This window comes from Apteryx rowi, unplaced genomic scaffold, assembly GCF_003343035.1.
Source record: "Apteryx rowi isolate R43461 unplaced genomic scaffold, aptRow1 scaffold_152, whole genome shotgun sequence".
NCBI lineage: Eukaryota > Metazoa > Chordata > Aves > Apterygiformes > Apterygidae > Apteryx > Apteryx rowi.
In genome coordinates, this window is record NW_020447775.1 from 611517 (window position 1) to 725304 (window position 113788).

At 45.1% G+C, this 113788-nt stretch overlaps 2 protein-coding genes and 1 long non-coding RNA gene across 6 annotated transcripts; 1 reads left to right on the top strand and 2 right to left on the bottom strand.

Annotated features, from left to right (window-relative positions):
- Positions 1-42154: 42154 nt before the first annotated feature.
- POLR2L (RNA polymerase II subunit L) lies at positions 42155-46371 on the top strand. Of its 2 annotated transcripts, none has more exons than XM_026059076.1 (3): positions 42155-42247; positions 42635-42742; positions 45993-46371. In XM_026059076.1, the coding sequence occupies exons 2-3, from the start codon at positions 42648-42650 to the stop codon at positions 46099-46101; spliced, it is 204 nt and encodes a 67-aa protein (XP_025914861.1). In that variant the 5' UTR covers positions 42155-42247; positions 42635-42647; the 3' UTR covers positions 46102-46371. The 2 variants fall into 2 exon arrangements, with proteins under 2 accessions (XP_025914861.1, XP_025914862.1); XM_026059077.1 differs by having other exon boundaries at positions 42204-42270.
- Positions 46372-58585: 12214 nt separating this feature from the next.
- Positions 58586-61741, bottom strand: LOC112962713. The gene is made up of 3 exons (XR_003252387.1): positions 60724-61741; positions 60357-60608; positions 58586-59276 (listed from the first exon to the last, which is right to left on the bottom strand). It is a non-coding gene; the product is annotated as an uncharacterized LOC112962713 (long non-coding RNA).
- A 4645-nt stretch (positions 61742-66386) lies between these two features.
- On the bottom strand, positions 66387-107150 carry CD151 (CD151 molecule (Raph blood group)). 3 transcript variants are annotated; one of them, XM_026059147.1, is made up of 10 exons: positions 107073-107101; positions 102943-103141; positions 90881-90999; positions 84369-84472; positions 83035-83226; positions 76899-76973; positions 74275-74379; positions 72222-72377; positions 69775-69861; positions 66387-68641 (listed from the first exon to the last, which is right to left on the bottom strand). In XM_026059147.1, exons 4-10 carry the CDS (start codon positions 84450-84452, stop codon positions 68582-68584), a joined length of 759 nt encoding a protein of 252 aa, XP_025914932.1. In that variant the 5' UTR covers positions 84453-84472; positions 90881-90999; positions 102943-103141; positions 107073-107101; the 3' UTR covers positions 66387-68581. The 3 variants fall into 3 exon arrangements, with proteins under 3 accessions (XP_025914932.1, XP_025914931.1, XP_025914933.1); XM_026059146.1 differs by lacking the exon at positions 102943-103141 and having other exon boundaries at positions 107073-107150; XM_026059148.1 differs by lacking the exons at positions 102943-103141; positions 107073-107101 and adding an exon at positions 96275-96374.
- Positions 107151-113788: the final 6638 nt, after the last annotated feature.

The window sequence follows — 113788 nt, forward strand, 5'->3', positions numbered from 1 at the left end:
CAGAAGTCATTCACTCTAGTTCTAGTCATGTTCCAATGAGAATTTAAATTGAATCTGTAGGACCAGATCCTCACACAGGAAAAAAACAAAAAACAAATAAAATCACTGAAGCACATAGATGTGAGCCTATAGGGAAATACAAACACCTAACAGAATTTGTAGTTAACTGCTTGGCTAAGTCAAGAGTCTGTCTTCTCTGGAGCCATGAGTGTTTACACCACTTAAGAGCCGACCCTTCATTTTCTTCTTGGGTCAAGAAATCTCATAAATACGTGACCTGGAACAAGGCCACGTTAGTCTCAGACATGCAAGAAAAAAACAACATCATCTCTGATGTTTATCATTTATTTACATGGCCTAAGAGGTTTATAAGATACACTCCCATATTTCTGCTCTGTATCAGGGATCCTAATACTACTCTCAGAGAGCCCTGTTTCACTAGTAGCAGCTGCTTCCCAATCAGTTGCAAGACTACGATCAGATTTTAGAGGGATTACCAACCACTGGCATTTGGCATAAGATAATTTTCTTCTTTGTTCTTAATAAAAACGCACGCAGAACAAAAAGGGAACAAACTGCATTAGGCCACATGTTAAGTCATGTCAACTTAACATACTAGCAGGTGCTCAGATACTGTAGTGACAAGGAGGAAATACCAGTCCATAAAGCAATTTCTTTAAATATATTAATTACAAGGAAAATCCCAGAAACACCAATTTCGGCAGAGCTAACATTTCAGCCAAGATCTTCAATTTTGTCAAATAAATCCATCCCTAATATAAAAGATACCTTTTTTATTTAACACATACTCAAGACATCAGTAAAGCTCACCAGCTAGCACAATGCTTCAGTTAAGCTCCAAATCTGTACAAGAGATCTCATTCTCCCTTTAAGACACACACATTTAATTGTTCTTCTTTCTATATATAAATAAAATCAATTTTGTAAGGTTTTATAGAGGGCTTGTTTGTTCTTAACTCAGTTCCAAGAGTTACACCGTTACTGAAAAAGAAGTATCATGGTGAAGTGCAAAAAAGCYATGAAATAATAAAGGGGGGGGGGGGAGAGAATGTTATGTGACCAATATGGTTTAGCTGTCTGGTGAGAGAAATACAGAAGTAAAAAACAACAACAACCAGTTCTTTTAAAGGCTTTCAAATAATAGAAAGATAGCCCCTAAGCACTAATGAGTTCAGTAGAGTGATTCAAGCACTTCAAAAGATCAGGGTTATTGGAGGCAGACCTAACCTAAGACTCCCAATACACTGTCTTTAATTTTGATAGTAACTTGCTATGGTTATAGCCTGACATTGAGTTTGTTACAGTATGTTTTTCAAGTTTTTAACTTGCACTACAAACCTAATTTGAAACAGATCTGATATTCAGTAATACTACTGAATAAATTACTTTTAAAATTGTAAGTACAATAACTTTTGTAGGGTTTCACTAATATTTTCATCTTGTTAATACTGGAACACTGAACAAGAGAGAGCAGTACCGAAACATATGTATCTTGCTCTCAAATTAAGGAAAACCTACAGGAAAAATCTGATAGAATTATGTAGTTCACTTTTTCAATTCTTTTCATTTCAAATAGCAGATGATTATAACAACCCTGATATACACCACAGCGTTCAATACTGAGGCTTCAATAGCAAGGAAACAGATGTCCATATTAAATGGTTGGAGAGAAGAAAGGAAGCTCTTTCTAACACTATGTAGTTTAATTTACTTCTAGACTATAAGTGTTTGGAAGAATAGTATTGTTTTTAAATAGAACTGTTATTCATATGGTGAGTATTAAGCATGGGAGGAAAACAAAAAAAAAAATCCCATCCAACTCAATCATATGTACTCCTCTGCCTGTGCCTTTCACATGCTTTAAAAAAAAAAAAAGAAAGAAAAAAAAAAGTGTTCCTACTAATTCTTACTAGTACTGCAAACCACAGGCGGATATTTTCTGGATGTATCCAAAATATCAAACAACTTACTAGTTGCAAAAGCAGTCTGACAAAGCTGCTTCCATGAATTTACAGTCAAACTGAAAGAAAAGCGGGAATCTGATGTTCCCAGTTCTATTCTTGGCTCTTTAGCTCTACAAACTTCTTTTAACCTTTCTTTTCTTTGGAGGAAGAGAAGTAGGACACATTGTCTCTAAACAAAAATGTATGACTGTAAAGAAAAGCTCAAAATTATGAGCAAACATAAATGCTGTAGCTTCTGGAGTCTGCAAAGAGTTTGGAACTGCCTCATTCATCTCAGTGAAGGTGTAGTTCAAATTACACCTAATTTTTACAAGTTCTTGGGGTAGTTTATTTCACAAGCAGCCCTTGGTAGACCACCACTTCCCTCCTCTCTCCTCCAGTTCAACCTCTAGACTAAGTTACTCCACCTGTAAAGTGGGAACAACAAATGATAAGCCAGAGTTATCAGACATAACTAGCATCATTTTGAAATATGCCATGACAAAACTGAAAAGTTCTGGTATGGGATTTTGAAATTCCCACCTCAGTAAGTTTACTCTCAGTACAAAAGGAGTTCTCTCCACATTGTCATTTTATCTCACCACAAGTCTCAGCATGCAATCCATCAGAGTGCTTGAACAGATTCAGCAGCTCCATAACAAGCAATGCAGTATAACAGCCAGTGCATTTCTGGGAAGCTACATAAAACCTCAGGTTGAATCAAACTGGGTTATGGAGTAACGACAGCCTCTTTAGAAAGGCAAATAGTTTGAGAGAAATCTGCTATCCACACTGTCCATTCATGTCATTAAGTGGAATGCGCAGTACCAATAGGAAGGAGAGCCCAGGGGTACTTACTGGGTGTTATAATAACAGATAAAACACCAAATTAAGCACAAAGCATTGGTGTCCGCCCCCCCGCCCACCCCCAAATTTTAAGCTATTAGCTTAAACAGATGTTCATTATCACTCAACTGAATCACACATTTGACAGTGACCAGCTGCTTTTTAAGCAAAGGTAATAGATGAATAGTTTTACAATAACCATTATATAGATCCTACTTCCATTTAGCATTGACACAGTATGCGAACTCTGTTCCTTTCATTTGTACAGTGCCATTGTTAAGAGCAAACACAGCAGACAAACAATACTTCATGTTCCTTCTCACTCAAAAAACCCCAAAACAAAAAAAAAAAAAAAAAAAAACCACACCATTGTCTTCCTTCTATATGCTTAACAGGAAAGAGTAAGCTCCAAGAACAGAGACTCCATTTTGCTGTTTTCTTTAGATTTACTAGATTTTAGATGTACAGATTAAGCCTGTCTTTATAGAGACCTTACAGATAGGCACATTCTTTCAAAGACAGATGCATGGATAACTCCTTCTCCTCTCCTCTTTTTATGAATAGCATCTTGAAGTGATATAAGATAAAATATTTATTCTTAAATTTAATGGGCAGCCATGCCAAATTACTCCAGCTGAAAATATATTACCTAACACTGTACAGGGAAGAATCCTGGAAGATGACAGCTGTAGAAACAAGGCATAGAAATTGCTGACACAGCTGAACCTCTGAATTACATCATTAGTTCATGCCTGTTTGTTACACTCTTTCTATGTCTCCATCCAGTTCTTTGGTCTTCACGTTACAGTTTTCATTTTTTTAAATATGTATTAATACTTATCAACTGACAACTCAGAGCTAAAGAAATTAATCTTTTATCCCTGAAGGCTTCTGTGATGTTCCTAAAACTCAGCTGTATTATCTGGAGTTGTGTGCTTCATTATGAAGCTCTATCACATGCACTATATGATCACATGTTCAAGACTGAAGTGTACAGAAGGATGAGACAACAGGATCACAAGAATAAAACAAGCAGCTGTTAAGTATATGGTCCCTTCCCCACAACATGACAGTTTGCTGCTTTTGAACACTTGATGAAAACCTGCAAAACCCCTACTACGCAGTCAGCTGAGCCTCATAGCAGTAAGTCATCAGATACCAAAGCCTGAAATCCACTGAGGTCTAGTGACTGATCACCACTGACTCCAATAAGCCTTGGATCAAGTCTTACCTCTAAGTCTCAAATTCATTTTTATATAAAATCAACAGCCCTTTTGCCTCCTCCCTCAGCTATGAGGGAAGCAATAGAAGCACTTGTTACAATTGGACTTGCATCTTACACAGACTAAAAGAGTAAAGAGCTCCACAATGAGATTAATCAAAGTGAAGGAGTTATAATAGGCTTAAAAATGAGAACACATTAATAAACTGCTCCCTTGCAGTAATCAAGCACAGGTTGAACACAACTCCTTATCCATCACTGAAGCAGAACTAGCTCTGTAGCATTACGAATGAGCAAGTGACTGGCCTGGACAGCTACAGGCCTGGGTGGAGAGGCTCTCTAGAAATTCAATTTATCTATCAAAAGCCAAGCAGAGGAGAAAGACACCCTTATCTTAGAAAATAAATCACATTTTTAGTCATTCAAATTCAAAGATGAGGTTTCTCAGTCTACCACCAAGACAATTTGCAATGCTAACTCCTGGCATGGCAAGGATGGTATTTGACATGATCTGAAAGCAACTGTCTTCACACTATTACTCCAGGCCTAGCACAGGACGCTAGGCTCCAGCTGGAATGAACCACAATTCATCAGAGCAACCTATTTATGAAGGTGAACCGATAGGAGTCCAGTTTTCTTAGTCTGCTCCTGTGACAAAAATATACCTTGACAATTCCTTCCTGCCTTTGTCTTGGGTCAGGAAATTTGCCTGAAAAAACTCATTCTCCTGCTGATCTTCTTTTGTCAGCTTAGCAACCTACAACACTGTGAAGCTCTTTGAAATTTAGCACAGAAAGAAAAACAAATGAAATCTTGTCTTTATACAAAGTTAAAACTGGTTAGTGAAATTTTTTCAGAACTTTCCAGCTAAAACATTGAAATGGGAGGGGAAAGGAGAAAAGAAAGCAAGACTGGTTGCATATGACTTTTCCCTAGTCATTCCAGCTATGCAGGAATATCCCAGTAACTTTCCTTTCTCCATCCACCAGTTTACTGCACAGCATGTATGGGCACTCAGAATGCTGACCACACGTGCCTTCAGAAGCCCCTTGGAGATGGCAATCTCCATTCCACAGACAAGCTGGCTTATTCAAAGTCAAACACAAAGTCTGCAGCACAGCATGGAACTACACAAGATTAAGCTTTGCTTTTATTTATCTATCAGTTTCAGCATTTTAAAAATTCATTTGAGAAAAAAAATTTGAGAGGAGGAAAGGAAAAGAACATCATTTGAGGGGAGAAGGGGGCACCCACACACAACAGGCTAAAAAAGCCTTTGAACTGGCTGAGGTTTTTACAGCAGGGGCTCTCATCCATTCTTTAACCAGCTCCAGGACACAGGACGTCAAGAATACACTGATACGGACAAAAATGGAAGAACTTTAGATAATCACTCGCTTCCATTACTATCTTCCAGATGAGTGACAAACTGCTAGGAAAAATGCCAGCTGGACCTTGAAGGTCTGCAAGACTGACAATGGTGGAATTCTGCAGGGAATTATTGGGGGGGAGTGGGGGGAGGGCAGAAGAACACCTGAAAACCCAGAGTTTGACTAACTCCCAAATTCTCAACTGTACATAACAAGCTCCTATTTCACAAAACCCTTTTTTAAGGTATGCTCCCTCTGTTTATGAGAATTCTGTTGTATCATGCTGTATACAGAGTGAAAGACCATCCTCCTTGATCATAATTATAGTAAGCAGGTAATTGTTCAAGCAATTAGACTGAACTTCTTCCAAGCACACCATGATATCTTTGCAGATAGACTTTGCCAGTCCAATAGGAGAAGCAAGTTCTGAAGCTTCTCTCTGCTTCAAAGAGCCACCATTGTACTCATCTAAATGCGTGTAAGCTACCAGCATGGGAGCCCTACATAAACTGAGTTTCAGCATCCAAGGTAAAGTGTCTCTAGCTACAAATGCTGCATGACCTCAAAGTACACCTTCTGTAAAAAGGTCAGGTGGTTGCTGTAAGGATGATGGTGGGAGTTCAAATCACACACACACAGCCTGGTATACAATTTGAGCCAATTAACTGTCAGATGCAGAGTCTCAGGGGGACCTCCTGGCTCCCTTTATAGCTAAAGCAAGTCTAATTTATCCCATCTTTAGGTAAGCCTCAGACAGGTAGGATGATTCTCCCTCTCAAAGGTCCCTCTTACCCTTCCCCTATCACCTACAGAGGGAAGCCCTAAATGACTACCTAGATATTTAACTGTTAGACAGCTACAGTTATACAGAATTAACAGAAGCTGAAGGACCAGGAAAAATGGTACCACAGCCAAAAGAGATGGAAACTTTGCTATAGAGCTGGAACAGTCCCTGCAGCAGATGAGCATCATCGCTGCAGGAAAAACAACTTGTTGATTCCAAAGCCCCCTGGATAATAGACATAGAATCAGTTTCTGGCTGTAAAGACAGATAATATTTTGCTCTTAATAGCCAGACTTCTTTTCAGAAAATGCAGTTTCTAGATTCACAACATTAAAGTAAGATCTGGACCACTTATAAATGTGATAACAACATGGAGTTTCCCTGATCTTTGAAGATTTTGCTTATTACTTGAATTGCCTTATGTGACCAATTCAGACCATGAAGGTTTTCAAAACATCACTTTGTTCTTAAGTGATAAARAAAAGCAATCATAAGCAACATCCTCAAATATTGCTTCACCTACTGACTAAGATTAGATGCCAATTTAGACTGCAAGAAGCTCTAACACTTCAATTTCTGTATCCTGTGATATTTTTATTAGGTTGCAAAGATTACCTATATAATTCTATTTTCATTTTTAAACATAAAATTATCTTCTGCGATTTTTATGTGATGCCTTGAATAAAGCTTTTCCAAAGTAAGCTACTGGAGTTCATTCACACTACATTTTGTCCCACTGCTTCTGTCATTTTTATGCTGCCCCTCAAGCACAGCAGAGAAGATCACAAGGTGCCACAATCCAGATGCATGACTGTGACCCTTGAGGAAGGCCTTCCATTAAACAGGGTCAGACAAAGCAGAAAGTAAATAAGAACTACACTGCTGCCTTCTTTCTGCACACATCACAGGAAAATAAAGGCAGGGAGTTACTGAAAAAAAAAAAAAAACAACACACACACACTCCAGGTAATTGCCAGTTTTAAGACAATATCATATTTTAAGGCAATACTGGCTTCAGGTCTCACAGAGGACTAAGTCCCTTTGAACAATATACAGGAAGAAGCCCACCTCTGACTTGAGAAGCTTGCAAGAGGAAAGAAATCAGCACAGGAACTTGTCCAAAGTGCTTACATATCATCCATACAGACGCTCAGCATTTTTTAAAGATCAAGCTTTAAAAACTAAAACAGTGCTTCTAAAGCTCATTCATTCACAGCTAAAAATATAAAGCTCTTTATTAGGAAATCCTTTTAGAAATGAATTAAAAATTCCACAGGTCAGATTAAACAGAGTAGCTCCATTACAGCAAAACAGAGGGGGGAAAAAAAAAATCATGCGTCTCATAACATCTTTGCTGCTGTCTAGAAAACTAGAGAACTCCAGTTAATGTCAAACTAAAAATGTGAACTGCACATAAAAATAGCGATCAAGAACCTGGTGTGTGAGACACTCTCCGACACTGGCACCCCTTGCAATATCAACATACTTTTTTCAGTAAGTTAGCAGCACTTCCCACTGCAAATCCTAACTTTGATGTAGATTATTCTGTAGGCACTGGGGAGACAGCACTTTTCCACCTCTTTATATAGTTACACAGTTGATACATAGGTATTTTTTCTCTCCTGTTTAGAAGACCCTCCTAAACTGTTTATACAGCATGGCCAATATCTTCAGCGCAACACTATAGCAGAAAAAACACACAGGTCTAACACCTTCCAGATAGCCTCAGGGTATCAGGGCTCACACGCCAAGGAAAGTAGGTTCCTAAATCCCAAGGAAAGTTTTGTATAAATCCTGTCCATAACAGTAAAGCAAGAAATGGTTTTAAGTTCATGCATCCTTGCATTCTTTGGTCAGCAAATAGTACAGAGCAGGCAGGCGCTTGCAAGCCTACATAAACTACAACAAGGTGAGCTTTGCCTGGCAGAGATGGCTTGCCTTAATCTGAAAAGAAGCTAAACTATGAAAAAATACTACTTTGTTCCATTTGCTGGAGCCACAACATGCTCTAGCTATATCTACAGAGTACTTGGGGACTGTTAAGTGAGAATGCTTTTGGCCTAGGTGCTTAAACACAGTCGTGCTCTAGAGAAATACTGTACTGAACATCAAATGTAATCCACTGGCACAGACGCTTTCTCTTTTTTGCTGCATTCGCTTTTAACGCTGCCTGTATCACTGTCATATCCAAGTGCCTCCCAGCAGTGCACTAAATGCTGCAACTAATATCTGATGTTCAGTTCATTCTCTCTCTCTTCCCTGAGGGAGCATCATATGCACTGCAGTATGAATTGTTTTGAGAGGATACATGTTTTTAAACAGGTACAAACAGCTTCTGTTAGAAGCTGAAAGCATGTGTCCTGAACGAAATGTGATCAGGCACATCATTTGCAGTAGGCGTTCATTTTACAGACTAGGGCCAATACCCTCTTTTCCCTTCCATTAAAAGGATTCTTTTGCAAAGGTTTTATCCTTTTGGTACAATATTCTATGGGACCAAAAAGCTGAATCATCGACCACTGTCCTACCACGAAAATTCATGGAAGCTTTTATGGCATATAGTTCTGAAGGGACACCATCACAGCATAAACAGATGATTCTTTGATGTTTATAAAGTATTTTGGAAATCTTGGATAAGAGGAACCAGCAGATTATTATTCAGTATAGGACATCAGCCTTTGTTTCCTGTTTTCTAGACTCCATTATTTCCCTATTGTCTGCACCAAATGTTTATGCTCTCCTTGACCTAGAACAACTCTTTCTCCACCTCCTTGGCAATACTGTACTTCTCATTTTATTTTGGCTTCCTCAGCTGCACACATCTTTACCCTTGCACCTGGTTCCTGAAGCACGCCTGACTAGAATATTTGTTAAAACCTGAATGAAACGGCACCCTCATAATACTGTTACCTATTCAGGCAATATCTCTAGAGAGTGATACAGTTAAGTTTTCTTAATAGCTCATGCACTTTGCAGGCAGAAAACACTTCCTCCTTCAGTAATGAACAAAACAGATGAAACTATTCCAATAACACTGGAACAAAGAATTAGATTTTTCAATGCAGAACTTTCTCTTGCACAGGTAAAGAATGATTTCCAGAGGTGTTTGGGAGGCTTTCTTTTTGACAAGTCATCAAAATCCACAGGTCTTAAATGCTAAAAATCTTTGTTCACAGATTAGATTTTTCTTGTCTTGAAAGAAGACAAAACAACAAAAACAATAGACATTTTCTACAAAGAGGGCAGGAGAAAAATCTCACAAGTTCTGCTCAGCAAAAAGTTTTTCTGTAATTCCCCAGTGGACCTACAAACAACCACCTATAAAACAGTTCCTAACTCTCTGCCATGTTTGCCTGTTGACATAGCTTTCTTCTCCATGAGAAATTAGAGCCCGCACTACCAGCAATTAAAAAAGTTAGAGACCACAGCATCCCTGTAGTCTTAATACTATATTAGATCTAAAACAATAAAAAAGTCTTTTAAGAGCCAGAAAGTCACATTTGAATTTCATATGTAGGTCAGAGACAACAGACTCTTCTTTCTAAAATAAATTAGCAATTAAAATTTAGAGATTTGATTTAACTTCATACATAAAAAGTGTCCACAAAAATGCATCTGCTACCTCCGTTGCGCTGGTGGATAGAGATGCTGTGAATGCTACAAGTACTGTCAGCCCAGGAAGCCAGAGATCTTGGGGGTCTGGAGCTCTGCCCCTGAGCTGTTAAGTCCAGTCACTGAACGAGTTCTGCTGTCAAACAGATGTTTAAAACTGCAGGAGTCCAGCATGAATAACCATCTGATTTTCATGGATGACAAAACAAGTCTGTGGTGTACTGCACATTGTGAATGTTCTTATCACAGCAGTCTTCATTAGAATGAGTGCCTCCAAGATAAGTTCTGGCTGAGGACTGTTGTTGACCACTGCAGCTGGTGAAAGAGTCAGGCAACAGTAGCAGAATAGTACAGAAGTAGGATGATGGAAAAGAGAGAAATAGAAATGTGCATGGAGACAACATTCTTGGATTTTGATACGAGTGCATCATATAAATGAAATCAAGGTAACTCCAAAACACCACAGTCAAACAGAACAAACAAAAATTCCCTGGGGAAATTTGGGTCATGAATTAAAATTCCTCTACACGCACCCACTTCAGGCTGTCTGGCTCTTATTTGGTCACTGTCCTATCACAGAGCCAGTTTGACTTCAGAAACGCTCAACACACAAAACAGTTATATCACTATGTAAATAATACAAACACTTTTCTTGTAACCATATTTTTAAACCCCAAACCTTTGCAAAATACTGCACCAGAACAGGCACATATCTTCTAGTTCTGATGGCATACAATCCACTCTGAACTGGCTCCCATGGTAACTGCAACGTTAAGGTCCCTAGAGAGACATCTCACACACGCACAGACATATGACGGGAAGGGACGTGTGTCTGCAGCTCTGCAGCTGAAGACAGAGGACACAATCTCAGTTCAAGGCAGGGAGTCTGTCCACAGCAGTGCCCTTCCTTTCACCTTACAGGATTCAGAAGGACACCATTTCCTTTCCTTAGGAACAGAATTCAACAAGCCTTAGCACTCACGTCATCCCCAGGACTGGAGCATGTACTTATCTTCAGGAGCTAAGTTTTAGCCTCCTCTTCCCTCAAATCCCAACACAGCCTGTTAAATATATGCTTAAGTCATTTCATTAGGAGCTATTTGTTCCTCAGTAAGAACTTGCTGTATAGATTTTCTAATTGGGTTGAAGAATGCCAAAGGAAGCCATGAAACAGAGGTCTGCGTCTTTTTCAGTCCTCTAAAAAGTGCTCTAGAGCAGAACTGCAGCACAGCGGTGCAGCAAAGGGAAAGTCTCCTCCCTTCCCTCCCGTGCTGTACAGATGACTCCAGCCCTCTTGAAAGCAAAGGCCTCTGCTGATCACTCCTATGTCAATAAATTTGCCTTCTCTAGGGCAGACCTCATCTCACAGTTTTTGCTCTCCCGCTGGCTTCCAAAACTAATGATTTTTCTTAACTGGTCAGTTAAGGTAGCTGCAGGATGACACAACAGTATGCTCCTGCAGCACTCCCAGACCCAAGAGCAAGCACATGAAATACATTCCCTCCTACTTTCCCAGCTTGAGAACATGGAGCAGGAATCACTAGAGTGGGAGCAATGAGACAGTGCTTATTGTTCTGCCACCTCTGCTGTTCACCATCACAAAAATTGAAGTTTTTGCCTTTCTCATTTCCAGGTGTTAGCAACTGGATTTCATGCAGGACTTGGCCTAATCAGAACTCAGAGATCCCCAAGAAAGGAAACGGGTTTGAAAAAACAGCACTTCCATTTTCAGTACCTTTCTGACCTCTGATTTGCTGTGGGGTGTACTTTATGACAGGTATCACAGATTCTTAATAGAAAATGGTGTCTTTGTGGTCCAGCTCTCTCTGTGTAAGGAACAGTTCATCCCCTTCCACAGAAACCCCCTTAAAAACTCAGATAACCAGCCACAGAAAAAGACACTTTTGTAGCAGTCCACTCATTCTGTTAGTGTCCCTCCTTTCCTACACAGTGTGATTTGTTATAGTGTCATAATTTGACAACTCAGACTCCAGCAACACAGTGAGGCAGAAAAATAGTTTGAGATATCTATAACAAAGAGAAGGAAGTGTTTTTTCAGGCAGACCAGAAAGTGATGATTGGTTCTTTGTCCCAAAAGAGCAAGTATGCATCTCAGCAAACCAAACCCTTTTGATCACCTTCCAAACATATTTTGGCCGAGCTTCCAACTCCAAGAAAAGAGGCAGGAAATAGCTAGCGAGTTATAGTATCATAAAAACAACAGTAGCCTACAAGTTAATACAACTTTATTTAAGGTTTATGTTGAAAATAGTTTTTCTCGTATATTTTTTGGAAAGATGTCCTACTTTATGGATCTTCAATTACTTGCAGACAAAAGACAACGCATAGTATCTAATAAAATTTACTACTAATATTATGCTTCCTTTGGGAAAGTATCTTGAAGTAGTTAGGTCAGAAATACTTATACAAGCAACAGGTATTTTGAATTCAGTGTCTCAGAAGTGAGAACAGAAGAGAATTTAAAATTCCTGTCCATTTGGCAGAACATAGGGCTGTTTTTACCTCTTTCTCTGTGAACCATGACTTGGTAATGCACAAAGTGAATTCAAGTCCTGAACATATCTGCTATTTTACATCTGGTTCCTGTTATTTTAACCTCAGAAGCATATTAAAAAAAAAAAAAAAAAAATCTGCTGATTGCTTATACTTTCCTAAAGTTTCCTTCCTTTGTTCTATCAGCCAGGTAACTTAGAGGATATTACCCTAATCCAAAAAAGAACTTAAGAACATGAATATTTCCAGTAAAGCCAAAGGCTCTGCTGGATCAAAATGCTTTATTTATTAAGAGTTCATCAGCTCCTGCTTCATATCATAATCAGTCAACTGCAATACCTTTACAGCTCCATTATTATGCCTGTTGCACTAGTGATAAGTCAGGCGTACAGCATGTATGGCCAACTTAGGAGTTAAGTTCTACCTTCCCGGGGCAACTTTTCATACGATCTACTACCAAAATCTTCTTCCTCCAAGCTTTTAACACAGCTATTAACAACTGACATCAGCCAAGTTGTCCCTGAAGAATGAGTGGTCAAGAGAGCACACGCAACATCCTCTCTGCCTCAGGGAATAACCAGGAAACTAGCAGTACAAAATCTGTATCAAAATGGCCAATCTGCTGCTGTTCTTTGTCCTCAATATAATGATGACTGCCCAAAGCAAACACATCATTAGATAAGACAGGACCAGACTCTCCTCAGTTACATCATGGCAAATTTTACTCACTTCACTGAAATTTGTTCATTTAAAACAGAACAGCATTTGACTTTGTATAACCACAGACCTGCCCAATGCAGTTAGACAGCAAGATCTGCAAACACATTAAGAAATTAGTTTTAAGGACATGCTAGTCACTAAAATAAACAGTGCTTAAAGAAATTTTAAAATGTTCCCTACAGCTTCATTTGTCTTGTTGTCTGAGAGAAGAACAGAAGAATAAGGAAGAAGTAGTATTAGCAACATCTTTGGGAGGGGTTCATGGCAGAGAGGAAAGCACTTACTTTCCTGGCACCCATCTCTCTCAAAGTCATATCGCAATACCTCCACAGCAGCTTCTGCTTCTTGCTGTCCCTCCTTTAAAAATAAGTATTACCTGTGCCTGTGGGTGAAGGGAAAATACACAATCTCACTAGAGCTCTAGAGATGCAAGATGCACCCTCACTTGGAGATCCCTATAGAAAGAGGGACCAACCATCCCCGGAACGACACAGCTGCTGCTGGACCCTGGAGCCCTTTCACCACCTTGGCTGGAGAGAACAGTCTCACATCAACATGGCTGGGAGCAAGTTTCAGGTACTAGCACAAGCCAGCACTGTTGTCCAAAACAGCAACCCTTCCTTCCCTTATTGCTGCTTATCCTGCTCCCAGAACCACCCCCTCCAACATACACTGGCACAACTGTTAGCGTGTTCATGTTTTGTTACAAGGCATGTCTTCCCCGAAACAAAATTCCATGGAAAGGAGCCTTGGTAAAGGAATAGTCAGCCAGCCGTTCACAGGGTCTCAGGGTCTATTTTCTAAAGCTGAATTGCAACTCCACAGCTTAACAACAACACACAGACATCCCCAATGCTAACAAACATCTGGCTCTTCTCACAGTTTTCAGGCTCCCCTACGTTTTCCCGATAGGAAATAGCACAGGCGATGTTGCTTTCTCATAAGAGAAAGAGGAGGATCCCAGAAACCGTAGGAACATACTTGTGCAAGAAAAATTCAGTATGTTTCTTTGGATGACCAAAGCAGAATTCCAGGGTAACAAGGCAGCAAAATATATCAATGCTATTCTGAAAGAAAGATGACAATGCTTGCCCTTTTTATTCTAGCTTGCTGGTTTGATCCTTCGGTAAGCAGGAACTTTAGACATTTTTCAAGCATTTCATAAAGTAATAATAATATCTAGGTAAGGAAGCTGTTTTAAATCAAGTGAAAGAAAATCAACACCCTGGACTTCCTAGCAAAAAGATTAAAGCATGCAGGTTGGTGGTGGGGGCAAGGCATGGGGATAAGATGTCACACACTGTATAGAAGAAAAACTATTGCATGATTAATGAGTAAAAGGGTTTTTCTCCCCCCCGCCTTTTTTTTTTTTTTGGCAAATCCATCAGATTCTGAAGTCTAACTATCTTTCCTCCTGCGAGAGGGCACAGAACAGCGTGTGATGGGAGAGGACAGGGGGAACACACACTCCACTGTCCACTCCACCCCCCAAGAACAGCAATATTTCCCTTCCTGAGGGCTGAACCCCAATTCTACAGTAACATGTCCTGCAGTTTGTTAAAATCTTCTCCCCAAAAACCCACTGAAGACTGAAGTGGAAGCCTAAGCAATGAATAACAATACAGAGTCCCACCTTAGAGCCTGTACTCTTGTGCGTCCTATGAAGCTGGCAAAGGAGCAAATATGATTGCATTAGGAAGCAAGTGTCAGCATGAGACTCCTGAACTGTTTGATTTTATACCTGGCCTCAGTGTCAGTCTACAGGTGTTGTCTATTGTTCCATGGCCCTACTAACAGCCACTAGCCTGGAAGAAAGGAAAACGGCAGCTGATGTCCATAAAAATCAGAGAACATTCTTTACCCCAAGGAAAGAGGGAGAACCTTATTCACTCAAAGCAGTGAGAGTCATTGTCACTCACCAAAATATCATACAAACTTCATCTGTTAAGGTAGATGGACTGCCCCGGTGCGAGTTTAAAATAAAAAATATTCTTTTAAAGCCAGTCCACTGTCTAGAATTACTCATTTTACCATAAAAAAACCCAAAAACATAAAATAAGAGTTAAGAGAGTTGAAGTGCTGACAAAAATGTTGTTTGAGAATTCCAAGTAACTGCAGTTTCAGTCCTGCTACTATTAGCCAGGGCTGTGTTTTGGAAAGGTGGGGGGAGCACAAAGGCAGACCCCAAAACACACACACACAAAACAAGACTTTAATCTGCCTGAAGGAGAGGCCATACTTCGAGCCTCTGCTGTCCAAAATAGACAGGGACACTCAAACTTATTAGATTTCGTGCACTAATGCTGGTGCAATAAATCAGCTCCTCACCACTGGAAGGTCACCTATTTTCACAAAACTAAAAAACCCGAGATCTTTGAGACCTCCACCTTTTGACAAATTTGATTAAAATTGGCTAATGGAGTCAAATGTTACCAGCCTGGGGTGATTGTCTGCATGTGTCCCTCACCCTCACACAAACATGATCATGTAAGTCTCTTTTTGTAACATAGTTTCCTAAGGACACACAGAAGAGGGAAAGGCATTTTCACTGGCACCCTAGGCAAAAAGAAAAATAGAGTTTAATCTGGCGCCCTTTGCAAGTACTCAATTAGTTTCCAATTCAAGAACAGAAAAGAACAAATTAACTGACCAGAAAAGGCTTAGAACAAGTGTGGTACTGTGCCATCAAATGGAAATGAGGGGAACCAGGCTATGAGCAGCCTAAATACAGGCATCCAAAAGTCCTTCTCTGACAGTATTTTTCCCATAGGACACCTTTGGTTCTTACAAAAAGAGCCAAGAGAGTAATTGCAAGAAAGATGGTACATTTTAAAGCACGTACCAAGAGAATTCACAGCAGGGTCAAAATCTACACATGCAAAACTAGTGAGCTGACAGACAAATAGACATGCATACAGGATCAGACTATCAAGGGGGGGCCTAGTCTACACAAGCATTAGCCAAAGTGCAAATCAGTATTATAAGCTGCAAAATTGAAGTGGATGGAAGAAAGAGCCACCAAAAAGCTGCATTCTGAAATCTATCTCTATACAGGAGGTTAATCAGAATGAATACACAAGTTAAAATTTTCATTTCTTCATATGCAATAATCCCCAACGGTTTAGTCATTACAGTGAAAACCCATGCCTTTAAAGATAGATCAGCCTAAGAAGCTGAACACTTCAGAGAGCAAAATTAACTCAGTGGTTAGCTTCCCTTCCTAATATATTGTATTACTCAATTATCTACAGAAGTCAAAATCAGGCCAACATTTTAAAGGGCCACAAGGGGAATAATACAATGATTGCAAAGAAGAAAAAAAAAAAGCAAACAGTGGCTAGGTGCTCATAGCTAAGTCTCATACACAGTGGTATTCATAATGAATACTGATTTTGAACTCTGCTTTATAAAGCATATTTCTAGAAGGACCTTATTTTCTAATTATGAGCTCCGGTGACCATGCACATTAACCAATGAAAACATAAACGGCAGTAGATATTAACATTGTGACAGTCCCATTATCTCTCGACAGTGCAAGGGGATAAAGCTGTCAGCCATCCTCATAGGCAGATTTACTTGAAATTCACTCTGTCCAAGTTCTCAGAGCTGCCAGTTTATTCTCCCTCTAACCATACTAAGAGAAGACAACGCGAGCAAAATAAACTGAATATGAAAACTCTTACCTCCCAAGAACATCTACAGTTTAAAGATTATATCCTTAAAGTGTTCTTGCTAGCCTTCAAAAACAAAAAGCTGCAACCACCACCCTCAAAAAAGATAAGACAGACAATGGACTTGTGACTTTTTTCTGTCATGACACTGAACTTATTTTAAAAGGATTTTCTGCTTCATCTCCTCTTTAAAAATCATGGGGCAGTGAAGAATTATCTTCTAGATAATATATTCTTGAAGAGCATGAGGCGTTGGCATCACTGCTTTGCCACAGAGCACCTAAGGCATCTGACATTCCCTCATTACTGCTCACTCTACCTAAGAGCCTTCATTGCCAGACTCAGCAGTACTGTATTTTTCAATTTAATGGTCTTAAAAAGTACCCTCTAGATGTCATCTTAAGGCCCAACTAAGTCCAACAAGCAAAAGTTTGAAAGTAGACTGAAAACAATTTAGGGGTGCAGGCTCAAGAACCTCAGCATACAGAGGTCCCCTGACTGTTTTTTTTCCTGTCTTGCTAGATGCATTAAGCAAGAATGAAAGAGGAATGATATTTTAGAAAAGATTCACTTCCATGTGCAAGGCTGAAGCTGAATTTCAAAGCCAGATGATATTACTGGGGGCAAGAAAACACCACCTGGTTAAAAAGCTGAAGGGAAGGGAAATGACATTTTAACTGCCCCATGCAAGTCAAACACATGTCACTTAACAGTTTTGTTTCTGCTGCATCACTTTTCTCTCAGAACCGCAAGGGATTATAGAAAGACATCAAGCCTATAAATAAAGCAAAAGGCCAGAAGTCCCAGCAGGAGGCCAATCCTACTCTTTCATCGCAAGACTAATTTATAGCTATTTCCTAACATGAGTTTTGGCTTAAATGCACAGTACATGACAATACCATCATCACAGAACTGAAACCAATAAAAATAAATGAATAATAATAAAAAAAAAGCATGAGGTTGCACAGAAAGAGCACACACTTCTCCCAGGACATTACACAGGATGGACACAGGGACAATGAAGAGTTAGGTTTGGAAGATGTTTCAAGTTTTCCCCACCTGCAAGCCAGAGACCTGCACTCAGAAAACAGCAACTAATTTGAAGTGGGAGAACAGGTCTGCTCAGTCATTCCTCAAAATCCCAAATGCTGGAGATTAATCTCTAGCAAGTCTTTTGATGATTACACAGAACAGACTTTCAAGGACAATGGCATGTGATGAAAGAATATTCAGAGACAAGATATGTTTTAGACATTTGCCTTCTATGTACTCTAGCATTTTCTCCCTAGGGATAAAGGGAGTAGGCTGGCCTCTCACCATAATCTTAATTCCTGATTAGAGAGACAAATAGCATTAATAGGCACTAGCTTAAAAACAGGACTCCTATGCCACTTCATATTGAAGCTAGGACAGAGAATGACACATGTTCTATATAGCACATTTCAAAAGTTTTGAACAAGACATCCAATTTACATTTCTTTTAGTAAAAATAGATCAGCTTTCTTCAGAAGCGCTGCTATTCCTATTGTAGTTTGTAAGAAATGCAAGTTCCCAAAAGAAAAATACATTATTCACTTCCAGAGTGTGAATCAAGAAAGATTTGCATACATTAGCAGAGTGACTCAGAGGTGAGTTCAAGTAATGCCAGTCACATTTAAAAAAAAATTAACCATATCATCCACTTGTTACAAAATAACAGTAAGTGACTGACATCATTCAGCAAGAGAAAATATTTTGACCTATCATATGACATTCCCAACATACACAGCAGGATTTCTTTTTCTGTGTGAGCATATAAATATAATCCAGCAACTGTCAGTCTGTGGCTCCTTCGTATGTATCTGACCCCAACAAAAGCACTTCCTTTGCCCCAAACCCCAAACAGGTTTTCCTGACAGAAAGTAGCACACTGCTACCCACAAATAGGAAGGTATTAGAATAGAGGAAGATGTTCCAGTCCACATTAAAGGTTTTGCCAATTCAGTTTTCAGTGCAATGCACTCAGGGTGTTTCCTCTCATCAATATATAAGAGAAACTCTGCTTAGCTCCAAGGAGCTTTACTGGAGCTTCATTTCAGCACACAATCCACCCATGAAGGCTTACCATGGAATCAGAATTTACAATATTAAATCATACAACTTCTTTTAAAGAAACAATCTTAGACATGCTCTATATTGAAGCAAAACCAGCTGCACACATATGAAAGAGGCTCCAGTCTCTTAATCATCTTTGTAGCCCTTCATTGGACTCACTCCAGTACGTCCCTGTCTGTCTTACGCTTAGGAGCCCAGAAGGAGACACAGTTCTCTAGGTGTGGCCTCACCAGCACTAAGTAGAGGGCAACAATCACCTCCCCCAACCTGCTGGTGGCATTCTTCCTAAGGCAGCCCAGGATGCCATCAGCCTTCTTTGTCACCAGGGCACATTTTTGGCTCACAGGCAATTTGTTGTCCGCCAGAACTCCCAGACTTTTTTCTGCAAAGCTGCTTTCCAGCAGGCCGGCCCCTAGCTTGCACTGGTGCATGGGGTTAATCCTCCCCAAGTGCAGTGCTCTGCACTTCTTTTTGTCGAACTTCGTGAGGCTCCTGTTTGCCCACTTCTCCCACCTGTTGAGGTCCCTCTGAATGGCAGCACAGTCTGGTGTAAGAACCACTGCTCCTAATTTTGTATCACCTGCAAACTTGCTGAGGGTGCACTCTGTCCCATTGCCCTGTTCATTAATGAAGATGTTTTAACAGTACTGGCCCCAGTATCAACTCCTGGGGTACACCACTAGTGACTGGCCTCCAGCTGGACTTTGTGCTGCTGATAACAACCCTTCGCGCCTGTCAGTTCAGACAATTTTCAGCCCATACTTGTTCAGTTTGTCAATGGGGATGCTATGGGAGACAGTGTCAAAAGCCTTACTAAAGCCAAGATCAACAACATCCACTGCTCTCCCCTCATCCACCAAGCCAGTCTTCTCATCACAGAAGGCTATCAGCTGGGTCAAGCATGATTTCCCCTTCATAAATCCATGCTGACTACTCCCAGTCACCTTGCCCTTCATATAATCCTGGAAACTATTTCCAAATATTTGCTCCATCACCTTTCCTAGGGATCCAGGTGAGGTTGACCAACCTGTAGTTCCCTGGATCTTCCTTTTGAAGATATATGTGACATTTGCTTTCTTTCAATCCTGAGGTTCCTCTCTCAACTGGCATGGCCTTTCAAAGATAATTGAAAGTGGCCTTGCAATGACATGCTCCCTCAACCCAGGATAAATTGTCCTTGCTCCAAACTTTCCCTGGTCTCAGAGGCCAGGGATTCCTTAAGGCAGGTCCTCCTAGTAAAGACCAAGGCAAAGAATGTGTTGACTACTCTGGTCTCATCCATGTCCTTGCCCCATTCAGCAGTGGGTTCACATTTTCCCTAGTCTTTCTTTTACTGCAGAAACCTTTCACATCCCTCAGAGTCAACTTCACATGGGCTTTGGCTTTCCTAACCCCACCTCTGCATGCTCACGCAGTATCTTTACATCCCTCCTGGGTCACCTGACCCTGATACCAAGTTTTTTTTTGTTTGTTTTCCTGCTCATCAGGATGGACCATTCTTGTGCTTGGAGGTGGTGATCCTTGGAGAGGGGAGGGAGAAAAAATAAATAAATAAATAAATAAATCAGCTCTTCTGGACACCTCCTCTCTTCAGGACCATCTCCCATGGGATTCATCCAAGTAGATCTCTGAACAAGCCAAAGTCTTCTTTCCTGAAGTCCAGGGTTGTGATCCTGCTTTTTGTCTTGTACTCCCCTCTCAGGATCCTGAACTCCACCATCTCATGGTCACCGCAGCCAAGGCTGTCCCCAGCCTTCACATCTCCAACCAGTTCTCCCTTGTTTGCAAGTCAGAGGTCCAGCAAAGTGCCTCTAGCTCCCACTCTGCGCACTGCATGTTCACAGTGCCTCCTTCCCCTCACCTAGCCCTTCTCACAGACAGACTAGATGAGCACCACTAGCCCTACCCACCTTGCTATGCCAAAAAGCTGGCAATAACTTATCCCCATAAACCAGAAGTAGACTCAAGCTGTCTAATGCTGTTCAATAGGAATGGATTGAAAAGCAAGTGAGCTGGTACTGAAGATCCCCACTATCAGCATTTCAGGACTGGGTACTTTGGAATAGATTATTAGCAATGAGACGGCATCATATATACTGCTGGAACACAGGTTCCAATTTAGTTTTACCCAAAAAGGAATCAAATACATACTCTGAAGCAGCTCCATGATGCAAACCTAAGTGCAGTAAGCTGGGACGATCAGGAGGATTCATTTCAAAAATGCAGTCTTAATCCAAATTAACTAGACAATGCACACACAGAAACTCACAGTCTAGTTCACGCTGCATTCATTATAAAGGGCCAGTACCAGACACCTGGAGGAGGCAAGATGCTCTGCAGAAAGCAATGTGGTACCTAAGAAAAATTGTGTCCTAATTCTTAGTAATTAGGTAGCAGTTCAAAAACAGCAAAACACAAGGCTTGATATCTTTTCCAGAATGCTTATTTAAAAGTGACCATAGGAAGTTATACCAAGTCATATATTTTCATTGTTTTAGCTCAGTGAAGTCTGCATAACTTGCATTGTTATAATATGAGCACTTGTCTTTGAAGCACATTAAATGGACACAGTCAGGTAAGAAATAAGCAGGTGCATAACTGAAAGCCAGGCTGAATAAAGATACATCTTTGGCCCCCAGTCCAATGTTTTACTTGCAACTTTGAGCAATGATCTAATGAGCACAAAGACTTAGGTACTAATATACAATATCCTGTCCTCTGACCAGGTATGTTGCTTGGGTTCTTTACAGGAAATTCTGCCCAAAAGGGTGTTAAGGCAAATGCCAGTCTTTTCTGTGTGCATTCTGACTAGCCAAAAAATGGATACATACACTTTCCTGAGTGTCCAGAAATTAAGATTAGTAGGGAAATTATGATATAGAGAGATACATATTTTTTGTGGATGTGAGCATATATGTACATATAGCATTGAGTGTTACACAGGTAACTGAAAATCAGGTAATTAATTCCCTTCTCAAAGGCCAGGTCTTCAAAAGTCCTAAGTGTCAACTGGACAGACTTTTGTACAAGAACCAGGTCCAGCACTCAAAGTCTGATCAGTCATATGCTTAAAATCAGAACACAAACCTTTGGAAACCTAAATGCCTCAAAAGCAGGTGGTTGGTTTTATCATGCATTTTTTAGACAACTAAAGCAAGAATGACTGAAAAGCCTCAAACAAGTATAGTTCTGTTTATCCAGATGTCAAGACTATCTCCCACGTATAGATACATACATACCTTTGAGAGGCGCTAGAAAAACCCAACTGTAAGTGTAACAAAGGAGTGCCTATTCTTAAAGGTTTAGGCTAGCCATTTCCAAATGCCCTGACCCAGTTCAAAAACCAAGCAGCAGTAAGGCATTTCCACTTGAGAAGTAGTGAGTAAACCTACATAGACTAAGAAACATGTTGCTGGTACTCTTCAAAAGACATGGCTGCAAGTCAAATGGGCAAGAAAAATCCATTATGAAGTCTTCCTTAACCTGTTCTTCTCTGGTTTTCCTTAACTAACTAAATGGCATAAGGAAAACAGTTCTGAACTGCACTAATGGCCCTTCTGCATGGAAATTTAACACTAAAATACATTAAAAAAAAAATACAATCAAATCAGCAGCCTGATGCAATTTTAAAAATCTAAGACAGATATTTGTAAACCTTTCTCCCCAGACTCTTTGTCAAACCTTGGAGCATCCATAAGCATCAGGAATAGAATCCCACGTACTAAAAAGGAACTTGAAATCTTAATTATTTTATTTTCATTTATTTGCACACCCAAGTTTGAAAATTCTCCAGTTGAACTGCCATGACAGAACAGCTATCCCCAGAGAGCATCAGCTAAAAAAAAAAAATATAGCACAAAAGATCAAAACCCTGCAAGCCAGCAAAGAGTGCCACACAACCTCGTGCACACATCAGTAGCTGGACAGCTGAACTGCCTGCTGGACAGAGCACTGGACTAAGACTCAGAAGGCCTGGGTTCCATTCCCAGTGCCAGCTAGGCTAAAGACATTTCCTGCCCATTTCCTGCCCTTACACTTCCTTGAGGACAGGAGCTCTCTCTCCTTGTGCAGTGCCTTAATATTACAAGGCCTCTGGTAAACACTAGAGCAAAGACTAATTCCCTCCTCTTCATCCCTGCAACAGGAACAGGCTGACACAAAACTGCAAGCTGTCGGTAACTGTAAACATGAGATAAAATAGATAATTGAGGCAAATTAGATTTGGAAGAAAACATTTGAGGGAAAGGAATAAAACAGAACTCTTCATCAGCCGAGACACCACTTAGTCATGATCTGGAGTGCTCACACCTGCTCCACTCTGCCAGAGAACTCCCACAGCTCTGAAACGCACTGCAGCATCACCCCAACACCTATCCTTTTGCCAGCCCTAAGCAGCATAACAGGATCATTTTGTCACTCAAGTTGCCATTTAGTTAATCACTGTAACACCTTCAAGTCTCTACAGCATATTTCATGCAGAACATCTGAGCCACTAAACAGCCCCATGGGTCTGCCTCTAAGAGTCAAGTGCAAAGCCCTGAGGTGCTGAACACAAAGGCAGTCATGCCACCAGACAGCAGTGGACTGAGCCCCTGGCACAAGAGACATCATTATTTATCTGTGTGTTTACACAGTCATTTAGGCCAACTAGCAACAGTGTTCTGTCACTGCTTCCCACAGTTCTTATCTTTTCGTCTGATTTGTTCTATCATAAAGGCCTCAATTCAGAGAAGTACTTCGACACATACTCCTCTGCCTTACTAAACCAGACAGATGCAAGGCAGGGCTCAGGGCCAAGGTGTTCAAGGAATGAGACTAGTAGGGACGTAGTAGGAAATGTTCCACAGACTTCGTAGGTACAGGGCACTTATAATATATGCATGTTTTGAAACCCTTCAAGATGCTGCTCTCCGTGCCTTAGAGTTTTGAAACCCTTTGGAAATATGCCTCTGAATGCTTAACTGAATAGGGATTTGTAAGTACTTTGCTGGATAGGGACCCAGATTACAGCAGAAAAAGCTACATAAAATCTTTATTTTTTGTACCTTGAAAACTAGCCTTCCCAGTTCCTCTTTCTTTCACTTAATTGGCAATGGCTAACATGGATTTTTCTACCTTATATCCATGCAGATGTTTGTTTCAGCTCCTCCTCTGTTACTACGTGTCTGGCAGGCAATATAAGGAATATGTTTTGTTGTGGTCCTAAATATCCCTTCTCATGGTGTGCTATTTTCAACCATATAAACAAACAAACATGTAATGAATTTATATTACACCTTCCAACAGCCAAACCATTCCTTTAGTTGAGACCTAGTGATGACAAGAAGTTTTAGCAGCATAACACTTCCTCACAGATTGCAGCTGCAGACAGCCACATGGATTGGTGCCAGTAAAATGTAAACTTCTGCCTCCATGGAAATTAAAGAACCTCTGTAGATTGGTTTCCACTTACTCTTCCGCCACTTTCAAAGCCAGGTCTTGTAAGGCATGTTAGAGCCTGCATCCAATTGAGTATTGGAAGTTTCCAAGGTAAAAGAAGGGACAGATTTAAAAACTCCCTTTTGAAACTGTAACACAATGCCTAAATTTGCGCTTTCCAACCTCTCCTATTCCAAAAGTCCTGGGATCCCAGTCTCTTTTGGTCAGACAACCTCTTCTGACTCTCTTTATAGTACAGAAATGACAGCACTGTCATGATTCCCAGCTCCTAGTCTTCTGCCACAGACTGAGAATCTCTGTCCTAGATCCAAATGGTCTGGATAAACACAGAAGAACCCCTCCCAAGTATCCAGAATTAAGGTATTTACCCAAGCCAAACATTATGACTGTCTCTACACATCAACTTGTAATGGAGTTTGTAATGAATCACTGGCAAGGATCAGCTCTGAACAGGACACATGTCCACATGTCACAGCTAAGTGCCGAATTTTTGAACCATGCTCCAGTTTATGCTGGTGCAAGCCTAAGCATACAGTCAGACCTACATACCAGTCACCAAGCAGATGATCAGAATTATGTTACCTCTGTACAAAGGGACAGCTCTCAGCTACTACAGAATTGTAAAGCAGGCTACCTCGCACAGTATAGCAAGTTATTTCTCAACAGCCAATTAGCAGCATGTTTTTCCTGTCCATCACAGCATCTGAGTGCTACCAAACCAGCTCAGGGAAGAAAAATAATAATAATAATTATTCAGTTTTGAGCATGACATACCATCCCTCACCCTTCTTTGCCCAGTACAATCACTGCCTGAAACCTAGAAGATCAGTTAATCCCAGGTCCAGGGCTTGTTCCACCAGATGTTCCTCAGCAAAGCACTGAGGGAGTAATATCTTGGCCACCCCAGAACATACCAATACCACAAGCAAGGGAGGATCAAATCCCAGCTGAAGTCCGGCATAATCCTGTCTCACGCAACATAACAAAGGTGTGCTCACATCTGTAGCAAAAACCACACAAGCAACTGATGTAACCAAGCAATGTGTTCAGCTGCTGCTGAGTTTACTGATTTAACAACAAAGCATCATTCAACATAACCAGGTACCTGCTCAAAGCTGAGCCAGCAGGAAAGAACTGGTACGACTCAGTTGTTTTATCAGCTATTCCACCACCAAATCCTCCATCAGGCAAGTTAATAGCAGCAAAGAAAGCTACAACATGGAGCTGTGAACCACTAAGATGTCAAGCCTTCTAAATTGGATTGGGGGGTGGGAGGAGAACTAGCCTACAGCAATAGGTAGACATTCATATTTTGTGTCTTCTGGTCTAAATCTATGAAGGAATTAATTCAATTACTTTTCTGCATGCAACATACAATAGAAAATACTGACAATTAAATATCCAAACACAAAATACTGCCTATTACAGCTGGATTCTTTCATTCTCTTTTAAAAAAAGACGCTAGCCACAGTTCACTACATGTGGTACTTGCCTTAAGTCTACAAATTCAGCCGGGTATCTTTAATGAAAGTTTTACCCTCTGTCATGGCATTTTTAAAGTAGAGAATAGGCTATCTTTTACCCTTCCAGCAGCATAATGAGAAAACAGCTCCCTTTCCATGGAGTTGAAGAAAAAAAAAAAAACAGTGGCCAGCAAAGCCCTGTTGAGAGATAGAATAATTATCTACTTGAGTGTGCATGCAAGAGTAAGCTTGTCACAGCCAAAGAAAAAAGAAAAAAAGCCAATCAGTTAGGGAAAGGTAGCAAAGCTGCTATACTAACACTCTACCCCTTGGACCTTCTGCACAGCTCAGCACGATGAGAGAAGTGTGGTGTTTAGAAACGGTGATAAAGCCAAGTCAGACAGGAAAATTCACTTTCCTTTGATCAGGACAAGACCGATACTATTCACAGCCCATGGCGTTTTACCATACAGTACAATCCCACTCCATTTTCAGGAGTGGGAAAGGCACATTCTGAGGGGTCAATCTAGAAGGAAACAAAACCCCCTTCATAACAAGGGCCACTGAAGAACAAAACTGCAGCCACAAACTGCAGCCTCAAACAAGCGTAACTTGAGCCCCAGCTTACTAAGGACTTGATCTTGCCTGGAGCTCTGCATAGCCCAGAGACACCCAGTGGTTGAATCATACATCACAAGCACGTATAACTAAAGAAAAGGTAGGGAAAGTGTCCTCTCACCCAACTATATTTGGGCACTAAACAGTTGAGTGGAAAGCCCCTCCCGTTTCATGTATTTATTACAATCTCAGACCGTCAGACTCCTCAGCTCACCTTTGTCTCTCAGACAGGGGAAAGTGATGGGGAGGTATAGCAGAAAGAGATGGTTCTGAATCAGCGACAAATGACAAGAAGGTTCAGAGAACGGAGGAATCTGTCAGGTGGCACAACATGGCCCTTCCTGTGCTCTGCCCACTTACAAGGAAGCCTCTGCAGGCAGGGTTCTACCTTGTTTGGGGTCAGGGGCTGAGTCTGGGTAACCATCACCTGCAGTCTGAGACAGAGGAAAACAGTGGGCCACACTGCATAGGACAAATTGCAGCTAAGTGCTCTTTGCTCAGTTGCCTGTTTGCTACCATTGCCAGCAGCAGGTACATTTCCTGGCTTGAAGGTGACTTAAGGACCCACAAGGACTAGCCAAGATACATCTGCAAAACAAAAGACAGACATCACAGGCCACATTACTAGTAGCCTAAGACCAGATTCTAAACTAAAAAAGCAAGGAGAAAGGGAAACTAAATTAATTTGAAACAAGCTTTCAGCAGCCCTACAAAAGTATAAGCAGAATTTCCTTTAACCTAACTGGCAACAAAGCTGTAAGAGGTGCCATGCACAATGGGACTTCCCTGCATTGCACAGGTCGACTTTACCTCATCTAGCTTTAGGCACTTATGTGAGAAACCCAAATTAGGAGGCTCACCACAGGCTTTCTCTCTGATTAATGGAAAAAGATAGACACCTCTTCCCACTAAGATGCAAATCATCATCCAGACATAACCATCTATCTAGTTCTTATTTCAGACCCTTCAATTAAGCAGGGTGAAATCCAAGACAAAGTGTATTAGGAACAGCTGGATTAGACACAGCCAGCTAAGCAGGACCAACATTATGCTCCCTCACTTGGCTTGCACTACTGTTAAAACCTGAGTAGTAATGCCCAACCCAGATGAAAGTAAATGGTGAAGCCAGTGATCTCCAGAGGGACACAGAAATGGCCAGCTTCTTTGTGGCTCATTCTGGAAAACAGCAGGGCAAACTTTGTTTACAACCCATTCCACATGCACAGAGGCAAATGCAACCTGCAGCAAAGTTCCAGCACAGAAAATTCTGCTTTCTCTAGAATTGAAGTGTATTTTTTTTTTAAAAAAAAAAGGAAGCTGTGCTTTTCAGAAATAGCAACTACATTGTAGCCAGGGACAAATATCAGTGAAAATAATAGGTCAAGTGCATAAATAGGTGACCTTACCATGATCCTTCCATCACAACAGACTTCAGAATAGCTTCATTTCCTGCCAGAAAGCTCAGCAACACAGCAGCATCAGCAACCCAGAAACACTACAGTGACTCTCTTGCATTCATTCAACTATCAACTCAGACACTTGGAGGAAACAATGAAGGTGCCAAATGGGAGACAGGTCAGCTGAGTGGATGCAATATGGCAGAACAACCTGGATTCTGGCCTTAGCTATTCCAGCGGCTTGCTGGGCAACTCGCTTTCTGCCTCAGTTTTCCACATCCAGTAAAATAAGCCCTCTTTTCTAGAAAGAGTTTTGACATACAGGTAAACATTTCTGATAGCCAGTAGGTATTTCCAGGATATAAGCAGATTGCAGCATGCTGATGATAAAGAAAACAGTGATAGGAGTCTGATGCCCCAACATCTTCTACCCTAATACACACACACTGAGTTCAGGAGGGAAGGGAGGGAAACAAAACCCGAGTATTGCAGAAAACTTGCAGCCAGAGCAGCTGTATAAATCTCATAAACTAGTCTGGACTGATCAATGACAACAACACGTGACTTCAGTGTGAAATGAGAGCACATAAACAACAAGTTTGAAATGCTTGAGGTCATCTCTCAAGCAGAAGGTGGCATTCAAGATCCTACTAACTCTCTTAAATCACATGCTATATCTGCTATTCTGTCCTGCTATCAGAATCTGCAAAAAAAAAGGCAGAGGACAGAGCTAGGTCAACTGCACCCCCCTTCTCCCAGCTGTTCAGAGCTCCAGCTTCACTGTGCTGTTTGCCTCTCTGCTTCCGCCCTGCCCAAGCCATCCCCTTTCAGCAATCCAAGTTGAGGTACCCTCTCTGCACTGCTGCATGTACAGAGACACTGACACTCAAACCATGTTCTTCTTTGTCAGTGACATGCAAGCAGCAAAAACTGAGAAAGGAGAAGGTTCCTTCCCCCTCCCTCCTCCTGCGTCATTAGAGCCTCATCTTTTACTCTGCAAAGCTCTTTAAAAGAGAAAACAGATCTGAAAAGAAATGGGAGGGGTGTAAAAAGTCTCTGGAATAAAATACCATATGTGCAATCCCTCTTCTCCTGTTCCGTGAGCTGCAAAAGGAAAACAGCACCTTCCCTGACAGAAGAAACAGGGATGTCTAAGCTGCACATAGCACTACAAAAATTGGAAGGGGGTGGGGGGAAGGGGGCATGAGGAGAGACAGACACATGGTCCACAGTCAGGAGAAGAGCACCTTTCAACAATGTGAGCAAAACAGTTGCAGAAGGGACAGCTTCAGTGCCTCACTGCCCAGCTGGCTCTCTGACCTGCCTACAAGCAGCACCCAACACCGTGGGAAGGGCTGGCTTTGTTTTCAACACTGCTGGCCAGGGGCCTCATACACAGGATTACAGAATGCTGTGCTCCTCACAAATCATGATGGGGAAATTTTTTTTCATTGGCATAAGCAGAGAGGGAGAACCAATCTGATCCACTCTGCAGCAGCAGGACACTCTGTGGAAGAAAATTTTACATGTGTATATCAAATGGTCACAACACAGTATGCACATTATACACACACCGACTTACAGCACTGCCTTGAAATGAAGTCTTTCAAGAGCAACCTTCTACTTCCAAAGACTAAACTATGATCTATGCTTAAGAAATTCCAAACGTCAATCCCACCCATCATCCTTGTGCTCTTATGCCAAACTAAAACCCTGTTTTTGTTTCCTTCATAACTTTCAACTCCCTATTCCCTCATATTTTCACTGCAATCTGCCTTATAAAGGCACAAAAGGGTTTTCCTACCCTGCTGACATCATCCCCTCCTTGTTCCACCCGCCACAATCAGTCCCTGACACTCAGCACAAGTGGCAGGCTGAGAGCTGGGAAATGGTACCAGATCCACTGCACTCCAGTGATCCTTCCCAACACTACAAACAGCTATTACAAGTCAAGGCCAGACTGATGAGCAGCAACTTCTTGTGCATCTGTGGTGATGCAAACTGTTCCACAGTAAATCTAGAAACTATTCAGTCACTCTCTGCTCTTTGTCTGCACACACACACGCATTTACACACAAAGATGCTAAATACCAGACTGTCTTTTTGCATACTCTGAGACTTCATTCCTCCCCAAACCCTCAAATTTGTGTATCCACTCTGACCCTTCAGAAGCCATAAAAACTAAGGCATATTGGCGTATCAGGCTTCAGAAGGGTTTCTTTTTCCACAGTGTTTTCAATCTGTTCCTTACACCCCAGCTCTTCCAAACTGGGACTCAGAAACATATCACCCAACTCATTTGCTGATATCCACCTAGGCGACCTGATGCTTTAGCTCTACTAGAGTTCTAACATATGTAAGTTTTCAAATATTTCATATTGAAACAACCAAGTTCCCAATTTTAAACACTTCAATAACTGCTAAAATCATCAATATATCAGCTGCAATAGCAACATTTTTGGGAGGGCTTTTCTGGGTTTGATTATTCTATCTCCAAAAGGCAAGTCAAAAACAAAGAGAAACAGACAAAACCAAGCCTTGAATCCCAGCAAGCTCTCTGCAAGCTAATGCAGACACGTTTCAGAGGTGGCAAAGCATTTGCCCAAATTGAGTGGTGTGGGATCTGACAGACACATGATTTTTCAGACCAGGTATGAGATCTGCAATGCATGTCACTGAATAGAAGCTTTTATAGGCTGCACAGTAGCATCTAAATATTTGTCCTAGTGCTGTTCATCCATAGCTGGCACACATTCAGAGACAGCAAAGTCAAAGCCAAACTGAAACTCAGACTGACTTTTCCTCCTTCAATTCACATTGTGCCTTTCCTTCCAGGGATCCCGCACGGCTTTGGATTTCATCCCAGCTCAGTCCCAAACAGAGAGAAGATGTACCAAACAATTTTAATGTACCAACATATCTAATTTTAAATTCAAGTATTTGAAATAATTTTGAGTGCACATTCTTGGCATTTCAGTACTATTCTGGACAACTTTTTAATCCACCCATTTTTACTGAGTGATTAGAGTTTAGGGCAATTGGACTAAACTAAAACCAGAGAAACAGTTGCACCAAGACAGATTTCCACAGAATGAAAGCTGTTAGGGTGGAGTAACACTTTCCCAGGGGAAATGAAAACTTAGTCACTAGTTATTCAAAATTTGCCTGTACCAAACACTGTCCTCCAGGAAGTAGAACAAAGTTCTGAACCAGCAGCAAAAAGGAAACTCAAGGGCTCTCTGTGAGGCATATAAGCTAGTTCTAACTTTGTTCATTTTACTACAGAGGCAACTAGGCAAACAAACTGGCAGCTCTCTTGATGGGAGTAAATATGACGAGGAGGTGGAGTAAATAAGCATATTCTGCAACCCATACATGAAAGTCTACCCAACAGAACTAGTCACTCACGGGCAAAGGCAGAGTTAACACACACAGAGAGAAAGAGAGAGAAAATACCAAGAGGAGGCATCATCAAAACCATTTTCCTCACCTTAAGAAATAACTAATAAGGCAGTAAAGCCCAGTCCACTCTTCCATGGCAGCATTTGCCATCGGAATCAGTGTACTGCATGGTAGATGAGGCTTCCAGTTGCTTAAAGCCACACTGTGCAAAAGCAGTACAACTTTGAATAAATCACTTTGCTTAGACTGAAGCTGTAACAGGTGAACTGGGTGCATGGAGAAAGGGCCCTAGGGAAGAAAAAGAAAAAAGAAAAAGCTAGAAAAACAAGGCTACTAAAACTGTAAAGTCTTTGATACACAGAATCTTCTGTGTTCTTGCACTGACCAAAACAATGTAGTATTGGCCCAGATCTGGATCTCCTTTCATAAAGGAGTATAAAGGAACCCAAAACCTTTATTGTCAAGCGATGGCTCATCATGGGTCCCATGAATAAAGGGTTTGGATATAATCCAACAGCCACAAGGCTTATGACAGCTTTCTCAGGAACTTGGAGAATTTGACTTCTCTCCAGCAACTCCCTGAGGCTCCCAGAGGAATCTCCAAACAGCTTTTCAAGCTCCTAGGAGCCAGGCCAGTTGACAGCAGAGTAGATGCCCAAAAGGCACTGCAATGACAATCCTGCAGCAGAGCAAGACTGCAAGCAAGCAGTAAAACTGATGTCAAACAGGTCCACAATAAACTGGCCCTAACCATAATTTAAACAGTAGGGCACTGCCAAAATGGAACGGTCATTCACTGACAGAGAGAGCATGCAAACAAAAAAATTCTAACAGAACAGTAAAAGATCACAGATCACTCTCAGAAACCAAATGCTTCACAAGCCTGCCACAGCATCTAGACAACGAAATCTCCTCTCCCACTTTTAAGTCGACACCATGTGGTTCTCATTTCCTCACCTCTAGCCGGGGAGCAGGATCTTCTGGGCAGTTCCTACTCTCCGATATAAAGGCATCCTCATATCCATTCTCTGAGGAAGAAATTATTTTTCTTGTGYGTGTGACAGAAGTCCCAGTCGTCCCACAGTCCCTTTCCTCCTCGTGTCCTGATTCACTCTGACAAAGGCAGATTTCCTAAGCAGCAGTAGCAGCCCAGAAAAATCCTACTGCACCACAGCCCTAGCCCACTGCCACTGTCGTTGAAGCCAGGAATGCTTGAAAGAGGGCACTGCTCTACACCAGGATGGTATGCTGGGGGGAAACACCTTCAGCCAGCAGCAACAGCTCCCCTGTATTCCACAAACGCTTCCTCCATCCACAAAGCAGCTACACGTTGATGGGGGAAAAGCCATTCTTTGACCCACACCCTATTTTGTTCTGCCGCTCCAAAAGGAGAGCGGGATAGAAGGGAAAGTGTATTTGCTCAGCATGCATTTTAAGATGACTGAACATCTCCGCTTTAAACTGACCCCACGCATCAGGGATGTATTTTCTGCTCCTTTATTGAGCTAAATCTCCTGTGGCCAAATGCAAAGACATCCAAATACACCTCTGGCCCAGATGCAAACAGGTGGCATCCTTTGTATAACACTGCACATGACTAACTGACATTCACCCATCCTACAGATAAACCACTGCATGATTTACTTATTACAGAGCTAAGCAAAATCCCACACAAACATTCATTTTCACAGATGTTTCACTGAACAGGAACAAAAAAAGTCTTTTATAAAAAAATACAAGCATTTTTTAATATTAAGCTTTTCAGTTCTTAGAGCCCTCTACAGAGGATGACAAATGTCACAAATGAAGCAGAGAAGTGAAGCAGTCATACAAGAGACCTGCAGGAAAAGAAAAAGGGGGGGGGGGTAAGAGAACCAATGTCCCATAACATTCATTTAACATGCTACTCATCAGGCCAGGGAGGTGCAAGGGTGAAAGGAGGAAAGATGTCTTTGTTTTACAGCTACTTTGGAGAGAGGGACAATTTAAGGAGTCAAAATAATTTGGAGGTCTTCCAAATGCTAAGCTCATCCCTCAAAAAATACTTTCTGAAGAGCTTTAAGGTTATCTGTTTCTCTGTTTGGAAGGGTGGGAGAGAACAGAGGGATGTACAGTTGTACTATTTTAGACGAGGCAGAGATTTGAAGGCAGGTTGCAAACAAATCTGCAACCTTGATCTTCCTGTTTTGTTTTTTTTTTTTTAAACTTAGACCAAAAATGAATGCAAAACCCCAGTCAAAACCATTCGACCCTGGGCACAGCTCAAGCAGCCTATTGTTCCAAGAGGACTTACCAATCACTACAGACAACCCTCCCTGATGAGGTCATATGATTGAAGGCTTTACTTTATTATTCCCTCACACCACCACCAAGCATAGCGGCAGCAGCGTATCAGATCAGACAAAGGAACTGCTGCCCTTCAGAACACACTCCTGAATAACTGTTCCCTGATGTGCCCATTTGTTTTACCTGTGTGCAGAGGGAATGCAGGAGTTACATGCCACACATGCCATTGCTTATTAGATTTAAAGAGGCAGCACACACTGAAAACAGGCAGGACATTCAGATTTCAAGTTTCCCTTGCATCTTCAGTTTATTCAAACTTCATGACTACGTATCCCGGTATGTTACAGCACACCCAAGTATTATTACATATGCTTCTCTGAAGATGCTAGTACTGCTAGGTAGAGCCAAAAACTGCTGAAAAGCTCAGAGAAAGCTAGCTCTCCACAGCCCAGTCCCAACTCCAACACACTGCTTCACCAGCATGCAGGCCTCCAGTGCATCTCTCCAGCAAGCTGGAGATCCTCCCTCATCTTTCTAATCCTGGGGCAGCTACACCCCACTGCTTCCCAACTGTCTATACTCCAGTGCCACTACTGTGTTGTAATTAAAATGCTGGAATTAGTTCTTGAATGAAAGAAGAAAAAAAAAAAGAAAAAAAAGCAAACATGTTAGGAGAATGTAGAGGCTTCCTCCCCTTCACCCATTAAAACATAACAGTTCTTGTTTTTCATACAAAATATGCACTAATTTCTTTTTTTTTTTCCCTACAGAGCAGTTACAAAGCATGTCTACCACTGTATTATCTTAAAGTTTCTCCAGAAAATACCACACTAACAAAAAAGAATTCACTCATGCCACAGTAAACTGTATCCCTTCTGCAAAGTTTCATTTTAGAATCTGCAGTTTAAGTGCAGGACCCCTATGGTTACTGGTTCTGCAGTATGATAGCTTCAGCATCTCTTGTGAGACGAAGCATGTCGCCTCAATGCATCCTTAAGGTGAGAGAACCACCAAGCTGATCGGCTTCATCACCCTAAGGACACATAAAGTGACATGCTTAATCTGATGAGATACACTAAAGTAGCGCCTCTTAATATTTTATGAAACATTTGGCTGTTTTTTAATTTTAAAAACAACAGCTCAATAAACAGAGCAACAGAATGTTCCTTATGGACAGCACAATGGTAGGTACATGACGGCCTGCTCATCTGAGCGATGACATTACATTCGCCGTGTTGACTAGTGATCCACCTCTCTATACCTACGCTAGAAGCCCCTTATATTAGGGGACCTCAGGCTCCGCTTGCCAACAAGGACATCTTCCAGAAAAAAAAAAAAAATTGTCTTTCACCAGCATGCAGCACATCAGCAGCGGTAGCTCTGGAGTTGATTTAGGATATCTAGTGTCTATACAGCACCTTAACCCAGACACAATAGGCAGCCATTCCCAAACAAAGGGACTGTATTCCCTTCCTTAACCAGTCAGTTCTGGAACAAGACTGCAGTTAAACAAGGCTTTCATAAAACACAAAACATACCCATCTTTGTCTCAAGAAGTTCCTGATCTGCACATTTCTGGAGGCTGGGAGAAGCATCCCTGCTGAATTACTACTGCACACTTACTTTTTAGGCTTATCTGCTTCCTTAAGTTGCCACTACTGGCCACTTTCAGAGACAAGGTATGGGGTAAGATGGACCTTTGATCTGACTCATGACAACTATTTTTGATTCCCGTTACCATCAAGGCTTGCAAGAATCAAGACTGGCTAGAAAACAGACGGAAGGGACAGCCCAAGCAGCAAGTTTAATGCAAACACAAGTGTCACCACAAGGCCCAAAGTACAGCCTCCAGCAGGGGCAGCTCTTCTATTCTTTGTTCCAAAAACATCCAGCAACACTTATGACAGTCTCCAAGATAAGACTTCAAAAATAAGTTAGAAAATCCTCCCATTCCTTTTCACTGGATTTCAGGGACTCCCAGGTGGCAAGGCACCCAATCACAAGACAACCATTTTGCTGTAGTCTCTTCAAACAGGTTCTCTCCCATCAGCGCTTTAAATTCTGCTTATACACCTGGAGAAAAGAGTTCCCAGCCAAAGACAGGAAGTACATCAGAGACAAAAGTACATCCGTGAGCACAATGGGAATACACATATTGCCTTCAACATGGAAGAATATCACCACCTTGAAGCTTCTCCCTACAAACATCAATACTTGACTTCTCCTCAGTAATATCTCACAAGCCCTGGCCTCACCTAAACACCAGAGTCCTCCTTTCCTCCAGGAGGAAAGATTCTGCAGAAATGGAAAGCATTATCCTCAAGAAAGGGGATTATTTTGCCATCTAAGGACACTTGCATGGAAGAGCAGAGCCGATGGGCACTTCCTGTGATCTTTTGATTAAAACGCTGCCTTAGGATATTACTTTTTCTTTTCCTAAACATGAAACAGTCAATTAGGCTGTGATATACGCATGCAATAAAGGCTTTTTCTTATAAAACACGTCAATCCAAGGCCAGGAAAGATCACACTTCTGCCTTGAAACGACCTTGCTGAGAACAAACATGACGGACAAAACTAGCCCTAAACTGGTTAAATACTGATAATCTAGCGAAGCAGAGAAGTGAGGGAGCAGAAGAGGCATTTTTTCCATTCCCATCTCAATTCCTTTAAGAAAAAAAAAAGGGGGGGGGCTAAGGGTGACACAAGCCATTTCTGTGAAGAGCAATCTATTCTTTTCTATAATTTATATATAGATACACACACACACATATAAAATTACAACTCACCTGCCTGCTATGACTGTTCTACAGGTACCTTATCACAAGAGCATAGTAACCCCAAAAGCACAGAACTGGCAGACCATCAACAGACAGTTCTTAGGCTGGTCTCTTACACTAAGGAGCCCATACGTCACATAAAAAACAGGCCCAGCAAGGAACATCCTGAAAATACAGATGGTCCAACTACACATCCCCATACCTAGTCACTGCTTCCAAGGGCCCAGTGTGAATGAGAGCACACCTGAAATAGTTCTAAAGTAGATTAGCAACAAAGAAGGCTCCATAAATCTTAGGAAACTACTAAGCACTGCCACTGTTCCCCATCTCCTCCCAGTTTCTTAGCTTCTCAGCAGAAACAATTTCTAGACATTCCACAAGGTTCATTAAAAACATCTTTATGATTAGACATAGGCTGTCAGAGTCCCAAGCACAGACCACTATCCCAACATCCTAACTCTTGTCCAGGGAAGCAGAACATAGTCTCTGACCCACAAAAGTAGCAAGCTACCCTGTTCCCCTTCAAGTAATAGGCAATGAGCTTTACATCTAACACAAGGACACCTTACACCATTTCATGGCAAAACATTTGTATTTTTGGATGCATCTATGGGACTTCCTAATATATTCTATTTAGCATAGACATCTGTTACTCAATATATATGTTTCATATAAATCCTACCCTCTGAATCCTTTCCATCGGTTGTCACTAATGAAGCTTTGTGTGCAAAATCAAGTGTATTCTGCCCCCATTAGGAAGCCAATTACAGCAGGAAAAACAAGCAATTAACAAGGTGTACAATAAATATCCTGCCACCTGCCTTTAATAGCAACCCCACTTCAAACAAGTCACAGTCTCAGCACAGCTTTCAGAATTGGCAACCAATATTATATATGTATTTATGCAGCAGCTGCTCTTCATTGCAACAAATATTACAGGCTTACCAGATAAGGTCAGCATATTTAAAAGAAATATATAGAAAGTATTAAACCCTGCTTTGAGGCACCGAATGTTGCTTGTAATGAAATCAGCAGCATCAGGCTTGTCTGGTATTACTGTGAAGCTGCAGTCACATCCCCAGCTTAGAGATGTTTCTCTTCATTTCCATTTGCTTAGCAGCTTCAGTATTTGTTTCACTAAATCCAGGGGCCTGAGCAGCTATTAAACAGCATAAGGGGTAACTAAACAACATAAAGCTCTACACAGTATACAAGTCTTTCCTCCTTCCACCATCCCTGCCTCTCCCTCTTGGCTTTCTCCACCTCCCCACCATCACAAATAAAAATGTATCCCATGAACTGGGGGGAAGATGGGAACAAAATGCAGCAGAAAGGTACCCACTCAAAAGTACAAGGCAAAAACAAATCAAGATTCCAGCTCAGTCTTTGCTCCTTGATTCAGCCAGTGTTAGCCGGAAAGAAGGGAAGCCCTTCCCAAGTCACACTAGGTAGCTCCAGAGGGAGCCACTTTTCTTTCCCTCTTGTGGAAAGGGATGAATGACACACTCTGGATAGTCAGCCAAGATAAGAGAAAGCCCAACAGCAAGTTTGCTGGATTCAATAGATTTGAACTGGAGAATGTGCCCAAGAAAGCAGCAGCAAAGTTTTGGTCTGCGTTTTTCTTTTCAATTCCCTCTCCCTCTGTCTCTCTGCTTCTAAGTACTTGTTAAGTTTTCCATGTCACTTTTCAGCTCCTGATCATATCCTGTTTAACCACTCATTTGAACATTCATGCAAGTCTTTTTCTCTTAGGGTTCTTCCCTCTATGGCTTGTTGAAAGATCAGGAGTACAACACTGAATACAATACCACCAACTTTTGCAATCATGCATGCAGTTCTGATGAGTTAGAGGCAAAATGAAAACTGATAACATTCTTTTTTATAATTGACCACAGGAAGAAACAGGAAACAATGCTTCTAACTAGAAGCAGAGCCAACAGGGCTATATACTATCCGGAGATTTTTAGAAAGTTGCAAGTCAAGGTCAACCGTGCCAAAAATACCCCTTTACTGAAAAGGAATTATTCTAAAAAGTCTTTAATTTAAATGACAATTTATTCCCCTTGAATACAACTCCTACCTAACTGCCAAGTCAGATCTTAAAAGACCCCGGTTTCCAGTTCTGAGACTATCTACATGTATGCAGAAATGAGCAAAGTCAAAAGAATGGGAACAACTATGAAAGCTGAAAAGCAGTGAAGTCTCCAGACCTGTGAGAGTATGAGGGTGCACAAGTGCAACCCAAAAAGTACCAAAAAAAAAAAAGTCCAAACTGCAAGCCATTAGTTTCTTACACTACCAGCACAAATGCAGAGATCCCGCAACTCCTTCCTACAGCACTAATTACAGAGGCAAGGTCACAGAAGACATTCTGCCAACATGAACTGCAGGAAGCCATCTTACCACTCAAACTATAGAAGTACTTTAAGAGTAGTTCAGTCACTCAGGTCACTCAAACTGACCAGATTTTTTTGTTGTTGTTGTTTGCTTTAAACAAGCTGCATTGTTTTAAACAAGCTGCAATGTATTCCCTTACATTTTGTGGATAGAAGAGTAGAAAGGAGGATCTACTTCTCAGTCACAGCTGGAGGATTTCAGTACTCACTGCTAAGAACAATCATGCCCAGGTGCATTTTGTAGGTCTAAATCCACAACAAATGCCAAGACTGGGCCTCAACCCAACCAGTGATGGCAGGATGGAAGACTGTTGGCTTTCAAAAGCTGTTCAGACCACAGATAGAAGGTCTACACTGCATTAATCAGGAAGTGGGATACATTATTACCTTCAGTGCCACAACGAAACCACAGAGCTGAGGCTGCTCCAGCAGCACATTGGAAAACCAGTCCAAGTTTTCAAATTTATTTCAACTCTCTTAGCTCTGGGCAAGTCTCCTCTGCTCAATGTTGAGGAACACCCTGATGGGTTCCCTGACTGACAGTCTTCTGAAGGTCCAAAGAATCAGAAGTCTGGTGACTGCCACTTGCTGGAAGCGGTGAGAGGCCAAGGCGGCGATGAGAACTTACAAACATTCCGAGAAAGAACTGCACAGTTTTAGAATTAGCAATAACTCCAATTCTTGCACAGAAGGATGTTTAAAGAGACCTAGTTTTAGTAAGTACTAAAACGCAGCAGCTGAATGTCAGCAGTACCCCGCTCACCTGAAAAAGAGCAGTTGGAAGCTGGAATACCACAAATGGGGGCTCAACTATACACCTGACAAAGTAGCACAACCACCCTAATCAGCATGAACTACAGCCCATAAAACACTGACTTTGATTCTTAACAGTCACATGTATGCACATCACTCCCTCTCCCTCCTCCCCCCCAACTCTTAAACAGTCTACTGTGGTTTGGCAAACAGTCAGATTAAGCAGAAGTTGGGTAGAGAATGTTCTCAGTATGTAGCAATCTTTCCAGGTCACAGATCATAAAAATCCTTACATTTTCTAGGATCAAAGAAGTTAGAGCCATAAAAGATCCATTAGATCCTTAAGCCCATCACCCAGTCAAAGCAGGTTATCCAGAAAAGATGCAACAGATGTTAAAAATAATAGTGTGAGAACAGCAGAGTAAAATTTTCTTGGAAAAAGATGCCAAACAAAGTCATATCTGAGAGCTAGGTCTGAAAGTTAAAATTCGATTTTTTTTTTTTTGAAAAAAACAACCACATTTCCACAAGGCAGCTGTAAGACCCTAAGCTACCTCTAATGACGTGGCTCACCATGAAACCCCTGTGACAGCATCTCCTCCTTCTCATTCCCAATTGCAAATTTCCATTTCCAGACCCAACTGCCTTCACTGCACAGTTCAGCAAGAAAATTACTTTGGAGCCCTGGTGCTGAAAATGCATCAAAGCACAATCTTTAAATTCTCAGCCAAGGGGGGGGAAAAAAAAATCAAAGGATAAAAAGAAAAGACACAGTTTGGCTCCTACTGGCCTACAATAATAATGATAATAATCTACAGATCACAGGAGGTTCATCTACTCTCCATGCCAAGTCAATTCACTCTGTTCACAACTGAGTATAATTATTGTTCCTGTGACTGCAAAAATTATCGTCTTTTCATTAACAGTCAGAATCGTAAAAATCTCTTTCAGTCTCAAATTCTTGTTAAAAATGAAAGTATTTGCTCTTTTACAGTTCAAGATAGGTCTGCCGTCTCTATGCAGAAGGTCAATAATCCAGTCATTCAAAAAATAGTCACGAAAGACGTATTAACATAAGCTGTGCGTTAAGACACAATTATTTACAAGTCAGGCAGTAATGGCTCTGTGCTGTGCACTGTATCAACTCAGAGATACTTTAGCAGGAAAATAAAACACTTTTGGAGAATTTCTGCTCTGTCCAAGGACAATTAGCATAACCCTAATGTTGTAACAAGAGAACAATAAGGATTGACAGTGTTTAGATTAATACTTCATCCCAGAGTCTCCAGAATAGCAGGGTCTGTTCCTAAAGTTTGTGGTCATCACAGCATGCTTCCCTTTGCTAAGCACAGTCTGTGCCTAGTACTTCCCCAATCCTCAGATTAATGGAATACCAGTAAACAATTTCAAGCTGTACTATCCTGCACTATCAAACCTCCCCAGCTTGGGATACCCAATAAAATTGGCAGTTTTGGCTGCAACTAAACATTGCATTCTAAGTAGAGGGAGCATCCATCCCTTGCCCCTCAGATACAGGGGAAAAACCCTCCTATTCAGGCAGGTTGCACCAACAATACCTGAACAGGAGGCAATAACTCGAGGATGGCATATGCTCCTGCTAAACTGCATCATTTTTATTTTAGCTACGCACAGCTCACAACAAGACTGAATAATTTTAAAAGTTATATGGGACATTGCCAAGTTCAATCTGATCCCAGTTTAGAAACAAACGTGAAATCACGAGTGTCCCCAACTTGACCGAGTTTCAAGGGAGATATTTCCTTTAAAGAAAAAGTAAACACTGCCCGGGCTGTGCAGAGAGAGAGAAATAACTCACTTGGGACCGAGAGCGTTTCTACAGCCACTTTTCTCGACAGAGACGGGCCACGGCGACGAGCGCCGCCGCGAGCCGACCGTTGGGGTTCGAACCGCCGGGGTTCGAACCGCCGCCGCGAGCCGACCGTTGGGGTTCGAACCGCCGACCGTTGGGGTGCCGCCCCCCCAGCCGTCGCGCGATCCCCGGCCGGGCCCCCCACGAGGCCCCTCCGCCCCCGCGACCCCCGCTGCGCCCTTCCTGCAGGAAAGGGGGTGCCCTGGTTCTCCCCCCGTCCTTAGAGCGTGAGGCGCCCAGGGCCGTGCAGCCCGAAACGCCCCCCGCGCACCGCAGCCGGCCGCTCCCCACCGACGGCGGCGGGGGTCTCTGCCCGCTGCGGGGACAGGCTCCGCAGCGGGTTCTCAGTCACGGCCGCCCTCACTCGTCTCTTAAACCATCCGGGGAGCCACGCCAGACACCCCCGCTGGCACCCCTGCGCCGCAGACGCTTCTCGCCTAGGGCGGAGGGAGGGGAGAGGCGGGCGCGCTGCCCGCGGGGCTCCCCGACCTGGTCCCACAGCCCTGCCCGTCGGAGTCCCCTCGCGCCCGCCGCCCCCCGCCAGGCAGCGCTCACTGGCGCCGGGCTACAGCCACCAGTTGCGCTTCCCACCCTGGACGACTTCAGTACCTCAACCAGGATGGGAGGAGAAGTCTTGCAGCTGCAGAAGCCCCTTTTCCGAAGCAACAAGTGCCTGCCCGCCCGCCTAGGAACGAGAAGAAGGAGGAGCAGGAGCGGACGCCGCGCTCGCCGGTACCACCGCCGCTGCCGCTCTGCGCTCCGGGCGCCCCAGCTGCCACTCAGCGAGGCACACGCGAAACGCGAAAACAAGCCCGCCCCGCGCGCGCACTTTCTTGAGCCATCCGGGACGCCGTACGCTCGGCCGATACCACCCCGCCTGGTTGCGCGGGCTAGAGGGGTGCGCGAGCCTCTCCCTCCCGGGCCGCCCGCAGAGTCCGCCCGTCCGGCGGCGCGGTGCCTCCCCCCAGCTCGCCGCAGTGGTAGCGCCCGGGCGGCCGTTACGGGAGTGCGGCGGAACCGTTACGGTAGGAGCTGCATCGAGGGACCGGTGAGACCGTGCCCGGGGCCCTCAGAGGGGCCCGGGCCGGTTTCCCAGCCGGCCGGTGCTCGGTGCTGTCCATCTTGTCCCTCCCGTTGTGGCCTAAAGAGCGTCCGAGCCGGCCCGCGGGTGGCAGTGGGGTCCCCGAAAAGCTGTGGCCGAAATGTCAGAGCTGCCGCGTCGCTGCGCTGTAATTCAGCGCCCCCGTGATTCGGCCGCGTTTCTTGCTTACCGTTGTGTTACCCGCTGCTGTTTGAGATTTATACAGGCCTGAGTTTCCTTCCTTAGATTTGCATAGGTGAATGTGACACGTAGTCATTTTGCAAAAGTATTATATTGCATTTATATATATATATATATATATATGTTACAGTAACTGTGTAAAAATGATCATCCCGGTCAGATGTTTTACGTGCGGCAAAATAGTTGGAAACAAGTGGGAAGCCTATCTTGGCCTTCTGCAAGCAGAGTATACAGAAGGGTGGGTATTATTCCTGCATTTCTTTGACTCTCATTTTAGGTGAGATGGCACAATGCATTAAGAATGTAAGGGCAGGATCAGGGCCTAATGAAATGGCTGTAAAGAACCTGAAAACCATAAATATATTCTGATGATAACTATTAAAATTTCAAAGTTCTGGTTAAATAAAGAGTTAAGGAAGTGCTCATTTACCTATTGAATCTTTCTGGGTGGCAGCGTGGAAGTTGTCAAATCATATCCTTGAAACTCGAACAGTTTCAAATATTTAACCTCGTACAGAAGGGGAAGAAGCAGGTACACAACTTTTGCACCTGTGCATTATAATGGTGTTTCTCCCCCCCCCTTTTTTTTTAAAGGGAAAGGAAGTTACAAGTAAAAGAAATAACTAATCTTGGTAACAATGTATACCCCTTTTAAATTTCCTTAACAGTATTTCATATTTACTATCTAGTTTTGCTAATTTTATTTCAAAATCTGGTTTGGAGATGGGAAGGGGGGGCAGCTTAACTGTTCTAAATACCTGATAACCATAACAGTTCTATTTGAAAAAGTATACATGTCCTTTGTATGACCAGAATTGTCTTTTAATAGTTCAGGGAGAGTCTAGCTATGGTAGGACTACTTTAAGAGTCTGTGAAAAGTAACTCCGTAAAGTGTTTACATTGTCATCAAGTTTAAGCATGGAGGAAAAAAACAAACTGACCTTTACAAATCAAGAGAATGGAAAACACCATCCTAGAAGATCAGGAGCTTCCTGAAGTCACGGTGAAACGCTTCGGTGGAATGTTGCCTCATGTCTGCCTTTGCTGTGGTTAACAATAAGTATAACTTATTAAAAGAATATTTGCTTTTCATTTAAATAGTTAGGGTTACTAATAGGTTTTAAAATGGACTTATGCCTATGAACTATCAGAAGAATGTGTGTAAACAACACAGATTTCACTACCCCTTCTCCAGGGTAAATCTGAACAGGTTTTTATGGTTTAGGACTCTCTCTTGCCAAATGCCAGACAGCGGAGCACAGAATAGGCAGGGAAGGAATGCTTTGTTTTTTAAGCCTTATCTAAACTTGTGGGAAGCTATGATTCATTTCTGTGCTTCTCACTGTTTCAGGTGGAATTTCTGGGGAAAAGATGTCCTGTCCCATCCTGTCTCCCCCTACCTTTTATGAGTTTCATTAAACAAGTGATCTGTGAAAATCATTCGTTACCTTTCCAGTCTCACCACTTTTGTGAGGGGCCTTTTTGGAAGTGCATTTAAATCTCAGTTTGTCAAATGTAGCTGAGCAGAATACTGCAGCTGTTAAATTAAAGGTAGCTAGAAAGTTTCTGCACCAGATCTGACTTTCATGTAGGGAGTTAAAAAGCATAACATATGAGTAGCTGCAAATCATTTCTCACTAATGCTGAAATTTATCATACCTATTCTGGTGACACTTAGGACTTCTTACTTTCCAAATATTAGACTTTAATTTTTTTATTTTGTCTTTAGTGTTCCTCTGCATTTGTGAAGGACAAAGATGTACACTGTTATTGATAAATACTTAGTTGGAAAACAATTGCTATGGTCATTGTTGTAATTCTGGGGTGACTATTCAGGCTAATAGAGTTATGGTATTACAAGATCAAAAGTAGAGTTAATGCCTATTGAACAATTAATGTTATGGTGCAGTGTTAAAATGACTATTAATGATAACTTGAGAAGCAGATGGATAGAATGGAATAAATCAAACTTGTCTAAGCAATTTATGGTTTAAAAAAGAAAAAAACCTTTGTCCCTTAAAACTGCTCTTTTTCTCAAGTCCATGGAAGCTAGAGGAGACTGAAAACAACTGCAGTGTTGATGCTGTTTTATGTGAAACATTATAGTATATATGACTTCTAATGTTGTAGTCATTATTGGTATTCTGCATCTCCAATAACTGCACTTGAAAATTCAGAACTTTCTAAATAGCTCTTAAAACTTAGATATTAATAGGAATCAGATGTTTTTGTTCTCAACTGTTTCAGAAATATCATGTAATATTATTCATAAACTTTTTTTCCTCTAATGTACAGGAGCCTTTTTATACAGTTCTCTTAAGTAACTTTTGCAAATGCTAGTTCTAAAATGAAAACCCTGGTATTTAAGCACTTCAAGATACTGAGCACACTGCAGACAAACTGCAGAAGCAGTCCTGTCTTGATGGTGAAAGACTAACTGACAACATCACAGAAGCTGCAGGTTTACTGCATGTGTTTAGGCTGTACTGCATGAAGCCAAACAACCTTTCACCATGGTTCTGCTTGTGCAGTTTTCCTTTCGGTCATTAGTACTTAGGAAGGGTAGCTATCAGCTTCCTCCTAAAGGAGAATTACAGTCTCATGAAACTTTTTTAAGCAAATGCTAGATTGTTGCACTGCATAATATAAATCTAAAGATCTGAATTCAGTCCCATTTCATAAATGTCAAATTTTGAATGAGTGTCAGACTGGCTTTATAATTAGTAGGTTGGCGCTAAAGAGCGTAAATGCTGTCACCAGTCTGTAAGAGGTCTAGTGCTTCGATGAGAAGTTTGTGCTACTTCCTACCATAAAACTTGCAGGAGGTGTACCTAATACCGACAATTATGGACTGTCCAGGTTTTTAAGAGAAGAAGAAATGACTTTACATGTTTCAGAACTATATTCCTGTTAACTACATTCACACCTCTTGACTGCTCAGATCTTTAACCAGATCAACTCCTCTCTTTTCTAAAAATTCATGTTTGAGGAGGAAGACTGAGTTACTGTAATAAAGTAATTGGGCTTGAAAATGTACCATTTTCAAGTTTCTTTTCAACTATGAGGACCAGAAATTTATTTCCAAAACCAAAATACTTGCATCTCACTTAACCCTGCTACTCCATGATGAACTTATGCCCACGTGAGCAGGCTAGTTCAGAAGAGGCAATTCTTAAGACCTGGAGTATTACAGTTCTGTTCTGATGGGAATCGCGCAGACTTACCTCTGAAAGTTTGGTAGTTGTGTYGCTTACACAACATTTAACAGAAGATGAGTACTTCTGCAGGCTGGAAGAACAGGCAAACACCCTGTCAATTGCAGTAATGAAAAAGAACATTAGCAACTCATGCTAAATTTCTCAGTTACTTGGTTTAAACTGCAAACAAGCTTTCCTCTATGACTAAGCTCAAAGTAATCAGTATGTTGCCTAGGAATACTTAAAAATGCTTCTGATTTTTTTTTTTCCCCCCCTCGTGTTCATTAATAGAGATGCCCTGGATGCCCTTGGTTTGAAGAGATACTGCTGTCGCAGAATGCTCCTAGCCCACGTGGATCTGATTGAGAAGCTTTTGAATTATGCTCCTCTGGAGAAATGAGATGGAAGAGATGTACTGCAAGACATGAGGATCATATCTCTAATACTAAGCTTGAAACTGGACTTCAGGGGTTAAAAGATGCAAGCCTTTAAATGTACTGCAACCATTCAGAGATTTTTATTTTCTGAACAAAACACTGCCACCAGCCACTAACCTCTTTCAGAGAAACCAGTGAAAGATGAAGTCCACTTAATCAAGAATTGGAGATTAAATTAACTTTTAGATGCTTCTGCTGGCAAAAATAAAGTTTATTTTATAAAATATAGTAAATTTGTCTATGAAAAATGTTAAAATAAAGGAGGTCTTTCTCTGTAGCCTTCCTACAGTTGCTGGATAGAGTTAAGCATGTGCTTGGATCTTGGTATTTCCTTCTGCCCCTTTCTTTGAGGTCAGAAGTATTGTTAACTGATAAATTCTTTCTCTGTTTCACACCAGGTAGGAAAGGTGGGTTAGAAGAATGGGCCTGAAGTTCTGAGCTGCAGCAACAGGGAAAGGGGTAAGTTAGGTTGGTAAAATTAGACATGACTCCTGAATGATTCTGGAGCTAGTAGAGTGCACTTTCCACTGCAGTTCAAGGCAATTTATGGTCTTTACCACAACTTCATTTTTATTAAAACACTATGGCTGGTCTATTAGAAGAAAACAGTAAATCAGATGGAGCAGTGCTCGTGTGTCCCTGCCTGCACTTGGGTAAAACTTACGCGAGTGTTCCCAGTGAAGCTAGTAAAACTTCTGTGAGCATTTACACAGGCGCCCTGCGAGCAGCACAGAGTCTTGATGCTGCCAAGCGCTCTCCGCTGCTGCTTAGCTGGTACAGATGCTTTTGACCTGTTAGTCATTTCATTAGCTTCACTTCGTGTTGCGCTGCGCAAGCAGTGCAGGAGCGCCTGGCTGAACTGCGTGTGCTCCCTGTCCCCCTTCTGCTGGGCCTAAACACCGAGAGGTCACCTGTGCGCTCAGGAGCGGTACCTGCTGAGAGGTGGCGCTAACGCTGCCAACAACCCTCGTCTCCCCCTCGCCATCTACCCTTCTCGCAGGGGTTCGATCCAGGTCCCTTCTGATGTCAACCACCCCTTAAGGGCTGGGCCCTGTTTCATGCCGCTACCTGACATCCAGAAAACATATCACTCCCATTGTAAGACTTTGTGCGTACACACACAGACACGCTCATCTTCCCCTAGCACAGAGGAGGGCAGTTCATGCATTTGTGCCTGCTCAGGATTTTGTTTAAATGCAATTTTAGCCCGTATGCAAATGAAGGACAAATCATAGCCCCAGCAGCCTCATAAAAAAGGTCTGGAACAGATGATAATCCCTTAACTTGGAGCCTGTTATTATTTGGTACAGTCAAGCTCTTGGCACTTGCATTTCAGCTACTAGATTGAAAGTATTTTTGTGGATTCTTTTCTGTATTTGATGAACCCCAAAGAAGTTGGGTTGAACAAAACCTGATTTTCCAGAGATGCTGATTAGTTAATGTTGTTACTGAGTCAAACTTTATGCACAAACCTTAAAACTAGATTTCAAAAAACAAGTTGCAGAAAAGCTTGCCTTTAGCTATAACCATCACCCCACAAATCTTTACACTTGAACTTGCTTTTCAATTTATTACAGTGAGATAGTAGATAAGTTTTCCCATATTCAGCAGTTCCTCACTGAAGACATTTTAAACCCATATGCTTTATCCTAATGCTAAGAGAATTAAGCAATTAATTCTAACATTTGTTTCATAGTTGGTTGGATAGCTTATGTTCTGCATGCCTTCCATATTATCTAGCTAAATGCATTAGGGGAAGGGGGGGGGGGGGAAGCTTTACTTCTCTTTCAGGCTATATGTTAAAAGGGACATTTTGAATTACAGGATGACCTTTCCAAACTGAACTCCTTTAGGACACTTTTTCATGTTCCAGTGGAGTGTTACATGAAGATACATGCTAACTTGTTCAGAGAAAGCTCAAACACTGGGAAGAGTCTACCTGCATTTGTTCAGTGAGCTGTGCTGAGAAAGTGCAATAGCCCAGGCTGTTACCCCTGGCTGAGGTAGCCAGACAGCAGACAGTGGGCATCAGTGCCAAGGGATTGGATTAGATGAACCACTAGTACTTTATTTCTAGCTATAAAAGCAAATTTTCTAATCTGTTTTTCTGCTTTAGAATATTATGTTCCTTTCAAAGCAGATGCCAACACAAGGTAAGTTGTCTGATAGAAAAACTTGCTCTTAAATACTATAGTGAAGATGCAATTTGCAAAAAACAAAGCAGGCCTTGTTCAGAATTTCAAAGAAAAAGTTGCTCTGATTGCTGTTTCTCAGGCAGAAAACGCAGTGCAGTGGAAGCCAGCGACACCCGGCCTGGTATCGCTCCATCAGACAGCTGTTGCACAAAGAGCAGCAAACAAGAAAGAGGAGCCACACTAAGTCACAGCAAACATGAAAATTGCTCCCTGCAGCACATCGGCCAGCCTGTCTGCAGCGTGACTTTTCCTCAAGAGTCTGCAAATGCAGGATTAGGGGAAAAAAAGCCATTTTTGTAATGTGGTTGAACAAACAGTTTATCATGAATAATTAAGGCCTTCATATGAAAGATTGCCTCAAGACTTTTCTCTTTGGAAGAGTTAAGAGCAGAACCAGAGTTTAAATCCTGTTCTAAAAAAGCCAGTGAATTTTTCAATGACTTTCTATAAATCCCAGATTTCACCCTTGCTCTTTGGTAACTATGAAAGCTCTGAAAGTAATTCCCTTTCTGCTGCCATTTCTCCTGTGCTTGCTTCTGCACCTGTTAACAACATACGCATGTTGGATCTGCTTTCTAACCTGCTGGGTCTCTTTTAGAAGACCCATTAAATACGCTCACAATAACCATAATTTTTAAAGCCAATATGGGACACGTGCATGCACACACACATAGGAAAGAAAAAAAAAAAGAAAAAAGAAAAAGATGAATTTTGGCCTTCTCTGGCTTTTTCTAAAAAGGAGAACTTTTCTCCTTAGCATAATCAACAGACAGGCAGAAGCAGCAAAACAAGGAGCCATGCTACTGAATATGCAGCCCTTAATTAAATGCAGAAATCTATCAATTGGAAGACTGCTGAAATACCAAAGATTCCACTGCTGCTCTGTAGTCATTTATTAGCTTTATATATATAAAGCATTTTTAAATTTTTCTAGTTGGTTTTGAAAGAACGTAGTAGGGATCACATTAATTGGAAATTGAAAAAGAAAAAAGTGAAAAATGCAACAAAAGAATTGCAATCACCTAGATTACCATCTCCCCGAGGCAGAGAGGGGCCTCAGTCAGGATTCTTACATGTTACTGTCATGTAAAAATGAAGCAGTGACTGAGAAGCATCTGACAGGAGAAAAGATCATTAAAGTACAGGAAAAACGTGTGGTTGTTGAGTCCAAGTTCCTGCTTCTAACTGGAGCATCAACACCAAGTTATTTGTATGCTTGAAGAGCTTATCGTGCCTTGAAATCGCAATTTTAAAAAAAAAGTCTTGATCACAATTCTGAGTCCATCTGCAGGAAGGAAATGAAGTACTTCTAGTGCTTATCCATGATCAGTCTCAGGCCTTACATTTCAAAAGGAGTTTTGCTCTGAAAAGCAGCTTCTGTGACAGTCTCATCACAGGGTGATATACTGAGAGAAATGTGTCTCCCCACACACACACATGCCTTTTCCCCAAATGCAGTCCAGAATTTGATATTTGAGATGGAGTTCTTTTATATGCTTTTTGTCTATATGACTAATAATTAAAAAAAAAAGCTCTGAAAACCATAGCTACAGCCATGGATAACCCCATAGCTTTTAGTAAGTTTCCATAGAGATACCTAACTAGGCCTGTGACTAAAAATCTACGTTTTATTGATAGCAAACTATGAGGATCTAGAATCCAAGCTACCTCTTTCCCTGCAAATAGCTCTAGAAGAGAGAGAAAAAAACCACCAAAAGCCACCAAATAAACAAACCCCACCACCACCAGCCCCCCCAACACAGTCTGTATGTCTCTAAAAGCAGTTTAATCCCAAGTAGTATCTAACTATCAGAACTGATCCTACTATGAAAGTAGTATTTCCACTCAGGCCCTACTCCAAGGGAACTGTGTGTACCCCCTAGAGCTTAACTGGACTGATATTTTCTTACTCCTGGAACTGCACCGGTGAGACATCTCCGGAGCAATGTTGTCCCTGCCCAGCACCGGCTCTGACTGCCCAGATGATGAACACGTCTTTGCTTTCCACTTCAGCCTGTTTATGTCATAATCTAGTCATATGTCATATGATTATGTCATAGTCTGTCACGACTTTGTTTTCCCGAGCCAATTTTTGATTTCTCCTATCCAGCGAGTAGCCATTTTTAATTGTTCAAAATGAACAGCACAATAGAGATATTTGAAAAGCAGGGAGAAGGGGCACGTGGCTGAGAATTCGGCTTTAAAGTTCTGCACAGTTTGATGTGGTACCCATTGAAGTCTGTGGGAGTCTTTTCATCAACATCAAGGTGACTTAAAATGGCCGGGCAGCATGCAGTGCCTTAGACCAGTTGAGTGTCCAGGATTAATTTGTCTTATTAAGTTCTGCTGCRAAAAGCTGTTTGAGGTACCCAAGCCTTAGATACTCAAAGAGCTTTTAGATCTTCCCGCAGGTCTCAGCCTTATGCACCTCCAGCACATAAGACTGTTAAAAAGAAAAAAAAGAAAGAAAAAAGAGTTAAGACTATCTTTGGCTTCAGGGAGATGGTCTCCCAGCAGACCACCCGGGGGGAGCTGCAGGGCAACAGGCTGTACATCAAACTAGAGCTTGGAAACAGTACGGTATTTCCATAGGAGTCAGTCTCACATCAACCCTCATCTCCTTCTCCTTGACACTCCCCTATGGAAATACGTGGGACATGTAGACCCAAGACTCACAGCATTAGGTTTCCCACACCCTATCTTATTTCTCCTCCTCCACAAACACACGTCTTCCAGACTTGTGGGTCACCTGCCTGCAAAGTGCCAGCTTCCCCCCTCTCCTTCCCCTGCCTCTTGCTGAATGCGGCACGTACCCTTGTCCTGCCTCAGATCTGCACATCCCCACGCTCAAAGGCGACCGCAGGGCAGGCTGCTCCCCAAGGGCCCGTCCTGCCTGGCCAGGAGCAGCCGCACACAAGGATCCCCAGCCTGGCTGTGGCATCTGCTTCCAGTAGGATCAGCACTGTGAGCTGTTTGGCCACATAAGCATCTCTGGTACGGGGGAAGGACCCAAGTGCCAACACAGTCCGCACACCTTTTGTGGGACAGAACAGCGCAGGCCCTGAACGATCGGAGCACAACCCCGTGCTGCAGACACGCTTGCCCCTGCGGGGGAGCCGGTTCCCTGCTGCTGTGAAGGAATAGGCATCACCAGAGGTTTGGCTGGCGAGTCGGTGCCCTCCTCCCCACGTAGCTGGCGTGAAGACAGGGAGGCCCTGAGCACCACATGAGTTTCTTTTCTGATGTGTCTGCTCTCCACGGGCCATGGTAAATATCATGTCTTTTAACTGCTGAGCCAGAATATTCATGCAGGAAAGTCCTTCATTTATCCCTCCCAAATATGAAGCAACTGTTTTAATAAAATGGGTTTGTTATTCTCTGCTTTCAGGAACTGAACAAACAGTGATCAAAGAACAGAGTGGAACAGCCAACAAAAAGCTAAAAGCGCATATACTTCTGGGAGTACAAGACACAGGCAGTTTAAAGCAAACTTCAAAAAAAGCAGCAAAGAGTGTGGTCAAGACTTTCCATAGACACTAATGATTCTGAATTAACCCCCCCCACCCCATGGGCTTGATTTGGAGATAGAAAGAACTAATGCCGAATACCCACTCTGGAAGTCAGACACCCTTCTCTTAAAAGTGAATCTAATTGAAGCACTTAAAGAAACAAAAAGAACTGCTAAAAAAAATAAATTAAAAAAAAACCAGTGCCTTAATGGACTCAGGTCAAGCATTAGGATAGCTGTGCTCAGGACCCGCCACTTGGTGTTGACCCTTCTCTATGTGCCGCTTTCCACATTTTCTATAAGGAGCTCTTGGTTTGCTGCAGCAGTATCTGTAAGCTTCAAATTACTTTGGGGATTAACATAAATGTCCCTATCCTTACCAACACCTCTCCAGACACCTGATCCAAGCACAGGAAGTTCAGCGAGAGTCTTTCCTCCAGGGCCAGTGTGCTTTGGGTCCATCCAGTCCCATCCTCTCTTTGCTCTCCCCAGGCTGGTCACATTAGTCAGGGAGACGCCCTTCGTCCATCCCTGCGTAATGTAATCGCTCGCACCTCTTGTAGAAGTCAAAATGCTTCACCTTTGGGTGTATGGTTAGGGACAGACCCTAACAAGAACAGAGCAAAGATCAGATTCGTCACCGAACCTTGGTGAGGCCCACGTGCGGTGCCTCAGTTTCCTTGCCTGCACCTGTGGGATAATTCCCCCTGCATCGAGGGTCTGCTGTAGCCCTTCAGAAACCAGCAGAGACGGGCAGCAACAGTCCCCGGCAGTTTACAAGGTACGAGAACGCAGTTTAGGCCCCATAATCTCCAGCTATTTACCCAAAGCTTCTGGCAAGTGGTTTTTACCAAGGCCTGGCTATGGTGCAAAGTGTGTTCCCTTTTGGACAGGATTGGGAGAGGGAAGGGAGAAAACGTCCAGTGAATGGGGAAAAAAAGGCAAATGGTAATCGAAGCAATGTCAGCTACTTGCAGTTGAAGCTGCACTGATGAAATAGGATTTGTTCCTACCAATATTGATTAGCCACCACATATCAGCTAAGAGGGCTCTGTCCAATTGTTTATCAATACAGTGATGTTTTGCAATACAGAGAAGCCCTCAAGCCTCCAGTTTCCAAAGAAAGTGAAAGTTTGGAATTTTTATAATTGAGTTCATAAATCTATACACAGTAATGGAATATGTAATGTCTGGGCTGGAAGTGTAACAAAGGTTTTGCTTAAATTCACTCTCAAAATTTAAAAACAAAGAAACAAAATTACGCTGCTCTGAGCTGTAGGCCTTTCCTAGTAATGAGCTGTGCAGCTGAAGCAATTATTAACTTTACTTTTTTTTAAAGGCACAATAGCAATTTGACCAGGAGGTCTTTCTCCAGGAATGATCTAGTAAATGAAAGCATTAAGTTAATAATGGCTTGAGTGCTTCGGATCATTACAGAGAAGGCCTACAGCTCCACACTTCACTAACTTGTTTTTTTTTTTTTATTATTATTATTATTATTGTTGAAGTGGCTTAAAGAAAACCCCCTTTGGATCCACTCAGCATTAAATGCAGCCTAGACAAATGGCTGTTCTTGTCCATTAAGCAATGTTCTAAAAAGGCAAAAAGTAATAATTGAATTCCACTGATGAATAATTGCTTGAAATAAATAAAGAGAAATGGATGCCATTGGCCTCAACAACTTTGGTTACAGCCACCTGAACTGCTACTGAACAAAGCGGGCATCACGTGCTGCAAGAGAGTGGTGAGCAGCAAGATGGGGAAATTACCCATTTCAGCCCCAGCAGGAGACATCTCAAGACACGACCCTTGGTGGCTGGAGCAAAAGCCAGAGCAGCGAGCGACTACCGAGCCCAGCCATGCTGAGCAGCAGGGAGAAGGAGCTCAGCCCACCCTGCAGCCACCGGCCGCGCCGAGCACAGCCCTCGTCTCGGCCGCAGATGGCCAAACCAGATCCAGGCTTAGGGCCGCTAGTCCAGAGTGAGGCTGGGACCTCTCCCAGGACCATGGTTGCCACCGCAGCCCCCACACAGCCCCTTCCAGAGCTCCTTCTTCTACTGGAGGCATTTAATAAATTATCTTCATCCTTCTTGCCTCCCAATGCCCTCCCCCGCATGTTTTCCCATCTCAAAACATCTGAAACCAGGTAGTGCCTTATGCCTTAGTTCTCTGTGGATTTACTTCCAAGGGGCTCCACTGACAGAAGTGGCAAAGTCATATTGCATGTGAGGTTACTCCAATATCAAGAACTTAAGCTAGTTATTTCTTTCTTCTATATTTTAAAAGCTACAATATTCGGGTAGCTCAAGGAAAAACAACCTCTGGATTTTGTCTACTCACAAATCCATCACAACAGCTTGGGGGAAAACAGTAAATAAGGTATTGGAAGAGGAGCACAAGAGGCCTGAAGAATACCATCTTCTTCTCCAGATGTGCTATTCACAACTGAAGCCAGGTACTAGGCTGCGATATTAGTAGGTGGTATTGATTTGCTCGTAATCCAGAGAAATGCCCCTGTAATGAACTCTGCTGTGCCCCTAATGATTTCATATCGAAAGATGTTAGGTGTCTTGTTCATAACAGAGTAACAGCAATTCCAAAAATAGCAAGCCTCATAATAAAATGTTATTGAGGAGCCTGAATTTCAATATAAAAGGGACTCTGCTGTACTCCAGGGCTTACTAGATACAAATGTATACTTTAAAAAGTTGTATTAAAGTCATGTCAGTGACCAAGTTACAGAGGCAAGGGGAGATGCTGCTCCTGGAAGGGGCTGAGCCCTCGGTCCCCAGGAAACTTTTAGACAGATGCAATATAGGCTGGATTTAATCCCACCAAATGAGTGGGACCAGATGCCTAGGAAGTGCCGAGCTGCTTCTGAGCACCGCTCTCCAGGACAGGAGCAAGCGGTCCCCAGCGCTCGTCAGAAATAAGATGAGGAATTGCGATGCACGAAAGGAGCGGAGGGGCGCCAGGCGAGAGACAACTCGCGCGCACAAGCTGGCAGGAGAGGGGAGTCCAACGGCTGCTCACACGGGCAAAGAAGCCAGCAGCCACCCCAGGGCTCAGGGCCACCACGAAGAGCTAAGCTTTTACGAGTGAGCACCACAGTCAGGCACTAGAAGGTCTAAGGATGAATTCATTTTGAATTTGTTTGCAGATCTTTCCTCAGCCTTAACTTTGCCAGCTCAGAAGAGAGTAGCCCCCGATTAAGCCTGCTGAGTGGGCTCCCACAGCCTCTTGTAAAACAGGCAGACGACAGCATGGACCTCAGACATGGGGATATCGGTGTGGGCAGTGGACTGCAGACTGCGGTGGGTGCAGAGGGAGGAGAAGTGACGATTGCCCTTCTCCTACGAACTGCAGAGTCGGGAGGAAACAAAGGGCAAAATGCACATTTGAGGTATGACCGGGTATCAAGATGTGCAGTTATCAGCGGGTGTTAATCACAGGATGTGTGTGCATGCGCGCATGTGTGTGTACGTGTAAAATCAACAGGCCAGCACGTATGGCAAGGAAGAGAGCACATTCTCGATTTCAGGGGGTTGAGTGACCTCTCAAAAAGAAGAGGTGGACTATTTGAGGGGGCTTAGCTCAAAACCCAGAGGTGTCAGTCTGTACCATACTACACACCTGGTCTTCCGCAGGGCCTTTTAGCTTGGGAGAGATCAAAGATATGGAAAATGCAACCCATCTCCATACCCAACTCTCCAGAGGCAGACCTGGGGGGACATCAGGGTCCAAAGGCTCCCTGGCCACAGGCTGGAGCCCAGGAGCACATTCCCCCTGACTTGACTGGAAACAGGAGGTGGAAAACACACCGCCCAGGGGATTACACATTTTTTCCACGCCAGGGAAGCTCATCYGCGGCATCTGAAGTCCCACTGCACTTTGGCTCTCTGAGAAGCTCCTGCTAACAGGACAGCTACCACAGGAATTAAAGGCAGATGCCTCAGGAGCAAAGATCTCTGCTGCTGCAGCGAAAGGCAAGCTCTGAAGCTGCAGGCTGTCTACACTGCAAACCAGCACAGAAACCGTGGAAGAAGCATACAGACAAACACTGACCAGCAGATTGTACCTCAGCAAGGTGACACAGTGCAGGACGGACCCATGCCAGCAGAGTCACCAACCAAACGTAGGCAGATCCTGCACATACTCCCACAGGAGGGCTCACCGACTTCGGAATAGAGCCATGGGGCCCCTACAAAAAGCACAAAACCCACAGAAATCTGGCCTGTCCTAAAGGGACTTCTAGCTCGGTCACTTCTTCAAGGCATTTTGGAAGACAGGATCTACTGGTTTTAGCAGGATCATACAGCAGGGCAACAGGGGCTGGCACTCTGGGCAATGCAGGGAGGGAAAAGGTACCTCGTCTTCTCAGAGCTGTTCTTGTCCTGGTAAATGAAACGGATAAAGCCAGGACAAAGACACATGGAAGTTGGTGTCTGCAGACAACTTGCTTAATAAACTTGCTTTAGGAAGAGGTGTGATTCCCTTTAACTTTTCTTAATCCACTTTCCCCAGATCTTTTCCATCTATTTTTCCAAATAGTATCTGAAAAAGCAGCTTCATTCTTTTCTAGCTGCTTGATGAGAAGAGAAAGCACACATGGATCTGATGCCTATAAGCGAGGGTAGCAGCCCACACAAAATCTCTTTCTTCACTCATCCTTATAGGTCATAATCAAGTATTCATCGCGGTATTTTAACCTTTCCTCCTCTTTCACACGTGCCCTGTGTTCTCTGGCTGTGCCAGCCTGCCTCAGGCAAGGGCCCCTGAAGCTGTGGTCACCCATTTGTCACTGCCATCGTGAGCGAGCGCAGCTCTCAGCCCAGCTCTCGGAGGAGGATCAATATGTCAAAACCTTATGAGGGAGCAACGCAGCGAGCAATAAGCAACTCGGGTTCATAAAGAACAGATTGTGCCAGACAAATCTGATCGCCCCCTCTGACAAAACTGCAGATTTAGCTGACAAAAGAAGGCAGTGAATTTAATATAGCTAGATACAGACAGGTTTTAGGCAGCATCCTGCACAGTAAGGGAACAGATTGGGATGAGGTTTCTTCTCAACAGAAAACAGAGATTTTCTCTATCAAGTGCTGCAGGAAGAATTATTCACATAAATAAACAAATGTGTAATAGAAAATTCAAGTGGACATTTCAGCACTGCTACAGAAGAGACTGGGTGCAAAAAGTCATCACAGAGAGACAACCTGTGAAATAACTGAAGCAAGGAGGAGCCTTTCTGTATTTTCTTCCCCTCCATGTCTGTAACACTTGCCCAACAGGAGTGATGTTTTTCTCAAACCCCAGGAAGATCTCTTGCTTCCCTCACTCTGGTGTCAGAGGGGAAGCCCAGACGAGCACTTACCTGGATAACAGCTGAGCCACCCCGCCGCAGGGGGGACAACACATTCTCCTCAGACCTCTCCCAGTGAAGCTCAGCTCTCACAGATGGCTTGTAACAGATCCCATGTCCCTTCTGGCTGTCTTTTCCCTATTTTAATCTCTTCCTACAATCAACTGTTATCTTCTTCCTCCACCATGTTCCTTTCAAAACAGAAGTAAGGCACCCATTGATTTTCACTGCCCCCTACATTCATCCTTTTTAGTTTCCTCCCAGACTAAGCCCAGATCTTCCCAGGAGTTTAGCATAAGCTCTCTGGAAATGAAAACACCCTTCTAAGAGAAACTTGTTGGGATGGAGTATTGAAAACAAGATAATGACCTGAATGTGTCACACCTGGTGCATTGTTCTCAGGAGCCTGTCTTCTCGCAGATGAAAAGGGAACTGTCCTTTCTTCTGGCTCCCCAGGAGGAAGTCTGTCTATCTTTAGATAAAGGAGAAGCAGTTCAGAAGAGTTCAATTAGACTGTGAACTGTTTGGCACAAGGACTGTATGTTGCTCTTTATACAATAGTCCCACAAAAGCTGGGAAACTCAGCCTTCAAACAAAAATTTTTTTTTTTAAGTTACACACGCCCTCATAGAAGAAAAACAATTCAGTGTCATCTTCTTCAGAAAACAACCTCTCACCCACCCCTAAACTCTCTTTCTGCTCTAGCCTACTTCCCGCTTCTCGTTAATCTATTTCCAGTTAGCTATAGAAAGCCACAGGATGGCACCACGTGGTTCCCTTCTGATAGACAGAGTACCTAGGACCCTATCTCCAGGTACAGCTCTAAATCCTAAAGCAGTGAAAAAGAACTTTTTCCAGCGGTGTGCGGAGAATAAAATGTATCTGTGTTCATGTTCCAGAAACCTCTGCCTTTAATATCAGAACTGAGTTGACTTGAAGCTACAGCTTATGCAACCGAGCAAAACTGGAGGAAATTGCTGAGGCTAAATTAGAGGCAGCAGCGAGACATAGATTTGCATTTCCCATTGACAGTTTCAGAACAGAAATGTCACCATAGTTCAGCAATTTCATGGGGTCATAACTACTTTGGAGCAGTATTTTTATTGTTATTTACATTATAGCACCACTTAGGTGGTGATGCTGAGATCAGGGCTCCGTGGAGCTTGGCACAGCTCATACACATAGTAAAAGGAAGTTTTCAATCTAAGTGGACAAGAAAAAGAAAATATGATTAGCTGAGGGGAAGAAAGAAACACTGATAGAAATTAATGACCAGATTTGTTCTCAGTGTTTAGCAGTGTCTAGAAGTAGGCTCACATTTTCAAAGGAGCTCAGTTTTCATTCAAGCACTTCAGGAAAAATCCATGCACTAAGTGCTGCACACTCTTCAGCTCCCATTAAGAACCAGCAGTGAGTGTTGATAACATTTGAATATCTGGTATTTCATGAAAGGGGTAGTTGAGCTCTGTGAAAAACCCAGGTGCAAGAGATGTCCTCAAACCTCCAGGCGAGCTGGGAAAACAATGCCAAACGTGGGTATTCCCAGTCAGCACCTTAAGCACAGCTGCAGTTAACCACTACTCAGCTTGTGAAATACTGCCTTTTCTTTTTTTAATTTAAATCCAGATCCTTCCCAAAGGCTATGTTGGTTTTCTGCTGAGCAGGACACAGCACACACAGAGATCCCACATTTGTTGGGACTGTTATTTTAATGGTCCCATCCAGTGCCATTAACTACAGGAAGTGAACTGTAAAATGCATTTAATAGCATTTTGGTTTTGTTGTTGAAAAACATATTCAACACACGTGCACCCTTCTTTGTGAGCCAATGTTTTAGGGCTCGCTTTTCTTCTAATATGAGGTCCTTCACTTGCTGCTCCGGGGTTCAGGATTGTTCAGTCTGGGAAACTGGACAAACCTCTGAAATGTTCCTTTTGAGCAATTCTGTCACAGCCGACAGACAAATCCCAAACAACTGAATAATTTATGAAATCATCAGCGTAGTAGGAGGTATTAGGCAAAGGAAACAGCAGGCCAGTCTTGAACTGAACGCTATTAAAAACTTTCATTAAAGTCCTGGAAGAGAGAAATGAGAGAGGGAGAAAGGAGAAAAAGGAAATAAATTATAATATTGATCACATTTGTGTATCAAGCCAGACTAGGAGGGACTGAAAAAGCAAGGAAGGATAAATGGGAATAAGCCTGGGATATCTTAGAAAGATGGGCATCTTTAAATAGGACAAGATTTAATTTAGATAAGTATAAAATTGTACCTGGCAATGCTCAGCATGCGTGTATACAACAGAGGAATACTGTGTAAGAGAGGAGCAGCAGGAATTGGGAGTGGAGGGGCGCGAGGGAGGGGAGGCGCAAGCTGCTGGGCAGAGACCTGCAGTTTGATGCAGCTGTGGGAAAGGCAGGTGCCTTGAGAGCAGTCCCGCTACAGGGACGGGACTTCAAGGCCTGGGGAGGTGATGTTGCCCTCTCCACCACCTCAGATGGGTCCTGGTTCATTACTTGTACTTCAGCAGTGCACGGAGACCACATTGTGCTCAGCCCTGGGCTGATGTACAGCAGAAGAAAAAGAATAGAGAGGACCAAGTACTATTTTGGTCATGAGGGAGCCGAGGTGACCAGAGATGAAGTGACTGAGCTGATGTCCTATGAGAGTGGTGACAGCAGCTGAACTCACAATCCCCAAGCCTCAGACCGGTGCCTCAAGTTTTGGGCCACTATTTCTTATTCTTGGCACACTGCATCACAGGATGGGCAGCAATAAATCAAAGCCTCTAAAATAATGTGAGAAAACAACTAGTCAATAAACACTGCTTGGGAAGGTTAAAAGAGAATTAAACATACAGATCTCCCAGGAAAAGAAAGAGGCTTTATCAATATCTAAAATATGTGCTATGAGTACAGAGTGCTACTGAGTGGTGCAATCGGCTCTCGGCAGCGACAGGACCTAGAGATAACGCCCCGCACCACGGGGGTCTCGGTCCCTTGGCATCCATTTTGCAGCCGACTTTCTGTATGAGCTCGGATGAAATACTTGCCTCAGTTTCCCTTGTAAAACAAAGCAAGGAGCTTAAGCTTTTAGCATTGCTCTGCCTTCCCCTGAGGAAGAGGTGACAGTAGCGCACTGGTGCCATTACCCACCTCTTGCTACTGGAGAGGTCCTCTTAGGAAGGTGTAGGCTGGCAGGCAGGAGACACACAGTTAAACTTTCATGGGGCGCCTCTCTGTGTGATGCAACAGTTTGCCCCAGTCCCTAGTAATCCCTGGCCAGGGAGCCCAGAAATCCTTCAGAGGGGAGTGGGCCAAGGCTCCGATGGCCGGCATGCAGAGACAGGCCCTCGCTGCTGCCTAATCCGCAGGAAGAGGGGACGGACATACAGGAACATCGCTCCGCTGCAAAGGGAGAGGGGGGCAGTGACTCAGGAAGGACTGAGCATGTTTCTATGGTCATTCGTTAAGGGAAAGGTGTTCAGGCATTTCTCAGCAAAGTAAGAAATATAAACCTAACCTGTCAAAGTTCCTGTGCTGCTGCGCCTCCTCATTTCCTCCCTCGCCGGCCTGCCTTTTCCCTGGCGGGAGGCCGCCTCAGCAGGAATGGGGGCGTATCCGGCTCTGCTGCAGGAATGAGGGAGGATTTGCTTCATGTGAAAAGGAGGAGATCAGGTCTGCAAACTGCTTCCCCCGTCTTCTCTCCTCTGTCCTGTTGCTGTAGCTGCACCCCTGTGGGTAGCACGAGGATGGTCAYGCTGAGCTTAGCCTGCAGGTCTCCTGCAGCTCTCCCGGCCACTACGTGAGGCATTCTGGAGTGCAGGTTTGCAGGAACTCACTGCACGTGGCGTGGGTTCGTTCCGGGCCAAACAGGTCAGTGCTTGGGCAAGAGTCCCTCAGACACCTCGCTGCACACGAGGCTCGCTGGAGCCCTCCTACCCCTCTGAGTCCACAGAGGAAATCCTCCAGCGCAGCACACTAGGCACCCGGTGCCTACGAGGAGCTAAAGGGGCAGCCAGGTTTCTTAGTTGTTTTTCTGCCACTGTGAGCAACAGCACACGTGAGATATTACCTGCAAACCTGATTCCTTACAGTTACTCACAGGCCAGTCAAAGTTAGGAACCATCGCTCCACAGATTATATCCAGGGGTCAACGCCTGTTTTGGGTTAACCTTTAGGGGAACGGAGGACTTGGTGCAACCCCTACGCTCCCCCTGGGATGCCTGAGACACATGCTGGGCAGGCCATGGCCGTTAGACCCACCTCTGGCACTCGAAGGGAACAGGGCTGGGTTTTRCTGTCCCGACGTGGGGAAGCAGCTGCTTTGCCATTTCAGCGGGAAGTTACCTGCGAGGGGGTCAGTCCCTGCCAGGGCACGGACCTCTCTCAGCTCTCTACATCAGCAGGAATCGCTCTTCCCGAGTAACTGAGACCGTTCGCTGCTGGAAATGGCTGGTGCTCAGCAGCTCTTTTTCTGCATCAGGGAGCAGTAATCAGAAAAGAGAAAGCTACTGATCTTAATGGCTTTGGTGTGTGCAGTATTCTTTCTGCTAATACAGGCAGCAGTGATAACAGAAGGAGCAGGCCTCCTTTACAGTGAGTAAGAGGACTTGAAAACCCTTGTACGCCTAGCGAGCTGGCGTGACTGAATGATTCATTGAATACATTTGTTGGGCACTAGCATCCCTGCTGTTCATATGATTATAGCTCATTTGAGAGCATCGTGCTCCCTCCCCGCAAGGAATTTTTCTTTTCTGAAGACGCCACACAAATCTCCTCCCTGTTGCCTACTCCTCCTCCTCAGCCAGGCAGGCAGTGCCACCAACATAACTGTGACCTCTCTTCTGAGACGACTTTGAAGCAGAGAAGCGGCAGTCAGGCACGCTCTTCCCGCAGCAACACCTCTCCAGGGAGACAAAGCGCGGCGCAGCCAGCAGGCTGAATAGCTGCACTTCAACAGCAAGGGAGCAAGCCCAGGGCCCCCACAGCAAAAACAGGCACCCCGGAAGGCCCGTCATCCTGAGCCACCGCGGCAGTGCAAAGAAGCTCTGCATCTGCAGGATGGGACATGCTGTGATGACTCCAAAAGCAGGATGCACAGCCAGATACCACGTGTACGAGGCTGTGCAGAAACGCCAGCTGCGACAACGATGAGCTCATGGCTTCCCACACCGCCCAGACAAACCGGTGGCTTTGGGAGCCCAGGTCTCACCAAAAGGAGGCCAGGTAGGGTGCAGCTCCCAGAGAAACACTAGCAAACAGGCACCACACCACAGAGCTGCAAGTCCACAGCTCAGGAGCAAGCCCATGACACCTCAAAAGAGCTCTCTGGACTGCAAGGTCCTTCCAGGACTGTGTCCATTAAGCCAATTTCATTCTGCTGTGAGAGCAGTAAGTGGAGAAAGGCACCAGGGAGGGAGGGGGAGCAGGTCTGGGAGTGCTGTGCTGCAGCCTCTTAGTGAGGAGTGTGGTTTAGTTTCCACTCTTCTGGGGAGGTTTCGCAGCAGGAAAGGAGCCATCACTGCCCTTTGCTGTTTCCCAAGCATGGTGTATTCTTCATGTCCTGTGATGGGGGAGAGACAGGGCCATTTGCCTGGTCCTCATCTTTCTCTCTCCACTACTGCAGCCTCCTTCAGCCCTAGCCCAACAGGAGACAAGGACATTACAAGTGGTGACCACTGCCAAATGGCAAATGAAACGGGCACCAAGGCATCTCTGGGGGAAAACTCCTCCTCATTAAATGAAGGAGCAGAAAGGGAATGTCTGCAAATCGGTTTTTGTTTAGAGACTCTCAGTAGCAGCCCTACAGGGGAGTCTGAAGTACTTCGGTCTTATTTTAATCTGTGCAGAAACAGACTGCCCCTAAGCTGGACACTTGCAGAAACTATTTACTGTTACATCTGCTTTCACTGCAGTGTTTTTGTTCTGAACAAATGGCACYAACCACCGGGGTACCCCAAGGGGGCAGACCACAGGGCGAGTTAATTGCTAGGAGTGGCAAAGTTTTGCAGTCCAAATCTCCAGGGCTGGAGGGAGAGGACTCTGTGCTCCTGCTCTGCAACAGGGGACAGCTAGTACCCAGAAACTTGACCGAGCCTCCTGCAAGGAAGCTATAAAATGGTAATTGCACCCTGATCGCCAACACTGTAGAATAAGCCAATTCAAACAAGAATGTGAGAAATTGCTTTTAAGCAATTGCTTCACACTGCATATGCTCTTCAGAGAAAGACACTCTGCTACGCGCTTATTAGAAGCCACAAGCCACAAAACAATCTTGCCAAAGGGGGGAATAATTTCCCTTTGGGGTGGAGAAGGATTACTGGAACCACATGGCAACCCTAAAGGCATGGAGAGGGAACAGGACCAGGCAGGAGGATGGGATTTGTGGCCATTTTCTGTGACCAGGCAAGGAGACCCTACGGGATCAGCGATCCCACAGCTTTCCTCTCGGAGGGCAGCTCAGCTTTGTACCTGGCTCCACACAACATCGCTGTGGCAGCCCCACCTGAGGCAGCAAGGCTGGTGAAGGGGAGTTTGAAACCAACCGCTGTGGACGTGCCCAGAAGCATCTCCAGGCTGGGAAAGGCAGGGCAGCTGTAAGCATGCACAGCCGGCTGGGGGGAAAGGAGATCRCAGCCCTTCCCTGGCCCAGACCAGTCCTCGAGCAAGGTTTTCTAATGGGGGAAGAAGGTTCAGATCACTTCTGGACGTCCTCGTCACCCCAGAGCGACGGTCACCACAAGGTGACTCGCTCATGTCACCTGTGAGCCAGATGGGGAGGAATACCCAGGTCACAGGCAGAGGTGGTGGTGGTAGGGTGCCCACACCACAGGCCAAGGAGGCAGGAAAGAGCACAGGGCTTCCTGCGTCCTTGGTGGGGAACRGAGAGTCCCAGGAGCTCGCCTGTGCGAGGAACTACAGCTCACCCCTCTGCTTTTCCAGGCTCTCACATGCACTGCAACCTGCACGTTCTCTGCGCTCCGTGTCTGAAATTAAAATAACGAATGTTTAGTAGGTGGGTCCTCCAAGGTGGGGAAGGCTCAGTGACRGCAAGTTGGATTCAGGGCAGCGCAGTGCCGAGGGGGCACAGGCAGCTGCTGGGGACACAGGGAAGCAGAGTCCCCCTATAAACAAGGGGCCATTCGCGCCCCCTTGGTTTGTAGGGACGAGCTGGTGGGCAGCTCCAAGCTCTGAGGGCAGCAGGGCAGGACAGAGGCAGCCGGGCTGGGGACAGATGACAGCAAGGAAGCTCACAGCTGATAAGTCCCAGGCCGCAGCCTGCCCCAGGCCCTCTTGCACAAACCTCCACAGGGCAGTTTATACCCACCTGATCTTTTTCCCTTGCCACCATCAAACCACCCACGTCCGTCTCCTCTGTTGCATTCAGCCAACAGGTTTGTGTTTTGTAGCAGAAGCTCCTTTTCCGAGCCAACCGAGTGCGCTCAGTGCTACTTTGCTTCATTCCCTGTCTGATGGGTAGCATGGTTAAACAGGTGCCAGCAGCAAAAAAGCTGAGGCTTGGAGAACACAGGTAAGAAAGGCACTCGATCCAYGGCCTAAGCCAGTGCCGGGGAGCCATCTGGCACCCAGCGTAACGGGAGAAGAGGCGCGGGCTGGCACGTGGACAGGATAGGTGGGGGGAGGCAGGGGAGCGGGAGGGCAGCAGCCCTGCCTGCCCCAGGCTCTCTGCCCCCCAGGGTTTTGGCAGGAAGGGTGGGATGCCCCGTCCTGCTTGGGTCTTCCCTTTGGCCTCCCAGCCCAAGCCCAGTTGAGCCCTCAGTGTAGGTCTGTGGGACCAGTGCCTCGCTGCAGTGTGAAAACCACTGGAACGAGCAACCTTCCTTCCAGGTGAGCAAACACGTAGGCATTGTCAGAGCGACCTGCCCCACGCTTCCCTCAGGCGCAGGGACGCCGCTGCCCACAAAGCAAAGCAGCCTGAGCTAGACTTAACGTACCAGAATTAAGGGAGCTAAATTAATACTGCACCGTGTGTGGAGTATGGAGAGCCACCGAGTGGCCATGCCTGTTAGTGGCAGGCAGGCGTTCCCAGCCAGTTGGATATCAGCGTACTTGAAATTTGTAATGTGCAATTCTCCACTCTCGCACTCAAGAGGCTGGTAATAAAAACGGAGTGCGTATCTGCTCCCTGTTTTTCACGTCTATGCTGCAAGGTGGCTATGAGCTACACGGACGGCGTTGTGTGGAACAACTACACAGCACGTGCAGGAACACAGGCCCRTAGCCCAGGGCACCCCCATGCACCCCGTTCACGGTACAGTGCTAAGAAGCTGCAGCCACCCTGCAGCAGCCCAACCCCGTCCCTGTAACACAGAGACGATGGAAAGGGGAGAGACTTCCACTAAGTGGAAACCAGGTGTCAGAGGCTACTAAGAACTTCACTAAGCAGTTAGGTGTAGCACAAATTCGGGAATACTGTGTTGCGTGCGCACACTTCCATGCGCACAGACTGGGTCCACAGCTGCTGCAATACCTGGTGCCAGGAGGTCCTGCAACTCCAGCTCTCAGGGTGTCACACGGAGGAGCAGTCCCTCAGCACCCCGCAGCAGCAGATCTCAGTCAGGCTAGCAAAAGCAGTGACATGAAGCAGATTTTTCCTGCAGCTTCTTTTTCAGGCCRATCCCTCAGATCAGCTTCTTCCACTGCTGAGCAAACAGTTCAAACCAAGCTGTGGCTGGCCCAAGCCTGCTATTTATTCAGTCCTCGCTGTTGGCGACATGCTGCATTCTGTAGGCACTGTCACTCACAGGCCCCACAGATACTACTATTATAGGCCCTGTCTTCTTTAAGCCAAGGAGAATTTTTGCATTGATTTTCACAAACTTTGGATCAAGCTAGAAGAAAAGGCATAGAGCGCTCACGACATCTATCGACTCCCTTCAGCCCTTCGCATTCAGAACTGCAGGACCCAACACAAGGGAGCAAGGAGCACCAGCAACACCAGCAGAAGTCACTGGGCACCCCACGTGCTCAGGGGTGCAATCCCGGGGCTCCTCTCCTCTTTGCAAGACGAGGMGGTTGTGTCTCTATGGGCTTCATGGCCGCCAAATTCAGGGTTCCTGCTCTTCTGCTTTGACCTGCTTTCTGCCATCRCTGTGGACTCTGAATCCATATGACCCACACTGCTCACATTATCTCTTTGGTTTCACTACACCGGATAGGTATAGAATCTTAAGCTTTATTTTTCTATTGGCCAGCAACTTAAACTGGGTTAAAAAAAAAAAGCAATGAATATTATTACACAGAGAAAAAGTATAAAACAACTCAATGGACACAAGCCAACTTACTATTATATCTCACTCTTCCTGGCCTCTCCCACCCCTGTACAACATATTTGAAGGGAATGGGCAAAGGCAGCTATGAAGATATGCATAAGAAACTAGAAATATTGCTTCAAGCAACATGCTGAATATTTTCCTCTTAGTTAGTAGTCAATACTTGTCAGGAACTTGAATATAAAACAAGAAATAATTTAGAGAGTTCTCCTTTAGATCATTACGCAATAATTTAGATTTCTTTCCCCTCTTTCCCTTTGCCTGGGGAACAAGGATACACCTGAGCTCCTCCACCTCTCTGCATTAGTACTAAGGATTATTTCATGGTGCGGATGCCAACGGGGGAGTTTCAGATTCACCTGCTCTGAATTTTAACTTGTCACCCATTAGCCCCCTTGCAGGAGCCAGCCCAAGGTTTCTGCTCTGTGAATCAAAACCTTTGGGAAAGCGGCTGATTTTGTGAACGTTAACTGTTTGGCTGCCAGGGGACAGGGCTCAGCCTGTGCCACTAACAGGCCAAGAAAGGGAATAAATGACTTTGTTTATGAAAGGGCTTGTCTTAACTGCTTAAAAAAGAAACCCCAAAACTCCACATCCCTTTCTTCTTCATAGGTGTAACAGGCATATCAGGAAGGTGAAAACAAGACCCGAGCTTTACCAGGCAGACTTACAGAAGAGAACCCTACACCCTTTCCAGGACAATTAGGAAAAAAACAACCCAAATCCCCAGGAGGGGAGTGGCACAGAAGCTCCTGTGAATTCAGGTTAAGATCCTGTTGGCATCATGATCCATAGCCCCTGAAAAAGATCAGGGCAGCAGTGATGTCTATGTCCTGTACATATCCTGGATCCCAGTGAAGAGATAACATTTAAATAAACCTATTCCTCTGCAGCAACCAGACCATTAACTCATAACMCAGCTCTCCCAATTTACCAAATACACTGGGGCAACTGGGTGAAGCTGATTATACTGGTTACTGCTGAGAGGGTTAGGAAAGTGGGCTTCCAGGTCTCCTTAAAGCCAGAAAACCCTCAGCTGATTAACAAACTCTATGGAGGCTGATACAACATTTGTACATATTCATTTCCTGCCCAAGAAAGACAAGCTTGGTAATTACACCATCAGGCCCAGGGCATCTCTCAGTGTTTAAGAGACATGAGAAGATATTTCCACTAACTGAAGAGGCCAAAGGGTAGCAAGACATGCCTGCTCCACAGACAGATCAGTTCTTCACCAAATCTCAGCGGAGGGTAGGCAGGAAACAAATTAAAATTTTTCTCATTCACACTGGAAGCCGCTAAATACAACAAACTAGACCAAAAAGAATTGGAACAGAGTTCAATGTCTTTGCTCTAGAACCACTAGAGACAAAAGGCCTCTTGTGGCTCCTAATGGCACTGTGTTGGGTGAAAGCTTCGAGGAAGAAGAGGAAGGATTGCTGATTAATCCTAAGGCAGCCACATCTTGGCAATGGAGTCGTGACAAGATTTCAGTTGCACCAAGCTACGTTCCCAATTAGAAGGGAGAGCGGTTTCTGCCCCAAGCAACCAAGCAGACATCCTCTCAGATGGAAAACAGCTGTGTTAAGGCATCAGTGTGCACTTAGGGGAGAGAGAGAAATCTTCTTCGTATGAGAGACTCAGCCCTGGCTCCAGCTTGGTGCAGAAACATCATCTGTCCTCACAGTAAATGCATGGTGCTGTTGAGCCACTTATCAGAGAGCAAACTAAGGTTCTTGATATCTTCATGTTGGCTGAAGAAGAGCCTCAAGAGAAACGGCCCTGATAATCTTGCTTTGGTTGTATCAACGGACTGTTTTGCTAAGGCTTCTAGCAGAAGACCCACAGCTCAGTTGCTCCTTGACAATGAGGAGAACCCACTGAACCCCTGCCTGCCTTGTACACGACAAGGAGGGTGCCTTTCCCCAGAAGGGGCAGGTGAGGCAGTGCACGGTCCCAGAGGCATTTCATTACAGAGCCAAGTCCTCAGGTTACTGACACTTCTGTGCTGGTGGCGGAGGGTGGTGAGGTTGGCAGGCACTAAGGGAGGTGGCAGAGGGGGAGCTAACAGAGTTCCTGCAGCTCTTAATATGGTTCCGGCTTTAAACTCTTGTACAAGCAGCAGGTGAAAATCATTCCAAAGATCTACAGGGCATAAAGAGAAGAGACAAATGCATGAGAAGAGTTTATGGACTACTGCAAAAGAGGGAGTGGGAAAAGGCTAGGAAACATCATCAGTGTACTTCATAGACTCAGGTCTAGTTTCCTCCCCTTTTCCTTCCTTCCTGGAAGAAAGTTCTCCTTCCACGCCCTTTGACCATCCAGGCAAGCTGGCAGAAGTGCTGAGCACCACAGCTCAGCTTACAGCGATGGGGAACACACAGGTTCACCACTTCTGGAAAGCAGCCCCTCAGAGCTCACAGCAGCTGCTTGCAGGAGGCCAGGGAGGTGAAGGGGTAGCATGGACGCAGAACGGTGGGGAGGCAGCAGCTTGCCAGTTACCAGCTGGATGCAGACTGTAGCGGCAACTAGCTACCGCCTGGGGATACTGCACTCCAGCTTGCAATGAACAGCAGGAGAGAACATAATCTGTGCTAATCCTCATAATTAACCATGAGCAACTTCTCTGGGATGTGATTTGGCTGCTTGCCGGGAAGAAGGGGAAAATGAGGAACTCCCAGAGACATCTGCAAGGGGAAGGAGAGAATATCCTGCCTCTTCCCCTCTAAAATGGAGTGGAGGGGAATCCATATCCTTTTTACTTATCTCCCTCTCACAAATTATTTGCAGAACCACAGTGCTGCTCCTCAACACGACAAAGAGAAAGGAGAAATCCTGGAGTATTTTAAACATCACTAATAATCTGGGCTAGGAAAATCTTCCAGACTGGCTGTATCTCCTTAGCTACGCAGGCAATCATGGCACATCCCCACAAGAGGTCTCCCTCAGGCTGCAAAACACCCAGCCATGGGTCGCACTCCCTTGCAAGCAGCACAGGGGCGGACACCCGTCTCTCCCATGGCTGGCTGCACTGCGGTTTGTTCTCCCCATTCCTTCGACAGAGGCAAAGTTTTACAGACCCATAAAAGAGGCTCTTAAAAGGGGCTTAAAAGCCCATAAAAGGCTCTTGCTTTGGAGCTAGCAAATCTTGGGATTCCTGAAGTACCTGGCAGCTTCTCCTCCTAAGTCAGGGGAAAGTCTGATCTTTTCCATTCCTCAGCTCCGGGGTTCCTTTAACCTCTGCCCAGTGCCCCCAAAACTCCAGTCAGTCCTTTTACCTGCACACAAGCAATGCTGATCCCCACTGCCCCGATAATCTTCAGATGCTCTTGAATGAAGTTTTCCAGCTTGGTAATGCAGCCATTCTGTGGGAAGAGATGGGAGGGACAGGCATGGAAYCAGCTTCATTTTAACTGCTTGTCTCTTGCTCAGGACAACATTGCAAGCTTTGAAAGCCATGCTATAAAAAGCAGTCTGTGAGCATCGTCTCCTCCAACATCACTGAAAAAGCTAAAGAGATGATGTAAACTGCAAAATGTTTTGTATGGCCCTAGACCTACTACAGACCACTTAAAACAGTCACCTGCAGGACTGCTCAGGAACTCCCAAACAGACCCCAGAAGGCTGCTAGCTGGGAGGAGGAATGCGGAAGAAGAGCAGGTCCCAGCAACAGTCCTGCAGCCAGCTGGGCTGACAGAGCAGGTGAGGCAGAAACAGCACTGCTGCCTCTGGCCATGTTGAATTGCAGCAACAGCCAAGGAGCGGTGGAGGGAGCACGTCATTTTTCTCCGAGATATGTGGAGAAGGGTCCCCTCGTTCATTACCTAGCACATGCCTGGAGTGGGTGTTTACTCCAGTCAGGCCAAAAGGCTGAGGAAATGCTGCTGAGAGGATCCAGTACTGAGACCTTTCATCTGACRGGAGCCCTTTAAGGCCAAATTCCTCCCACTGCTATTTTTGAGAGCAATGAGTTTCAGTGTGGGCCTGAAAAGCCAGGCTCTGCCTGCCTCTCTCTTGCAATTACACCCTTGGCTGGCAACGTGACCCTTCCCTCCCCACTTAGTTCTGCCAAGTTTTTGTCGTCATAAGGCAAAAAGAAATCAGTAAGACCATTCGCTGTTTTTTAGAATTGCCTTTAAATAATTAAACCATTCAATCTAGTGAGGCAGCTTTTCCATGGTAACATCRGGGGGATTTATTGTGTAGGCTACAGCAGCGCCCCAAGGGTGCTGGGGGCCTTCCTGCCCCAGAGAGTTTACAGTGAACACAGAAACCTACACACACAGGGGCAGAGGGAAGGAGTGAGAACGCAGCCCTTCCGGGAGGAATGGTAACGGTTTCACTTTTCCCATGCCTGGGTTAGAGTTTAGTCAGCCCCAGTTGCCCTGATCTGAAGTAGTTATTACTCTTTCCTGACCTGATTTGTTTTTTTTCCCCCCCAAAGCCACTAACATCCTTTCTGAACTCTGCTCTTACTTAGATCCAAGCCACCCCTTGCAGCTTTCTCTCCTCTAGAGCTAACCCGCCACGTCTGGCAACTTAGAGGGGCTCTCTTAATAATCCAACTGGGCAGCTGCCTCCAGTTTTATACAGCACAGACAGAGGAAGGGAAGAGCCAGCTCTACCACTCAGCTGGTTGCAGGTTTGCACTCCCAGGGACACCTCATCGGCCCTTGGATGCTTTTCTGCACCTCCTTGTTGGGTCTAGCCTGGAAGACACAAACCTCATGGGAAAGCCTTTTTTCCAAAGGGCAAAACCCAGCTAAGCAGCTGGACTTAAGATGAGGCTTTGATAGATCAGAAAGACTTGGCTTCATCTCCCTGTTCGTGTCACAAGGCTAGAGGGCTGGATTCCTTTGTATCTGTTTGAGCTGCTTGACCTAATGGCAAATGTTATTCACACTCCTAAAACTATCTAATGCTCTTCTGAGTCCTGCAGAAAGTACGTACTCTGTGAGAATAAATATCTGCTTTAAAGGGGTCACCTCTTCATTCACAGCCCTCCTTAACTGTCAGAGGTACCAAGAACTAGAAAAAGGAGACCAGAAGGAACTTCATTTGCACCTTGCAGAGTAATTTCAATGACTGGAACCGTGCCACATGTAGGGCTCAAACTCAAGTCTTCTGCTAGAAGTGACCACCTCCCACACTTTCCTCTATCACCAGCATACCCTATAATAACAAATATAATCTATTATTTTTATCTATATATACATATAAAACAATAAAAAGCTGTAGAAAATACTCCTACTGTCTTCCCCTCTTGCTGAAGCCTCTTTTTTACTGGCTTTGCAACCCTCTCCCACAATCAGGTTCCCTGCAAAAGCCAAGAGCAGTCTCAAGATGGATTTGAAATACCCTCCTTGCCCAATCCATGGTCCCTCCTGCAAAGCACTGCCAATTTATTCCATACTGTATTGACTGGGCGTTGTCTGATCCCACACACATTGGCAGTCGCAATTACACACCTCTGTAATAGCAACCTACATGCGAGAGTCCAGACACCCTGACTCCTGGCTGTAAAGAGTTAAATACCTCCTCTTTTTGTCTTCCTTGAAGCTGTTATAATTTATCCTTAAAGGCTGGATGCTAAACTACAGAAACAAATTCTGCTTTCTAAAGACTCCTGCTGACTTTGGAGCCTACCAACAGCTTGCAGCATTGATCYAACACCTCCTTTATACACTTCACAACCAGGAGGCTCTGAAACTCTTCTGCTCTTTACCTCCTTGTAGATGTTGGAAGGATGGTCTCTTCGGCCACATAGGTCGGTTATAGTCTTACAGCAGCTGTCTGGGACCTTCCGTCCATTGGCCTCCRGAGATCTGATCCACAGGCTGTCAGTCCAGTCTGTGTAGTTGTTGCTCCCGCAGCACTTGAACTGGATGAACACAGATTACAGGCTGAGCTTGCAAGCACTGCAACCGCCTTCCCCCTCCAGCCTCCCTGCAGCACATGCTGGGCTTCCTCCTCCTTTGCAGAGACTCCAGCTATCTCACTGGCCTGGATTTCTTTAGGCTACTACCTTCATTAGTGACCTTTTTGTTAAGAGTCCTAAATAGGGCCATTAAATATCAGCATCATCCACCTTTCAGCTGCCATGGCCCCTAGTTACTGCTGGGATGGACCGCAACCAGAGATCGCCTGCAGCTACCTCTGCTCTTAACCCCAGGACTGGAGAGTGCTAATGGTGATAAGACTGTGAATTTAATTACCAGTCACTGAAAGTAATGCTGCTGTTCAGCATACCCTGGGGCCAAGCAAGGGGCTGGAACTGGCAACATGTTTTGTTTTTGCTTTTTTTCCCTTCCCTGTATGGATCCTAACAAAGGTTTCTGTCTTTCACCTCACACCTGAGAACAAAACTCATGTCTCATGGTGTAACACTGCACCCTGCTCCCTCTGCCTTCCCCAGTCAGCCCACGGCTACTCTGCCAGGAGGGCAGGAGCCAGTTCCTGCCCCTGTCACAAAGTTTGTCAAGTAAGTTTTCAGATCTCCCTCTACATGAGTTTTTCTAACTTCTTCTGTACATTGTCTAACTGGGGTTGATCTCTGCCCAGCAAGAGGCAATATGCAGGTTTAGCCCAGGTTCTGAGGCCCGCAAAGGGACAACACTGTATTAATCATTAGTTATTATTATTCTTTCACGAACAACTGCACTTTAATGGCTGAAAACCGGTCATTGTACACTGTGGACCAAACCCCACAACAGTCATAAAGTTCTGTGGATCCAGCACCTCAAAAACTAAAGCTGAGAACAAAAACACTCGTGCCTCACCATGCTACTGGCAGCTGGATAGGGACCTGAGAGGGACCAGGTCAAAGCAGGGAAAGGGGGAAACTAAATGATTAATTCTCAGCAGAGGTGGGATTGAAGCTTTCACCCAATATAATGTTCCCTAGAATACCAGTGTCTCCACATTACTTATGTTCATGCATCATAGTAATAATGAGCACACTAAACAGCAGGATACTGTTGGAAGGAGGTAAATTCATACCAAAACAGAGGGTACTCTTCATGAGCAGGGACAGCCAGCAGGTCCTTGTCATCTGAACTTGCTGAGATTATGAAGCTGTCGAGAGCAGCCAAGGATCTGCACTGCTTTATTACTTCCATCAGAACAGTCACAGGCCCCTGCGCAGGCTGGCTTGCCTTCTCCCCACGAGGTGAATTTTGTGAAAGTGCTGCATTTGTCTAGGCTTTTCCCCTCAGACTGATGGCAACCTGACTACACCCACTGCACAAGCACCTGGTAGCAGGGCAGTACGTGCACAGACAGCCCCMTGCTTTGAAAGTGCTGGACCTATGCCTGTGAGCAAGGGTCTTTGCTGTGAGAAAGCCCATCAGAACGGTGGCAGCCCTAACTGAACCACCTCGGAGCTGTCGGGCACAGCTAGCAACAGCAGCAGGAAGGCTCTTCTTTCATTACATCTTTCTCTCTGGGGTACTGAGGAGTTTAATGAAAGATGTCAGCCATTCCTCCACAGCTTTAATGTTGGAAACAGAAGCAGCTGTCAGAGCGACTGGGCAGCTCCAGTTCACTCTGGGAGCAATCAGTGTCCCCTGCCCTACTGCGGCTCCAGTTCAGAGATCACAACGCGCAGCTCTGCTGGTAGCACGGCCCAGGCCCTGCACCCCACCCAGCCTGTCTTGAATCAGGGGAAGCTGTGAAACATCTGCATCTTTGATGACAAGAGCCCATGATGCCTTTTGTTTGTTTGTTTGTTTTTAAGCCCTGCTATTGCATTCATTCTCCCTACCTCTCGAGACACCTACCTTCTGCTGCAGTTTATCTACGGCATTGGTAACACTCTCTTCTCCCTCTTTCTGGTACTTCTGGGTCATGGTGTTCTTCAAGTTTTGCTTCAGCTCCATGCTTAGCTGAATGGAAGAGACAGGTGGGACAAAATCATGAGGCGAACCCACCTCCCCTCAGAGTGACCCAATGCCCTTCATACATTTCATCACATTTACTCCAGGAGGAGAGCACAAAGCCTAGTGAAGCTACAGCTTCCTTCAAGCTCACCCTCCAAGGTTGGATTGGATTGGTTTCCAGGAAGCACACGAGCTTATTTCCAATTGATCAAAGATCATGCTCCCATTTTAATAAGTGGAAAGAGGTGCCTCTGGGCTAAATTTCAAGCTTGTGCTACACATCACTGTAAGGGTCCCAGCCCTGCATATGGGACCTGCCAAGACCTGCCTGGCTCAGAATAGAATATAGAAGATTGTGCCTGCTTAAAATATGAATAGGACTACGAGACCACAGGCAGGATTATGTCTCTGAAGCCTGTGACAGCAGATCACAGCCAAAGCAGTCTATCCAGGAGCAAGAGGAAATCAGCGTCCTGGGCATACTGCACTGAGGCTGTGTAGTTTGAATAGCTCCTGTATCAACATCAGCAGGAGGGGAAAAAGGGTGCGACCGTAAGAGTACTGCAAACTGCGCATTCAAAGGCCTTTCTGATATCAGTGACACATTTGTAAGGCCAGAGAGAGGAGTCTGATTTTGCAAGTGTATCAGTCCTGAAAACACTCCTACCATAAACCACTGGCAAGCTCAGGCAACTGGTTTCAAACGTTTTTCTCTCCTATGGAGGCTCTTTTAATATGCCTGAATTCTTTTCACCCACCCCTGTGGCAGCCAGAAAGTACCTAAGATCTGCATCTCTTTTTGTCATCCTGGTTCATATAGCAACAGTGCTTTAGTCCGACACATCTGAAATCCTAAGTYTTCTATACCAATAAACAATGTCATCATGCCTTTTAGATGGTGTCATTGAATGAATCAGGTGGACATTTTCTCTATACATCTTTATTTCTTCACAGTAAGGAATAAATCATTTTGTTATGCTGAACTGGATGAAATACAGTCTGTTGTTTATTTTCCCTTTGAAACCTTGTTTTTTTTTCCAACCCCATGTGTCAAATGGGGACAACACCTACCTCACAGAGATGATGTGAGGCTTCATTCATTAACATTTGCAAAATGCTTTGAGATCCTGGTCTGGGAAGCTCTACAGAAGTGCAAAGGACTTAGTGTAATAAAGAGAAAGGAAAAGGTTCGGCAGCTGGAAAGCACCAAAGGCAAATAAAGAGGAGAGTCCATTAGCAGAATTATTACTTGGGAGAAAAGCAGTTACCTGCGGGCTCACGGGGAAGAACTGCAGCATGGAATAGAGACAGCAAAAGAAACACAGAGTTTAGGCACACATACACAAGCCTTGGACACCAAAGCAAGGGCAGAAATAAAACCAGTGGCAAACAGAGCAAGCAGCCTGCACCCAGGAAAGAAGGGGGATTTCTGTCAGGCAGAGGGCAAGGGGAAAGCGCAGCTATTGATCAGATGCCTCAGGTGATGCAAAGCACTCTAAGGCTGCAGCTCTGAACGTGCCACCCCCTGCTTCAACCTGAGGGACACCCCCTCTTCATTCATTGTCACATATGAACTTGGTCTTTGCACAGATGGACCTTGGCTTCCTGCCACGCTCCCAGGATTGATCTTTCCCCATTAAATATGAACACTCCTGCCACTGATTCCTCTTGGTACAAACAAACATAGCTCTTTGGCTCAAACTGCCAGTGCACATCTTAACGAGGCAAAGCACAGAAGCCCCAAGATAAAAGGAGCGGCAAAGAAACCAGACAGTGAAGCCAACAAGATGGCATGTCCAGCTGATTTTCAGGCAGCCACTTGACAACAATCCTGGTTTGCCCTTTCCAGTCGATTTCCAGACACAAGGGCAACTTCCCAGGCTGTTTGCATCTTGGTGGCTAAACTCCATTTAAAAACAAAGCAGTGACTGAAGCTCCTGCTCCCTGCGGCTGCAGCAGGTGCCAAGTTAAGACTGCAGCTGTTCAGAGCCTATGCTGTTCTCCAGGCCCTCAGCTGGGCTAGTTACGTAAAGCTCTCAAAAACTTCTGGACCTGAAAGGACCCGACCTCTCAGCTGGACYGTTTATCATCTTTGCCAGTTCAGGAGTATGGCAGCTGGCTTGCTGGATGCAGCAGGGGACTGTTTCCATGTCCTGAATATAATAGGTGGCACTAATAAGATTTCAGTTGCTTGCATGACGCCTTGTAGGGCATTAGGAAGTTCCTAGGTCTACACAGCCTCGACAGTTCTCTCCCACAAGGCTCTGCAGAAAAACAGGGGGCAAAGGTGAACTACAAGAAGGCGCTGAGCAGCATCTGCCTCCTAAGTGTAACCACTAACACTTTWTCAAAACCAGCAAATAATCCAAGGTCTTTTTTATATGCAGGGAAGTGAGTACAGAGACGTAGAAATGAGCCTCAACCAGACCCTGGGTCCCAAGACTCCAACATTTCTGAGCAGAAATGGGATAACCAGCTGTTTTCTCTCTCCCTGGTTTGAGCCTCTAGTACGAATGTCTACTCACCTGCTGGTAATAGATATAGGCCAGGATTCCAGCAATGATCTCAAGGAGGAAGATGCACAGCAACAATATGAAGTACTGTAAAATAATGGGAAACGCAGGACATTAGAGCAGAATGTGGGGAGATGCTGGGAGCAAGCTTCACATTGCCTGGTGAAATGCATGAACCCGTCTGTGTTGATGCTTTTCTGCAGGAGCGCTTAAAGTCTGGGGTTGGGATTAGGACCTCACTAGGGTAGGAAGGAACAATCTCGCAGGAAAAATAATGCAGGAAAACTGAAGATAAGCAGCAACAAGTGTGAGTTTAACTCACACAACCAGAGGGACATAGAGAATGGAAAAGTGTAGGCAACTGAGATAAGATCAGAGGACAACAGAGAGTGGTTGGTGAATAACCTGATGAGTACACTCAGTATCACAGAAAATATCTATTTCTGATATCAAATTTAAAAAAATCTTTTTTTTTCTTTTTAAAACTTTTGCTTGTTTTGATATTGTTTAAGGCTTTTCGCAGTTGCTAAGGAGAAATTAATGTTATAATAATGATTTAATAAAGCAACAAAGGGCCTGTTTCACTCAGGATATAACAGACCAATTAAGCACAAACTTACAGCATGGATTTATGTTCCCAGTGACTTCYGTAGAACTCAAAAACAGGACTCAGCAATGAATTTTAGAACAGAGTTACCCTCAGGACTCCGAGTATTTGTTCTGCTGAACTGGGATCTAGAAGGAAAAGCTCAGTATCTTAGAACCAAAGTGAGAAGACAGGACTAAGAGGAGAACGCTGGTATTTCTTAAAAAGGACTTGATGACAGGAAATGGGATGTGCCCTGCTTACCACAAGGAGAACCAGATGGACAGTGCAGAAAACTAGCAAGGTTTGGGAGGATTTTACCTACGCACAGACAAGGAGGGAAGCCAAACAGATGAGGAGGAACATCTGTATGGGACTAAGAGGACTGGGCAGGTCTGGAGACAGAGCACTAGATCGTGACTCTGAAAATACAGATTTTATGTAGCTCTGCCACTGACCTCTTCAATGACACTGGCAAGTCACTTCACCCCTCCATGCCCCATTTTTCCCATCTGTAAAAAATATTTAATGGATTATTTTCATTGAAGTGCTTTAATGCCAATAAAACTACTAAACATCAGTTCCTGAGGGCTGGCAGCAGTACTAGGTGCCACGTACCTACAAACTCTCTTCCATGCTCCCTCACAAATGGTTCTAGGATATTTGTCCTGCCTTAGCAGCCATTCCCCTTTGTCAGGGCCCCCTCAGCGGCTACAGTCAGTTCACTCTCTAGTCCATCAAAATGGAAAGAAAAAAGCCAAATTTCAGCCTCATCATAGATCTACCTATATCATTCAAAATGCAGGTTCGTCCCCATGCCCTGCCCCATCACAGAGCCTCACAACAACCTCAGGAGACCACCTGTAGGGACGAAAGGAGTTTGAGCTTTGTGCTCATTCCAACTGAACCTCTCTGCTAATGCTCATCAGGTAGGTCAGTTCTGACCGTGACGTGGCTGCTTCCTCCTCAGGGTCACAGAGAGCTTCCCAGAGAGATCCCCCACCCTAACACAGAGCCCTCGCCTTGCTTCGCTCCTGGTCAGCCATGTTCCTTTACAGACTCAGGTTGTTCTACAATTGCTACTAGATTTTACTTCTTTGCAGATGAATTAAATGTTCACAAGCTGAAGGGACACCAGTTCCAGCTATAACAAGAACAGGAACTGGAAAGACCTTGTGCAAAGTGCCTGTAAGAGTTATCCTGCCAAGGACAGAACAACATGTCTCTGTTCTGCGAGACCCTCCGACTTACAGATCTTCCCCCCACCTTTCACACACACAAACACACACCAGCTCTGTGCTATTCACCAGCCTATTTTCTATTTTTCCCCTGAGCCTAGGAAATGCTGTTATCAAAGGAAGAAGCAAACAGGTTCCAATAAATGTAGCTAGACTTCAAACTGTCTCTCCCTGACACACACAGGAACAGCAAAGACCTGTACAGAGCAAGTCGGCCTAAATAGCACAGATGCCTTTTGTTACCCTAGCGTTACATTCCCTGCTGTGCTCCCTTCTTTGCCCAGTCGCCACAGGTATTTCCAAGCCCCTTTGCAGGAGTAAAACAACACTGACACATGCAGAACTCAGGTTTCCTCTTCCACCCCTGCTGGGATTCAGCAGCTGCAAAGGATGGACAGCTGGGTTTTATCTGTAGGCTGGGCTTTAATCTGAGTGCACAATCTCAGGCATTCACTCCCCAGCCCCACACTCTCCCCCGAGACGGCTGAGCACTGGAAGTGTCTGCATACGCCTGTACAAGGTGCCCATTCATACCATGGGAATGAGTCACCCAGTGGAGGGCTGGAGAGCTAAAGGCTGGTCCCAACACTCATAGGACGTTCAAAGGGGCAAGAAAGGACCAGCACTTTTTACACAAAGACTGGCTTTCTTTTGTGGGAACCTAGTTATGCCCTATTGCTCTGACATCATTCTTCTGGGAAGGAGGGGGAAGGAGGGCGGCAGGATGCTGAAAACAACCAATGAACTGGAAAGTTTCTTTCATTTATTTTCCCCTGCAACTGGGTACTCTGTCRTCATGTCAGAGGCATTCAGGTGGAGACGAGCTGTGTCACCACAGCTCAGCTCATTCTGCTGGCTTATGGTGGAAAGAAACGAACCCATACCCAGCAGGCCTTAGAAAATTCGAGTCACAAGGCCCCCCTATATACCTTGCACGGGAGGTTGCTGCGTCTGCCGCCCATGCATCCAACCAGTCTATGCTGATATGCCACATCGTTATCATTATCCTTATCGCAGCCTCACCTCTCCCTCTGGGCCTCAGCGTCCCTTTCAAGTATCTGTTGCACCACTTCATGCCGACACAGGGGAGAGGCAGCTTTCACTCTGGACACACACGGCACAAAAGTGGGATATTCTCATTGCTCTTCACCAAGAGTTACAGGGCCTTTTTACAGAGGTCTGCTCAGGAAAAAGTATGCCAGCTCCTGCTGGGAGCTGCAGGGACATGCCACACTCACTTCCCAAAAGACTGGGAAACCAGCAAGAAACATGGGATCACCCAAAGACCTGTAGGAGACTCTCTGGAAGGTGGGTGGTCTCTGGGCAAAATTTACTCCTACTCTGGCTCCAAGCCAGAGTCAGGCCTGCATGGTGTATCCCAAGACATAGAGGGCAAAGATTTCTTCTATCCAGCTTCAAGTGTTCGAGTGAAGCAACAAGCATGTTTCTTCTGAATAAGTCAAAGAATGATTCAATCCACCGACAATCCAAATTACTTTCTAAAGAGATCCTTCCATTGCCTGCAGAAGGAACATATAAGCAACTATACTTCTAAGTCAGCAGTCTCACTTAGCTGAGAAGATGCCAAGCCTAAATGCTGCAGGAGCACAAATCATATCAATGCATGTTCCTCTTTTCCCTATCCAAGGTAACTAAATAAAAGCAGCAGTGTGAGGGGCCAAGCCTGAAGAAAGCCAGCTGCTTCCTTTACATGAGAGCTCTTCCATCTGGTAGGTCCTTTCCTGGGACTCCCGCTTGCATACTTTTGTGTATGAAAGCGCGTATCTTGACTGGAACATGATACAGGCAGTGGTTTACAAGCTTGTAAAGAGCTGGGTTGGGATGGCCATGCAGGTTTTGTTCCCCAGTGTTCTGTTACACTCTTCTTGCCTCTGCAATTCAGCAAAAAGTGAGACAGGAGTAGTTCAGGTCCAGTCCAGAAGAGTCTTAACTAGATTCTTCCTGGCATAGGAGAAATGCCCCAGCGGCAGCTTTATATCGCACCCGCTCTGGCAGTCAGCATGGTAACAGTGCACTGAAGAGGACAAGAGCCTAATCCATGCCTCCTGGCTTTTGCCCAAGAAAGACTGCCGAAACAGCCCCCCAGAGAGCAGTGCCGCAGCTTCCGCACCTGAGCTTAAGTTTGAGCAGGACTGAAGATCGCTGCCGCCTCTGCCAGGACCTGACTGACGAGCTCCACCAGCGGAGCCGGACTGCAGCATCGCAGCCAGCCAAGCTGCATTTCCACTGCCATCCCTGCTCACAGAGCACATCTCCCTGAACTCCCTGGCTATGGGGCAGCATCTGCTGCCCAAGTCTCAGTGTATCACCTGGCTAAGGAGGTACACAAAGAAACAAGCAATGACATGTAAGCGGCACAGCTAAGAGTGATCAGCAACGAAATACAGAGAAAAGCCTCAGAGTGGGCCCTTGAAACTCCCAGGCAGCTAGCAAGGCAGCTAAAAATCACAGCTTCCGGAGACTTAAACAGAAAAACAAACAAAAACTAAAAACAAGACACTCATTTTACAAACAACAGCCATAACTGTCAATTGGTTTTTGAAAGCACCAGGGAGACACTGGGGAGAGAGGAGAAAGCCAGTTACAGCATTCACTTCCGTATTTACACGGGTCTCTGGTACCGAGAGAAATTGGGACAGGCTGGCACAGCCCCCTGCGCACTGACTGCGAAGATGTCAGGATTGCTGTCTGAGCTCAGAGCTGGCAAAGGCCCCTCGGCAGGCCCCTTCAGCCCTGGCAGGCACATCGGCATTTCTTGTGCAGATTACTCACTAGCGACCAAAGCAGAGCACGAGCGAGGAGAGACAAAAGGCCTGTCGCAACCAGCCACTCTGAAAGGACGCCGGGTGTAAGCACACAGAGCGACCTTTTGTTCCCAAGAGACAGTTATTGGTTTGCTGTGGCAGGATAACAAAGATTTGCACACCGGATTTTCATCTGTAGCTTCTGGCTGAGGGAAAAAGACAAAGGGAGATCTCTGCGGCATGGAGAATAACTGAAGCCAGGCTAAAATGGACTGCTACACACCAGGAGTCTAAGGAAACAAGCACCAGCAAAGCACGCACAGTGTGCTCTTTGGGAGCAAGTCCTCCACTTTTTGTTCTCCACTGTTGGCCCTACTCTGTTTTTCACAAGAAATATTAGACCTCCAAGGCGGTGGTACAAGTGTCAGGACCTCTCTCTGAACAAAAGAGAGGAAATAGGACAGTGAGGTGAATGAGGATTCGCAAAGTTGAAGGAGCTGCTGAAGGGGTACTGAAGTGTCCTTTTTGTTAGTGTGAAAGCACAGCCACCGATTATTATTTCAGTCACTGCACTCACTACTGCAGACCGGATACTTGAAGGACTGCTGCCACGCTTCAGACTGAAGGAGGAAGGGGAATAGAAACCCTCGGGCTGGTCAAAAACTTTAGTGTAGGTTGGTGAGCAGGCTGCTGAGGAAGTAACACAGGGAGGGACACAAAAAGCAGCAGTTTATCAAAACTATGTGACCTTTTTTGTGAAAGCAAAAATAAAACCTTTTTTTGCAAGTAAACAAAATAGTAATTGGATTTTTTTTTTTGACAAGCCAGTGAAAAAGTGTGTTCATTTGGTTTGAATCTAGTGTCATTAAAAGCCACTTTTCTTACAGGTCTCACTCTATTTTCCTTTTTCTTCTCATTTTCCAGAAGAGACTAAGGGATTAGGGGGAGCGGAGGAGGAAGAGAAAAAAGCCACAAGATTTTGTTTTGAATAGTTTCAAAAAGACATTCCTACCTATAATACAGGTATTACTAGTATTACTTTGTACTTTTGAACCGTGCAGCAATAAGCACATTCTTTGGGTGGGTGAAGGAAATGCTCTGTACTAGACCTGCTGCCTAGGACAAGGACAGCACTGGTGTTAAGAGCTGGAGGCCTTAGTGGTATTTGCTCTAGGACAAGTGAAGAAGGTTGGTGACAGGGTGAGCGGAAATGGGCACAAACTGAAACACAGGAAATTTCATCTGAACATAAGAAAACACTTTTTAACTCTGAGGGTGGTTGAACACTGGAAGAGGTTGCTCACAGAGGTTGTGGAGTCTCCATCCTTGGAGATATTCAAAACCTGACTGGACACAGTGCTGGGCAACCTGCTCTAGCTGACCTTGGCTGAGCAGGGGAGTTGGACCAGATGATCTCCAGAGGTTCCTTCCAACCCTAACTATTCTGCAAGTCTGTGGTGCAAAACACAACCAAGACGTTCTCCTCCATCCCAGCATTGTTCAAGAGAAAATAGGAGGGATCCCTCCCCACCCAAACAAAACAACCAAGCAAAACTTACCACTCTTAGCAAATTCCGACGCTCTTTGAAGGTGGCACAGCAACCAAGGATGCCAGTAACCATGACAACTACTCCTGCCACAACCAGAATATAGGCAGTCGCCGAATACGTGCTGGAGGAGAGCAGGCTGATGTAGTCACTCTTCTCAGCCAGGGTCCAGGTGCCCACTGCCATCACAGCCCCGCCAGCCAGCTGGGTAAAGAAGGAGACAAGCAAATGAGGGTTTTCTGATGTGGGAGCCTCCTCATGTTCAGCAGGACTGGGATACCAGCATGTGCCTCTGCTCTGCAACCTGAACCAAAGCTGATCCAGACCAAAGGAAAGACTCCTGGAAGCCTCACTGGGAGCGAGAGCAGGCCCCAGTGCACTGGGAGGAGCAGGGTTTCAAGAAGGCCAGTTTTGTACCCCAGGCAGCAGGAGATGCAAGCTAGCTGGAGCATTTGCCCGCGCACAGCAATTTGTACTTGGACTTGAGCCTTCCCAAATATAGCCACACTCTTATCTGGGCAAATATGAAAAGATGCCAAATTCACTGGCGTGCTACCTAGCAACACAGGGTGAAAAAGCAGCTTTACATCAGCAAGCTTCCCACTGCTTGCCAAGGAGCAATACTGACCACCACTAAAGGACAACCATGCCCAGTGTCCCCTTCCTAGACTATACATCTGGGGAGAAAGCAGTCAAGGAGCTAGAAAGCCTGGCTGGTTAAACACTGATCCTTGCAGCGAATGAACATGGAGGAGCCAACTAGATTTCTACCAGTTCCCTCGCATCTTCACAAGGCTTGTATTTTTGGAGGACTTTATCCAGCTTCTACTGAGCTCCAGACAGTTCTCTGTAAAAGTCCAGCCTGGATGCTCCGATGTTCTGTCTCTGGCAGCAAAGGGAAAAACAATCTTTTGGCAACAGTAAGTTTCAGGTAGAGAGCACCACTCTAGAAAGCTCTACTGTGGACCCAGTGGATTGCTATCCTTGCTCTAGCTGTCCGCAGTCCACTGCCAGGACTCCCCATGCTGTTTTGAGAGGAATAACAGGGGTAGTGGGGTCCTCAGGCCTCCTGAAGATGCTAGCCATGTGAAAAAACAAAGCAGAAAGACAGCAATTTTTCAGGCTTCCTGTTATTTTCTATACTTTGTACCAAAGCATATAAACAGCTAGAGGCCACCGTGTTAAGCCACAGCTTTTGTGACTTGCGCTGGCCCATGGGATGAAATCTGGGTCCCACCAATGTCAGAGCGTTTTGCCAATTACTTCATCAGGGCCAAGATTTCTGCCCTTGCCACCAAAACTGCAGTGCTATCTATGTGCCTCTGAAAAAGGCTGCAGCTCCTTACCCAGAAAAAGAAGTTGAAGATGAAAAGCAGGTACTTGAGACAGATGGTCCCACATGTTTCCTTCTTTTCAGTATATTCACGCATCTTTCCGGCTTAGCAAGTTTCTGAAAAAAAAAATAAAGAAGTTTTAGAAGCCAGTCAGTCATCACACCCCTTCTCCCAAAAGGGCTGTGTTACTACTCTCCTCTTGCAAGAGCGCACACCGTCAAGCTTTTGCTGAAGTAACGCGCTGAGCAAGCCATTAAAGTGACTTCAGGGATGCTAGACAGTGCTTAGATTAAGAGCTCTTGTATCCATCTGAGTGACCTACACAGCATGAGACCTCATACAGTGTGAAAGAGAGGCAGATGGTACCAGCATGTGGTCTTACCATACCGCCTTCATCCTCCTTCTCTCTTCTCATCCTGCTGTCATTTCTGGAGACTCACTTTCCATTAGATTAATGTTCGTGGTGGCGGGATCATACCTACCCTTGTGTGAGCACAGCACTTACTGCAACCCCTGGCTGGAGCTTTAGCAATTGCAATCATCAGTACTGTGAGGAAACTTCAGTGTAGCCCATGCTCACTTCCTCCTATGTAAACTGAAATATATGAAATCCCAGACCTGTTCCCAGTTGCACTGTAGATCCAGATCAACAACAGTTTTGTTTCAGGGTTGAGGGAACTTCAGTGCCCAGAAACAAAGAGAACAGACTTCTCCAAGCACGGTCTCACTCAAAGGATTTGCATCATCCCAAGTTTTCCTAGAGTTCTTTCCTATATCCCAAACAAGCCCCTCCAGCAGGTGCTGCTACTCAGACTGAACTATGGCCACCCCACCCTTACCATGCCCACTCCAGCCATAGGACCTGACACCAGGCATCAGATCAGGGCTCCAGAAAATCCCAGTACCTGGCTCCTGCCTGCAGCCCATACCTGCTGCTTCTGAAGGAGATGACAGAAACTCTCTCCTTGGCATTTACAGAATAATTTGGCTCCAGTGAACTTTCTTTCCTCACTGGCATTAGTTACAATTGCCTTAAATAGATCCATCACTAAGTTCTAGGTATTTTTAATCCTTACAGCTGTAACTGGGAATGTACCAGTTATCCATCCAAATGTCCTATCCCTTCTGAATCCCAGCAACATGACAGAGTAATTGATTCTCTTCTTCACACTGTCTGCTTATTTTTTATGGCAGTTCTCACCAGCCAGCTCTGTTTCCTAGGGTAGTTGTCTCAACTACTAGGAGGAAGAAACACATAATAACCATTGGCTTCAAATGATCTGACAGCATAAAAAAATCACTGCAAATACATAAGCAACTGGATATGTGTTATGGATCACTCCCAGTGCAAAGTGTTAGAGATCTGCTACACTCTTGAACTGGTTTCTCAGAAGTGGGTCTGCAGCTAGTGCAAATCCGTGTAACGTCACTGCCTCCATGTTATGCTAGAAGAGGTTCTGAATTTCTCAGAAAAATTTCACCACTGCCTGACAGGACAGACAGGTGAAAGGCACTGCCCAGATCATCAGCTGTTTGTGGCGGTCTGCAGAAGCGTAACCAAATCCTCACAACCTTTTCCTTTCTGGGAGCTGCTTCACTTCAAAAATCATCCACTTCATCCTCTCCCAGGCAGTGGGGAATGATGCAAACATCTTTCCTTCTCTCTTTTGAACATCTTGTGCCCAGATCAGAGCAAAAGGCTTTCCGGAAGCAAAGATTTCCCTGAAAGCAGGCAAGCAAGGAACCTCTGCTCCTTTCCAGAGACGCCAAGCTCATGCTTGCTTAGATTGAGAAATTCCTTCTCACAAGTAGTGCAAGCTTCCTCTGGAAAGCCACTGCACCTGCAACCCTGCCTTGCAGGATAGACAGTCCTCTGCCTTGGAAAGTCCCCTGCAAAACACCCTGTAGTAAGAAAAGTGCTTCAGACTAGATCTCTATCTGAGAGCACTGAGTACACACGCCCGGGCCGTCACATCTAGTGGCTACCAGGTTGGGTCTGTCAGTCAGTAGCGTCTTTGTGGCTACATTTCTAACATCAGGCTTTAGATCCCAGTTGGCTACTGAATTAAGTCTGGGAACAGCAGCTGCTCAGTCAGCAGCATAATTGTATTTTATTTGCAGGGAGGTATTTCCTTTTCTTTCACTACATCCTACTCAAAACCCCAGCCAGGCCAGTGTTTTAGAAACTAATAAATAAGGCTAGCAAGGAATGTAAGAGTGAGAACATGCTCATCCTAGCAGCAGTCCACCCATGCCTGACCCCCTCGCCCAATTTCACATGAAAACATTTTTCTCTAGAACAACATCTGACAGCACAGTTGGCAGCAGAAAGCCATTTCACCGGAGAAGGGAGCAGCTCTGAGATGGTGGCATATATCAAGGAGCATAACTCCTGATCTTCAGAAAATATCAGAAACACCAGCGATGCTCAGATTAATTACCATGTTGCAGCACAAAAGCCTGGGGCAGGGGGAAGGAATGGATGCTGGTGGCACCATATGCTCTGAACAGACTTGTAATTCTGAACGAGAAGATGCCTTGTGAATGTAATGCTCATGGAAGGTGACAGATTCACAGCTCCCAGAGGCTTCGTTTAGCCACAGAACAGGAACAGCAGCAGCCAGGCAAGCTTCCACAGCTACACATATTTGCACGACCCAAGAGAGGTACCTCAGCCCAGACCCAGATGCGTGCCCTCCGGAAACAGGCTCTACGGGCTCTGCTATCCTTGGCATTTTGCCCACGCCTGCTAATATCAGGGCTGCGCACAGCAAACCTGAGGTGCAGTTTCCTCCGAGACCAATCTGCTTCATTTCACTGATCAGCCAGGGGACAGCAATGACAGTCGCTGTCCTTGGGCTGGATCTGACCCAGAGAGCTGGATGCAAGCAGCTGTGTCACCTCACTGTATCACCCATCCAAGCATACCCTCCTACCTTCAGAGGATTCCAGGATCTTCCTCCCCTTCCCCTCAGAGTATGTCATTAAAAAAAAAGCCACTAACAGCATTTCCAGGTATCACCAAACAGCAGGTGCTGGGCCCTACTGAGCAATGCCGATTTGCACCTCCTTCTGATCTGGGACCACAGATATCCCAGAGGAAACTGAATCTTATTCTGGGGTGAGGACAGGGCAGACACTCAGCTGAGACTCTGCTTGGGCTAAGATGACAGAGAGTCTGAAATTCCCCTCAGCGCTGCAGATACTGCTCCACTGAGCACCACATACAGGCTTTTCACACAGCTCAGCTTTGCCACTGGGAGCAGAGGATCTACTTGTTTCCAGAAAGCTGGCAGTGAACAGCTGCAGGTTTATAAAGCACGGTGATTCATGCAGTAACAGCAGGCCATGAATCAGAGAGCAATCATGGCTGTCTCCCGTTTGATCTATCCCTCCTAGCCAGGAGCAGAGCTGATGGTACTGGCTGCCTCTGCACGCTTACTGACTCACCCGGAAAGCTATTCATGGAAGCGCAGCTCTCTCCAGGCCCTCCTTTTAAAAGTAATGCGTTGCTTCTCCTTGCCTCACACGGGGTGGTCTACCCCCTCCCATCGCCCGCAAAGACTGGTTCAGGCAAAGCTGTAGGGAGCTATCTGCTCTTCAAGGAAAGGAAGTGAGGGCAGGAGACGTCAGTGTTTTGCCTTTCCCAAAGAGCCTGGGCAGCGAAGAGGTGGAGGCTGGGGGGCACTGAGCGCCAAGCTCTCCAGTTACAGCGGGGAGCAGGAGGGAGTGAGCCACAATCTGCTAATGATGACCTCAGGCTCCGAGTCTCTCGGCCTCCAAAAGCAAGAGGTCCTGGTCTGCACCTGAACACCTTGATGAGCACGAGCCTCGGGGCCTCATCCAAAATCCACTAATGTGACCAGGGTTTCTTGATTTCAGTCACTGTTATATCAGACCCGCAGAAGTGATACGAAACATTCTTGAAACCAGATGAGAACAAGCAACACTGATTAGCACCCACAGCTGTATTCCATTTCAAAACACCGAGGGAAAGGTTTATGCTGAATCACATAGATAACTATGAACAAGCTCTTCACTGGACAGAAAATGGTGAGCCATGCCACATGGGTATAATTACAAGTGCATAAGAACTTATTAGTCAGACATGAGCTTCATAGTGAGAAGTGTTTGCTAATTGAAAAAGTGGCTAAAAGACCAAAAGCACTGCCACAATGAAGCTCATTTGGTTTATTCCGATAGGCAGTAGTTTCATCAGTAAGCTAAATACAAAGAAAAGTAATCATGGGGTGAAGGCAGTGAAATTTAGTCGTACAATGAAGAGATGTATCTTTACATATAATGTGCCAGAAATCGGGAACAGATTCCTACTATGCCCACACACCACAATGTAAGAGACAAGAAGAGATAACAGTCTAAAAGGAACAAAACACACAAAGACAGGAGGGAAAAGAAGAAAGACAAAGACAAAATTAATGCAAAGGAAACGACACACAAAAGGGACGGAGAATAGTTTGAAGATTAATTCAAGGAACTGAGAGCTGAACAGCTTGAATTCAGTTCTCTACTCTGACACACACTTCCTGCATGGTTTTGGGCAAGTCATTTAATCTATCCCGTGCCTCTGTTCTTCCTCTACAATGCAGGACACTCATCTCTCTCTAAACCCAGTGATGTTGTACGGATCTGCAGTGAAAACTGTTGCTGATAGAGGGATGACAGCTGCGGGGCATGACAGGCCCCACGCGACTTTGCTGTATCGGTAAAAGACCTACAGCAATGCATTTTCATCACCTTAAAAGTGCTTTTGTCAATATACATTATCTTGGCCAAAGAAGCAGTACAACCTCTTTTGCGGTTACTAGAATCTATACTTATACTGAGAAGATTGTCTGGTAAAGCTATTGTGGCAAACATTTATGGGGTGCGCTGGCTCAAATACATTAAAGATTGTGAGATGCTTAAATACACTAGCAATGAAGTATTAGAGAACAGAGTAATAGGGAAGCACCTACAAGAAGAATAAGGAGCAGGAAAGGCTGACTCATCTATACAACCATGTCTAGAAGAAAAAAAAAAAAAGGGAATTTTTCCTCCCCTGTCTGAATGTAAGTCACAACCTCCCACCTGGGTAACATGATACAGTGCATGACTGCTGGGCAAGGCAGAAGCCAACTTCAAATGTTAGCCATTCCAAGGCCCAGTTTGCAAGGGCTCTGGTTTTACTGAGGCTAAGGCCTCAGGACAAACCAGACAACAAGACTGCATTTGAAGTTGAGCATTTAAGCTCCAATTCCGGGTGCTGAGCACTTGGGAACACAGCACTGCACAAACAGCTGTTTTGTTGTGCTGAAGCATCTAAAATCTCAATGGCAGGACTTGGTCTGGTATCCCACATCAGACTACTGTATTTTCATTTGCAGGCCCAAAGGCATATGCAGGCATGCACCTACATCCCAGCTCAGAAAGCACGTGGCATGCACATTCACACACACACACACACTCCTGCTGGCTAGACATTCATTTAGTCATCGCAGACTTTGCCTAGTACATTTGCCTCAACTTGCACAGTAACAGGAGTTAATTACACAGCAAAGAAAGGCAGGCCTGCAGGCTTTTTCTGCACAACATGCCCTGAAGCAGCATCTGATGGATGGTGAAGAAACACTGCCAAAACAAATGAAATAGTTCCCAGGCCATTAAAGGCAACACAAAGCAATGCTTAAAAATAATGAGCAGTGGCAAGAAAACTGGTGTCCAACATGTCAGTGATGTCTAGTTCACAGGTTACTTTTATGAGCTGGGGGAAACAGGAACATCCTACACTTTATACAGCACTCATCCCCATAACAACTAAACGAATGGCAATAAGCAAGGGCTAAAGTGCAGCCCGCTCGCCCGTCTTTGCCAGCGCACACAAGAAAGACCCGGCACAGAACAGACCCTCTGGCTGCATTTACGCTGCTATGGAAGAGTAGCTCCCAAGGGCTGTAAGTTCAGTATCATCTGCCCCTGCCTCAGTGGCTACCTCACACGCCCACCGGGCACACTGCTGGCCTGGAGGGCAAGGTATGGCTGGCTACCTGGAGTGTGTCTATGCCGGCACCCTGGCCAGCTGCACAGCAGATAGCTCTGGCCCCGAGGCAGGTCTCAGCAAACACAACAGACGTGCTCTACTTGGTATGTGCAGTTCCGGCGTGGGCTGATAACCTGACGTACTATCTTCAGCAAAATGACTGAAGACCTCATTCTCCAGGAAGGCTAAACTCCAGCTGTTGGAGACATGACCTCACTGTCCAAGTTCTCTCTCTGAAAAATGAAAATATTACTACCACTGCTTCACCTACCCCACTGGAACATCTGCAGAAAAAGCATCAAGCTGCTTATCAACTTGCCAGAAGACCTCACACAGCCCAGAAAGCAGCCACAAGCCATTAAATAAAGCCTTCCCAAGAAAGGAGCTCTAAAGCTTGTAGGTGAAGTGCTGTGGTTTACACAATTTCTAAGTGCCACCATCCACCTCAAACTGATAGCCAACATGGGTCAACAGACCAGGTACTGACCTTTCACCACCAAAACAACTCGGAGCAGCAGTGCAAATCTTCAGTTCCCTACAAATGTTTTTTCTCCCCGCTCTTTCTTGCTGGCCCTTGTCCTCTGTTGGGTTCAAGAAAGCAGACAGCTGAAAAAGAAAGGAAAAGAGAGACAGAGAATCATGAACCATGTCAAGTTTTATTCTGGGAATCAGAATGTGATAACACTCTTTGCCATCAAGCCCTCCTTTTAATGAAGGGCACATGGCTTCAGAGTATACCCCATGAATGCATTTCAATAAACTGGAAAGTGTGCATGGAATAACAGGGGAAACCCACATTGCAGCAATGGGAAATGTGAAGCTCTTCTAATGGTAGGAAGCCGCCAGAATAGGTTTATATTCACTTGTCTACAACGTCCTGTAAATGCTGCTATTGTTTCTGTCAAGGCCATATACATACCACAGTGACAGTCCATTCTGGCAACAATAGAGGAGTCCAAAAGGACCTGGCAGTAACTCCATGAGAAAGCCCATGAAGAAAACCCTTCCTTGCAATGTGATGCCCTAGCTGGTGATAGTGCTTCAAAGCGACCACTGCCCCTAGCTGTGCCATCAGAGGCATTTCAGGACAGCCTAGGAAGAGCAAAGAAGTGGGCACGTAGGGTCAGAACTCACTGCACACAGCCATCCTCTGCTCCCAGGGCTTAGGAGCCTCGAGAAATGGAGCACAAACCAGAACATGCAGAGAAAAGGGGTGCTTGGAAGTCGCTGCTTTCCTCAGCCTCCATTCCTGCTGAAGCATAACCAAGACAGGTCCTAAGCACCATGGCAGGCTCTGCTCCATCAGCAGCTATTGGCAAGCTCCCCAGAAGGTAACTACAATATCCCTGAACACAGAGCTGAGTCAAACATGAGATTCTCCATTYAACTTCTCACCAAAGTAACCTCCTGGCAGACTGGGTCATCAGAAAATAGTTCCCCCAAATTCCTCTGCCACTGCCAATCCTCCTAGAGCAAGGCCTCGACCTCCCATCCCAGTGCCTCCTTTAGAACGGATCAGCAACAAGCTACAGGAAGGTAGCAGGAGTAATTTCTCTGCAACCTTACTGTATTTCTGTGGAGGCAGCTAGGCTGTACACGGCTGTCACAGTGGGAAATGGCCTCCAGCATCCCCTCTGCCCCCTGAAGAGCAAGAGGCCAGGCATAGCTGCAAAACCAGGCCTGCTTTTGTAAGACAGAGGTTCCCATTTTTTCTGCATATGTTTGTACCACCATATCCTCAGCTATCTCACCCTCATACCACAGCAGCAGATCTGATTCTCCCCTGAAATCTGTCTCCACTGGCATTGCTGGCAGCAGGATGGAGAAAAGACAAGGAAATACCAGTTCTTCTTACCTAATCTGTCTGTTTGGATACTGAATTACTGATACTTTGATCTACACCCTGACACTTACTTATTTCACAGCCTAAGGCTTAAGCTCTCTTATCTATTGCCTTTACTGGGAAATGGAAGCAGTAACGCTTCCTGACTTGCCTGGGTGTTTGCAAACCACCTGGGAAGAGTAAAAGTTTACTTCTGATTATCAGATGAAATTTAACACAGTTCATAACCATTTTAACATTCTATTAACTTCAAGGAGAGTTTCCTGCAGGCCTTGTTCTGGCATAGTATAGGCAATACACCTTCATTTATGATCAGCATAGATTACCCCTGCTAGCATTCCCTATGAACAGGAATGCTCTGGTAAGTGCTAGAAACTTGTGAACTCACATTACTATGTAGTCTCTAACTCATAGAAGAATCTCTTTAGAGAAACAGTGGAAATCCCAACTCTTGAGACATTCAGAAATAGGGAAAAGTACTGGAATCATAAACTAAACTAAATGATCTGTCGCGCACCATGCTGGACAATAGGTTGTTTAAATGAATGGAGACTTTTCTACACCTATGATCTGTTTCAGGAACTGCTTTAAAATAATATTTGACAAACAACCAGACAATATTAAAAAAACATCTCTGTAGTGGCAGGTTTTACTGTGCAGACACTCACTGCCTTGCTTGGATAAGACTGAACAGCTCACAGCCCTTTGCATTCTTCCTTCTCCTCAGAGAAAGCTGCTCAGAGGCTCATGATCTGCCTTCAAGTCTTGCTCTGCAGCTCTCTGAGTATTTACACAGAGATACTCCCTCATCAAAGCTTTTGCCTGGTTGCCTGTGCCTCCAGCAGCTCTCCCTTGTTCCAGTAGCCAAAAGACCACTTCGGAGGCACAGCTGGAGAGGAGGGAAGACACAGACAGCACAGCTGCCTGCAAAGCAAGCAGTAACTCTGCAGCATCCTCGGTCCTGAGGCTGAGCCCAAACTCTCCCTGAGCAGCCCTCGTGCCCTACCATTTATAGGTCTGCCTCACGCTGCTCCCGCACTCCTGCCCATTTAGAAAAGAAAAAGGCACCCCAGGATACAAAGCTGAATGTTTTGTTTTCTATTTCAGCATGCCAGATCATGCTGGAAAGTCAAAGTACTTATGCCTCTAGGGCCAGGGAGAAAGCAAAATGTGAGCCAGACATCTAGTGAGGCAAAGAAGCTTCTTCTCAGGATTTTTTTTTTCCATTTATAGTTTGTTTGAGGCAGACACGCAGAACAGATTTGGGTCTAGAACCCTCCTCCCTGAACCTTTAAATGGAAACTAAACATATTTAGTACTTACAAAGAAGATTCTACAGACCACAGTTCGGAAACAGCGTCATGCTTTTATCTCCTCCTGCCCTTTGTCTAAACTGATTACACACTCCTCAGGGCAGGGAGCAATTTTCCTTGACTGTTTGTATAGTACCGAGTATGAAAGAATCTTGCTTCAAGCCTTCTAGGGGCTGCTGAGAATCAAGAAGTACAAAAAAACAATTTCTGGCCACATCATCTGTTTCTATCAACCCTGTGCACAACGGTTCCTGGACAGGTGAAGATAGCTTAGAAAGCCAGGTACATTCAGCAAGAAATAAATTCTCTTGGCTATCCCTGGGGGACCCCACTTGGCTCCACCTCTCCACAGGGAGAACGCCTTTCTGAAGAACTTAAAAAAGGTAAGTGAGATCATGTCCTGGGAATCTGGGAGGATCTCATCTCAGCACCTTCTAAGCCTGGGCGTCACCTCTACAGATGAGTCAAAGACCTGCTGCCTAAAAAATCTGTCATCCCCCTGGGTCTGAGGGGCCACACTTACAAAATCACTTATTTCTTCTATCATGGCTCTAGCTGATTTGTTCTGAATATACTTCTCAAGACAGACATAGATCCTTAACTCCTACTAATTATGATGAGAGTCAGGTATCCAATGAGGAATTATGTGCCTAATACACCTGAGGAGCCACCTCCTTCAGCACAAGAGGTGTCTCTTAGGATAAGAGCACTCAGCTGTTCCTCTCATTTTTCCGAGACGGTTTACTCCTCAGGGGAAGGAGTTACTGAAACATAAATAACAATGAGATTAATTTTAAACTCAGCAAAGATTTATATGCTCATCACCAAACACATTCCTGAGTATTAGGTATTTTATGAGGGGTTTATTCAAACCTGGGAGAGGTGATGACTGGTTTCAGGATAAAAGGAGGACCTGAGGATAAAAGGGACCTTAGTCTATAACCAATTTCACAACCATTAAAAAAAAAAGAAAGAGCAAGAGAAAAAGAAAGAGCAAGAGAAAAAGAAAGAGCAAGAGAAAAAGAAAGAGCAAGAGAAAAAGAAAGAGCAAGAGAAAAAGAAAGAGCAAGAGAAAAGCATGCCCAGGAGTGTGTGTGTTTGTGTTCTAGAACTGTTCCACTACAAAGCAAACAAAAACACTTGATAAGGCTTTCTAGTCCTAACAAAACACACAGAGACAGCCATATTCTCAGATCATGAAGCCGCAGGCCACTGCTCCCAGAACTTGATAATGCGGAAAGCAACAGGCCCCTTCAAACACACAGGCCCTGGTTAAAACCAGAAGGCAGGCCAGAGACAGGCACTCAGTGCTTGATTAATGGGAACTCCTTCTGTGTCGAACAACATCATCTTGTATTTAATAAGGCCCCCTTTATCCCAAAGGATCCCAAAGCACTTTACACTATTTATACACAGGAACCACTTCACTGGCCTTTGAACTGAAAAGAGGAACAATAACAGTCTTTTTACTCTCTCACTAGAAGCGCCAGAAATCAGTGCCTGGTGTGCGTTTGTAGAAAGCTCACAGCAATGAGGGTTTGCCATGACTAGAAACAGTAGTTCAGATAGGTCAGGCTTAGCTAACAGCCAAGACAAACTCTGTGTTCACTACAGCCTGCTATTGGTACTTTTAATTCTGTTTTCTATCTCTGTTCATAGGCACTGGGTTTTTCTTTTAAAGCAGGGCTTTGTCTGCACTGGTGAATTGATCAGTAGCATTAAACCGCATTTCTAAACAAAAGAGTTTGTGCAGAATCAGCTTTCCTCCTGATCCCTTCGTATGAATTACCCTGTCATTTTCAGCTCAGCTCCCAGAAGAGAAGCAACTGGATCCTCAGTGTTTTCAGGGAATATTTGCAAAATCTCCCTTCCTCTGTAGCCGTGCCAGTATTAGGACTAAGCCAATAATAATAAGCCCACCTGTAATAATCCTCCCAGCCACGCCGAAGACCATTCAGGGAATTCTGTACATGAATTCAAAGTGGTCTCCAAACACCGCAGTGACTGTAACTATTTGATCACCCTCTATAAATAACCATTTTGTACACAGTGGTTTAAGCTCAGTGCAAAGACTAACGTCCAGACATTTGCCGTGTAGTTAGTATATCATTGCTAATCATTTGGCTGCAGAGCCTCTTTGCAAAGGTGCTTTCAGTTTCATTCCCCACAAATCTCAGCATTGCCCCAGCTGACTAGTGAAAGGCCAGCAGATTTTCCACCTACCCCCAATACTGGGCGCGTACCTACTGCAGGCCATCATCTTCATCTCACTTATTTCACAAACAAATCATCGGATTTTAAATCCCATCATCAAAAATACATTCAGTTTTTGAAAGACAAGGCAGCTGGTGTCACCATAGGGTACGTTTCTAGCCTCTCAATGACACAACGTCCTATATAACCTCACAGCCTCAAAGGCCATTTAACTCCTCAAAGCAAACCTGCAAAGAGAAAAAGTAGCAATATTTCCACAGGAGCACACAGAGATTGAGCAACTTTTCCAAAGTCAGACAGAACACTGGCAGCAGAGAGAAGGCTTGGATGCAGTTTCCTCACATTTCAAGATTTATGCTCCATTCACTGGAAAACCACAACAGAAAGCAAAGTTGTACAACACAAAGTCTTCAAGCTGCTTATTAGCACTTCCATGCCTGTGCCTGAGACCTGACTGAAGAGAGCACAGCAGTAAACAAAGAGGTGCACAGAAAGCTGGCACCAGCTTTACCTTTTGTGTAAAGTTTGTTCTGCGTTAATCAGGTTGTTCCTGCTCACTTTTTTTGCAGTGGAAACAGGCAAAGTGAAAATCTGTGGAGTCACAGCACAGATCTCTCCCAGGAAGCCAGTCTCAGTTTCAATTCCATAAAGACTGTATTTTAAAAGCAGCTGAGGAGGGATTTGACAGCAGAAACTAAGGTGACAGTCTCATCACTTCAGACATGTTGCTGGTTAACTCAGCACTGGTGCCAGCTATGCCAGAGACGACTTCAGAGCACATCAGCAACAGATTTAGTATCTGCAGTACTAGTAATGGGGCAACGCATTCTGCAACATCCCAGTGCACTGACAGAAGAGAAAAGAGAAGGTTATGCAGCCACAGAACAGTGCTACAACAAGTCTTACCTTAATTTGGCAGACTAGAGAGCTATCAGTGATAGCTCCCTCCCCACCCAAGAGCTTCCCTCCTACCGAGAACAGCCACCTCATGTGGGAAGACTCTCACATCTGTAATTAACCATGTCCCTAAGAAGAGCTTCTGCAAGGGCCAGGAAGTCTCTTCTGACCATCATCTGTATACTTCCCCAATGTCCATGTCTCCAAGGGGTCTGTTTTGGAGCAACTATTAAACGTTTTGAGAAGCTGTCTTCCTTTCCAGAGCTAAAAACACTTTACTGGAGGTAGATCAAATATCCAGCATGGCCAAGGGCAAATTAAATGACATTTCATTTCCTGGAGCTGTGAATCCAGTCCATAGGAACTCTCTCTCCTGTTGCTATAGGAGCAATGCTGAAAACAATGCCCAATCGACACTGCATGAGGCTGCCTTGAAAACGATCATTCTTCCAGTAAAAATTAAACAACCCCCGGCCAAAAATAAAACATTCCTCCCCCTTCCGCCTCTCTTGTGTAGCAGGTTTAATGACTCCACCAAAACCATTTACGCAGCTGTTTTTAGAACAGCCTGCAAACTTCACAGGGAAGCATCAGCATGTGAATAAATAACTGGAAGGCATGGGCTGTCCTCAAGGCAATTACTTGCTGGCCCAACACCAAGGCTGGGGGCAGGGAAAAAAAAAGTCCCTGACCCCTGAGCATAGTCCAACAAGCTGTAAAGAAATCCCCCAGCCCCAAGACATCCACCACTTCCCTGAAACACCTCGCTCTACCTCTCCCTCCCAGTCTGCGTACAGACCTGCCCGCAGCAGCACCAGGGCTGGCCTTGCTCAGGTACTCTCAGAGCTGTATTGCTTCAAGTGCACAGGTTACATAGCTCTCCATAAAGGGAACAGAGCTATAATCAGTACCGAAGCGCTCTAGACTTTGGCCAGTCTGTCTCAGGGTATCTACCTGCTTCATTTAGAGCAGGCAGGAATAAGCAACTGGAAAGGGGTTCCTCTAACAGATGTGAGCACACACCGGGTTGGACTTTGCACTTAACTGAGAAATCCTGCAAAGAATTTCTCCATCAACACACCTTGGCTACAGGGGCTCTGTGAGTTCAGGTTACCCTAGAATTATATGAACATGCCTCATTACAGGAAAGCCAAAAAGCAGTTAAAAGTAATCCTTTTTTTATTATTATTATTATTTTTCTTTTCCTCCCCTTCCCCAGGTCAATTTTTAAGTCAAGAGGGACCATATCATACCATCTGAACTCTTACAGCAACACAGGTCGAAGAACTTCACCCACTTAGTCCCTGTGATGCACAAGGTCCCTTGCATGCGACTAAAGCATTTCTCAAGGTAATCAGCTGGTGGCTGATCACAAGCTGGTGATCAGCTTGTTTCCTGAACGGCTCTGTGGAACCATGTGTCTTTATAGTGTTCTCTCTTAAAAGCTTAACAATAAAAGATATGCGGCAAGAAATTTTAAAAGCAATCCCTTCATTCTACAACTCTGGGACTCCCTGGACTAACTCAAATTCCAGGGAGACACAAGATTTCAAGAGATGGGAGTAACCACCTAGTTCATTCCCTCCAGAGCCCCTCCAAACATTACTGGCACATGCTCAGGGTTCAGACTACTCTGAGTTCAGCAAAAAGCAGCAGAGCTTTTTCCTCTGCGTGCAGAAGATAGGAACAYGGCAAACAGCCAGTGCTGGGCAGACTCATTATCTGCCTCTCAACACCTCTCATACCATCAGTGACCAAGGAGGGGAAAAGCAATTCACTGCACAGTTTGCCAGTACGTTTTTTAAGACCCTCAGTAAGCCCTTGAATACTAAAAGGAAAAGCCAGAGAGAATCCAGGAAAAACACAGCCAAAAGCTTCTGAAGAACCTAAGTACCTTCTCTTTGATGTGCAAGAAAGCCCTGAGTTTCACTCAGTACTAAATGCCCACTCTGAAAATGAGGTCCCTCTAGGATATCCAGGAATACCCAGAAAACAAATGCCACTTCCTGCTTTTGAAGAATTTAGATAGAACTCTAAAATTCATGCTGGAAGTAACCACAACAATTCTGGCATAGACTATAATCCTTCTTTTACCAACCTCAAACTAACAAGCATTTCAGCACTGACAGCTCTGGTGCCCAAGTCTKGCCACTCAGAAAAGTCCTCACTTCAGCTGTATGCATGCAGAAAAGCAGCATTTGGCTGGATAACCACTACTGTTGTGCACAGACACACGAAAAAAAAAATTATTTGGTCAGGGCGATGCAGAAAGAGAAGGCCTGGCTGGCCAGACATGATTTTTAAAGGTACAAACTTGCCCAGACATTGCTGATCTGCAGCTGTGGATTTGCCGTTCATCTGCAACATTCTGATGCTTTCTCTTCGCAGGGGAACAGTTTCCCACTTGCACACCTGTAAATACACTATTGCTTAAATTACTGTAGTTGTATCAATAAAATTACTGATTTGGATTATCTCACTGCTCTTATCTCACCAAGATGGCTTCTTTTTTCTTTCTTTCTTTTTTTCCCCTAAAAACTTGTTTAAAATCCTGATGAAGTAGCAAATTTAAGGAAACTCCCTTTTTCTAAAATACGGCTGTTTCCACTTGGAGACTGATGCAGTAACAGATTTAACCTATGACAGCTAGAATGGAGTTTTGGGCTAATACCAAAGTAAAGTTTGTGACACCAGTGAAAGCAGAGTTTTCCCCCTGCAACCATGTCCGCCTTTCCCTGCCTCTGGGTTTCTTGCAGCACAGCTGTGAGTCAGGGACCAGATTTCCCCAACAACCTGACCAGCTCCCCAAGGACAAATGGCCAGGAAAGTTGACAACAGGGATTTTTCCTGGTGTAACTACAGTGGTTTAAATTCACCTTTAAATTCACCTTCAACTTGCAAGTTGTACTTCCATATATGTTTGGATTCAGCCTTTCTACTCCGCAACACAATTAATTGTTTCTGCAGCTGAATCCACAAGCACAAAGCTCAACACTTCCCCATACACATGCAGAGCTTATATTCAAGGAATAAATGGCCCAGCTGTTGATAAGGCAGAATTCACCTAGGAAGAAAGTGGAGAGTTTTAAAGGCTCTTCCTAAAGGCAGCCTTACACGCAGCATTAGGCTCGCACCTGAGATCAGCTCTTGCTCCAGAGCGGGCCGCTCTGAGGCAGCGTCTGCCACACGCATGTCCGTGTGCCTGGCTTCCGCACTGCTCCGACTGCACACGCCGCTCCCCGTGAGGTCCGTAGGTGCTCCACATGCAGCTTATGGCGACCAAGAAGCAAAATAACAAATCCCCTCTGTTTCCAGGGCAACGTAGGGGGGACACGGGATATGAACTCCTCCCTTCTGGATTCCACCAAAGCTAATAAGAGACACTGACATTCACAAGCCATGACTCACTCCTGCTGCATCCAGCACTCCAGAAGCCCTGCTCACTAGCTGGCATGCCAGAAATGTGGGCATGGCTGGCATCCGCAGGCTGCCTTAGCAAGTGTGTAAATTTGACTGAAAATGTCCTTCTCCCATATTTTCTCTAACCCAGCAGTGTGATCACAGAGGATCAGAGCACTCTCTGAGAGCAAACTATGAAAGCATCGCTGCTGCCCTGGGTCAGCGAGGCCCAAAATATGATCCACTTCACGCACAACAGAAATCCCTCCCCCAGAAATTCCTGCCTCCGGCCACTCTCAGTCACAGTTTTAAAAGGATTTTGTCAGTGAAAGATCCAAAGAATCTGTTATCTGTACACCAGCTATGTCTCTGAGAGACCAAATCACCAACTTGCCAGGTGCAGTACAGAGCTGCAAATCTCAGCCCCAGGAGCTCAAAATTTAGATACACAAGACAGAGCCAGAGCAGGCATTACCAGCCTCATTTTCCATAGAGAAGCGATATACTCTGGCAGAGCCAAAAGTTGAACCAAGACCTAGAGCCCCCAAAATATGTAACATCAAATTTTGTGGTCTGCCGCTCTATGCGGAGACACATCTCAAGGTTTAGAAAGGAGGCTAAATCCCCTCCTTAAATATGACCTTTCATTGAAAGTGGTGCGATAAGGATACCAGTGACTATTACGTTACGGATTTGAACCGAGGGCCTGTAATCACACTGATGGTATTGCTGACGGATCAGAGACTATACTTTGCAAAGCGTTAGTGCCGAGAGCAAGCACGTGCATAATCTACCAGTGAGGCAGGCAATAAAAACTACAAGCCAGCAGAGAAGTGGAAACACACCCTGCTCTGACATCACCAACACTCAGAAACGTGTAGGCATCTACCACCAGAACTCAGTAGAGCGCTGACTGCATCACAACACATCTCATGTTTTGGCCCCCAAAACCCTCTTTCCTTCTATCAAAAAATCTTTCTATCCTTCTTTCAAAAAGCCTATTTGTAGGTGTCACCAGTAAACCTGTATATGACACCGACTTCCTCCTGCCTACAAGAAATGCTCCCATTTTCCCACATAAGAGCAGATATTTTCCAGGGCGAGGTATTAGACTTATTTTCACCTCACCCATTTGTAAAGTACAGCCAGATCTTACTCCTACAGCATCTCCAGAATATGTTTGTTTCCTCTCAACCTGCCCCGCTCCTATGGGGACAAAGACATCTGGGAAATGCACTGCAGATTTTAGCCCAACTCCACAGCTTTTTAGGAGCGTGGACCCTTCACTTTGCAGCTACAGGGACAAACTCCATCTAAGCACAGGCACCTAGACGGAGCCTCACAGCTCCTTCCACTGCCCCACCACTTCCCCACTGCTCTGTTTATCTCTAGCATAATCAAGAGAGCTGTCCCTAGGAAAGCACACACAAAAATGCACTGACTACTTTAAGCACCTACAGAAGGAAAGAGGACTGGGGCTGGAAGAGCGAACTTTGCTCCTTTTGAATTTAGATCTAGTACTGGCAACAGATAAGGAACAACAGTCAACGCGAAACGTTTTATGTTACCTACTTCTGGCTCAGTTATTCCTTATAAAGCCTCGTTACTGCTGCCAGGATCAACCCTTTGATCGGAACAACACCCCTTCCCGCACCTCCTTCATTTCTCATTTCCTGCCTTTCTTAAGGATATTTTGTCTCTGCTTCTCTCTGTGCCACTTCCTGCTTCCTTTGTGCTCCCTCACTCAGACACGCTCTCACCTCTTACACACAGCAGCACCCGCTGCAGATGGAAAAAACGGAAAAATGCCATGTAGGTGTTGCATCCTACAGGGATACAGGCACCACGCTGCCAAGGACCTCTCTGTTAACCTCCACAGAAAGTAATTCCTGACCGCCCTCCTTTATCCCATGAGACCAGTATCCTGCCTCCACTGTCCAGGATTGCTGGCATCAAAAGCATGCACAAAGTACACACACGTAGATAGATAGATAGATAGATACAAATAACTTCCATGAAGACCCCAGCTGGCATCTGTCACTGCAGCTACCTTTGCTTGTATCCCTCTAAGGAGCCAGCTACACTTTCAGTCACATCTCAAGCTTATTTCACTACTACCTGAAATACAGCTACAGAACTGCATAGCACTTTTACAGCAAAGAATCGTAACCACCCAACCAGCCAGAGGAATTTAGGTTAAAAACACAGACACAGCCAGTCATACTACAATGTGGCCAAGACCCCAAAACACACCTCTTATTCTGGCACAAAATACTAGAGGTGCAAAATAGAAACTATCCTCCTGGTCTCTCTTTTTCTTCCTAACTGTTATTACTGTGCAGCAGCCGGGACAGGGGCCTACTAGCACTGACTGGATTCATTCCTCCGCTGCCGGGCTGTGGAGACCGCAGGCAGAGTTCGACAGGCAGGATGCAGCAGGGCCCAGGCAGGAGCTACACTCGCCAGCAATGCTCCAGTTGTAACACTGATACTTGCCAACCAGGTCGAGCAGTGACGGCCTTTGGCACCATCAGGAAGGACGGTGTGCGGGGCTCTCGGCAGACCTGTCACAACACCTCATCCGTACGCTGCAGTCTGGTCGCTCACCTCACCCACCACACTGAGGCTTCCAGCATGGGGGTGGTGGCGACAGGGGAAGGGGCATTTCTCCTAGATTGAAACAGAGGCCACTGTCCTGGGGGGAAGCTTTGCAAAAGCAGCCATGCAAAAAAGGAATGGGAAAATGGAGAGATTTTAGGAACAGTGACCCTGTTCACTTCATTTTGGCTTTGCTGTGGCTGCCAGTGCATGCAACTGCACAGGGAAGAGGAAAATCACATTCAGGGTTTGAAAGGAAGGATGAGCAAATGAGACAAAGGAGACCTAGTCTTCATCTTCAGGATCTTGAGGGCCTTTAAACAACCAGAGAGACCAGGTTTCTGTTCCTCACAGACAGGGAAGCTGAGAAGGACTGAAATTTCCAGGAGAGTCGCCTTCCCTCAGGCCTTCCAGAACCTCAATTGTTGGTGCACGTGCTCAAGGAGCAGCTGGAGATAACCTCATGTCAAGGCCAGAAGCAGACCTGAGCAGAGAGTAGAGGTGGTGAGTACAGAGGATCTTTTCATGAGGTTTAAAGAATAAGACTGACAAGATCACTGAGAACAGAAGAAGCAGAATGGGACATAAAATTAAAAAGTTCCCCTTTTTTGTTTTTTCAGGACTAGTCTACTCATCTTTTATTTCCCTGAGCTTCTGTCTTAGGCAGAAGGCAAAAGGAAAACACACAGGGACAAGAGAATTGCTTGACAAGTGATTAAATCATGCAGAAACAGGATAGTTTGCTACATCCAGGTATGCATGGCAGTAGAAACGTTTAGTATATTATTTTCTTTCCCAAGGAATTCTTGTGGAGTCCCACAGACACATGTAACACATGCATGTCTCTTCCTTCTGTGCATAAGAAGTAGCCCAATGCAGTCCTTGGAGATGAAGTCAAACTTTGCCAAACTAGTGAATGTGCCTGTGGGACACCCCAATGTGCCTGTGGGCACCCAGATCAAGTCAGTCCCTTCAGGGCTGTCTCAAGAGCAAGGGAACTGTTGCCTGACCTGTGTATGTACACAGGAAAAAGTTACAGATTTGAGCAACAATTATTATTAGCTGAGAATAATATAATATGCCTCTCAGGAATTCCCTATGGCGGATAGATAGCACTACATCAGCCACCCCCATCTAGCGTTTTTACTTGACAAAGGAATACAAGCAGCTCATTTCCACCCCCTTGCTGAAGAATCTCTCACACCCATCAGCACAAACTTTAGGAGGCCACACTGAAAATATCCTTTGTAGAGCCAAGATTTAGACTGCGAGTGCTTTACTGTACTTGAAGAGAAGCAACACTAAGTGTACGTCAGCATAGCAGTAGACTAGCAGAGGAATCAGTATGCCAGCACTCACTCAGGTTGGGTGCATCGGTTGCGGTCTAGGGGAAGACAAGGGGTTGTAGGAGGAGAGAAACACAGAAATCCTGCAAACAAGGAGGGACACACACAGCGCCTGGCAAAGGGAGGCAGGGTGCCAGACTGCACTAGCAGACGTCATTGCCACAAGTACTTGCGTTGATCAGCAGAGCTGATGACACTACACAGGGCTATCGGGGCTTGCCAGCCAGCGGGACTGAGGCGAGACAGTCCGTCTCTCCTGTGCCATACTTCAGTCTGACAAAACAAGCTGTGCTTTGCTCTTAATAATATCACCTGGCAGCAAAAGAACAAGCAACGCTGCAAAGTGCTGCTGCCGTTCGTCTCACACGATAACAAAGTCTCACTGTGGAAAGCCCTGGAAGGCAGGAAACGTGGTCATGTTTATCTCAAACATTGACTTAAATGACTCTGCCTTAGTTTCCTGTCCATTCCCATATTGGCATGACACATCCATACAAAAGGCTTAGGAAGCTTAAGTGTCTGTAAAAAATCTTTTCAGGTTGGTATCACTTGCTAACTCAGGGGATTACTTCTACATCAGATCTAAGAGAAGGACAACCACAATCCCAGCTGGGCTGTCACAGTTTCTCTTACTCAGTGCTCTGCTCTCTGCACTGTCCCTAAGAGCAAACCCTCCTGCAGCAGGCCTGCCTTGAGACAAGAGAAAGAAAACTTGACTGTCCAGCATCCACAAATGTACAGCAGAAAGAACTAACCCCATCCGGCTCAGGAATGAAATGGCTGAAGGCAGCATGAGGAAAGACATGGGCAGATATGTCTTGTCTCAGTGAGAACACCAAGCAGGAAACCAGTCTGGAGAAGAGCTGTCATATGTGGGATGTCATCTCAAGCAAACAGAAGAAGTATGGTCATATTTACTTCAGTCAACATACGGCTGGGACTACCAGGACATTCTACCAGGCAACCAAGGGCGGTGATTCTCCCTTATCTCAGGAGGACTCTACCAAGAAGGTTAGCACCTATTTACCAAAAGCTGTGAGACACAGGCCAGAGAATATACATGACAGTTTGGGAATGAAACATGCTTTTTGCAGAAATACAACATACACACAGAAAGATATTTAGGTCAGGAACTTAAAGGACATCATCAGAAAACTACAAAGAAAAAATATGATCACAAGATAATTGTGTGCAAGAGCTCAAAAGGCTGCCAGCTTCTCCCACTCACACCCAAGCTTTCAGCAAGGCCACCAGACTAAAAAAAACTGGAGCATAAGAGCAGCCAGACCGAAGATCCATGTACATAGGCCAGCATTATTGTGTCTTTGACAGTGGCCTGCTACCAGATGCCTATAAAACCTGCAGTTACACTAAGAATTTTAGACTTAAATTGATATCAAAGGCTAGTAGGCTTCTGCAACACCTGCTTTACTATGAATTTAACTGTCTCCTGTCTACTAGCAGCCCTGCTTAACTGGCAATATTACATTAGCACTTAATATTGTCTGTAGTCAGAATCAGGGTCCAAACTTGTTGGATGCTGAGACATGTTTGAGAGACACGTTCAGAGACCCCTCTGTTTTAATAGTACCCAGATGGTATCTTTTTATGCCAAAAGCTTCTCTGAGAACCTAGACGATGGCCTCACACATGGCAAGGAGACACTTTTTGGCATAAGGGACTTGTTTGCAAACTGTTTAACAAAATGGCTGCTACTGCACATTACATCTGATGGGTGATGTCATTTTAATTAATCCTTGCGCTAACAGACACAACTTAATAGACTCTCAGAGCAAAAAAAGAAACTGTGTAGGGGAAAGAAGGAAGAGAACTAAGGTAATTTAAAGGATGCTACAGAGTAGCCTGAAATAGAGATACATAACTGCTAATATCCAATAGGCTATTGCAGCAGGTTGATTGACAAGCCCTTGAGAAAAGTCAGGATTTTTTAAAAACAATTTATGCTCTTCATAAGATGACATGGAGCAAGAACTTAAGGGAAAGATGGCAAGTGATACTATGGTGCAACAATAACCCATCACCAGGTCTGATTCAGCTTCCAGAAAGCAAACAAAAGGGAACATAGTCTGGATTTTCCAGCAAACAAGGCCTCTCTCCCCCTCCTCTGCCTCCAAGGATTCTACAAGCTAAGCATAAAGGCCATGTCTTACTTGAACAAAAGGGAAATATAGTTGAACACAAGACAGAGGGAAATAAACACGGTTTCACAAGATTATGGCAGCATTCAGAACATCTTTCTAATGCACAGACTGTGCAAAGCTTCTGAACTTCCCGCAATAAATAAAGAACACATCTAAAAAATGCAAACCCAAAACCTGGGAGAAGTTCTAAAAAGTGTTGTGCATCTTTGGGAAGAAAAACAGTCCTGCAACTGAAGGGCTACACCTGCCCTTCGGTGATCGCAGGCAGGTACAGAGGAGCCACCTGACTGTCAGAGCCGCACGCTGGCCTGCCGGGCAGGCACCCTTCGTGGGACACACCGCAGATGCCCTGGGGGTGCACGGGTGGCTAAACGCAGGGACACCGGCCCAGGCCACGCACCCCTCAGCCGCGGCTGCGGGGCCAGCCCTGCGTCGCGACCGCACCGGGCAGGCACACCAGCTCCCGAGGCATCTTCTGACAGGCGGCAAAGCGGGTCCTACACACCGCAGGTGGATGTTATTAGCTATTATTATTAATTACTATTAAATGTCATTAATCGTTGTTATGCTATTGTTATTATTATTACTATTATTACTATTATTTCTGCCCTTTTCCCCGAGGAAGGGGCCGCTCCGGTTTCAGGTACAAGCCAGCCCCGTCTCCACAGCGCGACGCCCTTCCCCTCAGCGCGCCCCCCGCTAACGGCCGCCCGCGCGCCCCGCTAACGGCTGAGGGGGGAGGGAGGGGTCCCGCGCGCGCCGCTCCGGCTAACGGCCGCCCGCGCGCCCCGCTAACGGCTGAGGGGGGAGGGAGGGGGTCCCGCGCGCGCCGTTAACGGCCGCGGGGGGCCGCGCGCCGCCCCCGCCCGCCCCGAGAGGCCGCCATTTCGGGGGCGCGCCGCCTCACCCCTCCGCAGCGACCGGAGCCGCTCTGCGCTGCCTCACGCCTGGACCCGCCGCGCCGCGGGGGAGGAGAGCAGCGAAAGAAGAAAGAAGGAGGGCGGCGCGGTGCGGCCCGCCCCGCCCGGCCCCGGGACGCCCAGCAGGCGCCGCCGCCCCGACCCCGCGGGGCGGTCCCTCGCCGGGAGGGCGCCTCCCTCCCGCCGCGGGCCCCTCGCGTCCAGCGCGGCCCTTGCCGCCGGCATGGCGTCGCCCCGCAGCCCGCCTTCTGCTTCGCTTGTTTTCGGCAAAACAAAAACACCCTGAAATCCGGAGTTTTGTCACACGCCAGCGGCACCCGCGGCACGCTTTCCGAGGGCTTGGAGCTGCTAGCGCTGTGCAAGCCTGCTAAACCTCTGTCAGCAGCGACCTCCGGCTCTTACCGCCTTCAGCACAAGCTGGCGTTCCCATTGCCGAAGGCGCTACCTTGCAACGAATGCGAGTTTTAGGCTCACTTTTATGCTTCGGAGCTGCTTGTTAAGGAGTTTTTCATGAACCATCCTGTAAATCAAGCCCTGACTGGCAGCCTGCCTCATCCTTCCATTATCTCATTTCAGCTTCTGTCCAAATACCTCTGCGCAAAGAAACAGCTTCACACAGAGACTGGTCACAGAGGAAAGACCCTCATTCACTGCCCTTGGTGGCTGAGTGGTCTCAACACACAGCTTTTGGGGGATGAGAGGGAGGAAGAGTTGAGATCTGAGCAGGGAGGGAGGGAAAAGACCAGATTAGGACCTCCCGGGTGTTTGTCTCTACTGTGAAACTCTCCTGCCCGTCTCCCCAACTCAAAATTGCTCCATCCCCCCCCTCACAGTGAGTGAACAGATTAATAAACTGATACCACACTTTTTTTAGGCAAGACACCAAGACAGCCAGCCCAAGAAGCCACACGTGGACTGTTAGGAGAGACTCACTCCATGACAGTTTTGTTTTGCATTATTTATTCATCATATTCATCAGTTTACAGGGAACCAGAGAGGGCACTGCAGCCCCAGAAAGGCTGAGAGAAGGAGCATTTTCAAAAGAATAGGGGCCATGTCAGACCAAAAGCAGCAGAGAAGAGCCTGCTTCACACAGAACTGGAAGGGGCAAGAAAAATCCAGGTATGAAGTGAAAATAAGAAAGCATAAAAGTTCCATTTTAAGTATAAGCAGCATTATGAAAGAAAAGGACCACAAGGGGAAAAAAAAAAAMCTACTCCTGTCTCCTCAGCCTTCTGGGAACCTAACTGGGCTTTAGCTTAGAGCCCTTGGGGAGCCAAGTGATTAAATAGAAGTGACTCAGGTGACTAATCATACTTCAATGTTTAGAGGTTTGCTCAGATTCTCACAGAAAGCATGTGGCAGCGCCAGGAGCAAAAAAAAAAGAAAAAAGAGACGTATGTCCCAACCTAGTGCCCAAACCCTCCTTGGCAGGGCCTGGGGCAGCTGTACTTGGCTGCCTTCTTCCTGTGTCCAGGGATTTCATGTACAAACAAGAAACCATAACCTCCCATCTTGGCAGATTTGGGTCAGCAAACGGGCGTAGTTAGACAGCACTGCTGTCTGTGCGGCATCTGTGGGCTGTGCCAGGAAGGCAGAGGTGACGTATACCACAAGACCCTGTTCCTCCCCCACTTATTACTGGAGTAGCCACAGACCCAGCGGCACGGTCACATCATGCAGGAAATGACACTGCAGGGCTTTTCGGCAATACTTTGCCCTTTGAACGTGTTCTTTGTTCCTGCCTGCTCACCTGCAGGACCCTCTGCCACCACCTCTACCCAGAACTGCACAAATGCAACTTCTGTAAACATTTAGATACATAGCCTTAAAAAAACRAACTCCACCTGGCCAGTTCTACTGGACTAAGAAAAGGCACATAGCTACTCTAGTGTTTGCAGGACCTGGGCCTTATTAAACTGCTTGGCTTAATGAACATATAAACTATGCCTCGCAGGCATGAAGAATCTGAAGCCCAATTATTGTCGGTGTGCAGCTGATGTATGAATGTGACTCATAAGCAGCTAGATAAGTAATAAGCAGTCTTGTTCAACTTCTTCATCAATGACCTGGATGAAGGCACAGAGTGCACCCTCAGCAAGTTTGCTGATGATACAAAACTGGGAGGAGTGGCCGATACACCAGAGGGCTGTGCTGCCATTCAAAGAGACTTGGACAGGCTGGAGAGGTGGGCAGAGAGGAACCTCATGAAGTTCAACAAAGGCAAGTGCAGGGTCCTGCACCTGGGGAGGAATAACCCCAGTCACCAGTACAGGTTGGGGATTGACCTGCTGGAAAGCAGCTGTGCTGAGAAGGACCTGGGAGTGCTGGTGGACACCAAGTTGACCATGAGGCAGCAATGTGCCCTTGTGGCCAAGAAGGCCAATGGTATCCTGGGGTGCATCAGGAAGAGTGTTGCCAGCAGGTGGAGGGAGGTGATTCTCCCCCTCTACTCAGCCCTGCTGAGGCCACATCTGCAGTACTGCGTCCAGTTCTGGGCTCCCYGGTACAAGAGGGATGTGGCACTACTGGAGCAAGTCCAGCGAAGGGCCACAAAGATGATTAGGGGACTGGAGCATCTCTCTTATGAGGAAAGGCTGAGAGAGCTGGGCCTGTTTAGCTTGGAGAAGAGAAGGCTGAGAGGAGATCTTATCAACGTGTACAAGTATCTGAAGGGAGGGTGTCGAGAGGATGGGGCCAGACTCTTTTCAGTGGTGCYGAGCGACAGGACGCGAGGCAATGGGCACAAACTGAAACACAGACACTTCCATCTTAACATGAGGAAAAACTTTTTCACTGTGAGGGTGACAGAGCACTGGAACAGGTTGCCCCGAGAGGTTGTGGAGTCTCCTTCTCTGGAGATATTCAAAATGCGCCTGGATGCAATCCTGTGCAATGTGCCCTAGGTGACCCTGCTTGAGCAGGGTGGTTGGACTAGATGATCTCCAGAGGTCCCTTCCAACCTCAGTGATTCTGTGATTCTGTGATTCTGTGACAGTGGCTCAAAGAGCTAACAGGGTTCAAAACTGCAGTACTATAGATGTACTGGAAAGATAGATGGAACAGGAGATATCCAGAGTGTTAAAGATATAGAGCATGAACTGAACACAAGGTCTGTTTATAACCAGAGCACAGATGCTTGTTCAATATATATGGAGTAAGCAATTAACCAAGTCAAAAGTACATGAGAAAGACATGAACAGAAAATAGTTAACAGGACAGAAAATAATCCAGGAGATACTGCATGATCCCCATAGCAGGAACTGATTAAATGTGTATAAGTGGAAAATGTCCCTTGGAGTTCAGGCTGCTGGAATAAAGAAACCCAAGTGGTGCCACAGTAGCTGGCGTATCTCTGCAAGTAGCTGCACCCTGGCATGCCTTGGGGTGTCAGCGGTGCCACAGGAACAAGCCGCCCTGGAAGGAGCAGCAGACACTCCCGGAAAGCCCACGAAGAGCCGGATGCACGTGCGTAACTGCTGAGGGATGACGCGAGCCTTTGCCGGTGAGCCCTGCGCTGTCCGTGCACCCTGGCTCTGCCACGCTGCTGCCTGGGCCTCCACCCTGAGAGGGAGGCACGCGAGGTGGGTGTAAGATGCTGTCGTGTCTCCAGCGTGTTCAAGTGGAGATGACTGCGGTAAGGAGAACAGAGAATCAGGATCCTTGTTTATTCTACGTGAGTTTTTTTCTGGTAATGCTAGTAATTCCATTATTTGATAAGCTGGGTATTTTTCCCCCTGATATCTTATCCATCACAGTTACAGGCAGAAGAGAAAAAACATCCCAAGCCTTTGGGATTCCTGCATTTGTTCTGTGGGAAAGTTTTAAAAAACACCGTTTTAGCTTTTCAAAGAGATGCTGGCAGGCTAATCCTGTTATGCTCATCCATAACATATTAACATGAAAGAAGTAAAACTAAAGGCAGAGTGGGTTCCCTTTGCCTCTGTGTGAAGTTTTGGGGGACTCTGGCTGCTTGTTAGAGCAGCTGTTTTTTTTCTCCTCTGCCCCTGGCTCCGATTGTATACACAGCTGCACTGTGACATGAGCCGGGGTAGATCTCCCAGGCTGTAGGAGTGCTTTCTTGTGACAGGATTTCAAAATGCCTTACAAATTATGTGCAAAGAGTCACCTGTCCACCAAGAACTGCAGCCAATACAGTGCAGGAATAACCCCCCAGGCAGAGTTATTTCTGCATCCTGTCTTAGTCTCATACCATCTCAGGATACCACCATTATCTGCTTTTATTTATGCTGCAGTTTCCTGCAATTGCTTGCAGAGGATGGCTGCTCCCAAGGCTACCGTTTGAAAGCAGGAGAGATTCTGACAAAAAATAGGGGGACTTAGTAAAATAAGGAATTTTGTGGAAAGTGGTTCCTAGCCTACTTTGGGTCTGTTAGCAGAAAGGTTCAAATACCAACAGCATGCCCCTCTAGACTGGAAGTGTCTAGATTTTCCAACCAGAAACTGAAATATTCTGTGGAGAGACAAGGAAAGATCCCTGTCCTATCCAATGTAACACCCACTCTGATGCTAACTGGTGTCTAAGTGCAGCCTGCTTAAACTCTGTGCCACCCTAGCATGGTTGAAACAAAAGTCCACTCTGTCCTTGCTAAAAAAAGAAGCTAAAATTAAGTATCTACTGTATCATCAGTTTATGGAAGGGGAAATGAGTAATAATTTCTCTGGTTGAAGATGCAGAGAGATTAGTTCTGTAACACACAAAAGCATCTAATTCAGCTGGAATTGAGCCATGGCACAAGGATGAAGAACAACCAAATTTCTAACTCCAGTGAGAAGGGTGCATGAGATATTATTAAATATGTCTAGTTCTAGAAATATAGACATAAGTGGACAATGTGCCCCCTCTGAAAGCACTACATTGTCCCCAGACATTTGGGAAGCATCTCCCCCAGTTCTCTTCTCTGCACTGCCTTCCCTGATGAGCCAAACTCTGGCTGCTTTAAAGAGAAAAAAAAACAAAACAGGATGAATTGCTCTTGTGCTGCCCCCAAAACGAGGGTTCCTAATCAGCTTTTATAAACCTACTGTAGGTACCACCAGCAGGGACAGACAAGTGACAACATCTGGGTTCCTTCAGAGCCACACTGGCTAGAAAACAAGAAAGCCATGCCCGTGTTTGGGTTATCATTGAGCAATCTAAAGATTACAGATGTTTTCTGAGGACAATAGAGAGGATTTCGCTTCCCAAACATACTTTCTTGCTATCACAAGCAGTTCTGCTGGCAGCCCAGTTGGTGCTGTGTATAGAGTAAACGACAGCCCTGGTCCCTGGCAGGATCTCTTCTAACTTACTGCTTCCTGGTCTCTGAAAGGTGTTTTTGTAATTGAATCCGCTAGCTGTTCAACAGCATGAAGCACAGCCAGTCAGCAGTAAGGACTGACTGGGAGCTCATTATCTTTAGCTATTCCCCTTGGTCAGGAATCCTACTCTTCTGGAGAGAAATTTCCTCTTTCCTATCAGAAGGAAACTGCATAGGGAGGGATTATGGAAAATGTTGGTAATGCTGACAGGCTGTAGTGACTCAGAGCACTTTTCCTGCATGGGATATTCCCAGAGAAATCTGGGCAACAAACAGACGTTCAGAATTGGAGTCCGAGTAATTGCCTTATCTCAAGAGAGGAAGGACAGTGGATAAATATAGGCATTCTCTACACCATAAGGCTGGGCAGACAGTTTCATAGCTGCAGTTTCACATCTTGCACCCAAGATTTCAGTCACACACAGAAACAGGCTCAAGAATAAAGGGGACAGGGCATTACAAAAAGCTCGCTTAGTCCCACAAGCCTTTAGGGTGACTGAGCTACAAAACACAGAAAGCATCACGGCCCAAAGAGCAACAGGGCTTCATGCACAAGCACAGCAACGGCTATGTCAAATGTCCCACAGGGTCAGGCTAGCTGAAAGGTGCTTACGTGGGCCCAGAGACCCGACAGCCCATTCCTATCTCACCCCTCACTTCCCCATGCTTTGCCCCACTCCTTGGTGACAAGCAAAACCTTTCCCAACAGACACAGGTTCAAATTCTGCTCTTGCTCAGGCCCTTTGCCAGGAAACAGGTTATTCCACAAGGTCACTGCAAGGTGATTAGGTATGTTTCACAGCTGGGGCAGCTGCCTTGTGCTTCCACACCAAGCATATTTGAAAGAATTACAGTCAAGCCGGAAAGATGGGATCTGGGCATGACCTTTCAGTACTGCGGAGAAGTCAACTCCTAACTGCTGGAGATTTATCAGGAAAGAGTACGAAAGTGGCAGGAAACAGGCAGCATTCAGCCTTAAAACAGGCTATGTATGGCACCCCGGTAGGTACTGCACAGCTCCCRCAACAGGCGGTTATAAAACAATAGCACCTGTTTTATAAAGTCACCTGTGAGTCCCAGGGCAACTGCTCTGTGTTCTGTAAACAGTATGAGAAGGACAGTACCAAGGTCCGACAGGGTAACAAAATGCAGAAGCCATTGGGATGAATGGTTTACCAGATCATACTGCATCCAAAAATGGAATTGGTTAACTACAGTGTTGGCAAGTCAACCCAAATTGCCCAGTAAATAGAGCGGGCTGGATCCAGATCTTATGGGAACTGATGGAGGCCTTCCCATTGATCTGAGCAGGTGTTCAGCTGGGCTCTGCACTTACAGAACCAAGAGGAGATGCTGTTCTTGGAGAGAGATGGATCACTACC

What these genes read in the sequence shown, in the direction of transcription:
- POLR2L (XM_026059076.1), top strand. Translation starts at nt 42,648, where the DNA reads ATGATCATCCCGGTCAGATGTTTTACGTGCGGCAAAATAGTTGGAAAC. An exon ending in CAAGCAGAGTATACAGAAGG is followed by an intron (nt 42,743 to 45,992) that starts GTGGGTATTATT and finishes GTTCATTAATAG; the next exon opens with AGATGCCCTGGATGCCCTTG.